The sequence below is a fragment of the Centropristis striata genome, chromosome 4 (assembly GCF_030273125.1).
Source record: "Centropristis striata isolate RG_2023a ecotype Rhode Island chromosome 4, C.striata_1.0, whole genome shotgun sequence".
NCBI classification, from domain to species: domain Eukaryota; kingdom Metazoa; phylum Chordata; class Actinopteri; order Perciformes; family Serranidae; genus Centropristis; species Centropristis striata.
This window is the reverse complement of record NC_081520.1, coordinates 34,059,057-34,203,235: the sequence shown is the minus strand read 5'-3', so window position 1 is coordinate 34,203,235 and position 144,179 is coordinate 34,059,057. Positions and strand designations below refer to the sequence as shown.

The 144,179-nt window shown below is 38.9% G+C and overlaps 1 protein-coding gene across 2 annotated transcripts; it reads right to left on the bottom strand.

Annotated features, from left to right (window-relative positions):
• Positions 1 to 34,655: 34,655 nt before the first annotated feature.
• On the bottom strand, positions 34,656 to 132,580 carry si (sucrase-isomaltase). Of its 2 annotated transcripts, none has more exons than XM_059331914.1 (48): positions 132,444 to 132,580; positions 126,024 to 126,135; positions 124,629 to 124,717; positions 124,177 to 124,297; positions 121,308 to 121,417; positions 120,828 to 120,979; positions 116,602 to 116,773; positions 116,404 to 116,503; positions 114,369 to 114,481; positions 114,109 to 114,234; positions 110,625 to 110,756; positions 110,218 to 110,337; positions 103,773 to 103,886; positions 102,032 to 102,116; positions 101,279 to 101,396; positions 98,326 to 98,497; positions 95,885 to 96,001; positions 92,578 to 92,732; positions 89,921 to 90,005; positions 84,731 to 84,787; positions 82,197 to 82,318; positions 80,563 to 80,651; positions 80,237 to 80,286; positions 79,556 to 79,747; positions 77,888 to 78,037; positions 77,542 to 77,748; positions 77,240 to 77,394; positions 72,623 to 72,791; positions 68,529 to 68,625; positions 66,791 to 66,903; positions 66,354 to 66,479; positions 64,125 to 64,253; positions 63,854 to 63,967; positions 63,674 to 63,736; positions 63,197 to 63,310; positions 63,024 to 63,114; positions 62,777 to 62,915; positions 60,837 to 60,970; positions 59,352 to 59,386; positions 58,580 to 58,696; positions 49,512 to 49,660; positions 48,628 to 48,712; positions 48,353 to 48,409; positions 47,376 to 47,500; positions 46,984 to 47,072; positions 44,283 to 44,332; positions 40,563 to 40,730; positions 34,656 to 35,398 (listed from the first exon to the last, which is right to left on the bottom strand). In XM_059331914.1, the coding sequence occupies exons 2-48, from the start codon at positions 126,133 to 126,135 to the stop codon at positions 35,321 to 35,323; spliced, it is 5,457 nt and encodes a 1,818-aa protein (XP_059187897.1). In that variant the 5' UTR covers positions 132,444 to 132,580; the 3' UTR covers positions 34,656 to 35,320. The 2 variants fall into 2 exon arrangements, with proteins under 2 accessions (XP_059187897.1, XP_059187896.1); XM_059331913.1 differs by lacking the exon at positions 132,444 to 132,580 and adding an exon at positions 130,972 to 131,124.
• Between the last annotated feature and the right edge of the window lie 11,599 nt (positions 132,581 to 144,179).

The window sequence follows — 144,179 nt, the reverse complement described above, 5'->3', positions numbered from 1 at the left end:
CACATACTTCTGTAAAAATAGCACATACATCATTCATACTGTGACAATTTTATGTTTTTGACAATGAGGCAGAAATACCAGGCTCTTTCAACTTGAATTATTTGACAGCTAAACCAGGCCAACACCTGAAAACATACACCAATGAACACGTACAAGTGGGGTAACTAACTCAACCCAACCCCCCACTACACTGTAAAAATGTCTGTAGATTTGACGGTGAAAAACTACTATACCATGACAGTAAAATACCGTAAAATGATAAATGGGTTAATTCAGTTTCAGTAACAATGAAACACCATAAATGTATATATCAGCCAAAACAGGGTTTTTTATAGTTTTTTTTTATTTTATTTTTTTTTATTTAAAAACACATTACTCCACTGAAAAATTCACTGGCACTGTGTTAGTTACAAATATATACTGTAAGATATATACAAGCCATCATTTTTGCATTTATTTTTTGTAAGAATACTTTTTCTCACTGTTAAATGTACTAAACACCATATCTCTAACAAAAATATACTGTAATATTTAATGTTAAAATCTTTAATTCATGCGGCATTTATAAAGTATTTTCTTGTCAATCAAATGGCAGAACAGTGTTTCTTTTGATGGAAAATGTTTTAAACATCTTAAACATGAAATCAACAGTGTTAATATAATTTTACTGTAATATTTTAAAAAGTTCTACCGTATTTATTACGGTAAAGTTCTGGCAACCACAACTGCCGTTTTTTTTTACCGTAAAAACAACAGGTTTCTTTTTTTTTGGTCCATAAAGGTTTTGTGTAGCAGATGATCATTTAGGATTGCCTTGAAATCACTAGTAATCCAAGGTTTGTTATTGTGGAAACAGCGAACAGTCCTAGTGGGTATGACTGTGTCTCCACAGACGTTGATGTAATCAGTAAAGCAGTCAACCTGTCTGTCAGTGTCCATACTGTTCTCAACACATTTCAGTCCGTACATTCAAAGCAGTCCTTTAGAGCCTGAGTTGCCTCTGGTGTCCATTTCCTGACTGTGAGTTTAGTTGCAGGCTGCCTGCACACACAGGGTTTGTAACAAGTCTCCAGAAGAACTAAGTTGTGATCCGATCGTCCTATTGGGGGTAAGGCAGTCACTCTGTAAGCTTGTTTGACATTAGCATACAGCAGATCAAGGGTTTTATTTTCTCTGGTGGGACAATTAACGAACTGTGTAAATCCAGTCAGGTGGGAGGTGAGGGAAACATGATTGAAGTCTCCTGATATTATCAAGAATGCTTCTGGATGTTTAGTCTGTATCCTAGCAACGAGGTCATGTAGAACTTCACATGGAACTTCAGCAGTTGCCTTGGGAGGAATGTACACAAGTATTGTTATGATATGACTGAACTCTCTTGGTCCATGATATGGTCTCATACTAACTGCCAGTAATTCAATGTCTTGACAGCACATCTTCTCCTTGACAGTAACATGTGCAGGACTACACCATCTCTGGTTCACAAATAAAGCCAAGCCCCCACCTTGTTTTCTTGCCAGTAGCTTTAGCATCTCTGTCTGATGTTATGAGAGTGAAGCCAGGTAGACACAAGAGTAAGTGCCAAGTTTGCATTCATTAGGATGTAAGTGCTGTTATATATATATATAACAGCAGATCGGATGGAGGCTTGTTCCACCATCAGGGGACCAACAAGGAGAAGAGTCTTGTTTGAGACGTAGAGCCCTTCAGCGGCAGAGGAGCCAGACGCCTTTCACTCTTAGAGCGTAGTGGGCAGGAGAGTTTGTGGATCTGGATAAAGGAGTTCAGATATTTAGGAGCTGTGCCCATTGCTGTTTTGTAGGCATGAGACAAGGTTTTTAATTTGATGCGGGCTGCAACCGGGAGCTAGTGCAGAGAGATGAGTACGGACGCGCCACCGTGTTCTGGATCATCTGCAGAGGTTTGGTGGTGCATGCAGGAAGACCTGCCAGTAGAGAGTTGTAGTAGTCTAAGCGTGATATCACGATGGCCTGTACCAGGAATTTTGTCGATTGCTCGGTCAGGTAGGTTCAGATTTTCCTGATGTTGTGTAGGGTGAATCGACACTATCGGGCAATTGAGGACATATGAACCTTGCAGGTCAGTTGGTCATCAGTCATGATCATCATCAAGTTCCGTGCAGAACTTGTGGGCACATGTTGCATCCAATACTTTCATCAGGCGGAGTTGCACACATTTCTTTCATTTTCACTGCTTTTCAAAGGAACTGCATCTTGTCAAGTTTGTTCGTAAGACTACAAGCAAACAACTTTGAAAATGTTTGCTTTCTAAATGGAATTCAGATCGATCAGGGCTGTGCTTTTCGGGAGAATCTCAATGCACATAGGCTTTCGCGCTGAAACTTTCAGCAGCAGTTTTCATCAAGAGATTTGCATCATTTTGCACAAAGGGCCCAAAAGATGTGAAAGTCCCCTCTCTGCCCGCTTCTTTGCATTGACTTTGCATGTAATCATACAATGCAAAAAACTGCTTCACATTCAGTGTGAGTATCATCTTGCACATGGACATGTCAAAATGCTGTATTGTTACATAAAGTCAGTTTTTAAAGGGAATTGAGCTTCCTCTATGTATGAGTGAGCTGACGTTATTATCTTTCATATCCTTCTAATATCTTCAGTCACTGTAACATCTGTCCAGTTTCGTTCCCTTGTCTCCTTTTGATTGCTCTTGCAGTCTCTTTCACATTCTGACTATGTCTTGTCTTATTATACGGCATTTGCTCCAGTGTTTCCCTTCTTCCCTTTGCCTGTCACTCACATCACATTTCGTCCTTCCTTGTTTTGTTTCCTCTTCCAGTTTGACTTTGCCTTATTTCTCACATGGAAAGTTTGCCTTGTGTCACACCAGGCAACTGCAACACAGAAATGCATGTACTCACACTTCAACAAAACACACACTCAACTGACACACAAAAATGCACTATTGGATTTCATTTTAACAAGGGAGACAATAAGGTTGTTTTCAGTCACCTTTCCTCTGAAGATGATGTTAACAAGGGGACAGATTCTAAGTTAACAAGGAGGTGTTGTCTGCATTCACCCCAGCCAAAATAATCTCCTTCATGATTCACACTCTCAGACACACACTCTTTCACATACACACACACACATGCGTGCACGCACACACACACACACACACACACACAGCCCTCATCAGTCACTGTGGCCATCAAAATGTCTCTAACTGAAGCAGAGATGTATGCCTGCTGCTTTACCATGTAAACCTTTCATCTTCAAAACACATTTTTCAGTGACCAAGAACAGAATTTTGGAGGGATATTACGCTGAATATTATCATGTAACTTTTACAAAACACACACTAATGCAAGCACACACACACACACACACACCAGTATTTTCATAAGTGGCTTTCAAAGTGGCCACCATGGATTCAGCAACATTTACAAATATCCGTCCACAGTAAGAAACCGTGACTCAAATTCCTAAGTACACAAACACATACAGCGCCCCCACTAGCCCCCAATGGAACGGACGACACACACAAAGTCCGCTTTTAACAAATCACACACCAGTGGCTTTGTTCTAGGCGACTGCTTTAATCTTTAATGTGTTTTGGTTGCTGGTGGCTGCTGATGTTTGGGGCCTTTAGATTGCCTCAGACTCTACTGTTGTCACACTACAGAGGTCAGTCCAATAACTTCCCTCCCCTGGGCTGAAATACACAAACCACGTCAGGCCAATTACACACACTGACACGCAAACACACAGGCACGGACCCACACATGGACACACACTTTGACGCTCGCACAGTTGCACACTCGTGCACTCACCCAGAAATAACCCCACTTGCCTCCACCACTGACACACACACACACACACACACATGCACACACAATCTCAGTCCAGTTTAGTGTCTCTAATGCACTCTCTTTTCAGTTCACATCAATTAGCGATGCTTTGAGTAAGTGTTTGCCCTGACCTTTCATAGTGAAATTGAACGTTATGAAGAAAACTCTGCGAGGCATGTCGCCGTGACCTGTCTCACAGCTTTAGTGGGACATAATGAATTTTTGAAGTGTTCAGCTGCACATTTCAGCTCTTCTAAAATGCATATATTTTCCTCACTTCCCTGAAGAAGCTAATTAAACACATCTATGCATTCATGCAGAGAGGCTGCCATGTAATCACTGGTGCAACATTTTCATGCATACATAAGTTATTATAAGTTCATCATATAAAACGGGAAAAAAAAAACAGAATAATATTTCTTGCAGGCACACACACATCCACACATTCACCTTGATCTTAAGGGAACCAATAGATTTAATTCACAGTTGCAGGGCAGTAAGTAAAATATGAGCATGAAATAGGAAACAAAATAGATTCAAGACCAAAAGAAAGTCAAAGAAGATAAAAGACTTAAAAACAAAGTGTACTCCCTTTGATAAAGATAATAAAGAAAAAAATGCAGAACTTGCTTTAATGTTAGCAGTTGGTTGGTTTTTAAGTCATCTTAGCATACTCATCCATTATGAACATTGCATAAGTTCTGGCTGCTCCACTCATCGTGTTAAACTTGATTTGTGGATTACTGGGTTTAGTGATGCCGCGTACCATTGTATAGTAGAAGAAGAAAGAGACATAATCTTACACGTTCCAACTGATCACAAACATACTCTGAGGTCTAATGCAGTAAAAAATTAGGTCTTAATCTTAACTGCTCTTCACAAACAATAATTTATTTAGAGCTGGAATATAAATTAATGGAATCTGTGTTTCCTTAAGTCACACTCCTGCAAAACTCCAACAGTATCCTAAGTCGTAAAACAGGTGATTAAAAATTAGCTGATGTTATTATTGGAAGTGAGGTGGTTACGAACCTCAAGTAACATTGTTTATTTTTTTGTTTCACACATGAAACAAACACGGGTATACTCTGTGAAAGTTCTTTGTTTGTTTGATCCACCCACCATGCCAAGTACCCTCCCTTTGTGGACCGTGTCATTCTTTATACTGTTTTCCTGCTACCCCCTTAGCTTTTACAGTACATGACATCAATTCGGCCCTGGCGTCTTCTACTACAGACACTAGAGGTGCCCATGACTACAAAAATAAATAATAATAGCAAACAAAATGACATATTTTTGCAGGCCAACCTGGAAGTATCATCGCCATGAGATCTATTGAGAATTCGTCTATGGGTTTTTTTGCATTGAAATTTTGATCATTGCAGAAAATAAACGCTGTGTCAAACACACATTTCTGTTGCTGACACTTTTTGTTTAAGTTTAAAGTGTTAATGCAGCCGACAAAATTAAAAAACAAAAGTAATGCTTTGGCAAACTACACCACAGTTGCATGACTTGAAGGTCACTTCCATTAGCTTCAGATGATCTCCGAGAAGCTAACTAGCGGTTTTGAGAAGATAGCGAATCTGTAGCCTAATAAACTGTTTATTAACATAACGTACAATCTACAAGAGATTGCAAGAGCACTGAAAAACATGACTAGGCTCTAGGGTGGACTGGTGAGAGAGTTGTCGGAAGGCCAGTTTTGGGATATCATATACAACAATCTTGTTGGATTATCTAATATGCTTTCCTATCATCAGCATCTGCAATTTTCAGTGATAGAGCTGATTGTAGCTATGAATCTCCTTATCTGGTGATGGAAATGGCTGATGGCCTCTAACTCAGCAGCACTGAGTGGATGAGCCATGAGACACTCCCACTCCTCCTGAGTGTTAAGATACAAACCGGTAAGACAGTAGGAACATGCTTGTTTCGTGATGATACAGGGTTGTCACAATGATGCAGGAATTTTAATGTGACAGTCCACCATCACATTCCAGAGAAGTAAGTGGTGGGTTTGATGCAGTGGCATGCACACTGCAATTTGAAGAGATTGCTGGAAAAAGGCCCACCGCTGCCAACAAGTACAGTCTGGCCAGTTCTAAGAAGCCAGATTGCTAAGCACTGAGGCACATAAAAGAACATTTACATATGCATCAGACAAACCCATTTTCACTTATATTGTCATCTACTGTTACTGAAGGAAAGTGGATGAGGAATGGGTTGATCTTTGCCATTTTATATGGGAAGCTCCTGCAGGATTAGAGAGGCTCTGATTGGATGGTCACATCTATACAAATGTGCACAGTTTTGATCCACAGAGGTCAATCCTAAAAAGTGCTCTTAGATAGACTACCCTGTGTGAAATAGAGTAAAAGAGGCCTATAGACCCCAATCTGCAGAGTCTGTGATATTTACTGTATGTGTGCTTGTGTGTCTGTGTCTCTGTTTGATAGAAAAAAAAACATTGTTCCTATAGTGCCGCCCGAATCAAAGGAATGCACCTGTCGCTGCAGTTTATGGATTATGATTCTTGTCTTAACACCAGAGTGCAATCATTTACTCTATGTATACACTCTTGATAATCAATTCAAAGAGTTCACACACAATAAAACGCACCTACAGCGGTGTGCCAAAGGCACAGCAATGAGTGGCGCTCAAGTAAAACAAACATCTGCACTCTCAGTGCATTCAAGTTCACACTATCATGGAAGCAGCAGTCAGATTATGATCAAAGGCTTTGCTAAAAGAGCAGCTTCTCGAGTGCTGCCTATGTACGGAAATAGGTTATTATACAAACACCTGCATTCAGGTCACGCACGGCACACAGAAACAAAGGGACAAAACCCTCATGATGCATTCACACATGCATACATTACAGCATTAGTAATGTATACGTGTGCATCTGCTCCAGGTCTATGGAATGTATTAGTCTCATCAAGCTTGCCTGCAGGGGAGAGAGTGAAAGACAGAAAGAATAAGAGAGAAGCTGAGCAGTTAACGAACACGACTTTCACTTGATAAATAGTAATACCACCTTGAGGCTAAAAAATGGCCAACCAGCTGAGTGCAGTGACCTTACTGGATATTTATCTATGGGCATGGTACTTTACAACTTGTTGGGCATTCTCAGCAATGCACTTAGTAATATCACAAATTAATACTTGCAGTGACACTCAGTGATAGCTGCCAGTGATAATTCAGAGATTCTGTAAGTGGTGAGGAAGCCAAGTGAAGTCAGAAGTCATCAAGACTTTATCTTTACCCAAACAAATATATTCTTCTGATGGCTGATTTTATCCGTCGCGATTAAAAACCTTTAAAGAAAAAAAAAAAGTTACTGTATTGTGATCTGCCACTGCTAGCATTGGCACTGCCTTTGTTTTTGTTTGTTTTTAAATTTTCAATCTTCCAGCAGTAATAATAATGAATAATTAAAATAATGATTGAAGTCATCCAACGAGTTGACAATGAAGCAGCCCCTCACTTGGCTATAGAAAAACATCACATTAATGCACAGATCACTCATTGAGTGTACAATGCCTTCTTTATTTTGTAATTGCCTCCTACCAAATATAGGAACACAAATTATGAGAAATGACAATCAATATTGAGTAAAACAACCTGCATGCAATCAACTCAGCGTGCACCCAGTCTGCCAACCTATACACATTACAGTCAATCAATGCATTTTTCATTTTAATTTTTTTTAACAATTGCAATCTTGTGCACATCCACGCAGACACAAAAACATAGAGAAATGTACACACGACCCCCCCCCCCCCCCCCCCCCCCACACACACACACACACACAGATAAAACACAAAGACAATCAAAACTTTTTCACAAAAATCTTACTTTAAACTTTGTCAATTTGTTAAAAAACAAAGAGACACTTAACTACACATATTCTTTTTTTTACCACTTTATATTGCATAGACTCCAATCCATTGTGCCCTGCATATAAATGACTTTTTAAGATGCTTTGTTTTTTTCCACTCGACTTTGGCTTTGTAGTTCATGTCACCTCAATTTTGACATGAACAGGCAATATGCTTATGTTTAGCAATATGAATGGTTATAATTTGGACCCCAGCCATAACAGACAGGAGGTGTGGAAGTAAAGGTAATTTGTGTTTTCAATCTGAATGATTGCCCCTATATTACTACTGAAATAAGACCACAATAGGTTTATACTGTAAATGCTTCTGCTGGGTTGTAGTAATAGCCAACACCATTTTTTCTTTTATCATTTATGCAGACGAGGGGGCTCAGCTGTGGCTCAGTTGGTAGAGTAGTCACCCACTGATTGGAAGGTTGGTGGTTCGATCCCTGACTATGGCAGCCTACATGTCGAAGTATCCTTGAGCAAGATACTGAACCCCAAATGGTTCCCGATGCTGCCACCAGTATGAATGTGAGCGTGAATGGGTGAATGAGCGCAGTCTGTAGTGTAAAGTGCTTTGGATGAAATCGCTATATAAGTGCAGTCCATTTACCATTTACAATTAACTGCAACATTATGCAACTTTCTATTTACCCAGATGGTCCAGGTTTCTCTCTGGGCTATAATTGTCCATAACAGTGATGAAAGGTTGGACTCTTTTACAAACTTGAGTTACTCACTAAAGAGAGTTGGGTTTATAATCATCCAGAGCTTGGTGAATCCCCAACCGGCCCCAGAGCACATAGAGCATGCGTACCAGAGACTTACGCCAAACGAGCCACCTAACACATTGTTCATCCCTCAGCTAACTTGAATTTGGATAAAATAATTTAATTGTTTGGCTCTTTAGATTTTCCAAATGTAATCAGAACAAATGGTTTCATCTCTGATCATGAAGTGATTTTGAAGGGGTTGTGATGCTAAAAGAAAAAAACAAATCCACTGTATTACAGCCACTCCTTTTCCCATGATTGTGTGCTGGTTACTGGCTTGGAGAGAGTACTGAGTTTAAACAACAGACAAAGCAATTGCTTTCCTCACAAGGTTAGAACAATTCAGTAATTAACTTAATACATTTTCATAAATTCAGTTAGTATAAGTTTTGCACAATGACACATGGTCTTTCCTCATCTCCACAGTTTGCATTTGCAGATAGTAGTGGGTAGGAAGGACAATAGATAAGGACTTGTGACATACAAGTCAGTAAAAAGAGCTGTTCATCCTTTACAATTCACTCATTAAAAACACATCACCTCCCCCTTAGATCATTTGTAGTGTTGCCAGTGAAATGTTGGTACTATTAAATATGGCTATTTAATAGTATCTACTGCTGTGAGAGAAAAAAAGAAAGTATTAACAGTTTGGAGAGTGCTGCAGAAAAGATAGTATAATCCTGAAAACACACTGAAGGCAGTCCAGAGAACAAGATCACAACAGCTTAGTTTATTTGTAGCCCTTTCCCTCTGATTTCATGCCTTGTCAACTACTTGTGGGGTTGCCCAAAACACTGCAAATCTGTATTTTGTTTGCACTCGGCCTGTTTCCTACTTAGTGGCATACTGCCAGTCTACATAAGCCTTGAACATAAGGCTGTTTCACCTGCAATACATTCAAAATCTTAAGTAAATGCATTATGTAATCTGCACTACTTCTCTTGTACACATCTCTTGATTCTTCACCACTCTGAAGCACAGATGATCCCTGTGTTTGCGATCAACTTTGAACTTTTGCCAGGGATAATTTTACACAGATATTTTGAACCTTAAAGTTCAGTTTACACAGGGAAAAAAAGTATTTACAGCAAAAACTGCTTTTCCAGGCTGTCTTTGTGTGATTTTGACCTTAACCTGTGGTGTGCCAACCCTACATTTTTGACTGCAACGAACTCTAGACCAACATCTGAACCATCTTCGTCAGTGATTAGATATGTTAGCTGAATCTGAAAGCCTATGGCAGCAAATGCAGGTTACACCAAACAATGTGAACTGACACATAGCATACAAATTGACTTAACAGTCCAATTCAACTGATGCATGGTGAATAGCCAATGACATCCTGTAATGTATCTTACGGAGTGTTGAACATTTTCTTGGCAAAGCCTCCCTCTCTCTGTCCCCCTTCATTATTCTCAGAGACACATATAGCCTATATGTACATAGCTACAGCATGGTTATTTATTACAGCAAATGTCAAAGTTGTGTCTTCTGGATATGTATGCTAAAGTTTAGCAGCTTCAGCCTTTAACCTCTGGTTCTTTATATTATCACGGTGAAATGAAGTTGTATTTCAGTTTTCTGTTACGATACAAAGATTATGTTAGACTTAACATAACAGACAAACATAAAACAAAAGTAATCTAATTTATATGACAGATATCTAATTTTTACGTAATTATGTCAGTTCCGATACACTGTCATACATTATTCTGTAGTCATTTCATTTTACTTAATATATTTGATAAAATGTATTAAATATAAATGCGTCCTTGATTTTGAGGCAGTATTTTAGTAACTTTAATATAAAAATGTTTGAGATAGAATCTACTTATTTTGATCACATTAAATATATTCTTTATATGTATGTAATTCTAAATCAAGAGAATTTTGAATGAATCCAACACAATAGAATTAGTCCGTTTTTAATTGACAGGCACTTCCTGTTAAGTTGTTATTAACTCAACTTGTAACGTAGTTAGATTTAATTAATAATATTCCGTGCAATCTGTTGCCTAAATTTGATTGAGTAGCTATTGTTTATCTTTTTTTTTTAAAAGTGTAGTCACATCCTACTTTACGTCCAGCATTCATTTATGTAGATTTATTTACTTTTAAAACTTTTCTTAAGTAAACGTACCAATACAACACTGCAGAATTACTCCACTACAAGCAAAAGTCCTGAATTCACAATTTACTTCAGTAAAAGTACAAAAGTATCAGCATCAAAATGTACTTAAGGAATCAAAAGTAAAAGTACTTGTTATGCAGAATGGCGCCACTCAGATTGTTTTATATATTCCAAATATATTATTAGATTATTATTATTATTGATGCATTTATGTGAGCAGCGTTTTAATTTTCTCAAGGTAGGGCTCTTATTACACTTATTATACTGTAATGAGGTTTAATTTAAAAAAGAAAAGAAAAAAGATCTCTTACTTAAGTAAAAATACTAACATCATACTGTGAAATTACATGTTACTACAAATAAAAGTCCTGTATTCAAAACTTACTTAAAGTATCAAACCACTCAGATATATCATCTATACATATGAGATCATATTTTGTGGTGTTTTTATGTAAGAAAGCATTTTAATTGTGTAAAGATGGGGCTCCTTTTAACTGTATATACTGTTATGAGGTTTAATTTATAAAAATGCCTGACCACTTTAAATTAATCATGTTTTTCATGTTAAATCTCGACCTGAAAAGTAACTAAAGCTGTCTGCTAAATATAGTGGAGTAAAACTATAAAGTTACATAAATGGAAATAAGTAGTCAAGTACACATACCTCAAAATTTTACTTAAGTACAGCACTTATAAATAAATAAAATAAATGTACGTAATACTTTCCACCACTACCGCAAAACTCCTATGTGTCGTTATGGGTGGTTATTGTGAAACGACCTGTTCTTTCGTTTAGGTTTGGGATCTTGTTGGACTGCCATTACAGCACAACCACAAAAAAAAAAGGTTTTACTGTAATTTAATTGCAAAAACAGATCAAACGTATGCCAAAATAAGATACATGATAATGCCGATCTGTAAAAAGTGTCCGCAAGACAGACCAAAACCAAAAATCTTTTTAAATCCTTTTTTGTAAATCAGGCCAATGCTATGCAGGAGAATGTCAGCACTGATTATGTGACAATTCAACGGTGCAATTAGCAAAAGATGCAAATCAAACATCTACTTACGTCTTTACATTGATTTTGTATGTTTATGCGCTGCACAAAAAATAGCTTAAATGTGAAGCATAATTAAATGGCAACATGGCGGGGCTGTTACCCAAGAGTTAACATACTGCATTTCTTTTTTTTCCCTTTTCTCTTCACAAACAGGTGATGTCAAATTCATCCTGAAACATCCATGAGAGACTTGAAAAGAAGAATTGAGTTTCTTATCGCTGTCAGTCCTTCAAGGTAAGAAATACCTCCGAATATACTGGCTGATATTATCACTGCTTATCATGAATCATAAAACTTTGTTGCGTTATGAATTCCTACTTTTATTCATTGAGGTGGAGTTGCTCGGTACGTATTAAGAGCGAATGTTTTTGTTATCTCTTTCCCTCAAAACTTTTTTCAACTCCGCTTTTTTTTTTTTTTTTACATATGAAATCACCCTAAACAAGGAATTTCCATCTGTTTGATGTGTGTGCTTCTCCCTGTCTCCCTCCCACTTCTTGCATCTTCTTTCCATATTAACAGAGACTCCCTTCTTCAGTCTACCTAACTGTGTAGTGAGATATTCCTGAGGGAAAGCATGGCGCTTCAACACCTTGCGCTTTCTAAGTTAAAAATAGTGCTCTTCAGCAAACGAAAAGGTTATCCAATTAAAAGTAATTGCCTGAGAAGAGGAATGGATGCACTGTTCTTCCAGGAAAATAAATAAATAAATAATGACAACAAGTAGCCCATGGCGTCTGTTATTGCATTATTCAGCATGATGTCCCCTCAATCTACATCTCCCCTGGTCCTTCTCACTCTATTTTCTCATATTTTAGCATAAAAATTGACACATCAAAGATTTTAACTCGTAATTTAGAGAAAGGCGTGATAATATGAAACAGGACAGTAATAAAAAAAAATAATAAAGAAGGAGAGTGTCAGACATCTAGAAATTGTTCGGCAGGAGACACGTTATATGAACCAAAGCAGAAAATACAGAGCGGTGGTAGTGATTGAAAAACTTTGTCCAGATGCAACACATTTAATTACAGGAGTCACTCATGTAAAACACATTCAGGACAATAGTTCACTTCCTCATCTGCTGCTTCGTCAACATACATCAGCTCTTCTATCACTCTGTGAAACTTCATATTACTTCACTGAGCAAAACGTGCAAGTGTAAACTTCATCTCTCAAACTCAGTCACATCTTTGTAATCATACACAGTGTTTGAATGTAACTAAGTACATATACTCAAGTACTGCACTTAAGTACAATTTTGAGGTACTTGTACTTTACTTGAGTATTTCCATTTTATGTTACTTTATACTTCTACTTCACTACATTTTCAGGCAAATATTGTACTTTTTACTCCACTACATTTAGCTGACAGTTAGTTACTTGTCAGGTTGAGATTTAACCTAAAAAACATGATACATTTAAAATGGTCAGGCATTTTTATAAATTTAAACCTCATAACAGTATATATAGTTAAAAGGAGCCCCACCTTTACACAATTAAAATGCTTTCTTACATAAAAACACAACAAAATATGATCTGATATATTTAGATGCTATATCTGAGTGGTTCTTTTCTGCATTACAAGTACTTTTACTTTTGATATTTTAAGGACTCAGAACTTTTACTTGTAGTAAGATGTGATTTCACAGTGGGATATTAGTACTTTTACTTAAGTAAGGGATCTGAATACTTTTGCCAGCACTGATCAACACAAAAACACATTAAATGTTTTCAATTGTAAACATAACAGTATCAGTTAAACGCTCCATGCTTAACATAAGGTAAGTCATTTACTCCTTTACAGACTGAAAACCTCATATTAACCCATTAACTGGGGGATTTTGGAGTGCTGGCATCTGCTTAATGTATATTAATAATAAAATTATCCATACGTAGACAACTGAAACTCTGTTAGTTAGCTGCTTCTCCTCTAGAGTTTGTAAAAGTTTAGAATAATGCTAAACACACAAAACACTACTAATAGGTAAGTAAAAAGCTTTATCCTAAATGACTGTTAACAATGCTTTACTAACCTGTGAACTGGATATGCTACTCGCTAACTACAATCACTAATGCTTATCTCTAACACTTACATTACCAGCAAAGCCCTAATGCTGATTTAGCATCTTATTCAGACAATCACGCAAAAGCAAGAAATATGTTATGCTTATTCAATTCCTTACTGTTAGCTGGCCAGCTGACACAACCACAGTGCTGCTTCGCAGTGACATCACCACTATGCAAAAAGGCATATAACGTCATCTGGTGAGTTTTAGCCATTTTTTGAGGCTCAGAGTCACCTGATCCCATGATATCGAGTGAATCCAGCTGCTGTAGTAAAAATCATATTTATGACAGTATGCAGTAGAGGTTTGAATCAACAGAGGCCCCACAATACCATTTTATCCTGATACTTGAGTTACGATTCAATATTATTGCAATTTTAAGCATTTTGCAATATGGTGAGTATTACGTAAAATATATTGCGATTTAACTGTTTAACTGCATTTTGTGCCCACAAAATTTAATTCAATCAGGAATTGTTTTGTCAAACCCACAGACTGACCAACAAAGTATTCAGTCAAACTGAATCAAACATGTATGGACGACAACAACTGCAGCATTTTCTCAAACTTTCCTCAACTCTAAGCTTCACTGCTCTGAATTTTTGTGAATGAAACATAAAAAAAGCCTAACTTTGCAGCATTATTTCGACAACTTCCCAACACGATATCCTGACGCACATGGTGCCTATGGATTCCTTAGATCTTGTAGTTTCATATGATTCTGATATATATGAAGTATTTCCATATATATATCCGTATATTGTGAGCACGCTTTGGCCTCCGGAAGAAAAAAATGGCTAAAATACAGCATCGCGATACTATAGTGTATCGATTTTTTTCCCCCACCTCTAGTAAGCAGCAACACTTTTCACATCATTGTCTAGCATTGACTCATCATGCACCAGCTCTCCTGTTGCTCTGTGAACTGGGCAGCCTGCAGTGCTGCATGAACGATGCACACTTGCATAGGTCAGCACAATGCTACTGTATACTGCTGTCCTATATAGTTCACAGGTTCAACCCTGGATACCTTTTTGCACTTGTTTTCAGTGTTTATTTAACACGCCATTGCTTTTTTCATTTTTCAGTTGACAACTTTATAAGCTTTTATGTCCTCCACCAAACACTGTGTTTGATCTGCTATCTTGCCATGGCTTCTGAGATGTGACAGATGAATCAAAACCAACAATAGGCACACACATGCACTCACATGTAACGAAACTCTCAGACACAGCCGCTGTGTCTTATTTTCTTTTCCTCTTTGACACACACAGAGTTCATCAAAACAGTAGCCTACTTAAACAGTCTGCAGACACACTAAATCAATAGAGGGCCATAATTTCAGTCATCACTGTTGCAGCAGTTGCCAGACAAAACAGTGCATGTGGGGAGTAGGAATGCACTGCAGGGTGACAACAGAGAAGAGGCACTTAGACGCAGAGGGGAGATGTGCAGTCAGCGAAGGCCTTGTAAGATAAGGAATGTAAAAGGAGAGCAGGGTATTGAAATAGGTGTGATTGAAAAGCCACAAACAATTGAAAAACCACAAAAAAGCATGGCACATCAAGAATGACAACAAGCTAAGAATGAGAAAAGAAGAGAACATGGAAGAAAGGAATATCAATGTTGTCCTCTGTTCATTCTCTGCTCTGCAGTTTTGTTGCCAAAAGTGGAACAGAGTTGTTGCCTCCTCGATTCTCTGCCTCCACTTCTTTCTGTTCCCTACTTCCACTTCCACTATTAGTCTTACTTTCTCTCCCCTTGCCCTTATTCCTTTCATTTATCTTGCTGTTTTACACCACATTTTCAACCCCGTGATCCCTCCTCTCCTCTATCTGCCACATCGTCTCACCATTCTTCTTCCACTTCCCCTCTTATCTCTATTTTCATCCTCCTTTCCCTTTTTTCAGTTTACCTCTGTTCTTCTTCATGTTTGTCTCTCCCACTCTCTAACCCTGTTTTCAACTCACTTAGTCTGCCTTCTGCTCTGTTTCCATATCTCCCCTCCCTCTGTCAATCATCTCTCTATCTGTCTCTCCTTTTTCTCCTTACAGTTTCTTCCCCTCTCCCTCTAGCCTGTTGCATTATTCAGATGTGCATCTTTCATTTCGGTTCCTTCCTCCACCAGCATGAGACTTCTATAGGAGGCCACTGGAAAGTGAATGGACAGCCTGAGACTGCCATTTATCCTGATTTGCTGTCAAACACCTGAGTGATGCCTATTCAGGATGATGGAGTGGGGTTGATGGGGTTGGGAAGGGCCGCTGAAAGGAAAGAGATGCCAAGGGTCAGGGAGTCAGAGGACATCTTGGCTTTATCTTGCTCCAGCAGATGCCTGTCTTTTGGCCTGTGTGCCTTTTAAACAGATGGACTGCAGTACCACTGGGGCCTCGCGAAGGAGTGTGTGTACATACAGGAGGGGATGAGGTGTATGACTTTTATATAGGACTGCTTTCTGTGCACGTCAAGTGGCTTTGTGAAAAGGTTGGAAAAGTCCTCATCTCTGAGAGATTATTCTCTTTCTAGTCTCAGTCTCTTTGAGGGAGAAACTGTTTGGGATTGGCAATGCTGAAAAGGGGCAGTTGTGACCTGAAATCGCCACCTCACTGGAATGGCTCATACCTGTTACAAAAGCTGCAATGTACACACCACACACACACACACACACACACACACACACACTGGCGCACAAGCACACCTTGCCACTTCAGCACCATGGCCAGTGGCAGCCTCAGTGATACAGGCAATGCCAAGAGGAGCTTAACTCTCAGCACCTTGGACAGCGCTCACTCAAAAGCTTACAGGGCAAGTGCATGTCTGTGTATGTGTGTCTGTGAGAGACCAAGCCATTTTCCTATAAGCTGCTGTGACAGGCATGTATCAGAAAAAAAGGTTTTATCCAACAATACATATTACACTGTTGGTGCATTGTGCTTGTTCTATAAGGCTGCTGCCTGATGTAAAGTCACATTCTGGGTGCTCATGTACAAGAGATCTAGATCCTTTTATTATGTAAAAGTGCATTTTCTTTTTTTCTAATTTAAGATGTGTTTAATGTGGATATAGGATTTAATGGCAGGCCAGGAGCTGATGTAACAAATGTTTTGATTTATAGTTCAATGTTTTCACCCGCTTGTAGCACTGTTGCAACACAAGATGAATACATTGTACGTGATCATAACGTATCATGCTTCAATTATATTCCCCCGAGTAACTGTGTTTACATTCAACATTCATACTGTTATTCACTGTGATGGAGGGCTTTGGCAGAAGGTTTGCAGTTGAGATTCTTTTGCTAGATGTATCTTAATGAAAAAGAACAAATTACTGATTCTTTCTTCAATATGCTTAAAGTTACAATCTCTAAGATTTACAGGAAATCAAACCACATTTTTTGATTCGTAGTCTGCATTTCACACTCAGTTTAGAAGAAGAAGAAGATTACTTTATTAATCCCACAATGGGGAAATTCAACCTCTGCATTTAACCCATCCTTTTTCACACACAAGTGAACACACCATGCAAGGAGCGCCCGGGGAGCTGTGCAGGGGGGTTAGGCCAGGGACTGCCCCTAAGCACAATGGGAAATGTATCTACCAAACAAGACCACAGTCACTTTCTGCCTAATTCTTCACTTTTCCAAACAGAACAAGAAAGATTAGACAGACTGAGCCCTTAGATGAAGAGCGGGTAACAAACTGCACCATGCCCAGAAAAACTGCTCACACTGTGCGCAGCATGGAATCAGATCCTGGTTGCGATTATTTTTGACCGACTTATTTATGACCAATGTGGGTTTGTTTGGGTGCACTGTAAACGGATACGCCAGTTACTCTTGTATGTCTGTAAAGTAGCAGCTCAAGCTTGCCGTTGTGTTAAAACTGCTTTTTTTGATGACAGTCTCCACGGGCAGTGATGGAAGAAGTATTCACGTCTCCTACTAAAATAAAAGTACTAATATCACACAGTGAAATTAATCCATTACAGCTAAAAGTCCTGCATTCAAAGTACAAAAGTATCAGCATCAAAATGTACTTAAAGTATCAAAAGTAAAAGTACTAGTTATGCAGAACTCAGACTGTTTTCTATATGATTTATATTGATTAATTTGTGTAAAATAATGCTCATTTTTCCTTTTTAATACAAAATGTATAATAACTTTTAATTTATCATGTTTTCATGTTAAATCTTGACCTGAAAAGTAACTAAAGCTGTCAGAAAAATGAAGTGGAGTAAAAAGTACAATATTCACCTCAAAATGTAGTGAAGTAGAAGTATAAAGTTACATATAAAATGGAAATACTCAAGTAAAGTACAGGTACCTCAAAACTGCAAGCACAGTATTTGAGTACTTGTTACTGTCAATGTTTGTCACCATATCAACCAGGATTGAAATAACTCTTAATCATTACTTTAATGTTGTCCTTACCATCAACGGTCTCCAAAGCCATTAACAACTTATGTGGGAGGACAAGCAGCCCAAACCACTATTGCATATGAAGCACAAGCCACATATATTATATTTTCCATACTTACATACAGTACACATGATCCTTTGCCATTGCTTGTTCCATCAGTGCACACAGAGAAGTCAGTGTCATTATAAGTGCACTAATAACTGCTTACTTTTTGTCACATTAACACTAATACACAACCCTTTGCCACCAGTTTTTTCCCTGCAGCTAATTAATGCTCCATATAGCAACACACCATTCACTCAGATTAAAACACATGAACTGAGTTCACTGGATTCTCACGCTTCATTTGCACTAACTAACATCAAGAATGTTGTCCAGATGGTAAAAACATGTAAATAATATTTACGCCAGAAATGTAAACAAAGAAAACAGGCTTTGATGTTGTAAATATGACATACATGCAAAAGTGTGAGTCTACATCATGTCTACAGCATGACCATTTCCCCCCAGGCTTCTAATACTAATTGCCTTAACAAACCCAAATGGCAACTGCCAGCTTTAAAAAGTGAAGCCAATGCAGACGTGCCTTATACTTTTAGTATTTGCAGTGACCAGCAGGGGGCGACTCCATTGTTTGCAAAAAAAAAGTCCAATTGTATAAAAGTCAATCAGAAAATGACCCTAATTCTCACTTGATTTTAGTTTTCCTAATCAACATTTTCCTAATTAATTAATGGTCGTAATCGCTAGTTTCAAGTCTTTTCATTACATCCATGTTAATTTTAACATTTTGGTCGCTTAAAACTGTCTGTTCATTTTTTTAAATGGAAGATGGCCCTTGCTAATAAAGCTAGTTAGTTTTAGCTGGCGCTCTAAGCATACGCCAACAAGATCTCCAACCTAAATGACATAGCAACATGCATAACAACACATATGAGCATTTGTCAAAATGAGCATTTCACGGCTCGCAGTACAGAGCGGAGTGTTCTAAAAATAGCAGACATATCATTATACAAACACATAAGGGTTGTAAAAAAGGCTGCGGTGTCTGTAAATTTCGGCTACAAAACCACTTACCTAGGTTTAGGGCAAAAAACATCATGGTTAGGCATTATAAAATAAATGTATGTAATTGGCAGCAGTGAAGTAGTTACGAGAATGACATGAGCTACGGAAGTTTACAGAAGCAAAAAACAGAAGTTATGTGAAAAAAAATGTGATTCACAAACCGTGAGGTACAGAAGATACGGAAGTTACATAAAAAACACAAGTTTACGTGAAAGGTTGTTAACCTTTGTTTTCGCGTGGGTAACAACCCCGGTTCTCTTCGGTGAAAGTCCACCATTTCTTTCTTTCACTGTTAATAATTTTGAGTTGGTGATTTTGGAGTTCTTTTAACATTGTAGTGATCAAAAAGCTCTGCCAGCGTTGTTACATGTTAACACCTGAGATAGATTCACTTCAGTTGGAGTTGATTTTCACATTTTGTGACTTGTATGTTCGGCTAAAGACAGAATGCACTTTTAATGTATTGTAAAACAAAACAATGAATGTTAATTATCACATATGAAAGGAAATAACATGATTTTAGGGTTAAAAATACACTTTAATGTGTCAAAGTAACACAATGTATGTTAAAAAATGAACACTCAGTGAAAGGGAGTAACGTGATTTTAGTGTTGAAAATACACTTTGAGTCATAAAATAACACGATATATGCTAAAAATTAACACTCAAAGTGAAAAGGAATAACACAATTTGGAGTTAAAAGTGCACTTATGTGGTGTCATTAGGGAGTCAAATATTTAACGCTATTAAAGAGTTAAAATATTAACATTTTTCAAAGTGTAATTTTAACTCAGAATCTGTGAGAACTATATAAACTCAGAAAAAGTGTTAAATTTAACACTAAGTGAGTTGAATTAACACTCCTGATTTTGCTGTGTGCACAGCGGTCAATCATTACTACTACATCCGCAAGATGTCGGTGGAGAACAGTCTACAACGTAGCAATAGTCGTATTTTACTGCCTTTAAAATGCCTTTTCTTGGCATTTTGGAGGGAAGACCAGTCTCCATAGTCTGGTTATGTAAATATAGTAAGATGGCAACAATCAAAATCAAAGATGGCAACATAAAAAAGCCAAACTCAAGGCAAACCAATTGGTGACATCACAGTGACTGCACCCATTATTTTTTATACCAATACCTTAACTGTAGTCCCACTTCAAATGCTTACGGTATACAACTATTTTGTGGTTTAAATATGAAGATATCTTGTTTCGAACATATTATCACAGGTTACTTGGAAACAAACTTAAAATTATTTCATAAAGTGCATTAAGAGGAGTTAAAAGAGAGCAATCATTTTACATACCATGTCATTTCTTTTTTTAGATAGTTGTGAGAGAATTATAGGCTAAAGATGTATTTTTGACAAGAGCTCTGAAGAAGGCTCATACAATTATCACCCAAATTACTTTCTTTATTCATGTAATAAGGTGCGGTGTATAATCTTGTCACCATATGAAAAAGATTATATATCTTATATCAGTACATCTTGGATCTGGACTTTTTTAATCTAGCAGATTTTACTTCTTTCGATTCATTATTGTTCTTTTTCAATTCCTTTTCACACTCTTTGTGACTCTATCTATTTTGTTCTCTCTGTTTCTCTGCTCTTCTCTCGCCTCCTTTCTCTCTCGCTGGCTGTCTCCAGCATTATGCTAACACATTTAAAGGCAGTCTCCTGCTGTGTAGAGTAATCCTTCAGTGAAGCTGCACTCCCTTAATATGTCTGCGGGGCCTGCGATTCCTCCCAAACCGATCTATCTCTTGGATGACACTGGCCCCAAGGTTAAACCAGGGTCACACACAGGCCGCACACACACTTCCATTTACATGCAAGAGCACACTCGCACTAAACACATCTGCACACACATATAACATAAACTTTCTAGTGTTTTCTGAATTGGCAAGTCTTGATTCAAAATTTGCATCACTCATAATGCTAGAAAACAGTTTTACTTTGTGTTGTAATTTTCCAAACAAACACTTTGTTGTCAACTTAATGAACAATGACACACGCACACGCCCACACACACACAGCCATATATAGAAACATAGCCATGTGCCACTTGCATTACAAACCATGCATGAAATCACATGAGCATCCATAAGCAGACAGCCGACCATAAACATAGGAGGATGTCCTTTGTCATAAAGTCAAACCAGCATAACTCAATTTACTCAAACCATTTTTTTAATGGTCAGACGGACAACACAATTAGACCAGCATTGCAGAGAAGGATCATTTAGATTTTGGGGTGTTTTTAAAATGATAATAAACTGCTAGTTTTACCGTTGTACCGATAAAAACAGCCTCCCAATAAACAGCACCACATTGTCTACTCAAGGTCAGCAACTCAAGGTCATCAGGAAAAAGTCATAGAAGACTATTCTCATTTGTTCTGTCAAGAGGTCTCTCAAAGTCTGTGCTCCAAATCCTCAACAACCACATGTTCCACTTTGTTGTCCTATGACATAACGGCGGCATTTAGGAAGGATTTGGTCATCATCCCCATCTTAGCTACTGCGGATATTACTTTCATCAGGATCTGAGACAGAGGGGGTTTATGTGGGCAGGATGTTATGAGACTGCCTGTTGGAGGGTATTGAGGTATAGGACAACAGATCCTGCAGGGGTTCAATTCCAAATATAGCACTGAAGGCAAAGCTATCTTATGCAATGTACACACACAGGCGATAAGGAGGAAGGGGCTGCCACTAGCTTGCTAGCAGTGATGATTGGTGTCCTCTTGACTCTGCTATTCTGCTGTTAGTATAAGAGCAGCAGAGAGCCTCAGCTCAGAGCACCATGACTCATGGTAAGTCACAATGTGCTTCTGGCGAGGAATGGGCTTCACTGAGAGGGCATGATGCAGAAGGTTCCGGTTCATCTTTTCCCCATGTGTCACCTTCCGCTGTGTAGGTGCCCCTGCCAACTGGTGAGGGTTCCTGTTATAGTGTCAAAGATGAGAGCGCTTGCTGGCTTCCAGTCCCTCAACATGGCCACATGGAACCCTGTTTCTCTGCAGTGGGAAGGGAAATGACCGAAACCAACAATTAATTGATCCCATACCTAACAAATATTGTTCTATATTCATAGTAGGGCTGGGCGATGTGGACCAAAAGTCATATCTTGATATATTTAGGCTGAATATCGATATACGATATATATCCCGATATTTTTATCGCAAAGTGAGAACAAATGTTCAGTCAAAGTCAAATATAACAAGTAATTTTATTGAAACCATTTATTTAAGTGAACATAAATACTGTATAATAACAGGAGTACCTTTTTTTTTCTTTTAAATCAATGCTCCATAAAGTGCACATTTAAATAAGAAAAAATATTTTATATAAAAATAACCCATAAAATAAAATAGGGCAATCTTTTTCTGAAATAAATATAATTATATGAAAAAAGAATAACAAACATTACAAAAGAACTAAATATGACAAACCCTAGTAAGGTCAGCATTTATATAGAGTGAAAGAAAGAAAATTTGAACAATATCGATATATGCGATATGGTCTAATTCCATATCACATTTAAAAATATTTATATGTATTTTTTTTATATCGATATATCGCCCAGCCCTAATCTATAGGCAAAATCTGATATAGCATATCTGTTTGTGCCATAGGGCTTGATTGTTGTCAGAAAAACTATGAAACAAAACTATTAAAACTACATTAGTGAGCTTCTCTATTGCACTTTTGTAAGGAATATTCTCACTGTAGTTTATAAAGAAGCTACCCACATACAGTATGCAATCCTTCTATCCTTCTGCTGTAAGTACAATGTTAGAAACATTTGCTAAGAACTACAGGACCCAACTTTTTTTTCATTTTGAGTTATTTCGCCTTTGTTCAAAAATGTGTGCTGCCTGTTAAAGCTCAGTGTGCAAATTTTAAATCAAAGCTAAGCAGGTGTCACTCTGGCTGCAGACAGATGGGAGACCTCATGCTGAAACCAGAATCCGATCTTCTCATCTACTCCTCTCTCCCTCTCTCTTTGATGTCTCTTTGTTTGCCTATCTCCATTTTTATCCTTGCAACAGTGCACACTGGCTTTTTCACTCAGGGGGCTTTTACACTGTCAGTTTTGTATGAATCTGGTGGGGTTTTCCTGAACCTAAAATACCTAAAACTGTATGAGTCCTTTTTTGTCTTCCCCAAACCAGATCAGTTGCAGTAACACTAATGTGCACTAGGAACATAATTTGTACATGTGTGCATGTCAAAATAACAATAATAATGGTATTCTTAGCATTTTTACCAAAAAGAAGGAGCTTTTAACTCTTCTTTTACACTTGAATTTCTATTAGGGTCTCCACAAACTTGAAGGAAATTATCTCAGTCAAATATACAGTCATGGAAAAATATTAGACCATTGTTTTATTAGATATTAGACCATTTCTTGTTCATTTTAATGCCTGGTACAACTAAAGGTATAATGATAACAACAAAAATAGCTGATACGAGTTTAATTTAAGAGCTGATATATAGCCATTTTCCCTGTTTTTCTTTATAATGATTTTGGTTATCAAGAAAACAATGGAAAATGTCTAGATATCAGCTCTTAAAATAAACTCTTATCAGCTATTTTTGTTGTTTTTGTCCAAACAAATGTACCTTTAGTTGTACCAGGCATTAAATTGAACAAGAAACTGAAGAAAACAATGGTGGTCTAATCATTTTTTCCATGACTGTACATACATGTAGTAAAAAGTATAATATTTCCTCTTAAAATATACTGAAGTGGAAGTATAAAGTGACATTTAATACAAATAAATTCAAGTAGCTAAAATAGGTACAAAGCTTATGTACTGGATGTTATATCCACTTCCTAGTTCTGGTGGAACACAGCTTCACTTTAATGAGGACTGTTCAGAGTAAAGGTGTCATTGATCATAACAGCAGTAAATAAGTGTGAAAGAAGGCCAGCAGGGTTAAGGGGGTGTAGCAGACTACTGAACTCGGGTTTGAACTCTCAGTCACTTACCTGTTCCTCTCAGCATTCCTCCCAGCCATGCTCTCTATTTCTCCTTCTTTTAATCTTCATCCTCTTGTACACACAAACTATAAATCTTTTCCTTGCGCTATTATTGCGAATCACCGGCTTTCTTTGTTTCTTTTTTTTTTTATTCAGTGCAGGTCGCCTGACTATTTACAATGTTGAAGCTGTGTTAGTTAATTACTTACAAACTTTTTCCTCTCTATTTTTTCCCTGTTTCATATTCCGTGCACCTCTTCCTTTTCCCGCATTGGTCCGACATAGTACATCACGCAGCATATGCATTTCTTTCCCTTTGTCACTTTGTCCTTTGCTTCTCATTTCTCTCATTGTAGATCTTCCTCCCCTACTCTTTTATTCAGCGCATCCCGCTCACATTTTGTATGTGTCTCTGTAATTTTTATTTCTCTTGTCGATATCTCTCTCTCTTTCTCGCTCTCTAGCCACTGTCTCTCCTCTCTCCCTGATGAGGCCAGCCCCTCCATGGTGATGAGAGCGGCAGAGGGTGATTAAAGTGGAGTCTCATCTGGTGGGAAAACTGACCTCAATCAGAACTATTCTACCAAGAGGACGCTCCCCTCCTCTCTGTTTCCCTCCATCCATCCCTCCTACTCAGTATATTCCTGACTGTCATCCACCATCCTTTATTCTCCCTGACCTGCTCCCTCACCATGTCAGTGCTCCCTATCTCTCATATTCCCTCTCTTGCTTTCGACACTCATTTCTCATCTTCCCCCATCCACTCTCAGTGATCACTCTCAATTTGTCATCATCGGCTGTATTGTTCTGTGATGGTAATCTGTCCTTCCAGGGAACTCTCAAATTTGCTATCATCAACCGTGTGCTACAAAGCTCATATTTAAAAAAAAAAAAAAGGCTTTAAGGAAATGTTCAGTGTTCTGGGTTGTCTTGAATTTGTTCAAAGTAATTCAATGCATTTTTTAATACCAATGTATTTTATAATTACTGAAATTGATAATAATTTAATTGAATCAAGCTGTTTCCAACAAGTCCTCCAACATGCGTTTCACGGCACATATGTCGCGGTACAACGGCGTGTTCTGTACCACACATGTACAGTCCGCGGTTGTAAAAATGTCTTTGAATTTATTTGGTAAAACCACTGACCTAGGTTTAGGGCAAACCACTTCCTGGTAAGGTGTTATAAAAGATGTAAATAAATGCCCGAAGTGAAGTAGTAACAAGGGTCATGTGATTCAAGTAACTGAAGTTGTTGGTAAAATGGTAAAAATGGTTTACTTTTATTTTCACACTGGACATGAACCCCACCTCTCTGGGTGAAAGTCCACCGTTTGTTCAGCCGATCCACCACCCCAACCTCCAACCGAACCAGGCGGCAATCTCCGTGCCTGAGCATGGAGGCCACCAGGAAGTACATAAAGCCTGCAATTCACCGAAAATTCCAGCAGGGGTCGCTAAGTTTGGCTGCAAAAGAAATCTGCCCATTCATTTCAGTGCTAAATTTGAAAACTTCTCACTTGATTTATTACCTCAGAAAAAATTTTCAGGGACAACATTATGGTCTCAATCGCTAGTAAAAAATCTTCTTCAAGACAATTTGATGTCAATAGTTCTAATAATGGACCCATTTAGAAGAAAATAGAAGATAAAGAATCGCTAGCTTTGATTGACAGGTCACTAACAAGGCGAGCCGTCATCAGGAGAGAAGCAGAGCAATGCGTATCCATGGAAACGTGTCAATAAAGTTATATATAACGTTATATAGATAGAAAAGAGCACGTTTACCGATTTGGTCTCATAACTTTGACCCTTTCACACTGTATTTTCACTTAATGACAGTTTATTTGAACGTTTTGTTCAGTAAAAATGTCTTGTTCAGTGTTTGGTTGGACTAATAGACACTCCAAGGAGTCGCTGCTCAGTTTTCTGAGGTAAGAAAGATACATTTTGTTTTTGTTTTTTTGCTAGCCAAAACTAACATCCCAGTTAATGCTCCAATTAATGCTAACATGAATTAGCAGCGGCTTCTCTCAGTCGGGTTGCCGGTGTAGAGAGGCGTGTAGTCAGTGTCGTCAGATTCCTCGTGCTCCGCCACAGTCCAATTATGGTCTGCTCCGCGTATCGGAAACAAGATGACAACGCAAGATGGCGATGAGTATAACGCTGAACTCGATGCTTCCAACAGGCAGTCCACAAACCAATGGGTGACGTCACGGTGACTACGTCCATTATTTATATACAGTCTATGAACCGAACACGGGAATCCGCCCTTTTAAACTTCACTTGGCTGTCAATCACTACTACGTCAGCAAGATGGCAACAGACTTATTACATCGGATGGTGAATTACAGAGACATAGCTTGTTTTTTGCTGCCTGTACACACAACCTATATTGACATCTTTGACAGGAGAACAGGCTGGCTGTTTCAGGGTTGGTTTTTTTTGTAGTTGCTTTTTTTACATTTTTGACAAAAAAAAAAAAGAAAGAAAATCTTTTTTCCAAATTTACTAAATAAAAATACAATTACTAAATAGAAACACAAAAAATGCATTTGTGGTTTTCATATAAAAACATTAACTATTGCTGTAATCTATGTCTTTCTCCCCTTTCTCTCTCTTTCTTAATGTCACTTGTCTCCTTAAAGTTATTAAGCTGAGGTGAATTCACAAATAATGATCAATGTTATATTTAGCCTGTAATTGCACAAAAAAGCACAGTTGGTATTTACATGCAGAGAGAAATCCCACTGTGTCCTTTATAAATGTCATTTAGGCCCAACGTGTGTTGTCATGGCAACGTTTATCCACAAACTAAATAAACCACTTTCCCAGTTTAGCTCTGCAGTTACTACCATGCATCACGACTGTTGGCCTTTGCTACACTCTTCAGCTCGTGCTGAATATGTTACATGAATTCCCCCAAAAAGTTCATTAGCCCGAGCCCACACAAGTGTGTGAAGTGTGAATGAATCATGTATGTGTCATCTTCTCAGGGTGATTGTAATCTGCAGTGAAGCTAGTGGTGGATGCTTCAGTCCCCTTGTTTCTATTGTGGTGCTGCGACTAAAAAAGAAAAAAAAAAGAAAAGGAGGCAATCCGAAAATAAACAGAGAGATTTCACCACCCTCTCTGTGTACATAATGAGCAGGGATTATTCATTCGTTTATTGCTCCTCTTTTTTTCTTGTCCCCATTTTATCAGCTGACAGCTACAGGGAGCAGCTGTCACATGTTCTCTCTCATATTCAGATGAGGCAAGCTCAGGCACAAAATTGTAATTCAGGAGTAAAGGGGCAGTTAGTTTGACCCTTTTATATATTTTGTATGTTATTAAGCTGATGTTTGTGTACAATCCAACAACACTCAAGGACATAATGTGTTCAGTGTAACTGCATATACCCTCGCCGGCACTACTGGGTGAGCTTGATTTGAATCTTCAGTTTGCTGTTGAGCTCGTATGCAGGGTGATTTGTGACATTATGCATGCTATCTGGAGTATCGAATTACTTGGCCACCAGAGGCATTTGACTAGCTCTGCTGAACCGGAAGTGATGCAATCACACTGGCCCCATTTCTAGTGATATTTAAATCCTTTTCTGCGTGGATAGTCTGGCCAATTGGCAAATCGCTCTTCCTCCGTGCGTGCCCTGTTTTTGATTTGATTTGTAAGGAATGTTTGTGTGAGTGTGTAAGTGTGTGGGTGTACCGTTGTGCCATTTGATGTGATTTGTGAAGATGTGTGCGTGTGGCCATCCTTTGGTGCTTAATCCACAATCTGCCGTCCGCCAGAAAGAAATGCCTTTTTTTTTCCTTGGATGCTCTATCTAGAAAAAAATGAATTAAAAAAATCTCAATTTGCACTGACTCATTAAGTAGCCTAGCAGTTTCACCCCCTTTGCGGCAAGGCCTATCATGGAAAACATCCGATCCAACAGTTTGTTCATTTGACTCCACCTAAGGCTCATTGAAAGCTTTGTGTGTAATTGTTTGGTAAGTCATTTGAAAGCAAACACAAACAGTTGGTTTCTTGTTCATCCACCAGCCAAAAAGAGTTACAAAATCAGAATTACTGACACTTAGCATGTCTGGCAGCTCTAAGCCTCTAAGCATAGTAGGCAGTGTACTGATTTTATTTTAGGAAATCGTCATTGTATTTATTAAAAACATAAGTTAGATTTGTGCCTCTTTTTAATTTTTATGAACGATCTCAAAGGAGCGTTTTATTGGGAATGTGCGACGTGTGTGCTATTTTTAGAACGTGTTGCTGTACCGCGAGCCGCGACACGTACATATGGGCCGTAATTTATGGTACTGACACACAACCTCTTCTGTCGTTTAGGTTGGAGAACTTGTTGGAAAAAGATTTCAAGTTTAACCTTATGTTATGTGAATGGGGATAAAATAAGTTAATCTTGCAGCTCTTCTAGAATTTCTAAATTTTATCAGACTATTCATGAGTCAAGAGTCATTTAACAGGAGTTGTGACACTCAACTTTATCCACTGTTATACAGCCGCAACAGTAGCGCCCGTAGATGATGGGCAGATGGGACAACTTCATGACTTTCTGACAGCTTTTCTTGTAGCAGTGGTATTAATAGTTGTTGTGGTATAGAGCGACAAAGTCCATGTAGAGAGGAGGTCATGGTGGATGAAGGTCACATGACTAGCACCCAGGAGAGTAGAATTTTCAACATGGTCTCACAGGAATCCGTGAAATAGCCACGGATTTTCTTAACTCAAAATCCGTGGAATAGCCACGGAATCACTCAAATTTCCGTGAAACTGACACGGATTTTGCTACAGCGCAAGTTAATGACAGTTATATCCCGTGGCTATTCCAACATACAAAGTGATTATGTACATTCACTGAGTGAATATTTAGAAAAAAAAACATATATTTCTCGCTACAAATGTGATCAAAATCCATTTATATGCAGAAACTAAGTCAAAATATAGATTTTTTTCACTAAAAATGAGAGCACTGTCCACCATGTTTTTTGTTCTGACCACCGGGACCTTAAAAGTCACGTGCCTTGGAACAAACCAATAGGAAAAAATATTAACTTGCATTGTAGCGAAATCCGTGTCAGTTTCCCGGAAATTTGAGTTATTCCGTGGCTATTTCACGGATTTTGAGTTAAGCGAATCCGTGGCTATTTCACGGATTCCTGTGAGACCAGGTTCAGAATTTGTGTCCTTTGAGAAACCTTTTTTCAGACTTTAACTTTTCTCTCACTGTTTTGTTTCAGGTGAATAGTCAGTTAAAAGCAAGTATTTAGCAACTATTTGCATTTCTCAAACACTAATTCCTTTTTTAACCTAAGTGCTCATCAAAAAAATTTCAAATTTATTCAGCTTTTTTTTGTTTGCTTGTTTCTTGTGAGGGAACTGATGTTAATGGTCTTGACTGAGACTCTTTAAGAGTGATGACAGTGATGATCATGATGATGATGGTGATTGTCACGATTATGATTGCCATGCCACCTGAAGGGGTAGCGCAGCTCGACAGATGTGTTTTAATGGCATTTATTAATTATAGTCATTCACTCTAAAATAAAATGGCTGTCGAGTGCTCTCTGCAGATTTATGTTTCTTTTTTTTGCCTTTTGATGCTGATCTGAATAAAAGCCATTAGTCATCTGTATCACTGTCACACCTTTATGTCTGCCTTTGGTATGAAAAGTTTCCCTTAGATGGTTCACTGTCATGTTTTTAATTAACTATGTCTGATGCACAATTTTTTCTGCTTTGTTGCTCTCGGTTTACACAGTCAATCATATTATCGGTGTTGTGTTGAGTTGTTAATGTCAATAATTTATGTATTATATCATCAAAACCTGCTAGCAGCCTGCCCATGTGAAATATCATTAATCTCAATGTGCTCTAACTAGCCTCAAATCAAGCAGTGGACCGGAAAGAGTGCAAAGAAACTGATGCAGGTGTTTTAATTATGTCAATAGCAAAACATGTCTGTACAAGATCGTCATCTGCAGCCTAGAATTTTATTTAACAAAGGAGAAAAGTGGCATTTGAGCAAGATATGTGGAGGAGGTGGAGGCATAACAAAACAGAAAAAAACATCCTGTTTACTTCAAGGACATGCTGACAAATAAGGATGAAATGAAAGAAAGGGATGACAATGCCAAGAAATGGCAGACATAAATCAGCCAAGAGGTGCAAAGTACAAAATAAGTTAAACATTTTAAAAAAGATTTCTTTGAGAAGATTTTGTTTCTTTTCGCCTATGGCTCCTTTTGCACCCCCAGCTGTCGGAGGAGGGAGAATTTCTCTTTGAATTGCCTCCCCTGAGGTTCCCTGTTTTTTTTTTTTATCATCTAAGGATTTTGGGATTCATTTTGTTCGTGATCTGGGTCAGGAACCACCTTTAATGCAGTGTAGAAACACTAATTAACATAGTAGGCTCCCATTGGGCAGCATGTATGTGCATGACTGCCTTAGATGAGCAGCACATTAGTGAAGGTGAAAGGGAAATGGCAAAGTTGAAGCATGGTGTCAACACACGTGAAATGGCTCATGACTAACAGGTGAGATTTTCATACTGTGTGTCTGTGACCATGTGGGTGTGTGTCAAATGGTGAAAATGGCTGTGAGGATCTGGTCAGGTAGGGTGCTACTGGGCTGTCGGCATAGTTACTGTGCTCAGAAAAATGAGATGATGACAGTGTGTGTGTGTGTGTGTGTGTCTTTATACTTACCAACCTATCCAACAGGGGACTTGGCGTCGTTACACATTCACAACAGTGGACCTCATTGCCAACAAGCGCCATTTTGATTATTATGCTTTAAATCATGCTACAAATGCTACAATCCTCTGTGTGTGTGTGTGTGTGTGTGTGTGTGTGAGTGTGTGTGTGTGTGTGTGTGTGTGTGTGTGTGTGTGTGTATGTGTGTGAAGGAGTAGGCAGGAGCACATACAAAGAAATGGGGAAAAGTGGGACTATATATATATATATATATATATATATATATATATATTCCATTATTATTATTATTTCATTATTACATGATTGCTTCCTTACCTGTATATGTGATAGGAAGTGCTGTTAGGAGTTTTTTTCCTTCTATGCCAGTGGCAGCATACGCACATAGCTGTTTATTTAACAACTATACACACAGATGCACAGAACCAACGGTCCTTTTTAAAGTCCACTTTTAGCTATTGTGAACAATACAAGTTTTGAACGTGTGTTTGCAAAATGTTATTTTGTGGGTTCAGATGCTCTATGTGGACAAAGTCCTGGAACCCTATGAGGATCAGAATAAATTACATTTTTCAGAGAGTAAACCTGTAAATGGGTCATATTCAATCACAACAGGAGAGTTAAAGGTGACTTTAATTTTGCAAGGCTCCGCTGATTTTGTATTTGCAAGAACCACTTGATTCACAAGTGGGAGCGAGTCTAATCCTGCTTCTGCATGGTGCATGTGCATTTGTGAATAAGAGCAAGGGTATCTTCCAAGAGTCAAGCCCCCTGTGCCAAGAAATGAGTCGTTCATGAGCACACAACCCCGAGCCGTATGAGTCCTTCATGTGCACACACACCCCTGAGCCGGGTGAGATCCACTGCTCACTGACAGAAACTTGTTCAGCAAACCAACCCAGTAGCACAGAGCAAACCCACTGAGCCCATATGAGTCCAACATGAGTCCAAACCCACAATGAGCCTTAAAGATGCTCAATCTAAGACATGATGTGCGAAACTTCTGCATCATGTTTTCGGCTATTTTGCCTCTGTTAATATGATTGTGGCATGTAACGGAGTTGTTAATTAATTTGATTAGGCGGCCTAAGTGAGCTTGTGGAACATGGCCGACTCACAACCTAGAGCTGGAGCTGCCGGGGAGGGGGTTTGTAGTTGGTCCAAAAAGTCAGTTTGCTAGTGCCGCCACAGATCCAGTAACCTAAAGGAACCGGTCTTCTCATAACCAGTTCTTAATAAGGACACATGCACAGAAACTCATACACACTAACATGCACAAGCATACAAAAGTACATCAACACATGTTCACACGCGCACACACACACACACATAACCGTCACATCTGACAGTCTTTGAAGTTGTCAAAGTGTTTTCCCTCTTTCTCTCATGTTGTTTTATCTTTTTGTTTCCCCCTTCATCTGTGACACACTTGTATCTGTCAGTCACCCCAGTAACAAAGACACATTGTTACTGCAGCTCATTTAAAAGCATGTCGTCTGGTAAGATGGGTTCTCTTTCAGAAAATCAGAGAAAAACACATTGATCTATGGACAATAAGATATAAATGAGAATTTCTGAGAAAAATGTTGGGCCACACATTCCATTGTGTGGAAAGAAGGGAACATTTTTTAATGCATTACTAAGAAGAATTCTAAAGAGGATCTTGCTTTAGATCTAGCTTTAATCTCATCCATATGCTTACTGTCCTTAAATTGCTTGATATTTAAACACAGCATATGCAGCATAGGTACATGTATACTTATACTATGTATACTTATACTTATACAGCAACTTTCCCTTCAACTTATTTTTGTTGTTGTCTACTAACTTTCTACACACACACACACACACACACACACACACACACACACACACAGCACTCATATATTTAGACAGTAATTCATGCATAAAGAATACATTTCTTCTTCAAAACACAGGAGCCAAAACACATCCAAGCACAAATAAATGTGCAATCCTCTTTATGTAGAAGAAAGCTGGATTGAACTGCCGTGGTGTAGGCTGTCAATGTAGTTCATACAAGTTTTTGACAGAAAAAAAAAAGAACAAATTCTGATCATAATAATGTCAGGGGGCATTCATGATTAACTTTCTTTCTTCAGCAAGATTACAGACGTAATATTGTTTTTGTGTTGTTGTTTTTTATAACAATTGATAAAACCAGAAACCACTCGTGTAGGAATGTAGAAGAACAGATAAAACAGTTGTTTCAGAGTTTTCTCTTCTCTTCGATTTCTTCCACCGGCAGCGTTATGACTTTGGTATAAATCCAGGAAAAATGCCTAGACAGATCACCTGCTCAATTAGTCCTGCTGGCACTCGTGGGTGGCTGGCTTTGTTTTCGAAAGTCAAAACAGAAAACTTTTCTCTTCAAAATCACATATTACCTGAAGACAGGGGCTGGAGTGACTCATCGCAAATCTAAACTTTTTGGACAACAATCACAGACACACACAGAGGCACACACCCACATCCAGCATTCAGCAGTAAACCCCCTGTACATTTTTACCCATGCAGTGGCGATTAGAGTGGAAATCAATTTGAGGTGCCCATGGCTAAATTGATATCATTACGTTTACTGCATGCTGAATAATGGATGACTGTATCATTATATGGGGATGTAATGGGACGAGACAAAGCGCAGGTAGACAGCTCGCCGCAGGTGTGAGCTATAATTAGTCTAGTTCCTGGCACACACATGCATGTGCAGATGCATGCATATGTGCAACAGTGGGACCATGCAGGTACCCATGCTGAAACATGGCGATGGCATTGAATGTGTTTAAAAATTGACTCTGCACATAATAATACCACTTTAGTTGTTGTTACTGTTGGTCACCGGTGTGCTGCAGGGAATCAATGACAGCATCATCCGTCTCTTGAATTAAACCACTTCCAATTATCAAACGCAGTCTTCTTGAGATGTCACATGTGTTGCCTTCCACTGGTCATTAGCTCTGGCTGTCTGTCATTTTATTATAAACACCTGTTCACTCATTTTGCACAGCAGTCGGCTGCCTGTTGATGTTTCTGTGTGGTGAAATAAGAGCCAAAACAATTTCATAAAATGACTCACTCTGCAGGTAATGTGTTTTGGACACAAATCCGGTTAACAAGTCTTACATGACGAGTAAATGAATAATGTGACAATAACTGAAATTGGATAATATTTGCCCCTGTCCATTATTTAAAACAAAACAAAAACAAAGCTCCAGTATGTGTTCAAATGTATTAAGTTAAATTAAGTCAGATATAATAAACATGGAAATAATAAAGGGCAACATGCAGGTTTAGTTTCTCAATGATTCAAACATTTTGGTTTGAGAGAAAAAAAACATATATCATCAACCCGTTCAGATTCCCAAATAGTCAAATAGTAATGCTTGGTCAGTGCCCCCCTGCCTCAGATATAGAATACAAGGCAACATTTGAGTCTGTAGATGTAGAGGGCAACTATAAAGAGTGCAAAAGTCCATTTAGGGGCAGAGGTGGTGGATTGGTTAAAAAGACCCCATGTGTGTCCTGTGTAAAACCAAAAGTCAACTTTGTTATTTTGAGTTAACCTGTAAATTAACTGCTCTATGTAGATACATCATGTTCAACGTCACAAAGGCCCTTAAGAGAACTTGATAATTTGTAAATCTGTGTCGAAGTGACTAAAATCATGACACAGTTACCATTTAAAGAGATTTATTGTTAAAAACACATCATGTTTGGCATTATTTATGCCTGAACTCACTTTCATGTTTATGATATTAAGATTTAATTGTAGAGCAATTTAAAAATGGCTCATCAATAGCTACATTTCCATAAAAGGCATATAATATTTTGAAACAAATCTTTGAAATGTTGCATTAAAGAAAAATGTGAATTAGAGACGTTTCCATCAACTGGTTTATATCAAATACACAAAGCTGCACACCTTTTCTTTCATCAGAAGATGGCAGTGTAATGTGTTGCTATAGGCTAAACCATCAGTAAACAGTAGAAGACAAAGAGATTGAGCAAGAGAGAAAAAATGATATGTTGCTTATTTGCAAACTTATTAGCAAAAAATGTTTCCATCTCCCGTTTATCGCATTAACTACTTTTCAAATAATACAAAAAAACACCTCAAGCGAGTCTAAAAACGTTTACCATCAACATTTTCTTATGTGAATCTTCAAAATGCGCATCGAAACTTGTTGATGGAAATGCAGCTAATAATGGTAGGTGTACATTAAGTTATCTAAAAATTAAGTTACAAAAAAACATTGTATTGATTTTACATCATAATTTATGACACTGGATCATTATATACATGAATCATTCAGTGAAGCATTTAGTGAAGCACAGTTGCACTGTTGATTAGACGCCGGTGCTCCATTTGATGGTAAAAGACTCATTCATAGGAACTTCCTTTTCAGTAGCATCTAGAATCAGCTCCTACAAACACAAGAACAAAGATATATTTAGTTTTTTAAGTATGCATGGTGAAACGGCCAGCATCTCCCTAAATATCATATTTTTGGTTACTCAGGTTACCTGCACAATGTGATATCTGATTCAAGCCACCGACTCCACTGCTATGTGGAGAGCTAATGTTTTACATTTCATGTATAACAACTTTGATAAATATTTTCCCTTTTATTTATATGAGTAATGCCAGCTGATTGGTTGCATGAAATTTTGTTCACTTTGTATGTCTCAAATCCTTAATCCACTTTGTAGATGGCTGGGCGGAGGATTGGATGAATGGATGTTTTATATATTAGTTCATATGCTTCTTGACCGCCCCTGTCACATCTTATTTGCTTTGATAACCTGATTTTATGCTGTTGTAAAGGCTATGTATAAGTAAAGTATGTAAAAAATGTATGTAAAAGAGAGATAAACTTACGACCTGGAGTGAATTCAGTTATGGTTTGATGTCTGTACTGGCCTCAACTCCCAAGGCGTGCTCGGAGTGAATGTGAGTGTGAATAATTGCCTGTCTATGCACTTTACATGTCTGTGATAGATTTGTGGCTTTTCCAGGTTGTACTCTACCTCTTGCACCAATGCATTCTACATAAGCTGAGCTCCCTGCAACCCTGTGCAGTATAACTGAGTATAGATAGATGGATAGATAGATAGATAGATGGATAGATAGATAGATAGATAGATATACAGTAACAGATATACAGTAACTTTCTCCTTCTTTTGTTCCTTCCTTTAGACATAAAGTCGGAAAATATACAGTAGGAATGTCCTGTTCTTTTATATACTTTGTATCCGTATTAAGGGAAAAAATCCTTTTATTTGTGCATATAAACACCATAGGTTCCCAGCTAAATCTGGGCTTTTACATATGATGACATAATAAAAACAGCATGGATAGGCCTATAAGGATTCAGAATAAAATGGTCTGTACTCAACAGAAATATCTTACCCACCTCACTGTATTTAAATGACACAGTGCCAGCTGCTTACTGCTTCTTTCAAGTTGTTACCCTATCAGACAATACTTAAGGAGATGAATGGATTGTCTCGCGCTGAAAAACCACTTATTACCATACTGTGTCATCCTCATTCCCTCTCTCTCCTTCCTCTCTGCCCTTCCTCCTTCACTCCACCCATCTTTCATTATTCCTGTTTCTTTCACTCTCTCTTTCACCTCTCTGTTCCTTTCTGCATCTGTTTTCTCTGATGCATTCTCTCTCTCTTTCTCTCTCTCTCTCTCTCTCTCTGCCTCTCTCTGTCCTTCCTTCCCTCCTTTGCAAAGACAGACTGTCTTTCTGTCTTTTCATTATTCTCTGCCCATCCTTGCATCCCCAACACACACACACACACACACACACACTCTCCCAAAATCCCTCTGTCATTCTGACTTTCTTCATCTGCAATTCTTGCCGTCTCTTCTTGCTTCTCCCTGTCCGTCTTCTCAGAGTACAGTATAAATCAAAGGCTTCCGGGCTTTTTTCACCTACGATTATTTATGGAGCTGCTGTAGCTATCATTTTCATGCTCCCGATAAGTGCACTGAGTACAGTACACAACCTCGACAGGAATATTTTATCACAGGCTAAATGAGGAGAAGGAACACATGCTATCTTAAACTTGGCCTTGTCTTTTCTTTTTGTGCTGTTTCATACTCAAACTCAAAGGCCGCGTTCAGACTGCCAGCCAAAATCTGATTTTTAGCCCATCCAGATTGGAACTGGATGGCTCTTTTGAAGTCTGAACAGTCACAAATCACATGAAAACCGATTTTTGCGAACCGGATCGAAGCCACCTTCGGGAGGTAGTTTCAGATCGCATTTGGAAAGATGCGTCTCAGTCTGAACCGCTCCAAACACTCCGTGACGTCACTCTACGCGGCACGCGTAGCACCAGCAGCCCGGAGATGAGGTCCACCAGTAGCCGCGCCCGACTCATGCGGGCCTGACGGGGGCGTCCATCTGCCCGGTTTCTCCCCTGGTGCGTCTGAGATGTTCTGCACCTCTACTGAACAGTGGTAAGGCCAATATACTGAGGTGACCTGCCTCCATCATGTTTGTTGTTGTTGTTCTTGTCGCCGTCGCAATTATATGACATCTGACGCCGTGACGACGTCAGACGCTCTGAGGCCGTTACTATGGCAACCTGTCAGATCAGTCAATAATGTGGCCCAGACTGAACAGAGCCATATCCGATTTGGACACTTGCTAAAAACAGTGTGGACAGTCAGCCCTAAAAATCTGATTTGAGTAGGAATCTGATTTGAATCAGATTCGCCTGCAGTCTGAACGCAGCCTAACCCTAACCTGTCACCCATTCTACCAACCTAAACACATTTAACTTTCAAGAACGATTGCCCTTTACATGGGCGGATTATAGGGCAATGGGCCCCTGGACACAGACAAACTTTAGTTGTTAAGCCCCTCTTGCTGTTTATTTATATTGACTTTAAATACTTATTTTTCTCTGTGGTTTTGCCCATTTTATAGTCATTTTGAGCCTCATTGTAGTCACTTTGTAGTTCCTTTAAGTCACTTTGTACATCCTCTCTTTGTAGTTGCATTGCGCCTCTTTGTAGTCTTTTTGAGTCTCTTTGTAATCCTTTGAGTGACTTTCTAGTTTGTCGCCTTGTTGTCCGTTGAGTCACTTTGTAGTTGCTATGTATCCTTTGTAGCCATTTTGGGACTCTTAAATTTTGTGTCTCTTTGTCATCATTTTGAGTCTCTTTGTAGTCCTTTGAGTGACTTTCTAGCTAGTTTTGTGTCTTTTGTAGTTGTCTTGTGTCACTTTGTACAGCCTTTGCTTCCCATTTTAGTTGTTTTGTGTCTCTCTGTAGTCATTTTGAGTCTGTTTCTAGTCCTTTGATTGACTTTTTAGTTTGTTTGTGTCTTTTGTAGTTTTGTTGTGTTGCTTTGTAGTCCTTTAAGTCACTTTGTACATCCTTTGTTTCACATTTTAGTTGCATTGTGCCTCTTTGTAGTCTTTTTGAGTCTCTTTGTAATCCTTTGAGTGACTTTTTTAATTTGGTTTTGTCTTTTGTAGTTGTGTGTCGCTTTGTAGTCCTTTGAGTCACTTTGTAGTTGCTATGTGTCTTTTTGTTGTCATTTTGAGTCTCTTTGTTGTTGCCTTCCCCTTTTCATAGTCATTTTGGTTGGTCTGTGTCTCTTTGAGTGAGATTTTTTGTAGGTGAGCGTTAGGGATGTGCCTGACACTGTGGGCCCGGCGCCTGTGCCCGGTCGGCCTGTTCAGTAATCCATCCATGCCTATCCATCCTTTCCCTCCTTTTCTACATGATCCTTCTCATTTGCATTATCTTCTTTATGATATAAACTCTCCTTCCTTATTTGTTTATGTTAATTTATTTTGAACAGTTAGAATTACATAAAATGACAAAGATAACAAATAACGTAAGGTGCAGAGAAAGGCAGAATTCCCAGATGGGCGTATTTAAAGCATCCACCTAAAATTTCATAGTTATAAGAAAGTAACAACAAAATTATAATAGGAACAACATATGTGTAACATCAACGACTTATAATGAAAATAACAAAAATAACAATATGAAAGCAAAAATATGTGTGTGAATTAGAATTTTAAAACAGCAGTTACATGGGCGTTTAGACATCTTTTGAAACATTTTATAAAAAGAGTTCTTTGCCAGATGGGAAAAGGTATTCCATAATTTGGCGCCTCTAAATTTAACAATAAATTCACCTCTGCATGTAAGAAATCATTCCATTTCATTTGATATATTTCTGGATTCTTGTACCTGCTTTTTCTGTGACCTTACCTACTGATTGAATGAGCTGTTTTTCAGCTGAATGACCTCAGTGCAAACCCTGTTTTGGTAGATATCCATACAACTGAAACATCCTTTGGTAAAACACTGAATCCCCTCGAGCTCCTGCTGAATGTTGTAGTTGACCTTGACCCCCTGATCTCTCTATTGAGGACCAGAGGGGATTCACGCACAAACACTTTTTGTGTTTTTCTTTGATGTAGAGAATAGACAATGTGCCAGCTTACTATTCTTCACAGAAAGTGGACAAATGAATCACAACATAGTGAGCACTGTAACAGACCATTTGACTTGTCCGTGTGTACATAGTTCCTTGTGATTCTCTATCCCATTTCTTTCCGCTGAACCATTGGAGCAGATGATGGAGTGAGCCAGAGGAAATGACAATCATTTTACATGAGCAGCTTTAAAATGGCTGTCCTGAGTCAAGTCTTCAGCTCTGTGTTCATTTACAAAACAACAGTGTCAGGGGGAATGCAGAGTTGATTACAGCTATTAGATGACAAAGTGTGGGACAGCAGGGGTTGGGTTGTGAACCTGAGGTTTTTTTATTGTAGTGACAGTTTTTGACTGGCAGGGAAATGCTCAATCAACTTGAAGGGAGGGGTGTGTTTCTGAATTGTAAGCATGTTATGATGAAAGAGACTCACTGAGCTACTGTATTAACGTGCAAAGTGAACTATTAAATGCAATGACACTGGTTGTATGCATGTTAGACAGTGATTAGTTGTTTATTTTGTGGTTATTAGAGCAGAATTGTATCTGATTGATTTTGTGGGTTGCAACCAAATATGTGTGCATGTGTAGACATTGGTTAATATTGTATACAACGCCATTGTATTGCCTCAGTGTAGTATTTATGTTGTTAATGATCAGGGAATAGGACTTTGCAAAATAAAAGAAGTTATTGAAAAACAATGTTGACAGCTGATTTTCCACAAATGCTGTGAGGCAATTCATTGTGAATTGGAAAACGGAAACATTTTTCTTGAAATTATTATTTTTTTAGCTTTGAAGCTGCAGTATGGTGTGGTTCATTTAATTTAGCATTAAATATAAAATACTAGAAATAATAAGAATACCACACATTATCAGTCAGTTTCTGTCTGCAACTATGTGCACAAAAAAATTTACCTTCATTTGACCATTTCCTGTTTGATGACATTTAGCAGCAGTCTGTTGAATTGTGTTTATCATGATGAAGCTAGTGCATTGGGAACACATCATTCTAATCATATTTAAAAGCTGTTATAATACATATGCACTTGCACTATGCTAACTTCTAATTTAACACACATATTTAGATAACTGTATTAATAGTAATTTACTGACCTGAGACACATCGTTATACTGTGGGGTCAATCGATGAGTCGTTCCAGCGATTGTTATGTCCGCATGTTTGATAATATCAGGACCGGCGCCCCAAACCTTCACCACACCCAGGATCAAGAGGTCATTGGGGTGCAGGCCATCGAAGATGACTTCACTGGTCAAAGTGTTCTGTAAGTGGAAGCGTTTGAGACAGAAAGATCAAACAATAAGACAGGGTTATTAGAAAGAGAGACCAAAAAGTCATGTAGCTGATTTATATTAAGTAATATCTATTCTACGGTATGCCTCATTTCTTTACTGAGTGAGATTTAACATTAGAGTATCCTTCTCTGTATCACTGGTTTTATATCCATCGTCTTGTCACTTTTACTCGATGATTTGCTTTTAGTAGATAATCTTGTGCAAGGAGAGTTTGATTGTCTGAATAGTTTTACATATATGCCTTTATTATGCTCACACAAATGTTTAAGTCCCCTGATTATCAATCAATCAAAGTACTGACAGCCCCTTAAAATCTGACTAAAATGTAATCACACTGAAAAAGAAAATGGCCTTGTACTGACAGTCCAGAGCTTATATAGAGCTACAGAAAACAACACACACACACACACACATCTACATTCAGATAGCCATCCAAAATGGCATACGATCTGCTAATCTGCCAGGCAGCACTGGCCTCATTGCCCAACTTATCCTCATCTTCTCACATCTGCCTGTTCACACATACAGCCCCCCCCCCTCCACACACGCACAGAGCCACATTCAAACACAACAACACACTCTCTCTCTCTCTCTCTCTCTCTCTCTCTCTCTCTCTCTCTCTCTCTCTCTCTCTCTCTCTCTCTCTCTCTCTCTCTCTCTCCTCTCTCTCTCTCTCTCTCTCTCTCTCTCTCTCTCTCTCTCCCCCTTTGGCTGTCAGACAGTGTGCCTGTTTTATAGCTGTGTGAAATTGCTTTGGAATGAGCCTGATGGTAGGCAGAGGACAGCCACAGATGTTTGGCCATGGTAGCTGTATGTTGGGTATGTGTATACTGTGGATGTGTGCATTTATGAGTGCATGTGTGTTTGTGCTTAAGCGAGTGTGCCGTTTAATGTGTGTCTCTGTGTGATTGTGTGCCTTTGCCTGGCGAAGAAGCAAATAGGGCTGGGTTAGTCCCATTAGTCCCAGTGATTAGGGCTTTCTGTCATGTCTGACAGAAAAATGTGATCAAACTGTGGGCCTGGTAAACGCTCTCTTCTCACTGAAATTAGCCATAAGACTAAACAACACAAACTATTTGGTTTCGGTTTGTGCAGCGGAGGTGCAAACACAGGCACAATTTCATGTTTGTTGTCCATCTTTATATATCTGATTGGTAATGTCATGGCTCCACAGTAAAAGTGAAAGTGCCAAGGCCGGGTGAGTGACGCAGCTGAGGTTATATTGATTGGGTTGCACAATGTAATTTTAGTACCCATTTTGGCAACAAATTGAACCCTAATTTTCTGCTGCTCAGACCTCTTTGTACAAATGCAAGCACAAAGAAGAATGCTGGTTGCTTTATCTGGCTGACATTTTTTGCACTTTAGAGCTTTTTTTGTTGAACCCTGTCCTAACATTTAAGTAATTAAATGGCATTTAATGAATGTAAAGGGTCTGACCTATTAAACACAGAGAAGTCATCAAATTACAGGATGCAGATTAATCGTGATAACAGCATATCACTGTTAATGCTGGATGATGGCTCAAAGGTGTCTGCTGTAATCACAGAGTTGTACTTTGATACAACTTTAAAAATATATTAGGTAAAAAAGGCAAGTGCAACATACAACAAAGTTTTTTTTTGGAATCAGTGTTTGTGTTTTTTGCCAACTAAAGCCACAAAATTAGTCTTTGTGCTTGTGTTTGTGATAAGAGGTTTTCTGTGCAGGCAGAAATATAAGTGCAATTCCGTGCCAAAACAAGTACCAGAATGGCACTGTGATCTGCATAAACACAACCACAGCTGCCCCACTCCAACCACCTCTGCGTGAGCGTGTTTGTTTTGGGCCACAGAAAAACACAGGTGTGTGCACAACAAAAGCCTTGCACATGATGAGTATGACATTGTGACTTCGTCAGAGCTTTTGGCCCATTGAGTTTATAGAATATTATCCAACAGCTATTTTAGGTCAAACAGCTGCCTCAGCACAACACACAGCACCATAGATTTAAGCTACTGATATTTTAGACCCATAGTCCAGACTGGTCTCCCTTCAAAATCAACCCTGCAACCATGGTTGTTTGTACAGGCAGCACAATACAACCCATAGTGGCTGTAATAATAATGAATGAAAATGATGCAGAGTTTAAATGGCGGAATTTGCCAGCCCTAACTCTGGCCCTAAGGGCTGGAGGGGAGGTGGATGGGTTGATGGAACGGCGGGCTTTCACCCAGGAGTAGGGTTGCCAACCGTCCCTTGAAAAACGGAATCGTATTGAGGTGAAAAGGGACGCACTTTGTCCCGTATTATTGTGACAGTCAAAAAATAGTCAGTAAATGCCGATGAAAAATTAATAAAAAGGTGCTTTATATGTAAACTTACGGTAAACTTGTTCCCAGGCCCCATCCTGCTCTGTGACCACTGAGCTGACAGCATATTCACACATGAGTATGACGATACAGAATATGCTTCTTCTCGAGGAGAAGATAGCAGAAGACAACAAAGCAGCATGCGTAGGTTACAACTGACACAGACGCAGACACTGCTTTACGGGGCGTTACACATAGGAGCAACAATGCCACATACTCTTCCAAGAAAAAAACAGAAAATGATGCAAAAATATTGAGGACTGGGAAAAAGGAAAAACCTGGGTGGGAAAAAGTGAGTGATAACGCTATAAAGCGCACTGCATGGTGTGCCGGCGCTCTTTTTCCGTCGCCCATGGTGTACTGACTGATCTGAAACAACATGCTTCCAGTACTGTGGTCACGCCATCTGCACTTTAAATCTTAGTGCGCAATTATATAGAAGATAGAAGAAGATAGATAGAATAGAAGGTTAAGGGGGCAATGCACAAGGGAGACAGCATCCCCCTCACCCCTCTCAAATCACCAATTGGTAATGGTATAAAACTAATGGCTTTAGACTCTTAGTATTACATTCAGAACATCTCATATCAGTATAAAATTCTACAAATTGACTCTGTAACATCAATCCTAAAGTGCCTTATGTTCTTATTCCACCTTCCTAAATGTGTTAAAGTTGTAAAATGATTGTAATATCACTGTGACATGACAGAGGCTGGCAAATTGTACATCAAAAGCAATAACAAAAAAGACAATAAAATCGCAGTAATCCTCACGGTTTCAGTTGCAATAAAGACTGAAACATCTTCTTTGGTCAAGTTTTTGTATATTACGATTAAAGTCTAATGAAAATGTATCTACTTTAACATGATTATAATACTGCTCTTATTAAGTGATTGATTCATCAACTAAAACTTTTGCATGTCATTACTTTAATACAGGTGTCAAAATAAGAGTTTTGTCTCCGCCAAAAGGGGGGTAAGCTGAATTCAAACACCACCTTAGAGTTAGACATAAATTCTGTGCTAATGATTTCCAACAGTTAACCTTTGACATCTGCCTTCCACAGCCCCTGTTGCATGTTAAAGCACAGGCTCATTCTCCAGTCTCGCTGCAATAATGGCGATAAAGAAAAAAAGACACGTGACATGTGGTTGGCCCTTGAACTTACCTCTTCGGCTTTGAAGAAGTTCCGCTGGTATAGTCCTTTTTCGACTGTGTCTGAGGAGAGAAAATAAGAATTATATACAGGGTGAGAAATGAAGACAATGGAGGGACAGATCAAATACTACCTGAATAAATGACATGAAAGACTGTATGGATAAGTGAATGAGGACTGAGTTTTTATTCATCTGACTGACTGGATGGATGAATAAATAATAGCATGATGAGGTGCATGAATGAGTGAGTTACATTAATAACTGAATGAACCACTGAGAAGCTGCATGATTAAATAAAAAAAAAACACTGACTGGCCGACTGACTGGAAGGATGAGTTAATACCATACAGTACTGAGTCATTTATAGACTCATCCACGCATTGACTCATCAGACATCATCACTTATTACTGGTTGAATAAATTAGCAAATAATAGAATTAGGGTAGTAAAATAAATGATTGAGAGAGGCTGAATTATTACTTTGCTGCATGAATGAGTGAAGTTAGGATTGGTTGCATAAAACTGCTCAGATGAGTCAGTCTGACTGACAGCAGAGTGAATAGCTCACCATCACAAGCGAACTCAAACATGCAGAGCTCAGGAAGAGCAGATAATACAGGTAAGCAGGTGCTATAGCGAGAGGCAGAGCAAACAAGAAAGACAGAGGGAGGCTACACTGCAGACAGACAGGAAGACGCAGAAGAGAGGAGCGAGGGAGCAGATAAAAGAGGAGTGATGGAGAGCATATCTCCAGGCAGCGACACGGGGAATTACTGTAATAGTTTCTGTCACTCCCCTTCTCTGTCATCCCTCGTTCTCTCTCTATCTCTCGCTCTCTTCTTTGTCCCAACACAAACATGCCTTTCACAGAGGAGTGCATCTTCTCACAGAGGCACTTCAGATGCTTTGTGTATAATATCTGTGTGTGTGTGTGTGTGTGTGTGTGTGTGTGTGTGTGTGTGTGTGTGTGTGTGTGTGTGTGTGTGTGTGTGTGTGTGTGTGTGTGTATGGAGTACACTGTAGTTGTCGAGGAGGTGTATCTGATGAAATCAATGAAAAGATACATATCCACTCCATGTGCTTTCTCATACTGTATATGAGTTTAAGACATACAACTTTTTCATGAAATTGTAAACATATTCCATATATAAATTAATGCAAATTCTAGCTGATCACCAAGTCTGGTGTAGTCTGGTGATCTGTAAATCACACAAAAAAAAAAAGTTTATGTTTGATCCTTTTTATCTGCAAAGTCAAATCAGTAACTGTCATCCAACAAAGTTTGTCTTCTTAAGTAAAGACTCAAAAAGAGTTGAAGATATTTGTGAATGAACATCACTGCAGTGTGTGTATTTTAAATATTGCCAGCTGTTGTTCAGGGTCAACTAGATCAAGGTAATTTTTTCTCACTTGAGCTTCCAGCATTTTCAGTATGACAATGGGCTGTTGACAACATCATGTAAACCTTGATCAGATTAAATGTGCCGATCATTTATTTTCTCAGCAGACATGTTTGGGAGCAACATTTAGTTTGGCAAGTCATGTTTCTATTTGCCCGTCAAGAAAAGTTGAAGTAATTGCAGATTTTATATTATCAACATCAACATTGGAAACAGCGAATCAAAATGTTAAATGTTAAATGTTCCCTTCATCAGAATTAACTCTGCAAAGGTGTTTCCATACATCATTTTGCACATCAACTCTTTTCCAGGCAAAAAACACCTTGCACTAGATCAGGATTGTTAAACTGATCCATGAAAAGGGCCGGAGTGGCTGCAGGTTTTTGTGGTCTTTCTTGGTAGGAATGAAAACCTGCAGCCACTCCGGCCCTTTTCATGGATCAGTTTGACATCCTTCGCTAGTTTGAAAAAAGTTAAGGGTTTTATTACACCCCAAAATAATTTCAGTTGTACAGGAACATGAAGGGGTGTACTTAATTTTGTGCCAAGTGGTGGACCACCAGACCAAGACAGACCGATATTGCCATCCACAGAACCATGCTAGCTTAACAAAAATTCATTGAGGTCATTGCACAAGGTGTTTGAACATGACTAGCCAGTTTCCATTAAAGTCAAAATGAATTTTGAAGCGAAATTTTGAAATGTCGCATTAAAGAAAATGTGAATTAACTGGCTTAGATCAAACAAACAAAGCTGCATGAATGTACTTTCGTCAGAAGAGGGCAGTGTAATGTATTGCTGAAGGCTAATCTGTCATTAAACATAGGAGAAGAGATTATGCAGGAAAGAAAACAGTAGAAGAAGAGATTGAGCAAGAGAGAAAAATAATTTAAGAAAAGGGTTGTTAATAAGACAGCTTTGGCAATTTATGAGAGAAAATAGAAGTCTTCAGGAATTAGATTAAATTTGGCAACTTATGATCAGTCATGGGTTAAATGTTCACTACGTCAGAACCACCTCAAGCGAGCGTTAAAACTTCCATCAGGCTTTTCTCACGCAAATCTTTAAAATGTGCATACATTTTTTTGGATGAAAACACAGATATAGTCCACCTACTATCTATGAATTGTACCCATACATCCTGCCTGATAATTTATGTTCTTATAAGCAAGTTCTCTTAAAAAGCATAGAGACTTTCTTGAATAATTAGACCATAAATATAATGTAGAAACATGAAATGACATGCTATTCTCTCTTTCTGTGTGTGTGTGTGTGTGTGTGTGTGTGTGTTCAAGGGTGACCTTTCACTTACCTATTCCTTCTCCGTCGTCCCAGAAGAACGATCCTTGAGCAGTCCCGTTGTCGCTCAGGGCAACGATCAGTCCTAACGGATTCATCCGACTGACACAAAATGAGTCGACAGGGTTATAGCAGATTGCTAAAGGACAACATCTATTTATACCTGCTGCTGAGGACAAATACATTAACATTCCTGCTGGGGGGATCCACCTGATCTCACCTCTGCCGGAGCATTCGTCACCCTCAAACTGTCTCTCTCTCTCTAATTCTCACATCTGTCTTTAACACACTCTTATGATCACAGATGGCATTCGTTTTTATACACACAAACGCACACACACACACACACACACACACACACACACACACACACACAGGAAAGAGTCATGGTTTGTGTGAACATACCTGTAATATGTAGTGTTCTCTGGTTTCTGCCAGGGTATGATATATCCCCCCCTGATATGAAGGTTAATTGTTTCCATGGGTGCGTCCATGACAACCATTGTGCCACGTTTTCCAACGTCTTTGGCCTAATGAAAGCAGCAATAAATATCCTATTAAAACACTACAAATTCTAGGAGTTATTTAACATTCCTTAATTTTATTAATTTTTGGGTAATTGGCATTTGTACTAGTAAATCAAAAGTGAACAGTCAAATGTGTGACATCTATAAAGGCTACATCCTAACCATCTTAGTAATTTATCGCACACCAAAAAAATTATTTGCAAACTTGTTCCAGTATTTTCCACTCTGTCCTTGGTCCTTTCTCTAACAGCTTGCCCCTCTTTGTATGCTGAAAAAGTTTAATGGAGGCAACCACTTCTCTGCACCATCCCATTCCACCTACTTAAATTGTTTCTTGAATTTCGCTTTATGATGCTGTCTAACAGATGGGGACTCCCCTAGCAAGAAAGAGACAGAGCGATTGGATGTTTGTTTTTGTCATCAAGGCGCCTTCTGCCATTGTTGAGCTGCAAGTCTGTAATGATGTTGTCAAAGATGTCTCTTGTTAATATTGTCATTTTTCGTTTTTGTTTTTTTTGTAGTTATGCTCTTTCTTTTCTCCTGGTCTGCCTACTTATTTGTGTTTATATAAATCATTTTCAGCCATAAAGCTTCTCATAGATGCAGTACTTTGCATCTTCAGGCTAGGATATGATGCACAGGTGTACTTTCATATACTTTGTATTATTATGCATACAATAATCCGCCGGTCTATGTGTTATGTTTTGCAATCATATACACTGAGATTATTATTTATTGTTATGAACTATTCAGTAAATAAAACTTAACAATAATTCCAGTGTCTATGCAAAACTTGAAAACTTGAATGTTTCCTCTTCAGTATGGCTGCAACACATTAGAGAAGACAGGACTTACCGTGTGGTAGTTGTACCAGCGTGCGTCAGGAAGATAACCATTCACAGTCCTGGCTCCCTGTCAATCACAAACTTAGTAAATAAAAAGAATGTGTCCAACCACAGTGAAGAGAAACATAGGCAGGGGAGATAGACTGTCTAATACCCCACCTAAAAAGTAGCAACTGTGATATTGTTATAAATGCAATATATGTTAAAAAAAAACATTAAAAAAAAAATATGATGCATGTCTTTGTGTGTGTGTGTGTGTGTGTGTGTGTGTGTGTGTGTGTATACCTCTTCGAGGACAGGGGTGATAAGTAGAGCAGGTCCCCAGAGGAACTGTCTGTCAATGGTCCATGTGGCTTTATCATCAACAAACCTGTGACACACCAGCACAGATGGCATTAAGCCTGACTGAAAAAAAAATGTTACTAACGCTCTCTCCTGTGCCATCAGCCCAGACGACTGTTCAAGTACTCATTCAGAATTCAATGGTTTGAAGATGCAAGCCAAATACCCCTGCCAGACTCACCCTGCCAGCTCCTTAAATACCATCTGTGACTTTATAAGAGACTCTTAAAATGAATAAATATGTTTTTTTTTCTTCCATACAGTTCCACACGTTCACATCTGGGAGCTGCAGAATATAGCAACAGTCATCTACAGTTAGCCTCTAAACGGTCTCACTGGGCTTGAAACAGAAAGTGCCTTGCTTAAGGGCTTCTTGATGGCAGGAAAGACAATTCTTATATATCTTTTTTTTTACCATGCCATTTTATTAAAATTAGCAAAATGCACAAACCGGCGTGTATGGACAAGTAAATAAAGGTTTTTTTGTTTTTAAATCTCTCATTAAACTTAACATCTGTTGCTAATAAGGGAGGCTTTGTTTCAATAACTAGTTGAAAATAAGCATTAAAACTGTGGTGGTGAAAACGTGGTGGAGCACTTAAATGAAAGCTCTACTTAAATTGGTTTTTAGTCCAGCAGCCATCACATATGATATTCTGCATACTAATGAGGAGCAATGAAGTATAAAATCTGGTTATCTTGCCAGCAAATCAGGGGAAAAACTATCCTGGTAATAACTAAATGATTTGATTGAGTGATTACATGTAATGCTTTAGCCATGATGTAAGAAAAGATAAGACCTGCGTGTGTTATGAGCCCATGCTTACTCGTGCAAGAGTGGTCTGATGACTGTGCTTCCTCTGACGTGAGCATCAAACATCAGTGTGTACATGTAGGGCAGCAGGGTGTAACGGATGTTCAGGACGTCCCGGGATATCTGGGCAAATTCAGCATCCCAAGCAACAGGATCTTGTCTCTAAGAAAAAAAGAAAAGAGTTTCAAGTGGTGATTATGAATAGCTGAGCCTAAATAAATAGTCATAAGAAAACTGTGGTGATTTTTTTTTTGTGACTAACTAAGAGAATCTCAGCTTTTTGGCCTTGTGAACTTTTTGTATTGCTCACAATCGACAGTTCGCTGAGCTCCGCCTCTTAGTTACTGTTGCTAAGCTTTCTGCACAGCATATCCACAGTTTACATTAATATCAACCTCTAGGTATCATGCCGTAATGATAAACTGTTACAGACAGATTTGATCAGCTTCACTTAGCTACTTAAGTGTATAATGATAGGGAATAGCTGAAAATGCTGTCTCCTGTATTAGCTTTGGAAAGACATAAAAAAAAGGTAAGGTGTTATAAAAGACAGTTTAAACAGTAAATAAATATATGTAATTGCCGGGAGTAAAGTAGGTATGAGGGGGATGTGAGCCACAGAAGTTCCGTAAAAATTTGGTTCACAAATTGTGAGTCACGGAGGTTACGGAAACAACAGAAGTTCTGTAAAAGAAAACGTAATTCACAAACCGTGTGCCATGGTAGTTACGTAAAAAGAAATTTACTTTTGTTTTCACACGGGATGCAAACCCCGTTCTCCTCGTTTGTTTGACCCGTCCACCTTCCCTCCCTCCCTCCCGACACGAATATGACATCAGCCATTTAAACTCTGTATTGCCGTCATTGACAGTTTTAACAGTAAATAAATATACATAAAAGCCGGTAGTGAGGTAGTAACAAGGGTGATGTGAGCAACAGAAGTTACGTAAAAAACGTAAGTTACGTAAAAAAAAACGTGATTCACAAACCATTAACCATGGAGGTTACATAACAAAACAAAAGTTGCGTAAAAAGTTATTTACTTTTGTTTTAACATTGGACATCAACCCCGTTCTCCTTCGTTAGACCCTCCCACTCTGAGTGTGACAGCCGCCATTTAAGCTCTGAATCGCAGCCAATCTCAACTACGTCAGCAATATGTTGGTGGGTGACAGTCTAAAACATGAATGTGAATAGTATTTTACTGCCTGTACAAATGTTATATGTTGTCGAGGGGAGACCTGTCTGATTCCTGACCAAGCGTCTGCATGTGTGAGTAAATATTTCCCTAGCTGACATACAGCTCAACAACCTGTTTTAGGGAATCTAAAATGCAAATAGTCAGAATACATGTACATTCACTGACTGAGATCGTTTACTTGTAGCTAGAGACAAGTGCCCCGTTTGAGTACACAGATTCACTGTTTCAATAAATGTACATTTCAAAAAGCCCCATCTATGGTTCATTTCTCTCAGTTACAAGCAAAGATACACACAGACATGCAGGACTCTGCAGGAAAAAGCCAGCAGAGTATGAATGAATTACTTTTACATTTGTCCGTGGAATAAATGTACATTTACACACAGCTGCGTTTTTCTTATCTTGTCACTGTGTTTCAGGCTCTTTCCTATTCGGAGTTCACAACATGCTGAAAATGAATAACTTTAAAATGTTACCAGGCATGAAGGGACACTGACAGGAACACTAGCTGGTTTGTAGAAATGCCAGAAATACTTGAATGCCCTGTGTGCATTTATACTGATAAATGATGCCCACAATGTACTGACATTTACCTCGTTTTTAATTGGCAACACGTGTAACGTCCCCTTAAGAGACAAGGACGGAAAAAGAGGACACAGTGTACTGTCATTTTGTAGATATGGGCCAATCTGAGAGTATTTTCTCATTTTCTGGAGCTGTTGTAAGGACAATCATCAGTCTGGTCAAGTACACACACTCACACGAACACACACACACTGAGGATCACAAAGTTTTTCATCTGAAGCATGTCATCACCATATGTTCCTCCCTATGATACCGTGTGTGTATTGTGTCATGCATTTGCATCTGACTGTGTGTTTATGCATGTGTTTGCAGGGCTTTTCCCAGTGTGTGCAGTTAAGTGTGAATCTATGTGTATGTGTCCTGTCTTTCAATTAAAGAAAAAAATCTGAAGATATTATCATAGAAATCATCAGAGAGAACAATATAAATGACAGACATTTTCTCCCAGCTGCAATTTAGCTAGGTCACATTTGATAATAGTTATTAACTGTAGCCCAGTGGTTACTAAGTACAGGCCTAACAGCTCACTGTTGAATACAGAACATTTCCATTATCTTATGACCTAAGGAGTTTACCAGATTATCATTTAATTTTCTGAGGAAATTTACAAGATTGTAATTATCTGGAAACCCAAGAGTTCTTCTACTGCCTCCCTGCTCAGTAACCTTTCTTTTGCACCTTCATGCCTTACAATCAGATGTGTTCATTGGGAAGTAATTATCATGGTGAGTTGTGTGTGTGTGCACATGTAGAAACGAGAGCAAGAGCAAAACGGATTTAATAAAAATAATCTGAATGAGTGAGTGTGAGCTTGTTTTACGTCCATAATTAGAGAGAGGACAGATACAGCATATACACCACACAGCCTGAGCCAGATGAGTCCAAACAAAGTTATGTTTTGAAACCGGTTCTGCGGAGTCAAGCTTCAAGTTCAAGTCACGTTTACTTATTTTTTTATTTTATTTTATTTTTTTTTGAAGAGCACTTTTTTTCTCCGTTATCTCATCCAATTATCTGTGTCCTTGTCATGTGTTGCAAGTATAGATGTGCAATCCCCAGTGGAAAGTAGGAAGTAAGAGTCTGTCTTTGTCCTTTTTTGGCTGCTCTAAAACCCATTACCACATCACCACTAATAGAGGTGCATCAAAATACGAGCAGTGGCTGGCGGGCTTTCACAAAAGATTGTCCAAGTTGACTGCCATGATTTACGGTTTTGCTGTTGCACAGTGCTGCTCTATCTTGTCTCATACCAATTATTTTTATAGGAACATTGACAATGCGTGTGCATGCCAGTTGCAAAAAGAACGGACCACCAAAAACTTGCGAGCAAAAAAGACGACATCCTCAAGGGACTATTTCTTTATTTTACTGTTGAAATGCTGTCTTGATATTATAACAACTTGTCACTCTTGTACTTTTTTGGTTTTGGCAGCCCACTGCACAATATGACATGTTCAAAACAACTGTTCCTGTGATTAACGTTTTCTTGTGAATTGAGCAGACTTCTGCAGCCGTCAAGCACAATCGTGTGTGACACTAGGATGACATGTTCTAATCTGGGCTCATGTGGTGTGGAGACCACAGTGCTATTCAGATGCAGCAAAACACAAACTCAGAAATTACTATTGATGATTACAATCAGGTGAACCCAGGAAAACAATGTTGCTAAGCTAGCATCCAGACAATCAAACTGGTGTGAGGAGGACTTAATGATGGGGGCTGATTATGCTCGTGCCATGTGCTAGAAACAGCACTAGTATGTGTTGTTATGGGTGTTATTGGCAAATTGTCCATTTTGTTGTTAAGGTTAGAGATCTAACCTTAACAACAAAATGGACAATTTGCCAATAACACCCATAACAGCACATATGATCATTTGTCAAAATGACCCATATGAGCGTTTCGTGACTCGCTGTACAGAGAGGAGCACTCTAAAAATAGCACACAGTTATATACACAAAAAATAGCTGCAGTTTCTGTGAATTTAGGCTACAAAACCACTGACCCAAAAAACGTCCTAGTTAGGTGTTATAAAAGACAGTTTAAACAGTAAATAAATATATAGAAATGTCGGCAGTGAAGTCATAACTAGGGTGGTGTGAGTCACTGAAGTTACGTAAAAACAAGTACTTTTGTTTTCACATGGGACACGAAGCCTGTTCTACTGAGTCAAAGTCCGCCGTCTGTTAGACCCATCCACCCCGCGCCATTTAAACTCTGCATCACCGTCATTCTCTACTACTACGTCAGCAACATGACGGCTGAAGACAGTCTGAAACATAAAAGTATTTTGCTGCAAGCAAAAACGCTATTTATTGTCTTTTTTGAGGGGAGACCAGTCGCTAGAAAAAGTATCATACATACATTTTGTTGTCTATTCCTTCCCATTGTGTCACCCAAATCCTAAGAACTACCAAAGATAGTGCAGCTATTCTGAATAAAGTTATAAGGTACACTGCAAAAAAGCCAACTTGTATTTTTTGGCCTAAAACAGTGATTTAAGTTGGTAAAACTTGGAAATATAAATTATTGACATTTAGGGCAATAATGTAAATTACCACAACAAAGGAAGCCAGTTGTATGCTCAAAAATAAGTTTGTGAGTTGTTGTTACTTATATATTTAAGTTGGGGTTCACAACAAGGGACAATAGTTCTGCTAAGTCTTATCTGTTTGTTGTGAAATGCTGGAAAGCGGTGAAATTTGGTCATTAGCGAAAGCTAGCGGCTAACTGACGCTAGCGGTGCTGCTTGTTACAGCTACAAGAGTAGCCATTAGCGTATCAATGCTAACTCAAAATTGTGGTCGCAACATTAGCTGACATTTCATAGCGGCGTTACAATCGTGTTGAGTTGACAAAAATCTGAATTCAGAGTTGAGCAAACTCAAAACCAAACTTAAAATATTTAGTTTAATTGTCCAACTTGAAATTTTACCGAAGTTTGTTGCCTTGAAATTTTGAGTTCACCCAACTTTTCTTTTTTTGCAATGTAACAGTCAAGAATGAAATACTGTTGCAGCTTTTGTGCTCTACTGGCGCCTGGACTCCAAGGACTGTATCAGCCTTTGATACAACTGAACTCAAAAAGCCTGACCCCAAAGGTGCAACCAATGCCCTAGTGGAATATGTGAAGTTTGCAGGTCTGGTTAGACAGCTGACACTACTAAAGCACTGCCTTACTCACCTAGCATTCAATCAAGACAGCCTACCAGGTTCTGTGGAAGCTGGATAGTCAAGGGATGAGTTGCAGGATCGATGACGTGTTGCCTCATGTTTCGGTTTACCTGTGGGACTTTTTTCTTTCATTCACAAGGCTCAGAATAACTCGAGTTACCAGCATCATGCTGTTTATCTTGCCCTGTGCTCATTCTGGCCTTGTATTTTAAAAGAAAAGCAAGGATTCTCTGGTTTAAACTTTAGAAAAATTATATCCGACATGGGTGTTGGATCATGGTGAGGTAAGCTTTGTGGCTAGTTGTTTAAAGATGTGAGGATTTGATGATTTTGTCTTTGTCATCATCATAAATACAATGATTTCATGATTATATCAAGACACATATCTGATTGTCACTTGGTAACAGATATAACGATGGGTTCTGGGAATTTATAATAGGCAGTTTTCCTTTCTTTTTTTAAAAGTTTTATAAACTAATGGATTTATCAGCAAAAAATGATTAATTGGTTGATGTATAAGTCGGATGTGAACATGGATGAATAAGGGCATACCCATCTCCAATAACGAGGGCACAGAACATTTTATTGTTATTAATAGTACATCTGGAGTGTTTATACTTCGAAATATTATTGAAAAAAGTGAGTCTAGCATGCAGGCTTATATGATGCTGTCATTATTTAACAGGCAAAGAAGTGAGATCACCAACAGGATAATCCCCCTAAAACTTGATTTATACTTTTTAACATTCAGTCACTTAAATCTTGCATGACTTGACAGTCACACCACTGTCTGTTGGGCCCTCAAGGTAGACTTTTCATCTGTGGAAAACCAGAGGAGGGATTGATGAAGCGATGAGAGTGGGGAGTGCTGAAGAGTGAGAAGCAGACGGAGAATCCATCTTATGAATTCACCTAATTTATGGCCACATTGATAGTGGCGAAATGCCTTGTGACACACACAGATTGTGAGCGCGTGCACAGCAAGGAAAAATGAGGTTATCTGGCTGTGTCAGCCCCTCTCATCTTTTCTCTCCTCTGCTTGGTCTTTCTCTCCATTTATCAGTCTGGAATCTACTCTCTCGCCCCACCTCGTAAACCTTTTGGGTTTCTGTTTTGCATTGCAGAGCACACATCATAAAAACTATATTTAGACAAACAATAATATGTCCCTTTGTGTGGAAAACAACATGCATAGCTCCAATATGATTACACTGCTGAAAGTGCTATTGTCAGATAATTTATCTTGTTTAATTCATGTTGCATTGTTCTGATATGACTGTGGACACTGCAGCATATTGCTGGTGCAGTGAAATTATCTCAAGGTCAACATTGAAAGTTGTCTGAGGGCAAAGAGACACTAGGCGTGACGGAGCTCTGGGAATGACTCTGCAAAAAAAACTCTCCTCTCTCTTTCTCTCTCCACTGTCTCTGACCTTGTGTACCCTCCGGTCTGGTTTGTGGTGTTAATACTTTGTTGTCAAACGCCTTGTTAAGCAGACCCGAGGTTACAGTCACTAACTGTCTGATGATTGGGGATTTTATATGGCTGACTGGAAAAATAATACAGTTTTTACAGTAGACTACATAAATAGCTGACCTTGAGTCCCTTTTCTTCCATCTCTCAGTCCCGGTTTGTGCATTTTTCTTTTTCTCCGGTCGCCGTGCACCCTCCTTTCTCACATCCCTGTTCTCACTTGATCGTAGGTGTTTCAAAATCGGCAAATTGTTTATTCAGCCTTGTCCCAGCTCTCACGTCCTTATCACCACTCTGTGTCACCACCATTTAACTTGCTAAATTGCTATCTTGTTTTATTCCCCGCCAATTTTATCCCTCATCATTTTTTCTCTTTCTCTGTCTCATAGCCTCTGAACTTCCCCTTCCCCTCCCTGTTCCCTTTATCTGTATTTGCTTGTCAGTATTTCACCTCTCGATCCCTCTGTTCTCTTCCTCCTATTTGATATAAATACCTCTACTGTTCTCCCACCAGTTCCCTCTCTATACCTTTCACTTCTGACTCTCAAACTGTCAGTTTGCGCCGCCCTCTCCTGCCGCGTGTGTGTGATTTTTTTTTTCTGTCAATTTTCTCCATGTTTAAACACCCATTTGCAAGCCATTATTAAATGATTGGAATCATGGGGTGTATGTGTGTGTGGAGTGGAGGTTAGGTGGTGTGCAGTGGTGCCCAGATCACCTTGAGAATTCAATTATATCCCCACTCCATGCCGTTAAAAAGCACAGGCACTGACACACACATACACACAGTGTATGTGTCCTGTCTCGTATTGCAGACTCCAGTGCAGAGAAAGTTCGCCCGGTGGGATCGATCTCCGGACGGGCGTTATTGGATTTCTCAGATGTGTTCCAACGCTCTTAAAGGTCACCGCTAGAATGAATGCCACCGACACTCCACCACCAAACAGGTCTATCTTTTTGTGTGTTTGTGTATGTCAGAGGCAGATTAAGAGAGATGTGGGGAGTGAAGGCAGCTTGGTTTGGATTTTTTGCAAACAAAACGATGTCTTTTCATACATACATGCATACTGTTTATTCCTACAACTTGAGTCTCTATTTTCAGAAACCATGCTAGCTAGAGCAGATTTTTGGTCATTCCCCAAGCTACAGCAAGCACCAGCTTGGTATCATTTGAGGTGATTGAATACAGCTGTCATAGCTGTTAAAAGTTTGTTGTAAAGTAGAGCATGCAAAATGCAAAAAATTGCAAAAGTTGCCTTAATTGTGTTAACCGTCAGAATCCAAAAAACCCTCAGCAGCTTTTGAAAGGCTTGTTTACTTCACAAATCACAAAAAATACACCTTTTATCATAGCATGAATTGGTAAAAACAGAAAGTATTGTTTGAAATTCAAACACCAAGCTTGAAATAATGATATTTCATCAAAATCATTCTTGGTGAAATATCTATTCTACTTGTCTTGTTCAAAAGGAGTCCAAAAAAAAAGACCATGGAAAAACCAGTAAATTCTGTGTTCCAAAGCACAGTTCTGAAGCCATTAATGACTCAGCTTAGACCAACAGTCACTGTCTACACAGAGCAGAGAGGAGAGGACAAGAGAGGTTGGAAGCAGAGGTTTTTTGAATGTAAATCGTTCAGCATGTGGGCGCCCCATTCTTTTATCAGTATTGGTAACACTTGTGGACACTTTTTAATTTTTTTTCCCCTTATTGTATTACTTGTTGTTATTGTATTACTGCAAAAAAGACATGTTTGAGTTCTCCCTACTGCTCGCCATGATTGTGCTGTTTCCATAGAGGTACATGACTTCATTCATCGGGGGTCGGGTCGCGGGGGGCTGGAGCCTATCCCATTGGGCGAGAGGCGGGGTACACCCTGGACAGATCGCCAGACTATTGCAGGGCTAGTACAGGACTTAAACATTGTAATTAAAAACATCATAGTGTGGAAAATATGTCAGGAGCGTAACGACACTTTTTGGGTTAAAAGCATTCCCATGCTTCCTTTTAATTATTATACTATTTTATTATTCTCTGGCATTATTCTTTTCATTATTCTGAACATGCTCTATGTTTAAGGTAGAAAAAACACAATGGTAATCACATCCAGTAGAATCATTCAGTTTTTCAGTATAAGTAGTTTTTCATGATTATTCTTTTTCCCTTACTGTCACCATTATACTGTGTGGCTGTTGAAATGTGAAACATGCAGGTATTTTGGATGTTGTAGTCTGACTAATCGGATGTAGACTTTTGGCGAAAACCTATTTCAGAAAGCATTTTCCCTCCCCTTCTGCTACCTGTATTGTATATCTTGTGCTTGTGATTATTGAGGTTTAAAGAAATACTAATTGGCAGTGCATTTTTCTCCCATATCCTAACATGATAATGGGTGAAGTGAGACCATTCTCCAGTGCTGACTAGTTTGGTTTGATGTTCTACAGAAGGGAAAGTGTTTTTTCGACATGGAGGTGTAACTGCAGGTATTTCTTCCGGGAAATGGGAGTAAAATTGAGTTGAGTTCAGCTTATGTCGTAAACCCCCCAACCAAAAAAACAAAATAACATAATAACATAAATAATAATTTAAAAAAAAAACAACCCCAAATACGAGCAGTACATGTCAGTACACCTTTTGAAGTCTCTCACCTTCCACCCCTTGCCATTGTGGTTGCGTGAGTATGGATAAAAGGAACCTAGCTGCATCCAGCGAAGACACATCTCACGGGTAGAATTGTTAAAGAACCCACATATGTCTGCCCCGGTCTGAAAAAGAAGGACGGACAAAAAAAATTGTTAGAGCATGTGTGGGTGTGTTTGAGGGGACAGAGATGGACAGGAAGATGGGCACCAGGGTGCAGGTGTGACTATAAAAAAAAGCACCCTCCAACCAAAGTAAATGGGGTCACACTACTTTTGCTGAAAGCATCATGTTTCTGACGTCCTTGAGCTACACACCCCCAAGAGTGAGCGATGTTGTGTTTCTAACCCCGTGGATGGGCCGGGGGCATGCAAATGATGTACCATATAGGGATCGATGAGGTGTCAGATTATAATTATTATTAGATGCACTGAGGAGATGAGAGACGACAGAAGGACAGTATGCAAGGAAGAGAGAGATGGAAATAAACACAAAGAGACAGCAGGGCAAACAAGCAAAGTCAGAGCAAGCCAGGACACCAGTGGAGAAATGTAAGTTTTATCTAAGTTTTTATAAGTCATGACGGACTCGCGCTAGGCGTCTCCGTTTGGGTGGGGCTTGTAAAGACATGCTTCACATTATATCGCAAGATGTCCTTTGATCAAAGGGTCTTGCAAACAAAATAACATCAGTCAGGCTGCTGTAATCTACTTAGAGAGGACAAGGTCACATCAATAAGATTATGTCTTGTCAAAACCCAGATCAGATGATGATACTTACGTAAGGGATGCCAAACAGACTGAACTCCATCATGCCTGTAGAACAAAGGAAAATAGGGACTTATGTCAAATTAAAGATTCCTTTTTTTTTTCATGTTTGACAGTCTGCACGCATGTGATTCGTGACCACACACACACACACTATTCTCATAAGTTTGCAAAAGCATAACAGATAACTGATCATAATGCAGCCTGCCATAACCGATTATAACAACTTAATTTTTTTGTTTTTTATTACAGTTTATTTATACTAGTGCAGTGCCTGTAGGAAGTATGTATGCGTACATTACATTACACACTACAACCTCTGCAACTCCATAAAACACTTACTTTTCATAAGGTATGCACACCATCCAGCACATACACATTGAACACTGATTTTTGCTGGAAACTATTTGACTATTATGGGAAAATTGAACCTTGTAGCACATTTTAAAACTCTGAAAGATAGGTAGGCTAAATAGACAGATGAGATGACTCAGGTGTGGAAATCCAGAGTGAATTGTGTTACTGACCAGGTGTAGGCCTATCACACAATGGGGCGGAGCTCCCCTAAAAGGCGTCCGATCGGACACGTGCTACATAAATGTTACATACACTTGCTACATAAATAATGAGGATATTTTGAAAAATGAATTCAAAAATCTTCAAAATCGAGGATGCACACCCTCGTGCCATGCGCAAGCCACATACAAAATCTTAGGTCAGTCTGACTAACTGTTACGTGTCAGGCAGCAAGGTGTGTATGTGTTTTTGTGTTTCTCCTCCCCCCTTTCCGGTGTTTTCAGGAGATTCCTGCGCAGACTGCGCTCAGTGATTGGGTTGACAAGCGGCAGGTGATTGCTGATGAGCTGCTGCCTGCGTGGCCAGGCCGTGCTTCCTATTGGCTCCCTGCCTCCCCAGCTGGCCAATCACAATGGAGGAAACCCTTTAAAATGGAGGACATATTGGGCCTTCATTCACTCTTGGTTTTTGATGCATTTGCTGTCTTTGTTTAAGGGAATTGGTATGTGGTGGGAGGTTGGGATTAGGTTAATTGGGGTACCCTGTACATCTGCACTCACGTAGTTTGCTTCCTGTTAATCCACTAGGTTTATTGGTTGTGCCACCACTGTATTGTTTTGAAAAGCCCTTTTTTTGAGAAGTTAGTTAGGCCTTTTGTTTGTTGGTTTTCCTTCACAGGTAGTTTAGATAGGCCTTCTTTAGTTATATTTATGTCAACTTTCTTTTGGCACAATCACTTGTCCCATCCTCTCCCACATTAGTGTGTCTTTCTTTTGCTGTTGTTAAAATAAATCATAATTGTTCACTTCACTTTTGACTTCGTTGATTTTATGATTGTCACGTTATTGTCAGCTGGCTGGGTTTGGTCAGTGGACATAACACTAACGGTCGGCAAGATATACCCTAGACACACACACACACACACACACACACACACACACACAGACAGACAGACGCTTCTTGCTTTTATAGATAGATGTACCGATAATGGATTTGGATAGTTGGTCCCATCTGGCAAAGTTGTCTCCCAGCCAATGTCCAGACCACTTTCCACTGGAGGGATAAGTGGACCGGGTCACCACGATGCCTCTTTTACCTGTCACATTCAGCAGGGCGCTGCACAGAGAGGAGAGACTCAGTGTTTTACACGAGGACACAAAACAACAAAGAATGTAAAAGTGTCTTCTCCCACTTAAATAAAGTACATTCATTTTGAAGGCGAAATAACCAATTAATTGTGATCGTTAAATTCAGCACGGTGCTAAAAATGAAACAACTCCCAAGTTAAAGCACCTGGGCTCAAGGCCCAGTGGTGCAGAGCCTCCCCAGGCTCTTCTGTAGCCCACGCTGCAATCTGGCCTCCCTGTGGTGAGAGGAACATTTCACCACGAGGACCGATGAAGTTTCACATTTGTGATTATTATCATAAAGATTTGATGAGACTGTATTTCTGTGGATGGCTGGAAGACATCAGTTATGCATCTCCTGTGGCTGCATTTTCTTCCTTAATGTGTTGGCAATAATAGTCTCTGCTCCTCTTCTATTTTCTCTTCTCACACATTGAATTTGACTGTGTTCGGATTATGTAGGAATGGGATAATTACACTAATTTGTCTATTTCCAGATGTAATCTGGTTCAGTAAGCAATACAAACATTGCTTTGAGATCACAAAAATACATGAAAACTTTGTCATTTGTGTTGGCTCATAAGCTAATTTAATTGTATACTTTTGCATCATATTATGATATGTTAATATATATAAAGTGTAAAATAATGGCACCCACTATAGCTGCAGGCTGCCAGGCACCGAACCACAGCCACCAAGTGCTACCTACAGCAGGAGTACGGCAACACCATTTGGACAAAACACGCAGACTTGCAGAACACCGTAATAATAGATACTAAGTAATAGCAATGGCAATTTACTATGATTAAGGATTTATTTATGAGTAAGATAGAATTTTGTTGAGGATTTCTGTGGGCAGCGTGTGTGTGTTACTGTATTATTTTATTTTGGATAAATAAATTGGGGCACTGGCGTGCACACTAATACACAGTGTTTCCTCTAGGACTTTTTTTCAGCAGTAGGGGTGAAGAGTTTTTGTCCCCCGTGGCACTTGTAAATATCAATCATGATTTAAAAAGTATAAAAAATTACACTCAGCTGCAAAACGAGCTTTAGAACCAGTGTTTCCAACAGGATTTTCTGAGACTATGATGGCATGACCTGAACAAAGTAGGGGGGTCTGGGGGCATGCTCCCCTGGAGAAAATATCTGCCCAAAAAGCCTAAATTTGGTGGCTCTCGCAGATCCTAATGCCACTTTTCAATCTCAATCATTGCATATTTTAATGAATTATTATAAAGGAGAATAAGGGTTTTTCTGTTTTATCTTAATTAAGGCATATTTTGGCAGTCTACCTGTACTTGTAAATTCTGTGGTGGACTCTGCTAACACATCCATTTGCTCTTATTTTGAAAGCTACATGTGTTTGCTTTTATTTTGAAGGCGGGTCTAACACGTTCTTACCGTAACGCTTAGTAAATACATGCACCACGAAAACAAATGGAGGCTGACTGACCGCAGTGTGCTCGTTCTCTTCCAGTTTTGTTAACTAGCCATCCACTCTAACAGCCAGGCTCCCTCAGAAACTCCAGTAATGCTAACAGAGTGCTACGCTTTTACGGTTGTCATGACATCTCAAGGGTTTGGCATTCTGGCAGTGTCACAGTCGCTCGTGTTAAAAAATAATAAAACAATCCCCTATTCTGAAGTAGCAGCAGGCATAATTTAGCAGCAGTGGGCCGCTACTGATTGGACATACGGAAACCTTGAATACATATTAAAAGTACATACTTTAAAGACGCCCCCCAAAAATATAGATGTTGGCATGTATAAATATAGATAGTTATCCACTTACTCATAGGTGGGCTTTGTGTGGGACCAGCCGTAGAGGTTGTGGACGTCATAGTGTCTGACTTTCTTTCCATCACTGAGTATCTGCTCGCTGTTCATGCACAGAGTCTTATGCTTTAGGCCCATGTGTTTAGACTCCAATGCTTTTGGAGACAAAGCACAAAAATACAATTTCATCATTTAAAGACACTTATGACGTTAATATCATAGCTTAATTATCTTGTACAACATGAGGATTGTATTTGTCTTACGTGGCATGTAAGGAGGGAACTCTAGGAGCTGATTACCAAGACACTTCCCTCCAACTGTGCCGTGGACAAAACTGGCAGGCTCGTTCATGTCCTACAGATGAAGAAATGGTTCAGGAAATTAAAGCAAAAATCATGCAAATTGAGGTGATGAAGGTCACTTTAAGGTCACTCACAATCCAGAGGCCATCAAATGTTGTATTTGTATAGAAGTCTTGGATTTCTTGCCGCCACCACTCTGCTGTGCTGTTGCGGAAGAAGTCGGGGAATGCTGCGTATGCCCTAAATTTCTGGGAGCGGAACAGTCAAATCAGAAAATAATCCTTACAATTTAACATACCAACAAAAGATGAAAGGTGTTATGCATTGTATATTTACTATATATAATACATGACACTGATGCTCATGAAGTTGGAATCAAGTATTTTTTTTTACCTCTTTCCATGAAATGATTGTGACAATGTGATTTATTCTTGACATATAAAGTGGGTATCTTCTCAACACTTTATTAATGAATCTCATAAACCACATTTAACAGTGTTTTGACAGAGTTTGTCTGAAAACAAAATTAATCCAACTTTATGGGCGACCATGCATGTTGGAAGGTAGGAAGTGATGTGCTTCAGTGTGGTAAATGTGGAAAAATATTGTACCTCTACTTGGGTGTCCCAGTCAAGAGATTCATCCACTGTGATATTGGGGTAATCTGGCCAGACCTGCAAAAAGAAATACATTAGCAAATGATACCGCACAATCCAAAAGCATAATTTTTCATTTTTTAAAAATCTTTCTTTATGCTTGAGTATTTTGTTTGGCCTTCCATTCCCTCCTACCTTTCCCCACACAATTTTATCACTGATGCTTTCGGGATATTTGATGAAGACATCCGCTTCTATTCCTCTGTCAAAGGCAGGGTAATTTGTCTCATTGCCTGAAATAGCTGGATCCTGCAATTAAATACACACATATTCAGTAGTCGAGATGGACTGGTGCTGTAGTAATTTTACATTCCATATGTAATATTTACACCTGCCCTTTGGGTTGGTGATCCTCAAGTGCCCAATTATGTGACTGTATCAATACTTGATGATATGACGGCATTACCAGAATGAAGATGAACCTCATGCGTTCTCCCCTCATACGGTCAACCAGGGCAGGCAGTCCACTAAACTCTGGGTCCAGAACAAAGTCCAGTTGGCGGTCCATGTAGTCAATGTCTGCATACTGCACATCCTGCAGCAGATACCAGTGATAGTTCAAATTAAATGAAACTAAACTGACTTTGATTTCTTTAGGGCTGTCACAAAATTTGATTTTTACGGAAGCCCTGAAAGGCAAGGTGAACTTTTTTTTTTTTCGTGCACCATAAACAAATTTAAATAACTGTTAAATTCTCTACAGATATTTTGATATATTATTTTCAGGTGAAATGGAAATAATATAATAGGCCCGGAACTATATAGACACTATAATTATATGTGTATTATTTACATAATATTGCAGTATATTGCAGTACCCCATGTTTCATTAAATATCTGAACCACACAGGAATTAAGACACAATACACAGTCATTAAAAGAATAATATGTCCCAGGTCTTCTATTTTGTCTTATTAGTATGACATAATTACAGTAAAGGGCATAGCTTTTTGTTTTGAGCATTTCTGCATGTTCATCTCCCAGCTGCTAAACTACGTGAATGCAATTAAAGTTTGAATGAAAGACGGAATAATATAATGCACATTTTATTTTTAAAAAGCCTTCTTGTCATCCTGTAAGGAAAAAATAATTACACATTTTGCTACAGTAATGTAAAATGTTGGGATTCTTACTATGACATATGGAAATCTGTCTTAGCATATGGCATGCAACACCTGAGATGTAAGATAAGGGAGGGTTTCACTTGCTTCTGGCTCTTGTTTCTTACAGTGAGAATAAAACTTTATCTGCTTGGGATGCCTGGTGTGGCATGTGAGCAGCAGTTTAAGGTTGGTTGGTCTATAAAAGCTAGCTGATGTGTCGCTTTTGTAAGTAGCTGTAGTTTCTGCTTCTTTCATTCCAGTTAATGATGCAGGATTATTTTTGGCTGGCGTCAGCTACTTGAGGGTTAAAGCTTTGTGAGAGCATATTTAGGGGATCACTTGATCATCGATGGGAATTCTAATGTTCTGTCCTGCATGATGAAGAGGCTCAGATGCTGGCCTTGTTTTATTTTATATTTTTACATCTCACAAATGACCATGGTCAAACATTACTTGCTATGTTTTAAAAATGTCAGAGAGCACTGTCCGTTCTGGTACAAGAGACTGTAAGACTTACAATATAATGCATTTCAAATGAAATGAGGTCACATTTCATTAGGTTAAACTGGATGTAATGTCTCCATTCTGCCTCATCCCAATGTCCTCTTTCATCTAATTTAGTTTTATGTAGTTATTGTTCACATACAGTGGATCTTATTGTAAAATCTAGGGTGGATGTTGTGTTGGATTTAGCTCAAGCTATTCCACTGAGTGCATGTCTTTATACTGTACAACCTACAGCGGGCAAGAACAAGCTATCAGATTGCATTTGTTCGTCTCAGGGCAATGAAATGAATCCTTGAGCTAAGACACTGATTGAATGAAATCAGTGTTTCTGCCAAAGCAGGAAAAGATACTTTGATTTCATTGGATTAGATGTGGGCAGCATCAACATCTGCCTTGTAATATTCTGTTATTTTAGAACATATGAGATGAGGATTTATGTGTTGTTGTAGTGGATTTTTCTTATGTTGAAAATATTAGTACCTGGTACATTATTGCAGTGATGGAATGTAACTAAGTACATTACTCAAGTACAATTTTGAGGTATTTTCACATATGTAGCGTTATACTTCTATTTCACTACATTTTAGCAGCAAATAGTGTACTTTTTATATTTAGCTGCCAGCTTTAGTTACTTTTCAGGATGAGATTTGACATAAAACAATAGGATCAATTTAAAATAATTACATATTTATAAATTAAACCACATAAAAGTATGCATCAATAATAATAACAATAATAATAATAATAATAATAATAATAACACAATATATTTGGAATATATAAAACAATCTGAGTGGGGACTTTTGATACTTTGAGTACATGTTGATGCTGATACTGATACCCTAACCCTGAAGTAAGTTTTGAATGCAGGACTTACAGTGGAGTAATTTCACAGCATAATATTAGTACTTTTACTTAAGTAAGGGATCTGAATATTTCTTCCACCACTGCATACTTGTAATCAGTACTCGTGTCTTCAGACATTTTGAAAAAAACTAAAATAAAGTATTTGTCCAGGAACTTACATAGGGTATACCCGCTTTCCTCATGTCGTTGTATAGATCTTCTATCTCCTTATCGTTGGCGTAACCATAGCGACAGAGCTGGAACCCAAGGGACCAATAGGCAGGTAGAACAGGTCGTCCAATCAGCTGTTAAGAAGAAAAACAAACAAGGAAGTCAAAACAGTTCAGCACAGAAAAAGTTCTATTTTGCAGGAAAACGGGACGGCGTCCATAAAGTGTTTGTTTGATTGTCTGTGTGTGTGTGTGTGTGTGTGTGTGTGTGTGTTTAGATAGGCTAAATGAGAGAGCGCAATGAAGCGAAGAACTTCCAGCTGCTGCAGTCCATCAACAGCGGCCCAGGGCCAGACACAAAACACACACACGCACACACACATGGGCTCACACACTAATGCACATAGTTACACACACACACAGACCAGAAGTTCAAAAAGACTTACTGCAGTGTACTCCTGCACCACCATTTCAGGCGTAGGTCCCAGGACCATGTAGAAATCCAGGATGCCTCCGAGAGTTCGGTAGGTCAAAGCTGGAGTAGGCTGGAAAGTCACATCTGAACATAAAGCAAATATGACATTTATGGCCTTTAAAAATGTATAGAAAGTTGCATGTGTGTGTGTGTGTGTACAGTATGTGTCCATGCTCACTTACCATGTGGGACATAATGCATGTTTTAGTACTTAAAGATTACAAAAGCAGAGCATGAAGGGAGGAAAATATGGGAGGATAACAAACAAAATAATACAATATAAACCACTTTATACAGGGATGTACACAGACTTTTTTTTTTAACCTTTTTGCTTTAACCTGAAAAAAAGGTCACCAACATCCCAATATGAGGTATTACCCATAAGCACATACCTGAATGGTGTAAAATATGGTTATTTAAGTACACAAATTGATTTAAAATGTATGAAATGAATTAAGGAGAATGAAATTAAGAAACTTTTTTTCTGTTCAGTAATGCAATCTCTATTTCTTTTATTCTCTGTCAAGTGTTCATCACATCTGAATGAATAAGAACAACCACATTATGCAAATAATCTGCTTGCCTGAAGCCTACTTTACAACAAACATGTGACACAGACAAGCTAGGTCAACATGAGAATCCAATTCAGTTCATTTCAATTTCAAAACATATACATATATTCATCCCAGGGGGGACTTAAAATGCTGGCTAGCCAAGATTGGTTAATGTGATAGGATAAATATAAGGCAATATTGCATGATGTGATGCAAATGTGCTGCATATTGTTTGAAATAATATGTGGAGATCGCATTGATTATACCGTCCATTAACTTCTTTTTCTCTATTTATAGCTCTAGCCATGTTTCCATTAAAGTTGAAGCGAATTTGAAGTGAAATTTCAAAATTACGCATTAAAGAAAATGCAAATTAGGGATATTTCCCTCAACTGGTTTAGAGTGAATAAACAAAGCTTTGGTAAGAAGATGGCAGTGTAATGTATTGCTATTTGTAATGTATCGCAATAACTATTTTTGGAAAAAGACAAAAAACACCCCAAGTGAGCATAAAAACTTTTATGCGTATTTTGGAAAGTTTTATCAAATTTTGGTGTTTCCATCAAAATTTTCTCAAGAAATTTGTTGATGGAAACTCAACTACAGCGTCCCATGGAAGCTTGCTTAAAATCTAATAAAAGTGATTGGTAATGTGATTTAATTTGGTGCAAATTAACCAATTAAAAGCTACTCTTATTCACCAGAAGGGCAGCTCTGCCAAAGAAGGCAAATGTGATTTTACTTGTGCAACTTTAGTCTGGCCTTGTGCTCATCTTTGTTGGAATACATTAAAAAGTAACAACGTCTTTTAATTTTCACGAAGACAGTTGAATTAAACCAGATCAGTAATGGAAAATGGCTTTAGAAGGACACTGCAACAGAATGAGCCCTTATAGCAGTAAATAAGTGTGAATGTTTGATGCATGTCCATTTGTCTAAATGTGTGTGTCTAAAAGTTGCCACAAGTACAAAGTGCTCATTTTGCTATGTTGTTTTTATATAAGATTCCCCGTCAAAAGACATTTGCTCAAAACATGAGAAATAGCCTTTCTTGCTTGCATTTGCATAAGGCATACTGTATGTGCATGTACTGGCAAATTATGTGAATGCGCAAGAATGTGTGTGCATGCATATTTGCATGTGTGTTTCTCTCACCCATGGCATTGCTGTTAAGTAGCAGCACACCGTGAGCATCAGCAGTGGTCTCCAGGCCCATATAGAAGGGATGCACTCCATAGCAATTCATCTTGTACTGTAGCAGAAAGACAGAGAGGAAGAATGAATGTGTGAGATGGGTGAATGTTGTAAAGAATTGGTCTGTTCTTGTACTAATGTTTGTTTGTGCACCACTTTGTTTATTTATGAGCATTTTTCTTTGCACCTGACAGGGCATTTCTCATCATATTTATAGGCATGACAACAACACTGATACAACAGGCTTGCTCCCAGCGCTAACGACATTCAACCCAAAAGTAGGGGGAAAAAATCTTACAACTACCCTGTATGCAAATTAACACGCACTGATTAAAACATTTATTTAAATATATACTTGCAGTGTTAGTTATAGCACCCAATAGTGCTCCTAAATCCAAAAAAATACTCTGGCCTGAGTTTGAAGATATCAACTGAGATCTGGGACATGATTTGGGAATTTGAGTTGCTGCTGGGTGCTATAAGAAAATGAGAAAGTCCTAAATGTAGCATACAGATCATTAAAATTTATGACAAAACTGCAGCTTGGTGATTAGCAGACTCTGCTCGGCAAATGTGCTTTTTCAAAAACAGTTTATAATTCCTACTCAACCCAAACTGATGCTTCCAAGTGGTTTTTGGCACAGAACCATCTGAGAAGCCGTTATTGGAAGCTCTTGAGAAAAGGGCAGGTACTTTAGAAAAAATAATTGACAGGCGATTGGATGAACCATCTGTCATCTACGTCACTGTCAACAATGTTGTTTTGAAAGTCACTTGGTGTCAAACCACTGGCTATTCGGGCACAAATGCATCATTTAAAACTTGACAAGATGGATTTTCAATCTCATGATACTCGTGATCTTGTGAATCCAGCTGCCTTGCAAGGTAATACTTAACCATTTCCTTAATCAGTTTGTGTGGCTGAACACATTATTTTAATGCTAATGCAACGATTCATCATGTTAGTTAAAGTTTGAACTGATTTTCTGCATGAATATACAGCAGAGTGGCTCAGTAATTGTGCACATGTAACAGTATATTATTCTAGAGAGAATTCATTGAGTTTCAGAGCTGCACTTCATGAGTGTTCTGTACTGTGAGGGGTCCCACTGTTGCATTCAGTGTTTAGATGAGGATGGAACTAGACAGATGGGGCTAAGAGGAACAGAGAGAAAGGTGGCGGGGGACAGGATATCTGCCACTTTCAGATGTCACTGTCCTGCAACTAAAAACTCATGGGCACGTCACACTCCATCAGCCTCCTGCACTTCTGGTTCATAAGAAGTTGTTAAACTGTAATATAATGTCTCTGGGGACTGGCTCTGTCTCTGTCATCTTTGTCTGGATGTGTGCTTTTCTTGCTGTGAGTGTGCGTATGTCCTTGTGGCCCTGCTGCATAGTGTGATGGCCTGACTCAAGAAGGAGAAAGGTCATTAACTCGTCCACTAACAAAAAGTGACACCCTGTGACAATGTTCTCTTGGCCTCTCTCTGTTGGTTTTCATGACTTTTCACTCACTACAGCTACATAGAGGCAAAGACATAGGCATTCTGTGTATATGTACATAGAGTGTAATAGTCCAACTATGGACACTTGTAAATCAAATAAGATTTGAAATAAGCAATTTACTTGGTGCCTTATAAAACTTTATATTTATATTCTCCTTGATATTCCATGGCACACAACCTAGTTAATGACTGGAGATATTCCCTCCAGAGTACACTACTGAGTTTCCCTCAACTATCAAGTATTCAACCTCAAACCACATCTCTCTTTCATGTTGCTGCAGCTGTGTATCCTTGTGGCTATGTCTGTGCAAATTTTGAACAAAAAAGACTCATGGGAGTCGATGAGTCAGATGATATGCTCTGCACTGAAGTGTTGCATTCAGTTTGTTTATTATTTTGTTGGGTTTTTGTCTGCTCCTTTGAAATGATCTCTCCTTTTCTGTTTAATTGTGGATTAGTCAGTAAAGCTATCCAACACTTGGTAGTGTTAGAGAGGTCTCATTCATATATATATATATATATATATATATATATATATATATATATATATATATATATATATATATATATATATAATGTTAACATTTTGGCATGTGCTGTTAGTTACCTGTACAGTGCTTTAGATAAAATGCCCTTAAAAAGCAACTTAACACCCAGTTTCAGCTTAGTCTACTCTGTAGTAGTAGTGGTTGTGGAAGTATATTAACCCTACTCTCAATTTCTAGTTGTATTTTGGAGCTGTAATGTGCCAGAAAGGTTTCTAGATTTGTAACAGATGTTTAGGGGGGGTTCTAAATGAGAACTGCTGAATTTCTCTGCAAAAAACAAACATTGGTAGAAAAACAGAATAATAAAACATCTATTAAAGGGGAAGATCAGATTTCCTGAAGTGTGGTTGTATTACATACCTACCCATAGTGAGTGTTTTAGATGGGGGTTGTGACTTCCCCGGTTTAGAACTACCAACACAGGATAAGGGACTGAAGCCGTTTCATGCTCTTGTCAAAGCCACCAGGGTCCATTGACAAAAACAGTACTTTTATCTTGCAGAACATGGGAGTTTCTGGTCTACCAGTGTCTTGAATGATGGTTAACTTGAAGTAATATAGATCTCCTTTTCTTGTGGCTAAAAACTTGTTTTGCTTACCACTGTCTAGTGTGGGTAATACTATGGATAGGTACCCCCAAAAACACCACAAATCCAAACTATCACTTGAATACTATGATAAAAGGGACTTCACATGTAATCTAAAGTAATGTTATTAAAAGTTAAGGCTCTATGTATTAATGATTCCTATTAGATTACGCTAATAGAAAAGGGTGTTTATGTGGCAAACTCCTATATAATGTGCTGTCTTATCCTAAACCTGCCTGCTCTATATTTTTTTTCTAATTTCCATCTTCTTTTTTCCTCTTCACACTAATTCCCTTGCTCTCCAAGGGGGCCCCGTAACATTTGTCTGAACCCTGTGGAGCTGCCTTGACAGCTCAGCAATTAGGCTTGATAATGCTGATGCAGGTGGAAACCTCATCCTGTCTGGCCTTGACACCAGTAGGGAAAACATGATGACACTCTCTAACCGCTGCTCATATCAACAGCACCACATCAAAGTGACACGGATGTGAGAAAGACTTTACATACTGTGCAGGAAGGTTGTTTACAAGTCACCTCTGCAGTCTGCAGAGGGTGTGATGTTAAAGACATTCAGTGCAGGGTGCTCAGTTACATATGCAATAACCAACACAAAATTGGTTTTGATGGAAGATGCCAGTTCTTTACAAAGGAGGGGGGGAAACTGAGTTCAAGTTCAATGTCACATTTTGTTTTGGGGAAATCATTACTCGTCAAACATTCCTTCAAAGAGATGACATGCTAGTAAACCAGCTAGTAAAGTGTGAAATAGCAGCTACATCTGATAAGCACAAGTGATGTCATCACTTTTTTTCCACGTGTGTATGTGTGCAGTGGTGGAATGTAACTAAGTACATTTACTCAAGTTCTGTACTTAAGTACAATTTTGAGGTACTTTTACACTTTTCTTGAATATTCCCATTTTATGTAACTTTATACTTCTACCTCACTGCATTTTGAGGCAAATATTGTACTTTTTACTCCACTACATTTAGCTGACAGCTTTAGTTACTAGTTACTTTTTGCGTCAAGATGTAACATGAAAAACATGATACAATTTAAAGTCATTTGTTTTTAAATGATACATCATAACGTTATATTAGGTAGTTAAAATGAGCCCTGTCTTTACCAAATTAAAATGCTACTTACATAAATGCATCAATAATAATAATCCAGAAATATATTTGGTGTGTATATAACAATCTGAGTGGATCCATTCTGCATACGTAGTACTTTTGATGCTTTAAGTACATTTTGATGCTGATACTTTTGTACTTTTACTCCAGTAAGTCTTGAATGCAGGACTTTTACTCGTAGTGGAGTCATTTCACAGTGTTGTACGAGTGCTTTTACCTAAGTAAGGGATCTGAATACTTTTCCATGTGTGTATGTGTGTGCTTTAGTGTGATACTTACACCAGGAGGCTGGTCCTTGGCGAACATACCCCAGGTGTGGTAGTTGAGATTGTGTTTATAGGTGGGATGCTCAGTCTCTCCGAAGCCGTAGATATACTCCGATGACAGTCGAGTAGACACTTGGATGAACATGTCTGAGAATGTAAAACCTGGCACAGAGGAATCCCAACTGAGAAAAGTGACAGAGGATTAAATCAATGAGAGATGGGGAGAGAGAGGGGAAGAGGGAATTATTGTCAAAGGTAGTTACTCACAATATGTTTGACACAAATAAGCATAATAACCCACAGGAACTGCAGGCATCCCCTTCAACATACTTCATAAATTTTAATTAGTAAAAACTTCAACTGACACTTCTAAAAACACGGAAGGCTTAACTACAAAATAATGTCACCCTTGCTTAAAGATATGCTTTGAAAAGACTCTCCGATACTCGGCTGCTCCGTGTGACATCATCACGACTGCTGAACAAGAGGAAACTACTTTAGGCGCTGATACACTGGGCAACTTTCCTTAGCATATCTGATTGGGTAACAGTGCCAGAGGAGTTGACTCAGCATTGTTACTTTAATCTCACAGGAAGAAAAAAAAGAGTTTCTAGCTAGAAATAGTTGAATAGAATTTTTACACCACGTCTCACTTTATTGCTTGTTAATGGGAGCATCTATATTGCCTAAAATTATCTGGTGAATCACTGCCCTAAGGGGGGCAATTTAAGGGACAAGGAGACGGGACTGCATCATGCTTGTGGAGACAAAATATAGCATGGAATGCATATTAATTTACCTTGATGAGGACCGTATGTTATTTATTTATTTATTAAACCTCACTAATTGTATTTTTAAATGTATGCAGCAGTTGCAGAGAGTTAAAAGCTAACACAAAAACAGATTGCACAAAAATATGAATTAAATTAAATTACTTCCCTTTATTGTGCACTGCTTAAAAAAATGCAGAAAAAGGAAGTGTCAAACACTGCAGTTCCATGAATGGTCTCTTGAGGCTGGCTACAAAAGCGAGTCACCCCCCTAGAGACAGAGCACACTTAAGCCCCACCCCTACCAGAGGGGAAAACAATTAATTGCTCTCCATTGACTTTGTATTGAATGAAGGTTCCTCGTGGACAATTCTGTCTGTTAGCAAACAACCCAAACATGTCTAAAAGCTGCTGTGTGGTGAAATGCACCACCAACAAAAACTATGTTTTTAAATCTGACGAACCAACAAACTAAACTTAACTAACTAAACTGGGGTGGCTGTGGCTCAGTTTGTAGAGCAGTCGCCCACTAATCGGAAGGTCGGTGGCTCGATCCCTGACCATGGCATCCTACATGTCAAAGTATCCTTGGGCAAGATACTGAACCCCAAATGGCGCCCGATGCTGAGTTCATCGGTGTATGAATGAATTCCCAATGGTGGCAGGTGGCACCAGTGTGCCCTGGTAGCCTCGGCCACCAGCATGAATGTGTGTGTGAATGGGTGAATGAGCGCTGTCCGTAGTGTAAATCGCTTTGGATAAAAGCGCTATATAAGTGCAGTCCATTTACCATTTAACATCTAAACTTTAAAGGACAAAAGCAGAGACATCACAGGGAAAACTGTGCAATCCTGAAACTCAGTATAGTTAACATTAACTGACGTATGCAGTGCCTTTTGTCACTATGTACAAAGTCAGTTTTAGGCTAACTACATTTCTATAAGTTAAGCTAAAGCATTAGACACTATGAAGCTTGTGTTGTACTAGAATAAGGATTATTCAGAAAGCTATGCAGCATTGACTGCTTTAGCTAACACATAGCTAACATTAGCTTGCTAACAGCCAACTTGTCCTTTCTGATCGACATAGAGTGCTAAAATAATCATATGATATGCTTAATAGTTGTGCTCATATTTTAAGATAGAAACCAGGGCTGCCAAGTTTCAGAAAATGACAAGAGTGAGACTCTAGCACCATGATGCCTCTGGCCTTTTAACGTCGATTTATTCCTTAAGACTGATGTCCTCATCTACATGCCAGCGGCCAGGGGCGAGTCTAGGGTCAGTGCTTTAGGGCTGCTGAGCACCCATTGAGCCCCGCTGCCACCACACACCCTCAATCAACAGTCATTAGAATAGATTAGATTGAACTTTATTGTCACTGAACAAAGTAACAGCTACTTGGACAACAAAATGCAAAATATAGGCCATCTTTCTCTCTTTCCCTTGGCACTTTTTTTGGTCATTTTGTGTCTTTTTTTCTGTCATTTTGTGTCTTTTTTTGGTAATTTTGTGTCTTTTTTAGGTCATTTTGTGTCTTTTTTAGTAATTTTGTGTCTTTTTTTCTGTCATTTTGTGTCTTTTTTAAGTAATTTGGGTTTTTTTCTGTCATTTTGTGTGATTTTTTTTCGTTATTTTATGTCTTTTTGATCATTTTGTGTCCTTTTTAGTTATTTTGTGTCTTTTTTGTCATTTTGTGTCTTTTTTCTGTCATTTTGTGTCTTTTTTAAGTATTTTAGGTTTTTTTTGTCATTTTGTGTCTTTTTTTGGTAATTTTGTGTCTTTTTTAAGTATTTTAGGTTTTTTTTGTCATTTTGTGTCTTTTTAGTTATTTTTTGTCTTTTTTGTTCATTCTGTGTCTTTTTTAGTAATTTTGTGTCTTTTCTGTCATTTTGTTTTTTTTAAAGTAATTTAGGTTTTATTTGGTCATTTTGTGTCCTTTTTAGTTATTTTGTGTCTTTTTTTGGTCATTTTGTGTCTTTTTTAGGTCATTTTGTGTCTTTTTTAGTAATTTTGTGTCTTTTTTTCTGTCATTTTGTTTCTTTTTAAAAAAAGTAATTTTGTGTGATTTTTTTAGTTACTTTTTTTTGGGATCTTGGACGTCTGGTCACTTATAGCATATAAGAATATTCAATTACTGTTAAGCCAACTATGAATAATAAAACATGCCAAAACATGTGTCCTTTATCAAAGCTACACGTATGACAAAAAAACGCGTGAAAATCAGTAGTATTCAGTGAGGTAGGATTAATTAAATGCGCTGACAGTTATATGCTCCTGTCAAATTAATTACACTGAGTGGAGCGGATCACCACTCCAAGATGGCGGCCGAATTTCTCGTGTCACAGCAGCCGATGCTGCGTCTATATGTCTATGGGCGTGTCTGCTCCGCCTTCCGCCATGTTTGCCAAAAGAGAGAGAGAGAGAGCGCGCGAAGGACAGAGAGCGCGCGAAGGAGAGAGAGCGCGAAAGAGAGGGAGAGTGAGCCAGAGCATGAAAGAGAGAGATTTAATATGAAATATATTTAATGTAAAATATTTAATATATTTGTATTAATATTTAATGTATTGTATTAATTGTATTGTAATTGAATTGCATGTCTGTATGTATGTTCTGCTTTTGGCAACAAAGGTTGATACCATTCATGCCAATAAAGCTAATTTTGTACACTGTCAGAGTTAAGGATAGACCTTGAAATTTAAAATTTTGAGAAACACTGCTTTAGGGGGGTCTAAATTGATATTCACAAGTCTGTAACTCTGACATACACACGTGTAACAAGGCTAACACACATTGAGACTAACGTTAGAGTCTCTTTTTCAAGTGTGAAGTGGTCAAGAGAAGAGGCAAATAAATGTTACACAGCTCTGCAACAAATACAGGACAGTGATAGACTTATAGCAGCCTTAAAACAGTACATATTAACTAGGAAACTCAAGGAGAAACAGTGAATCAACTGTCAACAAAATTGAGTAGTTAATTACCATCTGTCTTCTAGCAACGTCGAGTGGGTTTTAAGTGTCGGCGCGGTTGTGTGTGAAAGAAAGTTAGAGACGCCAAGACCCGCCTTACGTTGCTTCTGATTGGTTAATATTGCGTGGTGCCTTCCGCGGTTGGTTAGATTTAGGCACAAAGGACTGATGGATTGGTCTGGGATTGGTTATCTCGGTCAGTCAATCAGAGTTACTCGAGATACGGCAAGCCGCGAGGACGAAAGTTTATTATCATGAAAAAAATGAATACAGAGTTTTGAATGGGAAAATATAAGCGTGAGAAATGTCAACGTGTGGTGAAAGCGTGACACTTGGCAGCTCTGTAGAAACAGACATTTGTTAGCGTTTCAGCCCATGGTTGTGTATTGTGGCACAAATAGTTTTCCCCTTCTGTGGGCGTAGTCTTCAGAGTATGACGCATGACGCTCTGTCTCTCTGAACAGATAGACAGTTTGATACAAAATAATATCTCTCTAGCCAGTTGTATATCTTTTTGTGCTCATACATGTGTTAGCAAAAAAAATGCCTCTGTGGTGCTCCCCAGTTTCGTGCTCTTTAGAAACTTTTTGTGTAGCTGATCTACATTTTTATGGGTACTGCAGTTGCCTGTTTGCTGACAGTTAGTGTTTCTCTTGTTCAAATCATAAGGGTTTCACTTTTCAACAGCAAGAGCTGTGTAGGATGCCAGTTGGTCTTAGCATGTGTACAGTAAACCCCAAGAACACACGTTATTTTTTCAGAGAGACTGATGAAAGATACCCCCAAACCAATATGAATAAACCCAAAACTCATGAAAGAGAATAAAACATGTAGAACACAAAGTAAACCCTCAGCCCACCTGAACCATTTCTACAACTGAAATACTCACATCTTGGTTCCTGTGCTTTTCCTTATCACCTTGATGCCGAATGGATTGTTGGACACTTCGACCTTGTAAAGCCTTCTGCCCTCGTTAGTTTCAGGAGTAGTGGGAACCGTCAGCGGCACTGGAACCTCATAACGATCTGTGGCCGGGTCCCAGATCTGAATGGAGTGTGTGAGTGTGAGTGTGTGTTTTTGTGGAGCAGGCATGCAGGATGGATGCATGGTAATAAAAATAAAAAAACAGCATGGGCAAAGAAACGTGATATGCAAGAGAATCCACCACTACTGACACACGGAAACACAAACCTTGAACTGCAGCATGTGGGAGCTGTGATAACGGATCTCAACACGAAGTTTGTCTATATCTGGCGAGCCTGGGCGACCACTGCTCCTGTACTTGTTGTTCCGAGTGATATCAACTGTTATGCCTGAGTTGGTTTCATCAGTTGTTATAAAGGTGTAGCCATAGTCATTTGGATAGAAACACCATGGAGCTTTTTCAATGACGCTTGGCTGAATTGGGACAGAAGGCAGAACAGAATTTTACAGACGTTTAAAAACAACCCCCCCCCCCCCACCCCCCAAGTTGATAGAATAAATAATTTGTATTTATATATATGTGCATGTGAGGCTCATCTGGGTCAGCCCTCACCTCCCAGATGCAGCCTCTGGCCTTGCATTTAGCCTCATCTGCACCGTCCTCTGGATGGCAGTCAAAGCGATAGTGCTCATTCGACTCCAGTTCCCATTTCACCAGATAGGTCTCCCCGACAATTAGGTTGAGGCCACGCAGGGACATAACCTGCGTGTGATGAAGTGAAGGGGAGGAGAAAGGTAAGAAAGTAGTGATTATTAAATCGGTTGATGCCAATGAGAGAACATATCCAGACAGGCTTCCTTGAGACAGAATGTGTGCTTGACGTTGCGTGTGCTATCAATTAAGACACAGCTGTTAATTTCCCTCGCTGTTTCAACAGCCTCTGCCGGGAATTATGAGTCACTCTCAACAACAAATCTCGGGGAGCCCCTTTCACTCTAGTCACTACAGCCGCCATCTGATACATCCTCAGCTGGTGAGTAGACTTCCGGGATCTTCATCAGTCTTTTTTTTTCTCTGTGTGTCATTTTATTTTGGAATCATGGTTCAGCAATTCTGTTGTGAGGAATGCAGCTTGTAGGACACCCAACCCTTTAAACAAAGCCTGAAAAGAAGTGAAGACCAGCCGAAATGTCCTCACTTTGCAAAAATGTCCTTACTCTGTTGGTTAAAAACGTGTTCTGGTCCTCACTATGTAGGAAGTACAAGAACACACACACACACACACACACACACACGAGATAAATGCAAAAAATGTAAGTCAAAGGAGGAAAGGAATGAGAAAGAGGAGAATGAACACAAGGACATGCACAGTGAACTAAATAGAAGGCAGTAAAGCTATATAATAGGCAGTCAAAAACTAAATATAATGCCAGAAGCAAACGTGACTCGTGAAGTACTCTATTTAAGTGTATGGAACTAATGATGTTTGGAGGCTGTGAGCTATGTTCAAGGCCCAGTCCGACTAGGCATACCAAGACTGATGGACATGACAAGCCAGAGTTTAGGTTTAACAGCACATTTACCCTTCACCCCCAGGAAATGATTACCGCTGAGAGTCATTTGATAAATGCATGCTTGTGTGTGTGTGACCAGATAGACCTTGAGGATTCACACAGGCAGAGCCCCGGACGCATACACATGAACACGTGTGTGCATACGGGAATACACAAGTGCACAAAGCAAATCTCTGTAGTGATACTCACATGAACCTCTAGATACTTAATAGACTCATGCCGTTTGCTTATAACCCTGGGTACTTACTGCAGGAGCATTGTTCAGTTTTTTTTTCTCACTCTTTCTTACTCTCTCTGACATACCCACACACAGGCTCACACCAAAGGCTTTTATGATCCTCACCTAATGTAAATTGTTTTCATTTCTTACACTTACAGGCTAACCTTGAAACATACAGTAATGGTTTCATTCCAGGTCTTATTGAAACAAATGGCAGATGCCTGCAAGAATGGCCACCATAGAACTCATCCGGCCCTGCATCTGTACTACATCAGTACAGCTAGGTTTTCCTGACAAAGTGCAAATAGTTGAAAAAATTGTATTTAATACTTATTTTTCCATTATTTATTAAATTCTAACCTACTTTAAAGGCTTTTGTCACTATTTTTCTATCCAGTTTTTTGCATTTGCATTTTAATCCGTTTTCTGTAAAGGTAATTTCCCCTGGCATTATTTGCACATGATGGTGTCTGTATGCATGTTTACCTTCTTGGCGTGATCATATTGTATTCCTGAGGCTGGCACACTGGTGATCGTTTTCTCAAGTGTCCCAGTGGCAACGTGAGTCACAGAGACCATAGCGGGAGGATAAGGCACACCGAGGATAGTAATGGTCTCAAACTTCAGGTTGTTTGGATCCGAGTAGCCGTTATGGGTCACCTGCATCGTCAGCTCTCCCTATAGGGCAGAGAACATACAATTACTTAGTGTAATTTCCTCTCATACATAAAATGCTGATTATTATTGCTGAATTTACATTCTGCAACATACAACTTTTTTTTTAAATTTGCTTTTTGAATAGAAAGGATACAGTGCTAGAGTTCATTCCAATGTACAGCTTCACATGGTGTTATAGCTTATAAACTCCCCAAACTCTTGTCCATCAGACAAACAGTTGCTCCGATAGATTTCTCGTCTGTTAAGCTAACATCCAGGATGAACATACATTAAACATGCAAGGGAATTCTCAGTGCTGTGTGAAGCAGGAGCATCGGGTACTTGATCCAACAAAGCTTCAGCAGTGTAACATGGATCAATTATGCTTGGTGTTGTGGACTGGGGAAGTGTAAAGTCTCTGGTGGTTTTGAACTCTGAACTTGAGTCAGATCAGAAGGAATATGTGGGCCAGATTTAAACATGGAGTGGATTTGTGCAAGGGAAACTTACATAGATTACGGAGAAGTCGTAGTGGATGTGATGGCCTGAATCAACTGTGTCTGCAAAAAGAAAAGAAAAAAAGATGTTATGTTTCTAACAGCAGTTTGACAACTGATGCACTGACTGTCACACAGTAGAGTAACTGACCTTCACTTGTTAATGTGTGTGAGCTGACAGTGTTTGAACAGTCACACTGACTCATGTGACGCTTTGTGCTTAACAAGATAAGACCTTCAATTTGATGCTCGTAAAAAAATGGCTGTAATGCGTGGTGATAACAAGATGCTGAACATGATCCTGTCTCACACAGACGCCAGCATATTTGCACACAATACCTCGGGAATCGCCATCATCCCAGAATAGCTCCCCAGCTGCCTGGTCCTTGTCATCAAGAGCTATGATCAAACCCATGGGGTTGCGGCGACTAGAGACATAAACACAAGGTAAAGAACAAACACCATTCACACATGTAATTATAATTCAATGAATCAAACAAATATTCTGGGTTCCCCCCTACTTAACATACACACAACACCCCTGGGGCCAATAATACATCAACGTAATAGCGATGTTCATTGTTATGCTGATGATACGCAGCTGTATGTCCCTTTAAAGCCTGGCTCCACCAATGTTTCTTATCTCCTTTCATGCCTTAAGAATTGGATGTCCAACAATTCCCTGCAGCTGAATAACTCCATATAAGAGATAGTTATAGTTACCCACTCTAGCCCCAGCACTGGCTGCATTAAAAATCTCTCTGGATGCCTTAGCTGATAGATAGAGGCTTATAATGTAGGTGTCAGAGCTGTATTTTAATGCTCAGGAGACTAATGTGGTGCAGACAAGCTTTGCCCGATTGAGAAGTTTCATCAAGATCAGATCATTTCTTTCCTCTATAGATTTAGTAAAGGTGATCCAGGGCTTCACTATTTAAACACACTTTATTCAGGTATCAACAGGTGAAACATACACAAAACACTCTTAACAGCCTTGTGACTTTTCCTAAGAGAAGTGACCTTATACAGGCCTATCTTTGCTGCCCTTGACTGGTTAACCCTGAGTTTTCAAATGGATTTGCTTGAGATCTTCCAGTTAGGCCCTATACTGCTGCTTCCAAATCTTGCTATCCGGGCCCCTCAACTGCCTACCTCCCTACCTGAGGATCTCAGAGAAAAGAACTCCGTCCCTCTTTAAATATCCTCTTTAAAAATATGTTTTATTCTTTGTCTTGGTGAAACTATTTAACCCTCTATGGTATGCATAATGATGCCAGTTAGGAAACAAATGTTTGGAGTGTTTTTTTGTCTTAAAATAGACTAAATAAACAGAATCTGAATGGATTTTTATAATTCTTTTTTTTTTTAGGCAACATTGTACCATAACGGTGCACAAGTGAAAAAGAGAGTTTTTAAAATTAATTTTAACTTTATTTATTTAATAAACATTGGTAAAAAAAAAAATGCAGTAGCTTCAACAGGGAACAATACAAAACATTTTACATTTAAAAACAGACGTTTCTTGTCTGAATAGGCAACATTGTACCATTGAACTAACAACCCATTGAAATGAATGCCTTGAACAGTGTATGAAACTATCAAAAATGAAGGTTTACTCACCTAGGAATATATTATTTTCAGATAGAATAGGGCCAGAAAATTATGTTTTGATTGATTTTTGGGGTGCAAAATGGCAAAGCTGTTTCCTTTAGAAAACTCTGTGAAAACTTTGTGACAAATTAAAGCATAGCTAGTGGCTCCCTATACTCTTCCCTCTTTTTCCCTCTTTTTAGTATGTAAATAAAGTTATGATCTGTAGTAGTTGTGGTACTAATAGTATTTGTATTATTACTGTCTGTGCACATTAATCAAATATGACAAGGAAAATAATTTGTATGTGATAGCTTGTTGAAATATTGATAACTGATTTTGTGTGTGTGTGTGTGTGTGTGTGTGTGTGTGTGTGTGTGTACCTGTGTGTAGTGGTGACATCAGGGTTCTGCGTGGGAAGGATCGCACCACCTCTGATGTGTAAGCCGAGCTTGTTGGCTGGCAGATGCATGTCAACCCATCCGCGTACTGACACTTGTTCCATCTGATTGGTATAAGAACAGAATCTATTGACACACCTGGATTCCCCCATTGTGGGCAAGGCAATCTCCACACCTATTTCAAGGTAAGGCCAGTGGCCATAACTTTTCACAAGCCTAGGCTGCAATAAAGGGCATATATACTATAGGGTTTTTAATGCACCCAAAACTGCTTCAACCACAACAGCATAGTAAACCTGCAGTGAGTTTTGGCCTTTTTGAGCAATAAATTCCACTCTTTAAAGTACCTGAGATACTCGAACCTGATTACATCAGTTTGTGTATGAAGTTTCACTGTAAAAGCTTACAGAATATTTCAAAAAGTAAAAAAATAAAAAAGCTTTGAAGGACAAAAAACGAACAAAAAAGTTTTTTTTTTCCCTCACTCGCCCCCTGTGATATCTAGCTATGCAGATAGCCTTGGTTTTGTTTATCTCTGAAAACTTCACAGACCACACTGTGGACACTTTTCATTGGAGCTACTCTCTAATAAAAAAAAAATTGTGCCTTTTATTCAGTGTCTATGAGTCACCTCCATTGTATTGGAGTTGCTGCAGAGTATTTTTTAAAACCTAATTATATTAACCCAAACCCATCTACATGGATAAGTACAGTAAGTAAGTAATATTTCATATTATCAAATTTAAGGCTCATTTCTAGATGTGACATAGTCAGTTGAGGATGATGTTAAATGTGGTATTTTTTGCATTATAATGATACCATCATTATGACGTTCTGTTCAGCTGCTAAGCAACTTTTATTTCAGATGAAGAGACACATTTCTCTCTCTCTTTCTCTCTCTCTCTCTCTCTCTTATTCTCTCTCTCTCTCTCTCTGCCCCTCCACTCATTTCTCTGAGGGCCCAGATAGAGCACAGTTAATTTCTGATCCCCTGAGGACTGAATCCTCAGACCAGCCTAAAACAATTTAAACTCTCTTCTCTCCATCTCCTCTCATTCTCCTTCTACCTACTTCCTTCACCACATCATGTTATTCTCTCTTGTGGTGCTCTAATTCTTTTTTTTTTAATATCCCATTTTCCTCCATTCCCATGGAGGTGTATGTGGGTGTGTGTGAGAGAGAATGTGTGTGCGTGTACCATTTTATGGAGTACAGTAGAGTATAGGCGAGTGTGTGGGCTGGAGTTAGTGGAGCGTCTACAAGCAATTTCAGATCTTATCACCCCCTCATTGTCTGCCTTAAGGAGGTCTTCTCTAGCCTTGTCTTCTCTTCTTCTCCTTATTCCTGCTGGCCATTCCTCCCATCCCTTCACTCCTCCACATACTGTTAATGCCATCCCCCTTTTCTTCTCTCTTGCCCCTGCTTTTCCTCTCTCTCCTTGCCACGTACTGTCCTCTTTTTTTTATCTACTTTTTCTTAGTTCAGCTCCCATCCTGTCTGCTTCTGCTCCTCCATCCCTGTGTTTTTCCCATTATTTCTTTCCTCTGTAACTTGTTTTTCATGGTCATTTTCACTACATCAATACCCACCCCCCCAACCCTTCCATCCTCCTACCCAGATAATCACAGGGGACCAACCAGGACAAGGGGCCGGCGGCAAGACAGCCAATCTAATCGTTCATCTGATCAGTGGGCGCTTTACATCGCCACTGTGACGCCCAAATAAGGTCCCAAAGGAGCTCAACACCTCTTTTATCTCTCTGTCAGGGAGATAGTCTCTCTCCTCTCTTCCCTGTCCCCTCTTTCACTCTATCTTTGTCCTCACTTTCGCTCTGTCTTATCGCTCTCGTCTCTCAGTCTCAAACAAAGAACTGGAGGCAAAGACTTTCATGTGATACATGTTCTTTTTGTGTGTGTTAATTCTGGTAATGTGACAACATAATTATAAGCCATTTTACAGGCATTTTTTTCTTAACACGACACATTTACGATACCAAGTTATAAGGTAGGCCTGTACAAAATAATGCATTTTAATACAGTAACCCTATAAATAATCACTCCATTTGCCATCCCATTTCCTGTTTATCATATTTATATAAGGCCTATAATGTTCAGTTTCTTAAGACTGTATCAGAGAGATGTTGATTCAACTCTGTGATATTTTTTTTTTTGTCCCTTGTGGTTTCGATTCTTATTGCATTCTACTGAAAGAAGTTTTTAATATTCCATCTTCTTTAAGTATGGAAATTAGGCAGGGAAACATAAAGAACACCCACCATGTGCTATATTTAGAATATTAATATCTCATATTAAACATCATAACAGAGAAATAATGAAAACAATCCATGCAATGTGCACTTGAAACAAATATTTCAGCAATATGTGGAACTTGGAGATTTGATGCATCTGCAATGTTTGCTGTAAGTTTATGTGTGAATTAACAACTTTTGATCATTTATCATCTGAGGAGCATGTGCTTTAGAGAAACATTTTTAAAAGTGAGCTGAATATTCTTACCGTCTCATATTCATACCACACAGTGTCAGGGATAAAAGCCTTCACCCTGTCCACACCCTGCAGAAGACAACATTATTAGTTTTATTTTGTGTGAATTAATTGAATACATCTAAATGTTATTGCTCTGGCTGCACAATTAGTTAACATTTAATTAAAATCACAATTGTATTGTAGTTTGTTCGGTAGAGATCCCAGAAACAAGTCACATTTATCAATTTAATATGTTTTTTTAATGGGAAAAAAAAATCACAATTACATATTTGTTTTCCAAAATGTGCAGCCCTAGTTGTTGACATTAACCTCTTAAAAGCCTGCATTTACTTACCTGTTTAGAGCTAGGTCAATGCATGTATGAGGCTCATTTAAAATGTAACATATTCTAGTGGCTGCAATTGTGTTTGTTTGGCATGTGGCTAAAACAAAAACAGTTCAAAAACGGACTAAGTTTTTTGGTCCAACCCTAACCCTACCCTTAAGCGCTGGCAGGCAAGTTGGTTTTAAGAGGTTAAATACATTATATAGTATATCTCTGATTTGTGGAGTAGACATTAAAAGGTGTCATCTTTGTGTTCTATATGAGAGCATGGCTGTTTTTGATTTGTGTTTGCAGCCAGTAACACCTGCTTTAGCTCTCATCAATCCTGACACTTTAATCTTACAGCGCTAAACATGAGGCCGTAGCTACAAAACAGCACAAAGGAAGCTCAGGTATTTCTTAGCGCTATAAATCACTGCAACTTAATAATAAATAAGAAGATAAAATGTTTCCATCACAGAGAGTTATTTCAAAACTGCGTACCATCTGATATAAAGTTTCCACAAAGCCCTTGTGACATTTTAGTCTACAGTGCTGTGATGTAACAGATGATGGAAATGACAGCATCAAGCGACAACTGATAGGTGACAGCCTTTGATAGCTTAAGGTGGTGGACAGACAGGAGCAATCAATAGAAGAGCGCCAAGCCTTTGATAGCGTTGTCACTTCCCTGCTCTTTCTGACAGGGCAGAACAGAGGGGGAGAGAGAGATAAACACAGCCAGCGTGGTGAAAGAAAGAGCAAACTAGAGGTCCTTCTCAAAACAGACCAAATTGTGAAATACACTATGTCAGCTGTGTAGGCCAAGGCCGTCTGTCAAAGGCATCGATGGCACCAACTTCTCTCTCTTTCTCTCTTTTGAGCAGCATGTCCTATTTCGTGGCCCTCTGAGGCCTGTTATTAGGAACAAGAAAGAGGGAAGCCAAGAAGCCAACAAACAGGTAGGAGAATGAAGAAACAAAGGTCAAATCTGAAATGCAAAGCACCCACAAAGTACATGTGAAACACTATAAAGAGTCAAATATGACAGAGACATATTGCCATTAAAGACCTGCTAACCAAATTAACTGACTTAATGTCCTCTTTGGGGTCTACATTCAAAGTATGAGGCGGATCACCTGTCACAACCGCTGCACAGCCTGTGTGATGACAGCCTGGGGAAATGGATGCTCCCCCTATACCTCGTTTTCTGGTGTCTGATTTGCTCGCGGCGCCTATCACTCACCCCTCTGACTAATGGAAAGGGACTGCAGGACTTAGCATGGCTGCTAACTGTGATTGAGAGGGACAAGGCATGGGGCCTGTATCCTCATTTAGAGTGCTGAAGCTCAGTTAGCCATAAGGTAAGATTTGATCAGGTGGGCTAAAGATTCATACTGGCAGAATGATCAGATGGTAGCTGAGGTAGATGAGAGAGGCAGAGAGAGAGAGAGAAAGTGAGAGAAAGAGAGGGGGGAAAGAGGGATGGGATGAAATGAAATGGGATCACAAGGGTGAGTTGACAGCAGCTGATTAAGAGAATGCAGATGAGATAAGGGAGCCAACGTTTGATGAAAGGATGAGCTAAAAAGTAAAGGGAGTAATGGGCAAGAGGGGGGAGAGTGAAAGCACGGATGAAGACCAGAGGGGATGACAGAAAGAGAGAGTGCAGGAGATCTCCCCCAGTTTATCACAGAGATCAAGGTTAAAGCATCGACTGATCTGAATGATAGAGCAAGTGCATCATTAGAGAGAGAGGGAGGCAGGCGGACACAGCGATAAATAGAAAGAGACAGAGAAATATGAGAATAATGTAAAAAAAGAAAAGTGAAGGTAGGCTGTGAAGTGTTGCTAAAGATCAGCCTGTGACCTCACTCAAGGAGCTGACACTATCTCTTCATGTGGCCCTTCACAGCCTGATGCATCTGTAACAGATAGTGGGTGCTGCGTTCTTAATGCCTGCCCTCACCCTGGCTTTAACCACAGCGCCGCGTCTCAGCAGCGCCCTGTCACCACAAAAGATGAATATTCAGCCACGTCAGATCTTTCATTTGGAAATGGTCCTTACAAGTGGCGTCGCAGAGGTCTGAAATGCTTCTCAACCTTATTTCTGTCGGCTCCACTGTACTCCTTGGCAACTTTTCTACAGCAGGTTAAGGTTGCCACATCAATATCATAGACTGGATAAAAGAAGTGGACGCAACCAGCATGACGTCACCCATTGGTGTGTTGACTACCGTTCTGAAGTTTTAAGTCTGGCATTTCAGCTGTTGCCTTCATGTTTCTTTGGAACCAGTGCAACCCTTTGGATGCTTATCAGCTGACCATATCACTAGCAAGCTAGCTTGTTTAGAGTGTCTTTTAGTATAAGTGTATAGGAAATTTCTACAATGCTACACTTTCATAAGCTTCTCAAAGTTCTCAAACGAAAGCACACCATGGTATTGACTTGTTAATCACAGGGTAGCCAAACCCTAAAGCATACCCTGCTTCACTGTCTATTTTATTCTAAATGGAACCATGATGATGAATGAACATGATGCTATATTGAAGAAGAATTCAAAGTAGTGTTTGAGACCATAAACTACTTATGAAAATATTTACCGAGGTAATAAATCAAGTGAGAAGTAGACTCGTTTTCTAATAGACTTCTATTGAATCTGGCTTCTTTTTGCAAACTAGTGGAGTCACCCCCTGCTGGCCAACAGAAAGAATGCAGGTTTTGGGTACATTGACATTGGCTTCACTATTCAGACATGGAGGTTGTCACTTGGCCAAAACACAACAGACCATGTTTTGTAATTGGTCCCAGATGATATGGTCCTTTTGTAAACCCATACACAGATGGGTATGTTATATTATTACCTCTTTGAATGAGACACAATCCACAATTCATATGTATCACCCACAACACTTATCGTTAATGGGTAACCCTGTGCCAGCTTTGACTATATTAGCTTTAGGGCAGCATTATGTTCCAAAATAAAACTTACACTGACCTGGAAAAGTGATTCTATGGGCCATTTTTTATGATTCATATCAGCATTGCATTCTTTTATTGTATTATTGTCATTTTATCACTGATATTGTACATTTTAAATTGATTGTTTTATTAATACACTTACTCTGGTCTCTCTTTGAAATTAATTATGTTCTCAATGGGACTCGCCTGGTTAAATAAAGGTTTTATACAGCGCCTGTGATGTTGCATCTCTATCAGATCCAGCTTTTTTAACTTCACCCACCTTGGACCTATTCTGTATTTTTCTGCCTGCCACAAACTTCTGTATACAGAAGTATGAGAGAAGGTTCATGTGGGGTCTTGTAAGTATTGATTGTCAGTATTGATCAAAGCAGCGTGGTGCATCTCTGGTGTTTTGCTTGGGTTTGGTTTAACCCAAATTCTGGGCACATGAACAAATGTTACTTAAAAGCGTACAAACTCTGTTTGTGGATCATATGTTTGGTAGATTGATTTGAAATCCAAACTCCCTTAAGCAGAGAAAAAATAGCTTGTATTTTGCAAATATATACTGCACATGTGGCTGTGGTGTGAGCGATTAGTTTTCGAAACATAGAGTTGTCAGAATGTGCCATTATGCATTAAGTGAGAATTGTAGGGCTGAATGCATCATCTGTCCTGTCAGGGACCGTACCAATGTGTCCCTGCAGTTTATTACACTGTCACCCAAATAGTTTCCACATGATGATAACATGGTAAGCAAACCTGAGTCAATTTTTGTCTAAATGTATCTCATGCACTGTGACTTCTTTCATAACATTTCTGCACCATCACAAGCAAGGTCATAATTTGCATTCATGGAGATGCATTTCTATTGCAAATATTTCTCTAGTCTCAATTATCAGGGCACTTTGATGAATCCGAGCACATTGCTTTTAAAGAGTAAGAAAATAAGCCGTTGATCAAAATTGAAGCATGCCCCTAACAAACGGATAATGGATATTTTCCTCTTTCTTACTGCACTACAGTTGAGCTGTGCCTTTGGCCTTGAAAGGATCCAAAGTAGGTGCACTTTTGACTGCTAATTGTTTGTCCGGTTTATCTCATCGATTCACAAAAATAACTGCATAGTCACCTTATGGCCCTTCCTTGTCCCCACTCTTAGGACAGCTCAAACCCTGAGGCGCTGCGAGCATAAACCCTCCACATCTTGTATTAGAAACTTTTCCACAATCACACTGATTGAAGTTACTTTATCCCCAGCCCCACTATGAATCCAATTCGCTTTCCACTATTCTGTAATTCACAAGAGGCCATGCTAAATTGCTTATTAATCAGGCCACTTTGACATGACCGCAATCGCTGTGTATGCACACATACACATGCACGTACAGGCACGTACGTTTACGAGTACACACTGACACACGCGCACTGACACACGCGCACGCACAGACACAGACACACACACACACACACACACACACACACTGAGACAAACATGCACAAACACACGCATACACACTTCTATCTACACTTCTAATCTCCTTGTAATGAGGTCAGTGCTCTCATTAGAGCTGAGAGAAAAGAGGGAGGATATGAAAGAGAGAAGAAAGAGGGATGAGAGGAGGGGAGGGCAACAAAGAAAATCCCATGTCATGTTTTCCCAGTGGAGGTCAGGGTGTGTGTGTATGACTGTGTGTGTGAGTAACTGATCGTCTCATCTGCATCTGCAAGACATTTTTTCTCTGTGTACTACATGTACATTTCTTTATGCACTGTATATGATTACATCTGTGTTTGTATATGATACCATGCACGCAAGTACATCTTGAGTGAGAGTGTATAGTTTCAGGACCAAAGCATGCTTATGTGTGTGTGTGTGTGTGTGTGTATTCTGGGGTGTTTTGTATTTTTTGTTGGTGTGTTGGCTGACCGGGTCTAGTACAGGTGTGATGAGCAGGTGTTTTCCCCAGAGGAACTGGCGATCCACGGACCAGGTGGCACTGTCATGGTAGAACCTTGGGAGTGACAAAGAAGAGTATCGAATCAAGTTGGAATCATTTTCATTATGTTCTGGCTCACAGAAACATGTTTTAGACCTCATTCATTGTGGAAAAGCACCATGCCCCTTACCTCATGCATTATATACTTGACTGTTTAATAGCAACCTTTGGGGCAAATGGATGTCAGTATGCAAATGATTGCATTACCACTGTTTCCACCATCATACTTCATTATTACATTTTCAAATTTAACACAATTGAAAGAAAGACAAAAAAACACACTGTTGCCTAATTAAAATGTCATATCATATCAAGGGGGTGTCCTGGTGGCGCAGAGTGCATAATAACATACTTTACCATGTTTTGGAAAAAAATACTCTAAATACAGCCACATCCCATTGACATAAGATGCCTATCTCTCTAAAAAAAGTTTTATTTTTAAATCAGATCTCAAGGAATGGCTGTTAAATAATTTGTAGATCTATAAATTGTTTGGTTTATTATTTATTTAGTTTTTTAGTCTGATGTCATCCATGCCTGACACCTCATTCAATCTGCCATCTTGTACTGTGATAGAGTGTGAAAATGAAAAATGAAAATAAGCCTGAATACTTTATTGTGTATTTTTAATCCTGAAAATGTCTTGTATGACCAGCCTGTCATTTATATGTTTAAATGTTTAAAAACATCTATCTATCTATCTATCTATCTATCTATCTATCTATCTATCTATCTATCTATCTATCTATCTATCTATCTATCTATCTATCTATCTATCTATCTATCTATCCATCTATCTACCACTAAAGGTGAATACATACTCTGCAAGAACAGAGAAATTTGTTCTCTCTCCCAGGGGTGCAAAAACAGAATGATGTCATTTTGTTCTTGCAGCCCTGGAAGAGAGAACACATTTCTCTGTTCCTGACACATCATCTGGGCAGAACTTTGTTCTTGTGTGGTGTCCGACAACTATTGTGATTGGTCAGAAATTTGAATTTGAGGTGTGCTGCAGTGGGAGGGCTCGATGAGGACTTCCCAGGAGTTCTGCACTTGAGTTTCTTGTAAGTATGAAATGTCTTGGCCAGAGCTAACTTTGTTCTTGTTCTTGCCACCTCGGGAAAACAAACAAATTTCTCTGTTTGTGTGTTTGAGTATGTGTTAACATTACGGCTGAGTCCTTATCCCAGTGGACCTATAGGTTAGTGTCCGGCCTGAGGTCCCTTTGCTGCATGTCTTCCCCTCTGCCTCCCACTTCCATTCTGCCTGTCACTATCAAATAAATTATGAGAATGTCCAAAAAATAAATAAAAAATCTACTAAAGCTAGGAGCTTTAGTCCAGTTATATTCACGCAGGTGAACAGCGCGGTTATTACAAGCTGTCACGTCGACACCGTTTGCTGACTTGTGTTGTGCTTTTGCGTGTGGATTAGTCTTTTTAAGGAATTGCGCATGCGCATGCGTCTCTGATTTCAGTTCCCCGCGCGTGCTCAGCTGGTTGTCAAACAACTGTCACATCAGGTGCCAAACTAAAGCGGACTTTTCTTGGGTTTTCTGCGCGACCGACACCGCGACCACTCATCCAGGAGAGCACTCGGACCTGGACGGACACACCTGTTACCGGGGTCAAAGGTGAGTGCACGCTGCTGTGCTGCTTGTTGCTTCATGATTGCTTCAGCTTGTGTTTGCCTGGCAGCGCCATTAAGCTAGCTCTGGCTGCATTGTTGATGGTTATTTCTATGCTACCTTTGCTGGTGCTGGTCAATAATAAATTTTTGATGTGCATAAATTATTGGCCTTCGTGGCCTGTGCATGCATGATGTTGTGCTGCTGGCTGGTTGCAATCTGTTATGCTGCTGAATGTTTGCATATTTATTTGCAATTTATCTGATCATTTGCAATGTAACCCATGTGTAGCTACTCTCTTGCATTGGTATTAGCCTGAGCAAAAAATGAAGGTAATGCAGCAGTTGAGGTGATGTCTTGTAGTGTTGCCTGGCAAGAGCTGGCCTTGCCCTGGTGCTCTTGAAATGACAATTTGAAGAATACTTTATGGGCTGAATTGGTTTGGGGCATATTTCTGTAGCCTTTTGTCACTGTGTTGTATCTGCAGACTAAGCAGCCTTAGGCTTTCGGTTGTATAAAGTATTAAATACAGTGATGTGTCTGATTTGACAGATAATGCCAAATAATTTAATTTGAATTACTAGGCAAAATGCTCTATAAAACTTAAAGTATGTTGAATTTTTGATGTCAGAACTGTTATGGAATATTGAATCATCCATCTTTTCTTACTATATGTGAGCTTTTCTTCGCCTCAGTTATGCATAAACTAAACTAGCTTCTTTTTGAAAGTACAACCATATGAAATTATCTGTTTTCTGTTTGGTGTTGGCCATGAGAAGAAGGAAAAAAAATCCATATCATGCATTTCCGTCACCAGAGGATACTTCACTCAAACTTTGATTTGGTGGTTTCCATCAAATCTAACTGTTTTGCTATGACTGGTCAATTTCTTGACTCAAGTATCTCTACCTGAACTAACATAAAAATTACAGTATACTCACAATATATTGAATGACTTACTCATGCATGACAGGACGTACAACAGTTTCGCCTGTGGTGTGGGCTTTGTAGAAGAGTGTGTAGAGGTAAGGTAGAAGAGTGTAACGTATCCTCAGGTAATGCTTAGAGCTCTCCACCAGAGTTGAACCTGCACCGTACCAGGCAGGATCCTGGGCCTGGAGACAGAAAGATGGATTAAAGGGATGGTGTTGATGAAGGAGAAAGATGAAGGGTGGACTGGAAACAAAGATTTGGCTTTTATCCACAGGGTGAAAAAGGGAAACAGGTGCAAAGATGAGAGAGAGAAGTTGTTTGAATAAGGGATCGAATAAATTGGAGGGTAAATGAGGGAAATGGAGAGATGGACTTAAGGTGAGAGGTGAGAAAGGTGTGATGGGAGAAGGAGGAAGAAAAAAATGAATTATTTTTGGTACATCCCCCTATTTATTCTTAATGACTAAGTGGACATTAACCTTAATTAAAGATTAAAATGGAAATTAACTTTACACAAGATTAATCTAAAAGCAGAGTTTGCAAAAGAGAATGGGCAAAAGAGAACTTGAGAGGAAGAAATAAGGGGAAAAAGTGTGTGAGAAAGAAATGGAGAAGTATGATTTAATTTCTATGATAGTGGAGAGCGAGAGGGTGATTAGCTGCTAACAGGCCGTGCTCCTCTCATCTGGCTAATCATTTATGCCCTCGGCACCTCTGAGAGTGTGATGAGGACTGTGTGTGTGTCTGTGTTGGTGTGTTGGTGTGTGTGTGTGTGTGTGTTTGGACTGGCCTGCATGGCTGTGTGATGAGAGCCATGATTAGGGCAAAGCAAAGGTCACACATTAGCTGTCTCGTTTAGTGGAAATCGTACTTCAGATTCATCATCATCATGTCCCTGTCCTCCAGCAAATACACCCCCCCCCATCTCCGTCCCCATCATCCTTCCTCAACACACACCATGTCTTACTCACACCCCCTCTGCCCCCCAAGCATTACCTCAACGCCGTGCTATTTTTGCAGCAGTGACGAGCATGGAAATGTCACATGAAGAATGTTGCGAGAGCATCAATTTTCACGCTGTTCAATGCTGCAGACTGACTTTTCGCGACCATGTTATTTGTGTTCATCTACAATAATAGCTCAGTATGTAGCATCAATATAAACACTGTTGTTGGCTCAGTGGGTGCTTTTCCTGTGTCTCTCTGTGACATTTGATCTGGCATTTACATTTATAGTGTGCTTTATATCTAAATATATATATCTTCTACTTCATCTTCTTCTTTTATTATTATTAATTTTAGACTTGTAGTAGGGGTGTCACAATTTAGATTATAAATCCAAAATCAACCGTAATGAGGTTTCTATTACAATTAACAAAACTAAAAGCTAGTTTGCTTCAAAGACAACGCAGCATAGCTTACCAGTAGCCTGTAGCTGCACTTTTTTATTTTTTATTTTTTTACCATGGCCACAGCTTGTGGTAAAAATGATGCAAAAAAGCAAAACTGGAAAATATTCCCTCTTCCCTGTACCTGTACTTAAGTGATGTGGAACACAGTATTGTTTTTATTTCAATTTAAATAAAATGTTTAAATATGACGGTATGGCTTTAGTGTCATATGCTAAAAATTGGCAAAAAATATGTGATACTAAATAGCATGTAGTGGTATTCAGAGTGAATAAACAAGGCTGCATAAACTTACTTGTATGCAGGCTAAGCCTTCAGTAAACGGTAGAAAAACTAGAGATTGCGCAAGAAAATAACAACAGCAACAACAAAAAAGAGGTTGCTAATGGGACAACTTTGGCCACTGACGAGAGTCTTCAGGAACTAGTTTCAGTTGGCCGACTTTGGGAAATCACTTCTTCTTTTAATTTTTTAGGCAGAGTGAAAAAAACAGCTGATCAGTCATGTGAGTTACATGTTCACTATGTCAGAAATTATTTGGAAAAAGCTTTTCCATCTCATGTTCAACTATTTTTCAAAAAAGACAAAAACACTTCAAGTGAGTGTAAAAACATTTATATGCATTTTAGATAGAAATAATAATTTCTCTCATGCGAATCTTCAAAATGTGCATATAAATTGTGTGTGATTGAATGTCTGCTTGTTGACTCATGGATTTGGAGAATTGTGACACCCCTGTTGTTGAGAGTTGTTGTCAGTGTGAATCTGGCCTTCCTTGACCCCGACAAGATAAAAAAAAAAAACCTATCCATAACTGATTCACCAGTTTTCAAACCCCTATGCTGAACAATAACAAGGCAAGACAGGCCTCTGCATGTGGGTGTGTGTATGGGGTCGTAGTAAGAGTGATGTCTATCTAGAGAACGGTTGGTTTCACAGTGGTTCTGCTCAATGTAAGCTACAAATGTTAGCATGTGTGTCTATCAAGCTTAAAACCTACGGAAGTAACCCACAATGACAGGGGCATTTTACACTACATTAGGTTCCAGGTTATGTCAAACATTTTTGTTAGTCCTTATTATAGAAGCCTTGTCTTTTTAAATACCCTGCTTTTGTCCATTTTTGTCTGAAATCAAGGACCCATTGTGTTGAAAATGCAGATGAATAGGGGGCAAAAGAAGCTTGACAGGTGAAATAAAAGTAACTAAGAAGGGAAGAATGGTAAATTACAGTAACAGGTTCCATTTCTTAATTTCTTTCTTAATTTATCATTTCACAATACCCCGCCGCAACTATCTCCATAATTAGGACACTAGGGAAGCAATGACATACTATAAAAGCAAGTAGACCTACAGCTGGACTTAAATGAGGTGGTTCTGTGTATGAGTGGAGAGTGATGGCACTATCCCAAAGCCTATGGGGGCCACCTAAGCAGAGATTGCCATGATATTTTACATTACGTTGGCTGTGTATCCGCCATATGGCGCATAATATTACAGTGATTTAACATAATTTCGCATTACCGTTATCTTTTACTAAAGTGTAAAATCTCAACCTCTTTGATGAGTATCAATCTGGCACTAAGCTACTGAGCTTCATTTTACTTCAGGCTCAGATGTTCCAATACCCAGTGCAGCTATAATGGATTTTCAACAGTTACCATTCCCAGTGTTAAACCCCAAATCAGAGATCCCACTGCTCCAGTTCTACCACACCGTTGTACTCGTGCTGCTATGATGACAATCTCCATGGCTACTGAAAGAAGTTTCTATTTTTAACCGCGTGGAGTTTCATAGCACCTATGCACTGTTATGAAATGAAGGGTATACCCTGCAGCACTTTAGACCAAACAATAGCTGTGTGATACATAAATCTAAAACTGACAGTCTAATACAAGAATTGTAGAACAAAATGCCTTTACAGTACCCTGTAGCCTTGAGCGTTGTGGTTCCGGCTGAAGGGATAGAAAGCTCCCACCTGCATCCAGCGACGACATAACTCTTCACTGGAGTCGTCAAAGAATCCACAGATGTCAGCTCCGATCTGAAACACAGGAGGGGACGGCAGCTTGACATTTAGACAGAAACTACAGTGTATTTCTATTAATGTCCTAAATGTTAAATCCAGTGTTTTGGAATGGTAGAGTTGGCATACCATTTCACAAACTCTGAGCAAAGGGGAAGGTGGAGATTGTAATGTCACAATACCAGCATTTTCAACATTGATACAAAACTAGTACAAGCATATATATATATATATATATATATATATATATATATATATATATATATACAGTACAGGCCAAAAGTTTGGACACACCTTCTTATTCAATGCGTTTCCTTTATTTTCATGACTATTGACATTTAAATTCATCAAAACTGTTAATGAACACATGTGGAATTATGTACTTAACAAAAAAGTGTGAAATAACTGAAAACATGTCTTATATTCTAGTAAGCAAAGGGTGGTTACTTTGAGGAATCTAAAATACAAGACATGTTTTCAGTTATTTCACACTTTTTTTGTTAAGTACATAATTCCATATGTGTTCATTCATAGTTTTGATGCCTTCAGTGAGAATCTACAATGTAAATAGTCATGAAAATAAAGAAAAACGCATTGAATGAGAAGGTGTGTGTCCAAACTTTTGTCCTGTACTGTATATATATATATATATATATATATATATATATTTTTTTTTTTTTTTTTTTTATTGCAGGACTCAATAGGAATCTAACTTGGTTTACATATTGTCATGTTCTTCATACTTGAAGCATTCCTGCAGGTTCATATATTTTATAGCAGACAGAGTAACTAATAATTGTAAAGTTATAAACAATAAGGTGAATGAGTAGATATATAAAAAGGAAAAATAATAATAATGGAAAAAAAACCTTAAAAACCTCTTAATAATTAATTTTTTTTCTTAACAACCCGCACACATTGTTTGGACAGAAACAATAGCTTCCATGCTTTTCATACTAAAATTTGTATATAAATTGTATAGAAGTATGCAGCTTTTGAAACTTTTGACAATCTTCGAGATTGTGTGCTGAAACTGAATAAAAAAATTACATTTTTTTTTTATATAAATATATTCTAAAAGTCCAGGCAGTTTTAAAAGGGAAAACAAACAACCAATTCTGAGCTCAACACATCTGCTGCAGTAGTTTTAAAATGAATAAATAAGATGATGTGATGATAGCTGGCCACATATTTGTCTTTTAAAATGGCTTTCTTGATGTCTGTCCAGTTCAGTGAAGATTTCCTGGCAGACAGTAGATGTGGGCAGTGATCTTCGTTTACATTAATTGCACAATAAAGTCCAAGAAAGAGACTTCAGTCAAAGGCCAGCCCACAGAGACTGCTTGCGTTCTATTGTTTACTACTGGCCACATTTTACAACAGACTCAATGGGAGGGAATCGATCCAAATCCCATTTCTCCTTCTCCCTCTTTCTGTCTCTCTCTCTCTCTCTCTCTCTGTTTGTTTCTGTGTGTGTGTGTGTGTGTGTAAGAACCTTAAATCTGCCTGACACAGTCCCAACAGGATGTAGTTGGCATCTATAAGACCACCTGACGCGCACAGCTGGAGGTGTGTGTGCATGTGTGCGTCCGACTCCCTGTTGTTTTCTCACCGCTGTTTGCACTACAGACACACACAGTACGGAGTACACTAAGGCACTGACTAGCAGCGCATTTTTTCCCTGAGTCTGGTGTTTTTGAACGTGTTCCCGCGAAGAGAGCCGGTGTTCTTCCAGACATTTTAATGGATCTTGTTCCAGGGACACTTTTTCTTGCCTGCCTTTCTGTCGTAATGCTTATGGCCTGAACATAGATCTCAATTAGCAGCTGAATCTTCTTTAAAAAAGACAAAAGGGGGGAAACTTGTGAAAGCCAGAACTGCATGTTAACTAAACTCAAACATGCGATACAAGCTCTAGCCATCTTTCTATGATTTTCTAGAAGGCCATTTTTTTATGCAAGCGTTTCACATACCAAATAGCATTTCATTAATACTGTCTGAGGGGATTCTGTGCCTTAAGTAAGATGTGTGGATGGATATTTGATTAAAATAGTAGACTGCAGTAGACTGCATCTCAGCTGCAAGGTTTCTTGTTCTATAGGGGATTAAAATCAAGCAAAGCATAACTTTTTCTTCTGATAATATAGGTAAAAAAGGCTTAAAATAAGGTCTAAATTAAACAGATGGCATTTAATTTTCAGATATGATGTTCAAATCTATAGTTCAAGTGAGAAAGCTAAAGAAATTACTTGGTGCAGTTCTGTTTTTCCCCCCTGTCAAACTCACTTACTCTAAGCATAATAGGAAGAGCATTTGCCCTTCTGTGAAGGTTTGCTACTCACATAGGGAACCCCAAAGAGCCCGAACTCTAGCATGCCAGGGATGGCCCATTTTATGTCGTTCCAGTTGGCAGCATTGTCCCCCAGCCAGTGACCCGAATATTTTCCCACACCTGGGAAGGAGGAGCGGGTCAACATCAGGGTACGATTTTGTCCAAACACACGCTTCAGAGCTCTGTGGGAGAGACAGAGAGAGAGACAGAGAGAGAGAGAGAGAGAGAGAGAGAGAAACAGAGGGAGAGAAACAGAGCAAGAGAGGGAGAGAAAGACAGAGGTCGTTGAGATAAAAGGGACACAAGCTGAGACAGAACGGGCAACTCAAACGGTACGAGGGTGAAACTGATTTCAAACACACACATATGCTCAGAGTAAAAAGAGTTATTATATGGGAACAAAGCCAGAGCAAGTTGTTCTTTTCTTTCCCGATTGTACATTATTATTTTGTTTGATGAGGGAAATAGAAGCGGCATTGATTTCCATGACAATAAGAAACCCTGATGATGTTTACAAAATGTGTCTCCTGCCAATAATACATTTTAATTAGTGGACAGAGGGAGAAAAAGAAGGGGGGAACGAGAAGGGAGACAAAAGAAAGATGAACTAACTTCAATACCGAAGCAGTGAGTTGGCATGTCCATTTCAGAGTGGGACCATGTGTGTGTATTATGTTTCAGTCTGTGCATACATTTTGTGCATCGTTGTGCACCTGACGGGTACAACTGTAGAAGTACCATGAGTGAAACAAGCTGAATATATTTTAGCTTTGTAGTGAATTGTTGAAAATATATTAAAAATCAATATGTAATGTGTGATGGCCGCACAAATAAATCTAATAAATCACTTTTGAATTGAGGATTTTGTTCTGTTTATAGGGTGATGATGTCATAAAATATGACAAGAGACATTCAAAGTTTCATTTCAGACCTCAATAGAAACTTTGAATGTAATACAGTGACTTTCGGTACAGCCCTAACATGTTTTATACAACAGTTGGGCTTCAGTGACAGCTATTGACCCGACCTGGGGAACTTTAAAATGATAATTACACTCACCGGCCACTTTATTAGGTGCCAAAGTGTACCTAATAAAGTGGTGGTGTGTTATTCTGCTGCTGTAGCCCGACTGCCTCAAGGTTGGGCGTGTTGTACGTGACAGTTTGTGAAATACTGCTTTTTGATCTGCTACGACTTTATGAACCGCTGCCATGTGATTGGCTGATTAGATATCGAGCAGTTGAACAGGTGCACCTTATTAAGTGGCCGGTGAGTGTATATTGCTAAGATAAGAGGATCAGGAGGCATCAACAGTGTTCGGCCTGACCATTTATAACACACTTTTTGCTGAATATGAATTCCTTAATATGTCAATATGAGACAGCCAAATATGGATGGGAAAAGCCTTTCTGTACAAACCAAATGTCATTGCAACTTTTAAGATGGCACAAAGAAAAAAAAAAAAGAATACTGTGCCATAATACTATCATCGTGGAATAATGTCTTCATCTGCCTTAACAGACACTGTCCTAAGCAGTGCTGGGGCTACAGTCAGGAAAACAGTAACACCTGAAAGGTTACAGCAGCGTTTTATTCAAATGCAGTTATATTTTTATTGGCATCAGATATATATTTGAAAGCTTATGGCAGTGATGAGTCAGCAGAAAAAAATGTCTTCAGAATATGCCAATAAGTGGGGGGAATACTGATGAATACTGAATTAGAGTTGAATGTTATGGATGTATACTTTTTTTACTTTTAAGCTCAACATATGTGATATATCTCTGCATCAAGAGGTGTGCATTGCATTTGCTTAGTTTCACAGGGTGTTATTTTCTATCAGACGAAAAACACATTAGTGCAGGTGTGTGCTGCTTTCTAATTGATGCAATTTCCCATACCATCACCATTAGTGCATATTAAAATGCTGGCAACTGACGAACAACTTTAGCCTTGTGTGAAATGACTAGCTGGGGGCTTGGAGACTATAGAGATTCCTGTACGAAGATGAATGGGACTGCAGCCTTTATACCTCTGTGACATTTAAGTGGTTTGTGTTTTGTGCAGCACTTGCTCATGTGCCAGGTTCACTATCTTGACTGTACCATGGTAATAGTCTTGTGCCCTCTTGTGAACCTCCTCTGCTTCACTCTTTTCAAATTGGTCTCGTCTTGTTGCGGTTTTGTGATGGCAAGAAAGATTAGCTACAATTTAGATCCACCTCACTCATCACAATATCATAATCTGTGTGGAATCCAAGCACAGTTTCAGAGCCAAGGCAAACTTTATTTAACTTAATGAGCTTTACATCCATTAGTACAACTTTATTATATGCAAAAAACTAGTATACCACCTGCATGCACACTGCACTGTGCATACACTGTATTGTGTCTGTACTCAAGTAGTAGATGTCCACGTAGTTCCTAACAATACCAACTCATGAGTGTCCTGCATGTATCCCACTTCAACCTGCGTGATGCTTCACCAGTTTCCATATCTCAGTGATCATATCCTATAATCACTTTGATGCCTCTCTGTAGGTTTGTGTAAGTAATGGGCCCTTAAACCGTTTCAGCGGCAGACCCAGATGAGAAATCCATTCACTCACCCAGGGAGCCGCTCTCATTAAAACACATTTCTGCACTTATCACATGGGATCTAACTTGCAAATGGTCACAGGCTTTGATTTAGCCGAGGGCATAAGTCACTGGGCTGCACCGAACTGACAGATTTGTCCGTTGCGCTTTCTTTTTTCAACTCCGTAATTCTGCTGCCATTTCTCAACAGCCTCTGATTCCAGCACACTTGATTTTTTAAAAAGATTTTGTGTGTGTCGCACTGTTTTGACATTACGCGGTGAATTTCGAGTTGGCCGCTGCCTCATTGCTCTGGAGAGGTGGCAGCTAGTTGGCCTGTGAAGCTCAAGCTGGCCAAACTCTTTCTATCATTGTGATTGCACTCACATTTCAGTAGCCAGCACCATAGAGTAGCCATACAGACTGTGGACATCATAGTGGTTCCCCCAGGCCTGCTTGGCATCCATACACAGGGTCTTACTGTACATCACTTCATCCAGAATCTCTGGGGGGAGAGAAAATATGAAGGAGGTAAAGACTTGGGGGTAAGGCAATGGAAAGGCTGGAATGAATACAAAATACGAGTGAGGGGAGGAGAGTAAAGGAAGACGGGGACAAAAGGATCAAGAGACATTGATATATATACTGCAATAGGAAGCGCAATGAGGAAATGAGAGACAGAAAGAGCAATGGAGGAAGAGGATGACTAAGGAGGAGTGCAATAAAAAGGTGGCATCAGGGGAGCATGCCTTTTCCAGTTATGATCATCCTGTCTGGGACACAGTCAGAATAAAAGACATGGCAGAAGAGTCATTTTCAAAATTCCTCACTGGGGAGCCACTATTTTAGATGAGTTTTCCTCTGGATCTGAACTTACTTTATGAGCTATTGTGGTGGATTTATCAACTTGTGCAGAGCATTTGGGCTTCAAGCTGCAATGCCACGACAACCTCTACTCCTTCTTAGTACGCTGTGTAGATTTAAGACTGTTTGTTTGCTTTCAAAGAGTGCCACCGTGACAAAGATTTGAGACTTAGCCTCATATTTAATGGAACACAGGTATTATGGATAAGAAAACTGTCAAAGAACAGTAAGTGCTCAGTTTGATAATATTGCAGAACATATAAAAAAGTATCTTACTTGGAGTGTAGGGAGGGTAGTTGAGGTTGTTATCAGCACATCCCTTAGTTGATCCTTTCTTGAAATTAGCCACCTCGTTCATATCCTGCAAGTGCATCAACGGACTTTGTCTTCATGAAACATAATCATAAGTTTCAGTTCATCATTTTAAACCTGCGGGGTTGCAGACATTTTGTCTCTCCCATCTGACAGTAAGAGTCATTACACAAACACTGTTGACATGTGCTCATTATGTATACCATAGACTGTATATTAAGTTGGACGACGTGTCTCCACTGTACAAATGTGAAGGCAAAATGTCCTAGTTTGTCCTAAGTTAAATGACCCCCTCCCTCCTCAAAAAATCCCTTATTAAAAGTCTTTTAAAATTATAAAAGTCCCATTCAAATTTTAAATAAAAAGAGCCCCTCTCCCTCCAAAAAGTCCCCCAAATTCCTGTTAATTCCCATAGAAAGTTTCCAACTTTGAAAATTCCTGGAATTTTTCAACCCTACAGCCGTCTTGCACTGGAAACATTGTATTAATTGACAGAAAACATATTTTTTTTCTCAAATTAATTTGACAAGTACTTTTTTATTTTTTTAAAGTTTGGCCCCTTTCCTATCCGCTTACATGGAGGGGCCTATACTGCAGCCAGCTACCAGGGGACGATTGTTCCGGCTTTGCCTATAGGAAGCTGTCATGTCATTCATCTTCATATAGTCTATGGTGTAGATGCAGGTTAACATTGTTTACACTCAGATTAGCAATAGGAGGGAATTGGAAATGAGATCTGACATTCACCACCATATTATTTTACTGAATATGGATGCAGCTTAAAAAAACAAAACAAAAATGTGAAAAGTAAAAAGTCATTGTCAGACATCAGCCCATGGATTCCTGACTGAATTAACCCATTGAAGCCTGGAAAGCGGATACGTCGTTTTGTAGTATTTGTATAAGCTCTCAAATACTTTTTGAATTTCATTTCTATCTGCTACAGAGGCTGAAAAATCTATTATTTAGTAGAAGCGTTGACACTTCTGTTGAATTTACAGAAAAATTCAGGTTTTAGGGGCTTATTTTAAAATCGCCCAGAGGTTTTACAGGAAGTTTTAGGCGTCAATGGGTTAAAGCCAATGGGTTCTGCTCATTTGTGATTTGTCAGTTGTATTTGGACTACAAATGGAAACTGATATCTTGTCCTGTTGCCTACCGATTCTGCATTCATAATCAGATATCTGTCTATAGAGATTAATTCATATTTACAAGTCCCACACTCCACCTTTACCTTCCAATTATAATTATGGAAAACAGCCATAACAGTGTTTTGCATCCAGTATTGTCCCACTAAGGGGATCACATCCTGAATAGAAGATCTATCCACATCCAATACAGTTTTTCTGTGATAAACATAAAGTGACCTGGGTTGAGCTCAGGGGTTTGAAGTAAGATGTGAGTTTGTGTGTGTTGCAGCAAACAGCCTGCATAATGAGTGAGCCAAATCCAAATTTCAGCTGAGGAACCATTACCAGCATAATATGAGTTTCAGCCTGTTTTTGTGTCAGCCTGTGTTTGGTGCCCTTTATTGGCTCAACCCACAGCAAAGTAATTGCAACCAAAAATTACAAAAAAATTAAGCTTGCTGCCCCTGTGTGCTCGTAATTGGCTGCAGAATAATGTCAGTTTTAGGATGTTGGGATTGGCGAACACCTAATCAGTGAATACACACCTTCATTTAACGCATTTAAAACTGACTTACAATCCAGAGGGCATCGTGTTTGATCTCCTTGAAGAACATCTCGTACTCGTCAGCCCACCAGTTGATGCAATTTTGGCTGGTGTAGTCTGGAAACACAGTCTCACCTGGCCACACCTGAGAGGGAGAGAATGTTTACAAGCGCTTTTTTAAAAATATAGTTTTGGAGTAAAACTCTGAGAACATTAGTTTGGCATCACTATGCGAGCTTCCCTGCTGACAGTATTCACTTCAGGTTTTGTTTTGGCAAAGCACAATGTTGTATTATTTTCTTTTTTGACAGGACTTCATTAATTTTTTTTGTCTCCTTTCGGTTTGAAAAGCATCCACAACACGTTCTTAATTAGACGAGAAGCGAGCCTACACAACAGCCGACATGTAAACAACATGAAGGGCCATGATCAGCTAAGATGGTGTGGGCGTAGGGAGCTCCGCCGAAGCAGAAACTGGGCCCATGGAAATGTCAGAGAAACAGCTTAGAGATGTGGAAGTGACAAAGAAAAGAGAACAGAAGAGAGATGAAGTATAGGAGGGGGCGGGATTGATGCGTGTGTGTGAGAGAAAGAGAGAGCTAGAGAGCGAGATGGAAAAGGAGAAAGAGGATGGAGAGACAGAAGAGTTGAAGAAGAGAACAGAGGAGAGGAGAAATCGATAATGCAATAGAAATCTCTAGACGTGACTGTGTGTTAGAAGTCGTCCTTAATGACATGTATTGAGAAAAATGATTAATCCACGGAGAAAGGCGGAGATTTGGTGTGTGTATGTGTCCACATTTGTGTGTGTGAAGCCTTCGGTAGAGCACAGTAGATATTAAATCTCAAGGTTGCTCCACGCTAGCTATCTTTTACCTTTACTTCCTCTGCCAATAACTTTACAACCCAGTCCGTAGCAAAGACATGAATCATGCTTACGTACGCTCACGTGCCCACGCACGCACACACACACACACACACACACACAGAGATTTATAGATTTATATTTTTGGCCGCTGGTCAGAACTCCAAGGTCAGAGCTTATTGATAGTCCCTCACAGTTTCCATCTTTCCATTTCCAGTCATTTCCTCCGTCTTCTGACTCCACATTTTGTTTTCCTGACGTCTCCAGCTGCTTACTAATACTGACACCCCCCGGTAAACACTTTCAACAAATCTGCTGGCATTTGTAGGTGCATATCTCACTCTATCTTTATGTCTGTTTGTCTGTTTTTATGCTCCTCTGTCTGCCAGTCTGCCTATCTATGCCATTACCTGTCTGTCTTCCCCTTCTTCTGTCTCTATCTGTCCCTTTGTCTGCCTCTGCTCCAAAGTGTCTTCCCACCTTCCATCTTTCCCCCTTTTTGTGTTTACCTGATAATCTGTCTTTTCGTCTCTTGTCTCTCACTGCGGCTGACTTCCTGTGTGCCTCCCTGTCACTCCACCACTCAGAAAGACAGCCAGTCTGTCTCCCTGTACATTACTCTATAATCTATTATTTGTGACTGTCTGTCTTTCCTGCACCTGCCTTTTCTCTCCGCCCGTGTTTCTGTCTGTCACTCGTACCTTTAAACCCGCACAGACTCCTTTCTCTCTCTCTCTCCGCCGCTTTGTTTACCCCCATCCATTTTTGCCTCTGTGCTTTGAACAGAAATGTTCATCTGTGTGAGTGAGGTCCCGCTATGATTTTTACTCGCACGCTAAAACGTAAGGGCCACCAGGAAAAAGCTTTTATCCTTATCTTTGCTAGCAATTAGCTGTCCTAAAAGCAAAATAAATACGAGCCTGCCTCTGTATCTCCTTCATCAATGACACAGCTCCCGCGGAGGTCGTTTTGCACAGGCCCTACTCTTTTCATAGCCAGGACACATATACTCATATGGAAATAAACTAGAATCAGTTATAATCCTACACATGCGTGCACCGACATAAAGCACAAACAACCAAGAATAGCTTCTCATTTAGAGAAATGGATAGACTCACTTCTTTCTCGCTCTGTCTCTCCCACACACACACACACTCTTGCACACCTAATCTGTGATGCGTCGATGCAGAACATTTTAAGATTAAACACTAATGCGGAATCAATGCATATGTTTGACCTGTTATAAACAGCATGAAAAAGCGATTAGCTGAGGGACTGCGCTTAATCGTGTGCGTAATCAAAAGCAACACTATAAAAGCATGGGAGCAACAGACTTTTAGCCCCCACCTCCACCTCTCTCAGCAGGGGAGAGCTTTTTAAACGCATGCTCTGTGGGGAGAAGGATCAAAAAATAACATACCGCAGGCTTGAACTTCCATTAGGGAATATTATGGTTTGATGGAGGCTGTGGAGTCATACACATAAACACAACAAATGCATATTTTTATGCTTATGTTGCATGCTATATTGTATAATGCAAAGGCTCAAACAAAGACCTTTAGTGTGGTTTAATTTCTCTCAGGGACTCGGCAAGATCCTAAATACATTAAGTAGGAATCCCACCACATTTTACTCAATTCATGCTGACTCCTTGCTGGCTATCCTCAGGCTAGTGTCCTTGTAATGCATATGGGTGGTTGACGTGACGCTCAATTTTTGTGTTCCAAGTGACAAATATTACTAAAATTTGATAATATTTCATTAAAATTAATGTTTTAATATGCAGTTCATTCTTCTACATCTAATCCATCTGCAAACAATGGGTATCGTTCTTCAACTATGCAAATATTCTGTTTTGAACATGACATTTGTCCACCGGTGCAACTGTACTAGGTAGCATTACTTATCTTAAAACAACTGTAATTTAATGAAAAATCAATTTAAATACATTAAAATACTTGAATGCATGTCATACGAGTGTTTACTTAATGAATCTAGAGGATATAAGTGTTAAGGTCCCTATGTAGAGTTATTATGACACATTACATTTTGTCCGCAAAACTGGTGTCCTCCTGGAGCAACGCCATTATGTAGATATAAAACAGGCATTAATGTGACCACCCCATTACTGAGAGGGGTCCTTAAGGAATCAGGAAGGACAGAAGACATCTCTGGAGCAGGTGGACTGCACACAAGATCAGTTCTGTCTCAAATATTTTCATAATATTACTATTTCCGTGCAGTGTTGGAACTGGTCATCATAAGGTAGTCCTTTGGTACAACGCAGTTTAAGTATTGATCTGAATATTTTTTATCAATTTACATTGATTGATAATTGAAAATAATGTAAACCTTAACACTGTTACTCAGGATGAAGAATGTCTCTCATATAGCTAGACTGCAAACTAGCATTGATTTCGAAAATGTCCACTGGTGAAACGCACTGTCCTATAGTACAACATGAAGTCAGTTTCACTTATTTTTTTCCTTTACTCCTATCATAATGAAAATTAACATAGTGAAAGCAAACATGTAAACAAACATTTTTTGTATTACAAGTTTTATTGAAAAATTTGTTTAAATATGCAAAAGAGATATAATCCGAGTCTAAAAAATGAATGGAGGTTAATGGACGACCGCATTTGGATGGCCCGTCCTACCTGGCTGACGGGAGCTTCTCTGTCCTGCTTGGGGATTTCTTCTCCTCTGTTGCCCCCCTCACCTGTGGGGTCCCTCAGGGATCTATACTAGGTCCCATCCTCTTCCTATTATATATTTTACCCCTAGGGGACATCCTAGTCAAACATAACATCTCCTTCCACTGCTTTGCAGAAGATGTCCAGCTATATCTGCCTCTTAATGTTGATGGGCAGGCTGCACTCCAGCCATTGCTTGATTGTCTGGCTGACATCAGATCATGGATGGGTGCAAACTTCCTCAACCTTAACGAGAGCAACTTTTAATGACTAATATAAGTAGCTTTTTTGCATTTTCTCTTAACCTCAGAATTTGAGGACAACACAACTCCAACCTTCCTTCCCTGTTTTGTTAAAGCTAGTTTGATTTCCATGTTGAAAGTGAGAGGCTGAGATGACCACCAAGGAAAGGTCTAGGAAGTTTAGGGAGAGGCTGAATGAAGATCCTGAGAGGAAAGAGAACTTCCTGAGAGAGAGACGCAGAAAGTAAATTTGACAATGTTTGATAATTAATTTGACTTTGTACACGACATGGGCATACTAGTACTCTGTTGTCCAATGGTGCAACGGAATGTCCTGTGGTGCAACAAATTGAATTGTGAGTGGAAAAGGTATTTTAATGAAAAATGTATGTAAAAAGTGTGGGATAGTACAATAATGTTTTATGTTTTTAATCGTCACTATGCAGCTATAAGGATGAAATGAAGATTCCTTGGGTTTTATACCAATTATAATGAACGTAACCCAGGCATTTGGGTGAAGTCTCTATGTGTACATCTTATAGTATATAAATAACATAATTCTGAATTTTTTGGGGGTATGTTTGATGTGGAAATATAATTGGGACAAACTAATATGCCTTTGGCTTATCTATCTTATCTGTCCAACATTCTCTGAATTAAATAATGACATTCTTTATTGTGTTGTACCGGTGGACACATTTTAGGACTACCACACCAAAAAGTGAATAATATGTGAAGAATTAGAAATGGACACATTCAGTTTTGAATTATTCACATATAAAGGAATATAATTATATATCATTTGACATATATTTTTGAATTATTATTTTTTTCACTTTGAATTTGATTTCACGTCAACCACCCATATGTTATTGGAATTGATCTTAATGCCATGTTCCTGGAATCAGATTAATATATAGTATTAATTTTCCAAATACCAGACTCTGACCACGCTTGACTAAAGAAGGCTTACTGGTGGCTTACTGGTGCTTACTTAGGGCCAAACATGCAGCACAAAATGCACCCCATACTATTAAAACAGGCCTTTATGTTCTACAGTGTCCGCATCTAATTTACATTAAAGCCCAGAGATGATCACCACTTTCCCCTCGCCTGACCTTTACCTTAAATGACCCTATGGTAGCTGCCGCCCTCACACATATTGAAGGATGTGTTTATAATAAATGTGCCAGTGAAAGATATTGGAGATTCTGAATTTTCCAACATCAATATTCAGTCTGATACTAAACTTAATGATCTAACAGCTCGCCACCAGGACCAGCCCACATGCTGTATATCAATATCAGACTCAGTGAAGACATGTTGGTATGAAACTGGATGACCTCAGGAATCCACTGGTACCAGCCATGTCATGGTAGCTTATAATAACATGTTCCAATGAAGGGGTTTGCATGATTTCATACAAAATTGACTACGCTGCACTTATATAGAGCTTTCATGCTAAAACTTTTGCTGTGTGATTCACATGGTATCCTATAAAATGTGACATGTGACGAGCACTATTGTACCCTATGGAAACCACAAAAAAACAAAACCACTTTCCTTTTGCCTGCTGTATTTTAATATTTCGGCATACTGGGGCCCCCATAATGGAAATCTGAGACTGTGGGATTCAATGAGCCCAATTGCATTCATGTGTAATGATGTGCCATAGTAGCATGTCATTGTAGTAAGACTATTTTCTGAATCTAGACCTCACTGTGACCTCTGAAACTTTACCACCACTTGAGACTGAGTGCCTTTAGTGGGTGTATGGCATCCTTGGGTATATCAACAAAAAGAGGTTTTCTTAGCCATTATCAGAACTGAAGTAAAGGTCATCCATTTACCAAATAAAGGTTTCTGAAACCTGAAGTTTTTGAAACCAAATCAGAGCATGGGTTTATTTCAGCGGTGTTCCTTAAGGTCTTGGTGTCTTGATGTGATATTATGGAGGCATTTTTGACCCCTTTTTTTAATTTCAAAATTTTTTTCCCAAATTTTGTTTATCATGATAGTTTCTGGGAAAATATATTGTCCTAAAAATGTGTTATCGTGACAGGCCTAGTCAGGATGCATGACTGTTATAAACGTAAATAAATGTACTTGGCTGCATCTCAAATTAATCTTCAGTTTCCCAGCATTCAGTTGATGTACACCACTTCTCTGTGGCACCAACTGTTGATCTGTGTCGATATTTTTTATAGTGTATAGAATCCAACAGTTTGGATGTTCCTGAGACTTGGTACATCTGGAAACGATCAAGTGATTTAAATCTTGTCTGCTGCCAATTACAATGCTAAGTAGAACAGAAAGTGAACCTCTCAAGCTTGAGTATGGCTTATACCTTTACTATATGAATGTATTATCAGTTATAATGACGAACACCACTCTCAGACTTAACAACTGCATTTGACCGGTGCTTCACAAACATTAAGCTTGACCCAAGCAGGACGTCTTTACAACCTGATGACCTGAATATCACTGTGGCGAGCCATTTAGACGAGATGGAGACATTGGACATCCGTGGGATGGAAGCCTGGCGTTAAAGAGGCATTACCATCTGGAGGAGGGAAATCTTTGCTTGAATGGAGATAAGTGTCTAATCAAGGGGCCACTAAGTTTCATCTGTATGCATGCTCCAGTTCTCTCTGGCACCCAAATGCAGCTCACCTCTCCTAACAGAGGAGTCTTCCCATCTGATTCAGTGACCCAGGCGTTCTGCTGAGTCCCGCGGTCATAGGACTCATATGGAGTGTTCCCAACCCTCTTACTCGTGGCGACTGCAGGGTCCTGGGGGCAAAAGAATATGTTCATAAGGATATGTAACAACAGTCAGTCATAGTCATTTGGCGCATTTGCAAAGCTGTCTTTGTAGTAAAAGTTGGGAAATTTTTGAGTGCAACATTCCTGGTTTTATGATAGAAGCAATAAAAACATAAATCAGCAGCCTTTTTTGAACTCTCACTGTGTAAGTTCATCATTAACGGATTCAGTGATTTGAGATGGAACTTACTTTTTTATGACAGCAAGCTCCTCTAGTTTAAAAAAAATAGTTGAAGAGATGAAGTGATTCTTACCAGGATTAGGATGTATCTCTGTCCCTCCTTATGAAGGTAGTCGTAGAAGCCAGGCAGCTCGCTGAACTTGACTTTGTCATAAGTGAAATCTTTCTTGTCCTCCATGTAGTCGATGTCAGTGTACTGGATGTCCTGCATGAGAAGAAGGAACATGTTCACTGTATGGACACTCAGGCACAGGGGTAGAAGAAATCATTATATATATTTACTGAAGTAAAAGTTGTAGAACCACACTATAGTTTACAAAAAAAGTCCCATAGAATATAACTCTTACTAAAAGTAAGATAATCAGCATTATTGGATTATAAGGGTTAGATTTTTATTTATTTGTTTTACAGCTGGGTAGGTTAATCTAGAACAATTTATGATTTTTACTAGTTGATGAATATTTGTATTAATAATAATAAATAATCTGCAAAGTAACTTGTTGAGTTATCAAATTAAACCTCAAATTGAAAAATGACAAAAATATTAAAGGGAAACACAGCAACTAGTGACCAAAGCTCTTAAATAATTCTAATTAAGTAAAATTAAAAATAATTATTTATAAAATGTAGTGAAATACAAGTAGAAAGTAGCAAATATTAGAAATCTGCACATAAACTACAAATACCCCAAAATTGTAAGTGCAGTAATGTAAAAATAAAAATAAACATATTTAGTTAGATTACATCACTGCTCATGGCATAACTTATATTAATGTGCAGTTCAATAAAAAAGAAAAATAGTCGCTTTGAAATAGTCCTTTTAAATATTGTTATATGCGTACCTTGATGAGTTTACTTCAACTAGGTTAGATGTCATTAGATATTCAAAGCTTAATTGGAAATGCTTAAATGCTGACATGGCTTCCATGTATTAAAATAATTTTTGCATCCTGCATTAAAGTAATTAATTAAAAATGACTCTTAATGCCTCTTGAAGTTACCCATTCATGCCTTCACTTCCGTGGATAACGTGAACGCATCCTCCTAGCGCAGTATATTCCCATCTCAGCATGGATAATAAACACCATTAAACATTCGCCAACAACAAAAAAAAATCTGCTAGCTTGTCTGACCTGTCTTTGCTGGTTTTTTGGAGACCTGATGTGAGCACTAACAACTTGGCTAATGTGCTGCTAAACCTTGGGAGGACAATGGGAATGTTAGCACATTTTTTTTTTTCTCAGGGTGTGACTTTATGCTTGCTCTCTGCCTGTCTGTTGTCTGCCAAAATCTACTTCATATCGATAGAGCAGATGGTTTGGAAGGCTCTGCCAGATCCTTCCTCTAATGGTAATCAGCTCCAGACATATTAGGGAGAATGTGATAATGCCCTCTGTGGTCTATCTAATGGTTATCAAATATGTCCCTGAGTACAGCAGGAGAGGAAGCAGCTGCATCCTAATGTCTTTGGATAGGAAAGAGAGATTGGAAATTATCAGAGTGAAATATTGAGATGGCTTGGAAATTTGTTTGTGTTTGCTCTTTAAATAAGACCGGGTTCAAACTGCCTCCTTGATTGGTGCGGTCTTTGCTGAGTTGTGATACAGTTGAAGTGTTTTATGGGGACATTTAAAGATTTGGATTAGGCATTTACCTCAGTAATTAAGGAAGAGAAAGTACATCAAACATCAGAGCTCCGCGTGGAAGAGACTTCTTACAGTTACTATGCGCGAGCCCAGACGAAGATAAGCAGTAAGGCTCATTCCCAAGAAAATGTCAACCGGAGCTGGTATTTATCAAGTGTCTCAGAAGGAAAGAGGTGTTGGAGTAGTTTTAACATTCAGATCAGGATGAATGAGATAATGAAAGGAACTCGGGCGATTGATCTTTGATCAGCGCTAACATTCAGTGACGCTTGAAAAATAGTTGTCCTGGGATTGAACCTATAGAGCCCAGTAGACTCTCCATTATTTGACAGAAAGCTGGATTACCCCGTCTAAGCTAAAGGCCATCCCTATCACTCTGACTGTCTGTCGAACTCCCGATTCAACCTTCATATCACGTCTTCACAGATAGTGTAGTGGTTAGGGCTCTTGCCTCTGGAACCACACAGTAGTGCATGAGTGGTTCAAATTTAACAAGGGGTACGCAAGGTGAGGTATTGATTTCTTTCAGCCCACCCCAAAAAAACCCCAAAGCTTTACAGCTGTGGTAGCAGCTAAAGAAATCCCAAGCTGCCCATACTATGCATTGTCTTGTTTTGGGATAGTTGGTCTTTGTTATTTATATTTAGTCCTAAGAAGACTGCTGCAGCCCGCTTTGAAATATCTGAGGTTAAATTAAAATACTTGCCTCCGTTTTGTCCCCAATTTACATTTCTTGCTTGGCAAAGAAAAATTCAAAGACTACTGTTGAATGATAATGATGCCATGCTTTTGATACTTTGTGTGGATTTGTCATGCGGTTTCTCATTAGGAACCTTTTTCTCTTTGAGCCCCTTTACACCTCACATCAAAAAGCATTTTGTTTAACAGGACTGCAAACAGATAGTGCTAGACCACAAGGAAATGCAGGCACAAATGCACCTAAAACACACTGAGGATGGATTGTGATGTGATCGGCCAAACCACCTCCGGAGGTGGTCAGGGACGCATTATGACCACACAGAACACAAGTGTTAATGCAGTTGCTTTTTCAATCCACATACAACAAATACAAGCACGGGCCTCCACAGGGCTGAATGCCTGGGCGCACACAACTTTCAGCCCAGAGATGAAGAACATCTCCATGCAGCAACAAGAGAAAAGACCCGTTAGAAAAAAAAAGAGATGACAAGAATCAAAGTGCTGCCCAGTGTGGCGCCGTTGCTGGGAGCTGAGAGTGGTGGACGGTAAACATCTAAAACCTCACAAACTGGCAGTGCTAACGACAAACCTTGGCAACATGTCTATTCCTCATGCGGTGCTATTTGGCTGGTATTGGTCAGACTACAGCAGCCCAACGCCTCCTATTAAAAACAGCTGCAGCAGTAGGAGGCAATACAGAAGAGAGCTGTGTTCGGCTGTTTGAGCCGGACAGAGCGATCAGATCTCAGGCTGAATGTGGACACTGGAGACATAATAATATCTGATGTAAATGTAATCAGGTCAAATAGTTTCTAGATACAATCTAGATACCAGACACATTTAAATTTCAGGTATAAATGGGACTTTTTGTCACAACGCCAGAATGCTATGGAGTATCTTCAGTCCAACCTCAAAATGATATATGATTTTATTGTGCATTTATAGTGTGATAATAAAAACTGGGCAAGCAAAATATGACAAGAATTTATATGGTTGAGGTTTACAGTAGAGCTGAGATATTGTGTGTGTGAAAGTGTGAACACGTGATAACATTTATGCACCTGAAATCCATGATATGTTTTTTTTAAATTCATATTTTCTTCACAAGAATATGAACACAAAATGACAGACTGCAGTGGCAGCAAAAGCTTTAACAGCAATTTCAGATTGTCAGACATACTGCATACAGACAGCAATAAGACAGGATCTTACATATGGGATTTCCACGGCACGGTTCCTCTCCACTGTTTTTTTGACCTCACTCAGGCTGCCGTAGTCCCAGCGAGAAAGCTGGAAACCCAGGGACCAGTAAGGCGGAATGACAGGCCTGCCAATGAGCTGGACAACATAATTCGACATATTGTTAATCTGATTACTGTGCCAGGGCAACTTACAAGCCACATTTGCAAAACAGACTGCCTGTATACTCTTATATATGCTCAAAAACACACAGGTAATTATTTGTGCCTCACCACAAGGAATTCCTGCACAACTTGTTCTGGCGTGTCTCCAAAGAGAATGTAGAAGTCAAGGACTCCTCCGATCGTCCTGTAGGTCACAGCAGGAGCGGGCTGCAAAGTCACCTCTGGAAAGAAAGACACAAAAGATGGAAACACTGCAAAATAAATCCTTTTATAACAATAAATCACACTGCAAAAAAGCCAACTTGTATTTTTTGGCCTAAAACAGTGATTTAATTTGGTAAAACTTGGAAATATAAATTATTGACATTTAGGGCAATAATGTAAGTTAGCACAACAAATGAAGCCAGTTGTCTGCTCAAAAACAAGTTTGTGAGTTGTTGTTACTTATATCTTTAAGTTGGGGTTCACAACAAGGGACAATAGTTCTGCTAACTCTTATTTCTTTGTTGTGAAATTCAGTCATTAGCGAAAGCTAGCGGCTAACTGATGCTAGCGGCGCTGCTTGTTACAGCTACAAGAGTAGCCATTAGCGTATCAACGCTAACTCAAAATTGTGGTCACAACATTAGCTGACATTTCATAGCGGCGTTACAATCGTGCCAGAGAAATTCAGAGTTGAGCAAACTCAAAAACAAAACTTAAAATATTTAGTTTAATTGTCCAACTTAAAATGTTATCGAATTTTGTTGCCTTGAAATTTTGAGTTCACCTAGCTTTTCTTTTTTTGCAGTGCATAACCTTAAAATGTCTTCTTAAACTCTTGCAGCAATGTCTCTATTTTGAGATTTTTTTATTTGTTGTGCAGACTTTAGGTTCACACATGAAAAAACACATTCTTTGTGTTTCAGTCAAGACTATCCACGAGAGGTGAAACAATGCTTTCATATCAGGAGACTTTAATGAGAAAGAGAAACATGTCAGTGGACATTCCCACTGCAGTCAGTCATCCAGTATGTACATGGAAGCCCTGAAAGTCGAGCAAGTAAGAGTATTTTTTTTTTCAGGCTCATTTTTTCAAAATTGTTTATTTTATATTTACATGTGCCAGAAAATGAGCCATCAAGAAAAATCACCTGTGTTCACAGATCTGAAATGATAGAAAAAAGTGCCAACAAAAAACTCTATTCTCACGGATAAAAAAAGAAAAATTAGCCTGAAGAAAAAAAACTATTTCCACAGAGGAAGTTAAAAAAGAAAAATAAACAAGTGAATGTTTTTTTTGTGATTATTATTTTTTTTAAATCTGTTTTCAAATGATAAAAAGTCAGCCAGAAAAAAATGAGCCAGAAAATTCATTTTGTTCGCACATTAAAAAAAAAGTCCAGTCTTTAAAAATAAATAGCCTGAGAGAAAAAAAGACTAAGTCAAAACCTAGTTTATGGCTGACTGCATTTGTGTTATTTACACTAATGTGTTACAGTAATACTGTTAGTGTCTATAATGTGAATATTTTGGATATTTGGATATAAATCGCTATGTTAATCACACAAATATCCCACTGTATATGTGCTTTAAACGTAATAACCGTTAAGCATTCACGTTCTTTGATCAAGAATGTAGATTTCAGTGGATGGGGAAATAAAATCAATCAATCAATATGTGTGTGATTTAAACATCCGTCTATGCAGATTACACTCACTGCCCTAACGCACTAATAATAATATACTAATAATAATCTATAATAATTACCTTTTGAAGTTAGTTAAGTAAAAGCACTGTTCTTATGGAGCCAATGACAAGTATCAAGTAAGAAATAATAATACACGATAATTCTACTCCTCAAAGAACTGTCACTAGCACTTATTGATGCACTAATAGCTCTTATTACACTATACCTTGATTGTTTGCTTTTATTCTTCCTGTAAGTCGCTTTGGATAAAAGCGTCTGCTAAATGACTAAATGTAAAAGGTCACAATATGATCCCCTAGTACATGTCTAACACTCTGCTGCCTTTCCAAAATGTGCGTTTGAGTCTCTGATTACTGTTCTGAAGACTGTAAATTTCTGTGTGCTTGAATTTGCATGTATTCATGTATTTCTATGTCCTTGCATGTGTATTTGCGTGCATTTGTTTATCTTCACCCATAGCATTGCTGTTCAGGAGAAACACCCCGAATGACTTTCCACTCTGGTCTTCCAGACAGAGGAAGAAGGGATAGTGTCCGTAGAGGTTATGTGTTCCCTGCAGGGATGACAGAGAGACAGATGGATGAGGGGATATATGAAAGAGGCACAGGAGGGATGTGTTCGTGCGTGCATGTGCGTCTGTATATTCCTCACCCCATTAGGAAAAGCGTCTCTGGTGAAGATGGGCCAGGTTCTCCAGTTTGTGTCATGGCGATACTGTGTATGCACATGCTCCCCGAGGCCATAAATGTTATGAGATGGAAGCTTAGCAGACAGCTGTAGGTACTGGTCTGCAAACACCAGTGGAGCCATTGTAGTGTCAAACCTGGATGCATTTTTTTAAGAAGAGAAATGAAGACAAAAACAACGGGTCACCACTGGAAATCGGGTAGACAGACTGATGTGAGAGGGAGAACAGGTGAGAGAAGAAGAAGTAGGGAAGAGAGTGAGAGTGAGGTGTAGTGAGACGAGGGAGTGGGAGTGAGATGAGGACAAGTGGAGGAGTTGAGTTGTAGGAAAAAAACTAACAAGGGGAAGACAGATCATCCCACCAAGCTCTAATAAGCCCTCTGGGTAGCATTTTTCTAGCCTTCAAAACAAGACATACACTGCTAGTTGAAATACTGAGCTTGCTTTAGGTGTACAGCCTCCAAAAACAATTGAATATACAAAATACATGTAAAGGCTGAATATGCTGTATATACACATTGTTATTGAATGGTGACAGCACAAAAAGCAGACAGACAGAGAAGACTGAAATAAACTGTTAACATTAGTTTTTAATCGTAGTAGTTTAAGAGTCAGAATCAGCAAGATGACCATGAATGGTTTATTAGTGAATGAGTCTTCATGCATGCACTTACTCTCTCCATCTATCAAGGAAACTTTGGATGGAGATGGAGTTAACACTTTGATAAACCTTTTATAATGACTTGGCGCAATTGTATGTTATCAAAAGTAGGGCTGGGTGGTATATCGATTTAATAAAAGTTATACCGATATATTTTAGAAAGAGATATGTAGTTGAGACAATACCGCCATACTGGCATTTAATCTCCTTTGATGTTGCCTTAACCAATGACTGCTGTTTGTTACGGCTGTTTGCTCCTCTCTGCGCCCAACAGGCACACAGCATTCCCTGCTTGTCATTCTCTTTGGCTCAACTCCTGCCCTTGTGCGTGTATGTAGACTTCTCCCAAGCACAATAATACAACAAACTTTTAAAAAAATCCATGGTGGACACGGTGCCGGTTGATAAAGAGCAAGAGCTAGGTCCTAAAAAGAAAACCACAACGGTTCTGTCAATTGCAGATGAAGAGCAACACGACGTTGTTTGTTAAAACATGCTGCAAGCGAATTGCTTCAAAAGGTGAAAGGTTTTGAATTTCAGTCTTCAAATAAAAGTAATAAGACTAAAACACTTTGCATGTTTAGTTTAAAATACCAATATAAATCGAATATCTCCATTCGGCCTAAAATACCAGGCTATGAGTTTTGGTTCAGAATCAAAAGTATTAAAACCTTCTTGTTCAGTCAAGTCTGGTTTTCCATACATACACTATACTTGAGCAGCACGCCAAGTATATTCACTACCTTTATAAGTATATCTGGCAACAAACATCTTTGTGGTAGAATTTTTTGTGGTAGAATGACGGCATTCACGATTGATTACCTACCCTCGCTCTATCGCACATGCTCTGCGGTCAAAATGTTGTTGTTCTGGTTCCATTTAATGGCTGTTTTTTTCCCACAGGGGCATTTTCATAATACTACTACTACTACCACCACTACTACTACTACTAATACTAAAACTATTAAATGAATGGCATACATGCTAGAGAACATTTTGCAAAGGTCCTGCAAGATGATATCATTTGGTGGCATTGGTGCTAATATGGATTTTTGTTTTCTTGCAACAGGCAAAGACCCTCGCACTGACCTCAAAAGTCAAGGGAGTATCTATGCAGTCATGAGTATAATCCAGAAATTTCACCTTTTTGGAGATATTTGACTATACCGTTCACAAAAAGAGAGGCTGTTCTTCTGACCTATTACTTGAATTCACCAAGTCAAGTCAGATCTTTTTTATAGCCACATATCACATATCATATCATAAGTGTTTTACAGACTCTGCAAAACACACTGATTGAGGATGATAATGAGTAATAATGGTGATTGACATAACATGTGACCTCATAAAGGTTTTTACAGGAAATAAATAGTGCAACTTGATTACTTAATAGCTGCTAATCTTCAGACTAATCTCAAAGCCACTGGTTGAAGGTCAAGTGCAGTGTTGAGAAAGACGATGCTGATGAAAACACCAGTTAGTGAGGCAAGACAAAGATTGCAGAAAAAAAACTCATGCATAAATGGCAGTCAGGTCTGACAATACTCATGAGCATATCACCATTAGTGGAAACACTAATGGATATGGTGTTTACCCCTGTGCACTATATCCTATTGGTAATGAAAACGGCCCCCACATGCCCTGTTTTCACCAAGTGCCATATTCTATAGCATCAACGACAATAACAGTTTAATGCCTGTTGGTGTTTAGTTGGAAGTGCGTGTGCGTGTGTGTGGTCACACAGCTCTGAGGGGTAATGGATCACTGAAGTGTCACCTCAGGCTAACTAAGCAGACTGGTACAACATGAAAATAATTACTTGTTGCTGTAGGAAACTAAAATGTAATATGGCTTGTGTTACGCATAATTTTTGACATAGCAGCATCAAATGAGATAGAAATGATCATTTGAATCTGTTGACTCAATTCTGTAAGGTGACGGTGAAAAGACTCACAACTAGGACTGTACTGAGTAGTTTGAAACTTCATTCATAACATTGACATTTGAATTCTAATTCAACATTCAAATGTTCAAAAGCTGTGCAGCTGTTTTTTCTTCTCCTTCTGGTCTGACGATAGATAGTGACCCGACGGTCCAATAGTCTGGAAATAAAAAATACACACACGACAGGAGTACAGCCACTGCTGATATGGGTCATAAAAAATAATTGTGTTTTATGGTGTGACAAGGCTGAGGTTAAGGAACTGTTCGGTTACGGCACGTAAACCACCTGTTGGGTCCATTAGGCCAATGGGATGTCCCAACAATGGCATGGCACCTGCCACTGGCGACCAGCCCACTGGGATTTAGATTTATCCGCTAACTGAAGCTCTGTCTTAGGAGCTGCTGTCAGCTTTTCTTCTGCAGAAGAGGCGGAGGGATCGCAGGGTTTGCTAGCTAGCTAAATCTTGTCTCATTGAGCAGGCAAGAAGGGGTTGAGCGCTCCCAAAAAAAACCTTTAACCCATTTTTAAATAGTATTAAAAATAGGAAATCAAGTCGCAGTCAAAGTTGATAATGTGGCAGCCACCATAAAAAAATAAAAATAAATATATATATATATATATATATATATATATATACATATTTACAATGTAAAAAATAATCTGTTTAATTTATGGTAAAATACCAGCAGCTGTGGTTGCAAGAATTTCACCGTAAAAAAATACAGTGAGTGGGTTTTCTACTGTAAATTTAAATGTAAATATCAGCAAAAACTGTAATTTAGACTGGATATTCCCGTTATTTTTGGGGTTATTGTGTCATTGTGACATCATGGCATTTCTCCATTAATTTGCATGAGTATTTATAGTTATATTTTTTTACAGCAAAACTGTGTGTTTCCTACAGTTAATGACAGTGAAAGTTTAAGTTTTGTGATATTTTTTTGATTTACAGTAATTAAAAGTGTCTCCTACAGTGATATACAATTTTTAATTTAAAAAAAAATTGTTTTACTGTCATTTCAAATTTTTTTTTAGTATATATATATATATATATATATATATATATATATATATATATATATATATATATATATATATTTATGAGATGAAGTCCTAAAATATGATGACAGCTTTCAAAAAGAAAGCAGCAAAAAAGACATGTTGTAAACCCCCTATCGACAACTGTGAGAGAGAAGCAAAACCTGAGACACTGAATCAAAAATTCAACAGCTCAGCTTGTTTTATAATATTTCTGGGCTCTATATATGTTTCATAGTATTTTGCCTCCAGAATCACATCTACTGTGAACATAGCTTGCAGTATTTTAATAAAACTCACCACAACAATCTCCTACTACCATAAATGTTTCATCTGTCTACAGGTGCAGCCATACAGTCCCATATACCCTGCATATACAGTATGTAGTATATTATAAAGCATAATAATCACTTAATAAAATATGTGCCTGGACGTACGTAATATTATTTTCAAATAATGCTATATTGACGCTCTTGTAAGCAACCCTGTCTGTGTCCCCACACACAGACGCACACACACACAAAAACGCACATAGTGAACACTCACAGGATTTTTTTGTTCTCCTTCCTGCGCACAGTTAGGCCAAAGGGTTTGTGTGTCATCTCCAGTGTGTTGCTGATGGGGCTGGAGGGGTCACTTTTGAGGCTGTTGATGTGGTCATGGGGAACTTCAAACCTCTGCCTGTGGGCATCATAGATCTGAGGAGAGAGAGAGAGAGCGAGAGAGAGAGAGAGAGAGAGACAACCATACAGACAGTGTGAGTGTGGCCTCATATCTGACGGTCATGTTAGTGCTTTGTTGTGTACATCGCTATTTTTGTCATCTTTTGTTCTGTACAACCTTCGTGTTAAACATACTTCAATGAAAAAACAACTACTTTTGATATTCATTTGACTGGATATGATTTTTCTCACAAGTTCCTCTGTTGCTGTCTAAATGTATTTTGTGTGTGTGTGTGTGTGTGTGTGTAAAAGCAGGGAAGGTGTTGTAAGGTGTGTAACAGAGATGGGGTCTCTCAGTGCGTACCTTAAATCGGAGTCGATTGCTTGACTGCATTTCTGCGTGAAATGCCAGCTCTTGTATATCAGCTCCAAATAGAGAAGGAGAGGCCATTCTCTTCAGTCGGGCGTTCATTACTGAAAAAATAAAAGTATGAAAAAAATGAGGGGGAATGTTATAATACAGTAAAAAGCAACAATATTCATATTACATGTCACGTCAACACATTCTTACTCTCAACTCGTCAGATACTGATGCTTGGTCAGTGCCCCTTTCTCTGAGTTATGATTGCAACAGGAAACCTTTTGCATCAGTTTTGGAAGTGTTAATGAATTAAAATAGGCCATGATTATGATCAGTGTATATGATGGAATAGTGGCACCAAATTTGGGCTTTTATGAAAAAAATGTCTCTAGTCCCCACAGTCTGGCTTCTCCAGTGGAAAGCCCTGTTGACTGTGAAACATTTTATGTGAGTTGTTTGCTTACATTTATCTCTGAAAATGGACGAGATTGATTGTACTATAAAATGTATAAAATTTTCTCCCGGGGGCCCCCTGGACCCCCTAGATGGTTATTTTTTTTATTATTTTTCTATACTCAAGAGTCAAGAGTAAATTTTTTGTATTTGGCAACTGTTGATATAAGCAATTTACACTTATGATTTAATTTAGATTTATGATTTATTTTTATTTTGTTGTACGATTTTTATTGATTTATACAGACTGAAAAATATTTTTCGATATATTTTTCAGTATTTTTTAATATTGTCAAGTATATCGTTATCGCAAAAATACTCTGAAATATCGTGATAATCTTTTAGGGCCATATCGCCCACCCCTACTACCTCCACAGTCTGGCTGGCTGTGGCTCAGATGGTAGAGTGGTTACCCACTGGTTGGATGGCTGGTGTTTCAATCCCTGGCCATGGTGAATAATATTACATATGTATTTATATATCGTACAATCGTTACTGGTTACTTCCCCACGGAGCCTTGTAAAGCAGCCTCATCCACCGGCGCACGAATGTGTGTGTGTGAAAAGTCCAGTCCATCTAGTGTCTACTTAATGCCTGGATGCAGTTACGTTTGTGACGTTGGCAATGTAGAACTTTATGTAAAGAACTTTATTTATAAGTTGACTTACACTACAACACTGACGTTGGTTTCACACTTGAATTGAACATCAATTGCCTTAATGTCCAGGGTTTGTTTGACCAATCCAAAAGACTTTTGCTCTCTATTAGATTCCCTGCTCTGACAATCTAATAATTCCATGGGTTATAATGGACTTAATGACAAGCCCAGTGCATCACATAAACAGTGCCTTGTTATCAGTATTAGATGCCAAACATCAGTATCTGAGAAGTTGGGACGAACAATGGGTTGATCTAATTTAACTACCCGCCAAAATAAAGGTGAAATGACCCAAAAATAGTTATATTACTGTATAACTATAGATGTTCTGTAGTAGTCCTTATTTTAGTCATCAAATAAATCCGTACACTCTCTAGGTACTCCACTAAAACTGAACAGAAAAATGAGTCAGTACTGTAGTTATAGGAATTGTGATATATTCACACATTTTATGTTATTGGTTTAAAGGAATAGTTTGACATTTTGAAGATAATATTCACTTTCATGCAGAGAGTATTGTGTACAGTACAAAGAAAGCTAATTAGTTTAGCTTTTACCAAAGACTGAAATAATAAAAATGGATAGCATGGTTCCGTCCAAAGGTAGCAGAATTGATCACTCACTAATCAACATTTTTATATTTTGCAAAACACCCACTCACATTGTGGTTTTGCAGGGTATTGTGTGCTGCTAGTGATATGTATGTGCTGCTAGTGGCTTAGCAACATCATGGTGACAATAAAATATTCTTTTATATTCATGCACAATATTCTGTTTTAATATTCAAGAGGCCTTAACGGTGAGTGGTCTATTTAATGATCACAATGTGCCCCACTGACAACAAAGCTCTGGAGAACAATTTTTGGATAAACTGCGCACCGTGCATAAGTTATCCAGGCAGCATAAGTGCATTAAAATAAAAATTAAAACATTTAGTCATGACATGACAAATGCATGTTCCCTACAATGAGGAGCGAGCCGCCACAATTACAATAAACTCCAACAGTCCTCAGTTTGAGTCCTCCACATAAAATTCATCAGGTGAGCTGGGATGGGAATCCATTTAAACCGATGTATTCCCAGGTTATACATTTACCAGTATGATCAAAGGGTACTATATCCATACAGAGTCCACAGTTGCCTCTCAGGTAAACGTGGGTAGTTTGCATAGCAGCCTTGAATGCAGAATGCATGTAAAAATATTTGAAGACGGTTGGACTTGTATAAGAAGGAGTCCTTTAATTTTCTGTATTGGTTAAAGTCAGTTGAGTAATGCAAAGCCTGTCTCAGGCCAAGGAAAGAAGTGATTGTTTTTTGATACTGTTCTTCTCACTTTTGTTACACAAAACAAATAGCTAACAAAGGTGGTCCTTTTAAAAAAAAAAAAAAAAAAATCTTATACTACTCAAATGATGTGTCTGAAAATGTTCATACTTGATATAAAATGTGTTTTCTTGCTTTTACACAATAACTGAGTTAACATAAGGCAGTGAAATCAAGCAGAAAATAGAAAAGCCTGCATGCTGCAAAAGTCAATCATGTTTTCTGATATGCCATCCATGTTATATTCCACAGAAAAAACATGCCCTAGGCAAGTCAGTGCAAAAGGAAAACTGAAGTGAGGGAGACAGACGGACAGATTGAAGGACTGTGGAGCAGTTAGAATTTGAAAATAAGCTAAATAGAAAGCCAAATATTTCCATCACTCTGAGACTGCATGTGTGGGAGTGCAGGATCGAGAGAGGGGAAATAGGGATTTACCATAAGGATTTGGTTGCTCTGTTGATTCCACTGTGTATCCATGGTTGGTTGAGAAGAAACACCAGGGAACATTTCTCTCATCCAGTGGGCTCCAGCAACATCCACGCTGCTCACACCGCAGCTGTTCGAGTAGGGAGGTTGATGGTTGATGTTGTTATCATTATCATCATCCACATTGCCATTATTGTCATTGCTGCTACTATAAACATTGCTGTTCTCATTATCATCATCACCGCAGTTGTTCTAATAATCATTACAACCAGGGTAACAGAAATAATCATCAACAACACTATTTCAATTGTGACAATGATAAGCGTAAGAATTGAGTTGTAAGAAAACTAGTCATTTTGGAATCTTTAACTCCTTCTCACTGTCAATTCAACTAACGGCCTTTGGAAAAAGCTTCTCCATAAACATTACTCTGCATTCTTGGAAATGATCGTGAGTCATACCTTTGAGGCTCCAGCATCAGGGAAACAGTCTACTCTTTCAGCCAGAGGAATGGGTCCAGAACACTGAGGAACAAAATCTTCAGTAGTTTCTGCCAAAAGATGAAAAGTTTACTTAAAACAAAAAATTGAAAAAATAAAACGATGAACTACTGAATAGAGTGCATTTTAATGTGAACAATGAACTGCTCAGAATCAGTCATTTTCACAAAGCCCTCTATGATCGTTGTAGTAATGAGAGTAGAAAGTGAGTTTATCTCCAATGATTGTTACCTGACCTTAACCAGATGGATATAACTGGAACCATGATGGGGAAGGTCTCCTAACCTGCCATTAGGCTTAGTAAAATTAATTTATTTTTCAGTAATTTGTAACAGCTTTGAAAGGCACTGACAAATTATATCTTTTCTGCAAACAGGGCCGTCAAAAAACAATTCTTTGTTGATCTGAGGGGCAGATATGACCAAAACATTGAGCTTTTTAGTTTGGAGGATTTATTGTCCAAGTTATGATGAGATATTTTGCCATGATTACCTAAAATATAATATAATAATTTGGAAGTTTGGATTTACTGAAGTGGGGTAGTATGAGGTGCTTATCTATAATCAGTGTATTACCTACAGTAGGTGTTGGTCTGCACACCCCTAGTTTGACAGGAGAACCAACCGATGAAAAGCTAAGTGATGTACTGTTGTGAGGCAGCAGCAAAACTTTTTTTATTTTTGCTACCTAAAAACGAGCTCACCAAATAAAAGTTTGTTTGTTTTAATAGTGTTTGCTATGGAATATTTTCAGGCAGCCATGTTTAAGTTTATGCAGGTGGAACTGAAGCTGTGATTTATGCTCTTGTCAATGCCACCAGACTCCACTGACAAAAACATTAATTGTACCTCACAAAACACTGGTTTGTTCGTGTTATTTTGTGAATTCAAACTAACCCTATAAAACTCTAAATAATACCACAAACAAACTAAGCGCTTGATCGATCAGTAGACCAGCCACTCCTGGGTTCTGCAAGATAAAACTGTTTTTTGTCAAAGGAGTCTGGTTGCTTTGATGAGAACATAGATAGATGCTTCAATTCCCCAAACATAAACTGAAACAGGGTGGTCTGAAACACATCTAAACTGATGATTTTGCTTTTTTAAGGTGGGCCTTTTTTAGGCGGATAAAATAAGTTTTGTTGCTGCCCTTGTCCTCAGCAGTAGATCGCTTGGCTTCCGTGCCTGTCCTTCTACTTGCTTTGCCATCTGGGGGCATGCCAACAACCATCTACTGTAGATAATACACTGTGTTTAAGTTCCTCACACAACCTACTCCAATAAATCCAAACTTCCTCTTTTAAACAGTTTCACAAATACAGGAAGGCCAGGGTAAGTTGTGATTAAGTTCACCTACCATTTTTTGTGATGTCAGTGACAAACAGGACTATGAGAGCGATGGCTGCCACAGACATCAATCCAAACATGACTATGAGGCTCACCTCCAAACCCGTGAACCGCTTTTTCATCTAACACACACAAACACACACACATACACAATGAATGATTACAAAGGCCAACATCATTAACACCCAATAATGACAGAGTTTACTAAAGGCAAGGTCTCAAAGGTCTCAAAAAACTTCCCAGCTTAATGAGGCCCATTGGCAGGACACACACACACACACACATGCACAAAACAACCACATTATAGTAAACAGGGGCATTTTTTTTCCTTGCATTAACCTTGGAGTCAGCAGAAGCTTTCTGCAGTTGAAAAAAAAAACTAAACTGAAAACAAAAACCAACAGTAAAGGAAAGACAAGAAAAATGGCAAGACTTTGAAAGAAGAGAAAAAAGGGAGTCGACAAGTGCCCGACAGGCCTTGCCTAGTCTCTGCAAAGGCACCCATCATATCACTCAAGCAATTAGGCTTCACTCCAATGTACTCTTGGAGACAAAAACAAGGTGAATGTCTGTATGTGTGTGGGTATGTGTCTATTTGGGTGAATGAGAGGCTTATAGCCATCCTGTTTAATGTGCTGTGAAGAGCAGGCGAGGGCAAAGAGAGAGACAGAGAGTCAAACGTGTGCATGCCCCCCTTGCACAGCATACAGAAGCACCGAAAACTCACCTGCAAACATGCAATACAACACCTCGACACACAAACAAACAAATTCATACAGTACAAACCTTTTAGCCTCTCCCTTCTTCCATTAAGCTTACTCTAAGTACCTAAAAATAGTTTCACCCATAACGGCATATAATTTTATGCTCTTCTGACACAGACCTTCTGATATGTGTGTGTGCACACACACTTAAAAAAAAAAAAAAAAAAATCAGGGGCACTTTATGGCTGCACTGTTGGGGTTCCCATGAGTGCTGGCAGTTAAGAACATTATCTGATATTTCATTTGAACTTTTACTTAATACCTTTAGTTCACTGGTTACTTTGAGACATATCCTTAAAAGTTAATGTCAGCCCAAGAGGAGGTTTGTCACCTGTAATTATGCTCAAGACTGGCATTAAAAAAATGTGATTCAGTGCAGTGTACATTTGAATACAAAAATCTGCCTAAACATCAGTATTCAAGGCCCTCCATAGACATCTGTTCCTCAGGGCTGCATTGCAATTTACAGTGTATTATTTACTCTACTGGCAAAGAGCTACACATAACTAACATTATCATTAACAAAGTTGGTCACAGTCTGTCCACAAAACTTCATAGTGCAAACATCTGCACACTACAGAAAGTTTAATCTATAACTGAATGCAGTATTTTTTAAAATCTATAATCTGAAATTGATGCATTAGCTATTTAAAATGAATCCCAGTAACAATCTATCATCCAGTATCATAGTTTAAATCCTGTTCTATCGTTAACAAATGCTATAAATATAAAGATCGGATTTTGAGTTGAAAAGCGAGACCGCCTGCAGCTGCAGTCTTACCTTGGCTGGCTTCAATGTTCAGGGCAAAGTGCCTCTCAGTTCAAGTGAGATAGGACCTTATAATCCACAGGATGTATTGTGGTTGTAGGGGCTCACCTCTCCTTTACTGCATTGTGTGTGTGTGTGTGCGCGTGGGTGTTTTACAGTCTGAGCATGCAGACCCCAAAGCCATAAAATGTCAGATAAGCATCAACAGTGTGGGAAAACAACTGCAGCCTAAAATCCCCATATCAGCTTGTTACAATCAATCCCGCTATCATGTTTGATTTGAGCGCGTGTGTGTGTGGCAATGTGTGTGTGTCTGTGTGAGAGAGAGGGAGAGTGTGTAAGTGCCTTGATGGTTATAATTTACCCAAAGATTATCGTGCATTTTTGTTGTTTTATGTGAGCTGTGACTCAGCACGAGTAATCTTTACTCAACTGTTATCAGATCATCTCATTTACACACACCTGACACTATTTATTTGACTTGTTGCAGAAGAAACAAGCAACTCATTAAATATGTATAATGTATATTATATATCATGTATTGACAATAAATCTACTTTGATCAAATCTTTAAAGTTATGAATGTGTTGTTATACAACATGATGATATAACCAGTGTTGGGGAAAGTTACTTTTTAGACTAGCTAGTTACTTTACTAAGTTGCTCTTTATTGAAAATAACAGATAAAATACTTTCAAAATCACTTTTTGAAATGCTTTATATATATACGCTGTTTGGTGTGCTGTCACTTCTATTGTAAAGAAATAACCAAACTACCAACTTTTATCAAAAGAAAACATGGAAAGTATTACAGGTGTGAATCACCAGAGGCCCTATGATCAATTTTATACCGATACATGGTGAGTATTGCGATACGATATATTGCGATTTAACCGTTTAACTGCATTTTGTGTCCACAAAATTAAATTCAATCAAAAATTGTTTTGCCAAATAAGAGAAAATTATGTATATTCATCTCACTTCAGTCTTTTTATTTCTCCACAATGAGAGTCAAACCCACAGAACAACAAATTATTCAGTCAAATTGAACTTTGAACTAATATCAAACATGTATAGACGACAACAATTGTAGCATTAATGCTCCGTATAGCTTCGAGATGGCTGTGTCCGTGAAATAACGTCGCAACAGAGTCACATACCTGCGTTCCAGTGTCTTTAGCATGTAGCCAAAACCCTTGTTTTCCACAACATTGTATGGCTTTAAGTCCTTGCAACTGAAGAAAGTAATGAATTGTGTTAACTTATTCCTGTGTTCTGAATTGTAGGGCTTGTGGGAACCCAGAGAGGCTATTTTCATTGAGATAGCATGATGTCAGAGGTCACAAGCGCTTCAAAAATCACCATGAAACACCAAAAAATAGCTTAACTATAGCCTAAAATGACACACATGGTGCCTATAGATTCCTTATATCTTCTAGCTTTATATGATGACAGGATTTCCAGTATATTCATAAAAGTGAGCCTGCCACAGCCTCCGGAAAAAAAAAAAACAGTCAGAATGCTAAATGTCGACAATTTTTGGCCATGAATTGATACAATATTGCCATGCATATATTACATAATAGTAACATCTTCAATTTAATGTATTTATTTATCCACTGATCATACAAACCATGACAAGATACAAAAATGTTTCTCATCTACCACAATGTAAGGGGCACATGTTATTTAAAACAAGGCTCAAAACTTAGTATATGGTGCTAACAGTGAGCATATTGTGTCACAGTCTCTGAATTTTTAATGTTACATAGGCAGTCGCAGACTATAGAAAAAAATAGATAAATAATCTCTACTTTCACAGGAATTGGGCTGTTCATTCTGAATAACGTATGCCCCTTTCTAAGTAATCTAGCTAACTAGCAGTAGCGTTAGCTGATAACATAGCATCCTACCGACCTCTGATCTGTTCTGCACATGCACTGTTTGCAAAAAAAACAATAACAAGATGGCACACAGCCAAAAGGCCAATTTAAAGGCTTGAAATAAGAGTCAACAAACCAATGGTTGACATCATGGTGACTACATCCATTTGTTGAGTCTATGCTCAGACATAGTGGCATATGCTTACTTGCCATATGTTGAAAAGATGTAAATGCATTTGTTTCTGCAAGAGGTATTGCACAATCTTTACCCCTATGATAGTGTTAGTACTGTATGTCCATAAGCAGTCTCTGGAAATAGCCACTCTCCTTTTTTTTTTTTTTTTACCTAGTATGTCCATTTTCTGTCTCCTCTGTCCATGGACACTTAATTGCACTGAACTCAGCCATTGTTCTGTCTCATAAACAGCTGCAGTGAGTTCTACACATAGGATCAATTAGCTGCCATAGCATCTATCTGATCCCTGATTAGTTCAACCACTGAATTAGCTATGCGAGTGAAAGAGTATTGAACTGTTTGGGTGGGGTAGCATTGTGAGTTACAGTCAATGGAGAAGATAAAACATGTATCTCACTCATAGTTTATAAGTTGGATTCATTCATGAGTTTGTGATATGGATAGCTGTTATTGCTGTACGAACTTAATTGCTAATGTGCAGGTCAGTCTTCAAGTGCATGATCTCCTACGGGACTGTAGGAGGGCAGACCCTGTTTGCAAGATCACCAATGCTAATGCTAAAGCTAATCAGACACCTGAAAATACTCACTTGAAATTTTAATTGAAACAATGGTGGCCAGGTTGTTTTTCTGCTTTGTGACTTCAACTGGTCTTACTGAGCAGCTATAAAGACTTAGAACACATTGTTTGTTTGGAGTATAAGACTAACAAATAGTCTAGACTAAAGTGAATAAGGTATCTCATTACAGAGCTCTGCTTGTAATCACTGAACTAGGGTCACTAGGTGTAACGATTGCTCATTTTTACACCTCCTTTGTCTTGCAACAATGCTTCCCAGGCTTTGTTGGGTAAAGACAGATGACCGCCCCCTCCGTTGTGACACTAACACAATTCCACAATTATTATCATGTAGCAGGTCCGCAGCAAAGATGAACAACGTTCACCTTCTCTCAGGTCATCGCTCGTGGCGAAGTCAGACCCACAGAAACCAAAGCAGGCAGTAGTTAGGCCGGCAGTTACATTGTGTACGGCTTCGACAGCCAGACATCCAGACATGCCAATACGGGCTGTAGTTTGGTGATGGCGTCATTCCATGTCATCCCAATAAACAGAATGGAGAGGATCAACTGAATGAGCTATTCACTATCTAGAGACACAATCATCCGCTCTTCCAACACAGAGCTTGATTGCCAAGCTTGATGACTATATGATCGAAGAAGCCAAGATGAGGTCTGGTTGAGTGTGTGTATATAGGTGAGACAGTGAAACACAAAGGGCTTCCATAACAGTAACCATAATTTGGCTAGGATACCACACGTACAACAATGACTTGTGTGTGTACTTGCATGGCAATGTAGGCGTCCAAGTCTGTCTCTGATCATTCCGCTCACTCCTTTTTTCTCTCCTTACAAATCCAATTCCACTCTGCCACTGCCAATTTCAGGTGCTCTCCCTCTAGAATGCAGCGCCAGCCGATTTCAATAGAACAAACTGAAATTGGCAATTCACTCCCCTGTATCGATCCAGTCACTTTAAGACTAGGCACTCAACATTGAGAGCTGCCAACCAACCGAGATTATAAATGTGTGTTCATGAGTGTGTGATTCTGTTTGTGTGCATGTGGGTGCAACTGGGAACTCTCACCAGTTTCCCCGAGAATCAATAGGTGGATTGTTGACCTGATATTAGATCTGCATAAACACTAACAGTGGTCACCACTAACTGCTAAAATGTTCCTTTGCTGATAGCAATTAAAGTTGGATCATATGTGGATCTTTTTTTTTCCTGCATTTTATAACTTTCGCACCATTTTGTCATCTGCATTACCGTTTTGTAACTCTGTTCTCCCAAACCACAATAAAACACTCTGAAGGTCTCAATATAATAAATGTGTTTATACTGATTTTTATCTGGCCTCGGCTCTCTGACTACGTGTCTCCACGCTAAATTATTCTCTCCGCTGATAAATGTCAGGTCTATTAATAATTGACCATAGGAAGGTATACTGCTCCTCTCAGTCTACTGCGTGAGAAAGGAGACATAACTTGATGTGACTTTTTTTTCTCACACAATCAGTCATGCTTTTTCCAGCTTCTAAATTTACATTTCATCCAAAACAAACCTCTTCACATATAAAGACAAAATAATTGCCGTGCTGTTGAGCAATTGAAAACCCTCTCTGCTTGTCTGCAATGTTTAAGGGCACATATTCAATAGTTTGTTTTTACAAATCGGTAATTCTTATCCTTGAACTGCCAAATAACTGTGCATGAATCATATTTTCTCCTTTAAAATGATGCTGTCAAATTGTCTTAGAAGAAACTGAGGGCAGAGGTTTATTTGGTTGTTTTGAACACCCAGAGTGTAAGCGACTCGCTGTGTTTCAGTGTTACATTCCTGATTAAATTTCCTCAAACAAATAATTATAGTTCATTCAGTCCATTTGTGCACATCCCCTCTGCACTCTCCTTCTCATACATTTTTAAATGGACTTTGCTTCATCAGTCATTGTTTGCTCTGTGCTGGCTAGTGTTGGCTTTGTAACACAGTATGATAAAAACGCTGAAAGTTGTCAAGTCATGGAAGATGAAGATGATTAGCCTCATGGCCTTTTAATTCAGATTGATAAGCATGCCAAAACAATAGTTAGTTTTGGCTGTTATCATTTTTGACATCCCTGTTTCTATGGTACATCAACTTGATTCTGTCCGGTAAGTTTTTGCACAGAATAACCTGATTGAGGGTACAATTCTTGCACTTTAATAATCATTTTTAGGTCACATTAGTAATATGTGCATGCACATTTAAACCATGTTACCTGCCGGGGTCCCGAGTGTTCAGTTGTTGGCTCAGTGCTGGTCTTTGGGCGTTTGATCTCCAGCCCCTCATTTTTGTTGATTCACCTCTTCAGAGGGGAGTTCCACTTCAAACATAGAAGAAGTCCATCTGAGTCCAGTTCATGAGTAGCTTTCTACAAGCCTGCCCACTTTGTTTCCCACACATATAATCCCACTAAACCGTTGCATACAGTGCATGAATAGGTGCAATTACTCAGAAACCTTGTAGCACATCAAAATTACAGACTGCTGAGTGCATGGTGGACGCTGTAAGCGCCTTGGGTGAGTCTGCTACTTACCATTACATATAATGCATCTACTTAGCAAAACAAAACATCAGAAGAACAATAACCACATCTTTCTCTTTCCAATAAGCAGCGTGGTGTTAAAGTACATTCACACCTACCATAGTCTCAGTGCTAACAAGTCTTTCTCAAGGAACTTGCAATTAGCAAGTTGTTTCCTTAAATGTAAGCCTGCTTCCTTAACAAGCTTCTATGTTCTGCCGGTTGCTTAATGGGGGTGATGTAATTATAGTCTGCACAAACATGCTACTCAACATTCAACACCCTCTCTAATTAACCTGGTGTCCTGGGATTTTCCATTAGGAAATAAAAAAGCATGTTAATGGTGCGTTTGGCGTGTAGAAAAGAGTGGATAAAATCTATACATCCCAGATTTTTCAAACAACAACAACAGCACCAATTCTTCGATAAGTGGTACTAATTTGTGTTTTTATTTATTATTTTATTCTTAATTTGCATGAAAGTGTATAGGATCCAAGATGCAACCTGTGGCCTGAAAATGTGAAATGTGAAAGTACCCAAAACCTGCATTCTTTCTAATGGCCAGTAGAGGGTGATCCCACTGGTTGCAAAAAGATATCCTATTGAATGAAAGTCAATAACAAAGTGATCCTACTTTTCACTTAATTTATTTCCTTAGTAAACATTTTCCTAATGAGTTCATCGTTTCAATCACACGTTTCAATTCTTCTTTAATACAGCATGATGTTAATTTTGGAAGTTATGTTAAACTTGCTACCAAGTGTATATTCTGTTTTTGACTTAGAACTCTAACCCTTTAATAGTGTTTATTTTAATAGGATGCCCCCTCAAGCTAGCTAACTAGTGCTATCATTAGCTGATGTCATTGTGCCCTTTCGGCTCCAGATATGCAAATTCTGCACATGCTCTGTTTGCAGAAAACCAAGATAGCAACTGCAAAGATGCTTATTTGGAGGCTAAAAACCTTGAGTCCACAAAACCAATGGGTAACGTCACGGTAACATTGTTTACATCCAGTTTAAACTATGTTGTAATATGGCTTGTGATGTGATATGGTATAACCCTTACCTGGCAGTTAAACTGCTACCACAGGATGAAGTTTAGTAGTAGAAAAATGATCATCTTTGCTTTCAGCCTCACAGCATTCAAGCCTAGGAAATGGCAACATAACAATGAAGTGTCTGTGTTGATATAGTCATTCAACCTCCTAGGAGACAAAGTCATCAAGCAATTATACTGGGGTGTTGCAGTTGTTCTGTGTGTGTGTTTGTCCGTGTGCGTGTGCGTGTGCGTGTGTGTGTGTGTGTGTGTGTGTGTGTGTGTGTGTGCGCGCGCGTTTGTAACTGTTATATCACCAATGACTGCACAAGCCATAATATGCAGGTGGCCTATCTAAGTGTTCCCATTATGCAGTATTCCCCATAAGCATGGCACACAGATGTTAGACCCCTATGGGGGACAAACAGCATATTGAACGAAGAAGAAAAATGCATATGCACAACTTTATCGACACATGCACGTACGCACGCGCGCGTGTACACACACACACACACACACACACACACACACACACACCAAGCTTCTGCTGCATCATTTGTAAGGGAAATGTCATCCATCCCTGTCGCTGCTCTCTGCATGTTTTGGCAGGAATAGAATCACACGCACAGTCACATGGGCATGTGCACACACACACGCACACATAAAATAATGAGTATGCTAACAACTGTCGGTGCTAAGCTTTGATAGCTGCTTTAAACGCCCTGTGTGCTAGATCTGGCATAATGATTAACCACCATTTGTTTGTGTGAGTTACGCACGTTCAGTGCAAAGCTCACCAGTTGTTGCTATCTTTTGAAAGAAGGTCAAAGTGTGACTATTTTCTCATATACTCCTTCTCACCGTCCTGTGTCAACCGTGTTATGAAACCTGGGAGTGACCTTGTGAACTCCAGAGGTTCTGGAGTTCAGTGGAGTCGTGGAGTATCACACAGGAAGCTGAATAAGAGTTTAAAAAAAAGAAGGAAAAAAAAACTTCTTGCTCTCCTTTCATGTGTTGAGGTCTCAAATTTACTGCTGCTGCTGAGCTGCTCGCGGTCTGTGGAGTATCAATATTTCATTATTTCATATCTGTGTGCTGAGCAGAAGAGGAAAGCGTGCTGTGTCTCTCTCTCTCTCTCTCTCTCTCTCTCTCTCTGTCTCTCTCTCTCTCTCTCTCTCTCTCTCTCTCTCTCTCTCTTTGTGTGTGCATGTGCACATAAAAGATTCTTTAGTTCTTGGACCGCTCCCCACTGTACCCCCACCATTCCCTCAGATTGCATAGCCGATTTAAAAGCTAATATAATCTGACAGCTCATTATCTTAAATTGAATGTGCTGACGGTGGCATAAAAGTCATGCCATTAAAGGATAAACACTGCACAAACAAAACCCACAGTCATCCATGGATAATTATTTCATTATTAGTATAATTATCCACTTTTTGTTCCTCTATAACTCCACTGCAACATGACATACATTATAAACATTCAGACAGTGGCAGCGCTAATCAATTCCAGAACATTCTTCTTCTGCTGGAGTTATGAGATTTTCACTAAAATACCTTTGTTGGCAGAACTATGGGATATAACATTAGCCGTAATTGATCGGCCACTAAGGCTTGTTTTTATGCATAATGATTGATGTACATGCATTTAGTTGGGTGGCAGGCTGACAGTCACTGGATGAACTTGGGTTCAGCTCCTGCATTGGCAAACATCTGCCCTGCTAAAGTGTCCCCCCCCCAGGAGGTGCTGTTATGCAGCTGATCCTCTCCTCCAGCCTGCCTGGAAGGACTTTCTTCCCATAGTGATCAATACAGTTGGCATATTTTTGCAAGTCTTCATGTGCAACATTACATCATATATATATATATATATATATGCAATACCAAGTGTGTGATAGTTTTAAGTGTTTTTCAAAGTTGCTGCATCGCTGAATTTTGCAGTTGCAAAGACTTTCTTCCCATAGTGATCAATACAGCTTGGTATACTTTTGGAGGTCTTTACGTGCAAAATGTCATTATATCTTCATTTGCATGTGGATATATATGCACGTAATACCATGTGTGTGATATTTTTCAGTCTTTTTCAACGATGCTGCATTGCTGAATTTTGCAGTTGCATCCCCGTAGAACACTCACTGCAACTTTATACACTCATCATGTCTCCGCCTGTCAAGCAAACTCAAAGAAGAGAGAGATAAAAGGGAAAACCAAACATCAAGAAACTAGGTGAACCTTTTAGACAAGTTGCTGAGACACACTCTTTTCTGGTTCTATGTGTGTTTTTGTAGGAGTTGCATCTGTTAAAGTTTTTCACAATCTGGAAAATGCGAAGATGAAGCTGATGTTATTCATTATTCATCAACTTTAACTTTATTATTGATACACACAATGTCTAGCAGCCATCTTCCTCTTTCTTTAAGTTATCTTAACTTCAAAACAATTGTCTTACATTTTACTTTCTCCTGGCATTGCAGTATATCAGCAAATACAATTATAATTCCATTTTTATGCAGACTATTAATCCTAAAAATGAATCCTATTCCTGCCCGACATACAAGATGTGCGAATGTTTTTCACTCTGTCTCTAAAAATCTATGTTTAATGTAGTGAAGAAAGATCAGAACACATTTATCATAAAACTAATTTCAATAAGGGCTCAGTTTATTAATATTTGACAAATGGGTCTAACTACATCAATGCAAAAGAAACAGACACATACAATGTTTGTCATACTTTTTTTTGTTGTCAGACTTTGATTGATGGAAAATGGCTGTGTGGGTGATATCTACAATTTTAGGTTTATAGATGTGTTTAGCCATAAAAAGGATTATGAAAATAATATCTGATAGCTTATTTTAATCAGACAGAGGATGGGTTGCAATGGTATGCTGTTTGATTACACTGCACCAGAACTTATAAATAATAAATGTCTCCGACAAAACAACAAACAAACCACAGTGTATAAAATAACATCATGTCGGTCAAACATTAATTAAAAACCACTTAACAATTAAATATGGAATTTTTGCAGCGTGAGATTCCAATTTCCTCAGTTTTCTAATCAAATTAACATCCTCATTTAAAGTTCAATTAGCTGTTTTATCTCTTTCTTTTTTTCTTTTTTCTCTCCCTCCTCTCTTCTCTCTCATCAGGTTGGGAGTCAGGCTGTACGGGTAGCAACAACGAATATCCTCGTTGCCATGGCAACTCTGAGCGGGTGATCTTTTGTCAGGTGCCAAGAGCTCGCTGCAATAGAATAGTGTTGGTTATGTGTGCGTGCCCGCCACGTGCACGTATGTGTGTTCGCGTGCACACAGTTTGCACACGGTGGCGCCGTGAGTGTGCGAGGGGTTAGCGGGGTAGAAAGAAAACAGTGTCCTTATCTTCGAAAAAGACTGCAAATCCCCTTTCGGTCTGTCACTCTCACTCCTCCAGCAGCGTGACTCTCTGGTTCTCTTTCTCTCTCTGTATCTCCCATTATCTTTCATTTAGAAACACCATTGTTGCACACTTCTCCCTATCACTTAAAATGACTTAAAGGGGCTCCTCAACTCTGTCATCCTCCCTCCTGCTCCCACCTGTCTTCTTCCCCGCCGAACACACAGAAACAAAACTTGACAAGTGCTTTTCTGTTTTTTTTTCCCGAACACCTACTCCTCCCTCGCCCATGATATGCAGATTCTTTGCTCTCAAAGTACAGACTGTATTGATCTTTCCCATCCTCCCTTTAACTCCCCCCTCTCTCTCACTGCTCACTCTATCCACTATTCTCCCTTCATTCTGCTCTTTTCTTCCCCTCCCTACATCTCTAATGACCTCTCTGCTGATTCAGAGACCATCAAGAGTTATGGCATATCTCTATTTCTATATAAGGATAATTAGAAAAACCTCAAGTGAAAGTTAAACAGTGCTGCAGCTGAAGACAAAAACATCTTGTGGAGCAGCTTCTGCATGCAAAGTTATCAGAAAGATTTTGGAGTGAAGTGTGTGTGTGTGTGTGTGTGTGTGTGTGTGTGTGTGTTTGTGTGTGTGTGTGTGTGTGTGTGTGTGTGTGTGCTCTAAATTAGGTGAATGACTTGTTGTTGCTGCTTGTCTCTCCCTGCCAAGACAGAGGGCCTCTCTTCGACTTCACTTAATCAGTATGCTGCTCCTCTCTGCATCACTGTCCTTGTGTTATAAATACGTAGACGCACACACACAAACACAAAGGCAAAATAAACACACGCGCTTCATCAAAATTCCATTCCTGACTTCATTGTTGTCCTTGCGGTATAAATATCATGTATAAAAAATAAAAAATAAAAGGGGAAGAAAAACACAAAAGTTGGACCAAGTCCAGAGTCCGGAACACACGTTTGCATGCGTGTGCACATGCAAACTTTTTCTTTCCTCACACACACATTAGACCACACACTCAAACACAGGCACTCTTGTGAGAGGCCTAAATATGCGTACACATACGTACACACAAAGCAGCTTGGGGGTGATAAATAAAGCAGTGCGAGCTCAGCACTAGCCCTTTGCCATGTCAGGCTTTACTGATGTCTGGTTCAATCCAGGGGAGTGGTTCAATCAGGTCCCACAAGACCAATCTAATCTGAGACCTACAACATACACACACACACACACACACACACACACACACACTGCTATGAGAGAGCATTTTTCTTTCTCATACACAGTTTTTTTTTTATCTGAACCAACTGTCAAAAAATAACAAAATATGATAACAAAAAAAAGTTACTTGATCAAATTACCAAAAATAATTCTGACACTACTATTCACCCTTGGATAACTCAAAATGTGAAGACAATTAATTTGACATAACATGAATGACCGGGGCCAGAGATGAATCCTGAGAATCAGAGCAAATAAAAAAAAAAATTGAATTGCAATGACATAAAACAAGTGAAGTGTTAGAACCGAATATAAACTGGACACTTGCAAGATAATAATACTGGAATATGAAAAGTGCTGTCTGTGATGTTTTCTCAATGAAGATGATGGGAGAGGTGAAAACAAAGCCTCTTCAATTTCAAAACTTTCCTCTGAGAACACAGGGAAGACTTTAGCGTGCTGAAGTGTGCACTGTCATACTGACAAGTATAAACACAAATCACAAACAGAGGTCCCACATCAGTACTTTGCTGAAACATGAAAAAAAACCCAGCCATATCCAATCACCAAGGTCTGCGCTTTTCATGACTGAGTGACTCACAGGCAGTCCCTTTACAGTTTGGACTTATTACCTCCACACATATACCCTCCCAGGCCTTTTACACAGGACTGAGAATCAGCTCTCACATACACGTACATGCAAGCAATAAGGCATACAGGAGAGCAATGAAGACTGTGAGAGAATATGCTAGAGAGAAAATAATCTTGTGAATTACTTTAAACATAATGTATGCGTTCCCTTATATTTGTTTATTCCAATTTTGGACTGTGCATTCCACATACACATAAACAAAATTCGTATGTGGCTTGCGCATGGCACGAAGGTGTGCATCCTCGATTTTGAAGATTTTTTAATTCATTTTTCTGACGCCTTTTAGGGGAGCTCCAGCAGACACAGACTCCGTTCTCCTGGGTGAAAGTCTGACGTTTGTTCGACCCATCCACCAGCACTCCCACCCTCCCCGACCAGAAATTCCACCATTTAAACTTCGCATCGCCGACTGTCATTATAACTTCTGCCATTAGAGGGCGGTGGAGGACAGTCTCAAACGTTAATTTGGGTCATATTTTGCTGCCTGACCAAAGACCTACAGGGTCGTTTTTGAGGTCAATCTCACATTTTATGTGTACTTCAAACTTTTGCATAATAATGCCAATAAAACACACTGAACTGAATTTGATTCAGAGGCGTATAAAGTATGAGAGAATATTGAGCACTATCACGCTGCACTCTCTTACTGTATTTGTCATCCTCTATTTCACATTTTTCACATTTTACTAGTTCCCTCTGCCTCTCCATAGACTGCCTCCAGCTTCTGGCAACAACCTCAATGTCAGTCGTCTCCAACCTCTTAAAGACCCTGGCTTGAGCGTTCATTTATCCAGTTAAAAGTCCAAAATGCAGAGAGAAAAAAAATGAGGGGGTTTGTTTGTCCTGCGACTTCTGCCCTCTCCACTCCTCCAAGATAATCAAGATGTAAACACGAGATGAGTCCTCTCTTGTGTAACAACAAAGGCTCAGATAGGCAATGGCAAACTGAAGATAAAAGTCTAATGCCATTTATGAAAAAAGTTATTTAAATCCACAAAACATTGGCTTCAGTTTCCATGGATAAATCAATAATTCTCTGCAGTATTCTTCAGTATTGCATGTAATATTGTGCACCACTGGGACCACTACCATTACATCTCATGCATGAGATTATATGTGTCAAAGGGTTAATTGTATAAGCTTTGGGATTAAATTAAAGATGGAATACATTCCTTTAAGGTAATATGCTATAATGTGATTAGCTGAAGAGCTTTGACATGAATGTAAAGAGGTATCGTGGTTGGAAAAATGGCTCTGCATGTTGGACTGTAAATGGGAAATATATCATGATGATACAATAACTCCCAGCTACACAAAGAATATGACAAAATGGGATTTATTCTAGGGGTGCACCGATCGGCGCGGATTTCCTTAATTTTGCAGGATCGGCGATCAGCCGATTCTTTAATGTCAAACTGACCTTATCTAGCATCTTATCTAGCATATTATCTACTCGATAATAACCCCCCACAGGCGAAGCAGTGCTCCCAACTTTGTAGCTAAATTTAGCAACTTTTCAGACCCCCTTAGCGACTATTTTTCAAGAAAGCGACTAGAGACAAATCCAGCGACTCCTTCTTACTCTTCTTAACGAGCCACTAAGGAGCCTCCGTTAGCGGCAGTTAGCTACAGTTAGCTCTGCTAAGTGAACACCTGCTGCAGGAGGTGTTCACTTAGCAATCTCTGTTTGTTTACAACAAGCACCGGACACTCTGAGCACAGTTAGCGATGCCAGTTAATTCACCATCACACTGTTTATGATCAGCGGAGACTCTGTGCTTAGTTAGCCATGCTGCTTTCAGCTGCTGATGTTGTGCACAGTTAGCAACCGTGAAAACCATACATCACCTCCAGAGTCTCTAAATCCCTCTGGGGGCTAACTTGTCCCGCCGTGGAAAACAGCCTCTCCTCTGTTTGTTTCTTCTTCTACAGCTTAGCATCTAGCCGCCACACTGTATCATCTAATGCTATGCTGCCCTCGTGCGGAAGGCAGCAGTAGTACAACTTTTTTTCCTTCCAGATATGATGAACTATTCGATTTTTTATGATTTAATGACTATTCGAGTATTCGGAAAACGATGCCCATCCCTAGTTGTATGTATGTTGTACTATAACAAAACCAAAAACTCACTTTATTTATGGTTGGAGTTCTTCTATTAGTTTGTCCTGTAAATTGTTGCTATTTATTTTAAGTTCAATATTTTATTAACTACCTCAGACATTGTGATTTCCTTTATTTGTTAAAGAAAAATACTGCTCTGTTGTTGTTTTTCAATAAAATAAGATTTAAACATTGAAGGTTCAGCTGTGAGTTATAAAAAAATCGATATCGGCCAAAATCGGAATCGGCAGGTCAGGCTTTTTAAAAATTGGTGATCGGCCAGAAAATTGCCGTCGGTGCACCCCTAATTTATTGTGTTTTTTTAACCGGGATTATTCAGTGTATATAGAGCTATCTACAACCCGGATTGAGACACTAAAAATGTAGAACGGAATTTTTTTTTTAAATACAGTAGTGGTCAATATAATAGCAGTCCAATTTGACTAACCAGATTAATCCAGGTTTTTAGTATATTTTTTTATCTCTACATGGCAAACAAGGTATCAGTAGGTGCAGTAGATTCTCAGAAAAACAACAAGACCCAGCATTCGTGATATGCATACTCTTACAAGGCTGTGCAATTGGGCAATTAGTTGAAAGGGATATGTTAAAAAAAATAGCAGTGTCTGCCGTTGACTTTACAAACTCAAAACTATTTTGTACAAACTTTTTTGTTTCGAGGATTTAGCAATCCTGTGATCACTAAACTAATATTTAGTTGTATGACCACAGTTTTTTTTATAACTGCTTCACATCTGTGTGGCATGGAGTCAACCAACTTGTGGCACCTTTCAGCTGTTATTCCACTCCAAGATTCTTTAACAACATTCCACAATTCATTTACATTTCTTGGTTTTGCTTCAGAAACAGCATTTTTGATAACACCCCACAAGTTCTTAATTGGATTAAGGTCCACTCCATAACATCAATGTTGTTGGTTTGCAACCAGATTTTGCTCGTTTACTAGTGTGTTTGGGGTCATTGTCTTGTTGAAACACCCATTTCAAGGGCATGTCCTCTTATTTACTTCTCTTGATTTATTACTTCAGTTAACATTTTCTTAATGAGTTTATGGTCTCAGTCGCTAGCCACATATCTTCTACAGTACAGCATCATGTTCATTTAGTAAATTATGTCTCATTTAGGAATAAAAAAGACGATGAGGCAGGGTATGCTTTAGGATGGGGTTACCTTAAGATTTACTGATTCTAGATCTACAACAAACTTCCACCCTTTCAGTGTGTTTTCACTTCATCAAAGTAAACTGTAACACTTGCTCACTTAACAATTTCTTGTTCAGTAACATTATAATGAGTTTGCTGCTCATTTTGAATAATGATTGCATCTTGCCTCTTTTACCAAGCTGGCTAGATGTATGTACTGGCTGCAAAAAAACAATATGGCAATGGCCATAAACCAAGATGGCGATGGCCAAAATGCTGAACTCTGGCCTTCAAACCGTAATCCATAAGCCAATCAGTGACTGCATCCATTAATTGTATACAGTCTATGGGTTTTTCTCTATCTACATGTGAACCCTTTGAAGAAATAATTTCACATTGGCCTTTTCTGGAGAAGAAGATTGATACCACACTCATGTCTGTTTCAGGTTGGAATGAATATTGGAAGCAGCTACCTTGTCACTACGCCTAGCCAAGAAATATTCCAGCATTTACCCTTCTGTAAAACTATAACAAACAAGACATAACATGTTCATTTCAACTTTTGACAACAACAGAATAAGATATTTCCAGAATTGTCAAACCTGTTCTTCAAATTCTATTACCTATCTGTAAATGGTTAGTAAATACAATGTTTCTCATCCACATTCCCCAGCCAGATTTTTTCCTGTCGGCCAGAGATTTATATCAGCAATCTCCCGGTCACAGGCCTGCTGCTCTAGCCTCTAGGCTCCTTCTGCTCCCAAACACCCCTGTTAAAACCATGACATGATACAAAAAGAGGGAGAATGATGGGAAAACTAGACAGGGTCAAAGTATTAGCAGATGATTGTAGAAGTTCAATGGATGGGGGCGACATGAGGAGATGAAGGTAACCACCTTACTCTCTCTCTCTCTTTCTTTCTTTTTTTCACACACACGTACACACACATGCAAGCCGCGTCTTTCAGTCTCTCTGTCTCTTACATCAACCTGCCTGTCAGCCCTGCCGACCTGAACGATCCATCAACCGCTGCTGCTGCTGCTCCTCCAAGAGATGGAGGGAGGGATAAGGATGTGAGGTGAAGGAGAGAAGAAGAGGGTGAATGAGAGACTCTGGTTCGAAAGAGGGACACCACCTCTGATGCTGCGTCCAAGATGCAACAAAACAATGGACTGGCTAAGGAAAAGCTCCATCCATCCTTTTCCTCCCCTTCCCTAACTCCCTGCCTCCATTTCTTTTCCCCACTCAGAGAACTGATGCTCGCAAAAAAAAAAAAAGAGCTAAATACTCCAATTAAACGAAGCAGCAATCTCTCAGTGCAGTTCCTCTGCAACGTCTTTTTTTTTTGTAATACAAAATAATTTGGTGTAATGACCAGTGAAAATGATGATAAATCGGCCCGGCTTTTGCCTTCAGCGCCAGTCCAAATGACTGGCTGAGTCTGCGTTGATGGAAGCTACAATATTACAGCTTTACATGTTACAGTTCATCCTCCTCACCCGCCTGTCCATCACCTGCTCCGCTCTCCTCTTCACCGCTCACTCATTCTCGAAAAAACCGCATTATTCATGGAGCCCAGAAAATTACTCAGTCGAAGCAGTTAAGCATGCTCATACATCAGACATTTAAAAATAGTTCCTACCCTTTACCTCACTGCCTCCTCTCCCTCTCCCCTCTCCCTCTCCCTGCTCTCCACTTCCCTTTTTTTTGTCTCCTCTTTAGGTGTCCATAATTTCACTTGTCTGCAGTGTCTACACTGTTTATCTCCCATCCTCTCTTCTCCTCACCTCTCCATCTCATCAAGTTTCCCCCTCTGGTTTCTTATCACACTCTGCCCTCTCCTCTCCGGGCAGGAT

What these genes read in the sequence shown, in the direction of transcription:
- si (XM_059331913.1), bottom strand. Translation starts at nt 131,007, where the DNA reads ATGATCAGAGACAGACTTGGACGCCTACATTGCCAT. An exon ending in GTGCCGTGGAAATCCCATAT is followed by an intron (nt 110,757 to 114,108) that starts GTAAGATCCTGT and finishes CTTCTCATGCAG; the next exon opens with GACATCCAGTACACTGACAT. An exon ending in GTACGTCCTGTCATGCATGA is followed by an intron (nt 90,006 to 92,577) that starts GTAAGTCATTCA and finishes GTCACTCCCAAG; the next exon opens with GTTCTACCATGACAGTGCCA.